This window comes from Chionomys nivalis, chromosome 2 (assembly GCF_950005125.1).
Source record: "Chionomys nivalis chromosome 2, mChiNiv1.1, whole genome shotgun sequence".
In the NCBI taxonomy this organism is placed as follows: domain Eukaryota; kingdom Metazoa; phylum Chordata; class Mammalia; order Rodentia; family Cricetidae; genus Chionomys; species Chionomys nivalis.
In genome coordinates, this window is record NC_080087.1 from 76,994,570 (window position 1) to 77,125,664 (window position 131,095).

General features: G+C 45.0%; 4 protein-coding genes and 1 pseudogene across 11 annotated transcripts; 3 read left to right on the top strand and 2 right to left on the bottom strand.

Annotated features, from left to right (window-relative positions):
* Window positions 1-27,591: 27,591 nt before the first annotated feature.
* Window positions 27,592-34,768, bottom strand: LOC130868813 (pregnancy-specific glycoprotein 22-like). The gene is made up of 5 exons (XM_057760839.1): window positions 34,705-34,768; window positions 33,127-33,483; window positions 30,859-31,218; window positions 28,913-29,269; window positions 27,592-27,875 (listed from the first exon to the last, which is right to left on the bottom strand). Exons 1-5 carry the CDS (start codon window positions 34,766-34,768, stop codon window positions 27,592-27,594), a joined length of 1,422 nt encoding a protein of 473 aa, XP_057616822.1.
* A 7,341-nt stretch (window positions 34,769-42,109) lies between these two features.
* On the top strand, window positions 42,110-43,976 carry LOC130870253 (heterogeneous nuclear ribonucleoprotein K-like; annotated as a pseudogene).
* A 5,294-nt stretch (window positions 43,977-49,270) lies between these two features.
* Window positions 49,271-89,372, top strand: LOC130867260 (MHC class I-like protein MILL2). Of its 6 annotated transcripts, XR_009056445.1 has the most exons (10): window positions 49,274-49,396; window positions 58,570-58,670; window positions 65,055-65,147; window positions 68,501-68,764; window positions 69,049-69,324; window positions 75,687-76,151; window positions 78,007-78,155; window positions 78,613-78,704; window positions 86,377-86,496; window positions 87,791-89,358. XR_009056445.1 is itself a non-coding variant. In XM_057759041.1 (7 exons), exons 1-6 carry the CDS (start codon window positions 49,326-49,328, stop codon window positions 76,118-76,120), a joined length of 1,239 nt encoding a protein of 412 aa, XP_057615024.1. In that variant the 5' UTR covers window positions 49,274-49,325; the 3' UTR covers window positions 76,121-76,151; window positions 78,007-80,734. The 6 variants fall into 6 exon arrangements, 2 of the variants coding, with proteins under 2 accessions (XP_057615047.1, XP_057615024.1); XR_009056443.1 differs by having other exon boundaries at window positions 78,007-78,704; window positions 87,791-89,372; XR_009056447.1 differs by lacking the exon at window positions 78,613-78,704.
* A 6,755-nt stretch (window positions 89,373-96,127) lies between these two features.
* On the top strand, window positions 96,128-100,637 carry Pglyrp1 (peptidoglycan recognition protein 1). The gene is made up of 3 exons (XM_057762661.1): window positions 96,128-96,450; window positions 99,461-99,582; window positions 100,362-100,637. Exons 1-3 carry the CDS (start codon window positions 96,194-96,196, stop codon window positions 100,538-100,540), a joined length of 558 nt encoding a protein of 185 aa, XP_057618644.1. The 5' UTR covers window positions 96,128-96,193; the 3' UTR covers window positions 100,541-100,637.
* A 350-nt stretch (window positions 100,638-100,987) lies between these two features.
* Window positions 100,988-119,798, bottom strand: Ccdc61 (coiled-coil domain containing 61). 3 transcript variants are annotated; one of them, XM_057762232.1, is made up of 15 exons: window positions 117,636-117,731; window positions 117,132-117,278; window positions 114,204-114,362; window positions 113,878-113,960; window positions 111,887-112,044; window positions 109,434-109,598; window positions 104,088-104,298; window positions 103,918-104,000; window positions 103,329-103,495; window positions 103,159-103,234; window positions 102,613-102,755; window positions 102,450-102,528; window positions 102,231-102,291; window positions 101,460-101,532; window positions 100,988-101,295 (listed from the first exon to the last, which is right to left on the bottom strand). In XM_057762232.1, the coding sequence occupies exons 3-15, from the start codon at window positions 114,349-114,351 to the stop codon at window positions 101,198-101,200; spliced, it is 1,545 nt and encodes a 514-aa protein (XP_057618215.1). In that variant the 5' UTR covers window positions 114,352-114,362; window positions 117,132-117,278; window positions 117,636-117,731; the 3' UTR covers window positions 100,988-101,197. The 3 variants fall into 3 exon arrangements, with proteins under 3 accessions (XP_057618215.1, XP_057618213.1, XP_057618214.1); XM_057762230.1 differs by having other exon boundaries at window positions 117,100-117,278; XM_057762231.1 differs by lacking the exons at window positions 117,132-117,278; window positions 117,636-117,731 and adding an exon at window positions 119,756-119,798.
* Between the last annotated feature and the right edge of the window lie 11,297 nt (window positions 119,799-131,095).

The following is a 131,095-nucleotide window of genomic DNA, read 5'->3' on the forward strand; positions in this document are numbered from 1 at the left end:
ATGGTTGACCATTTGGATTAGGTAATCTATCATGGGCTCATCAATGGAGAATACTGATTCTCCCTCTCTTAGAATTCATTAATTACTTTATGTCTCTAGTTATGGGTGGATCCCTGGGATATTTTCTCATCCATGCTATCATTCAAGATGGTCTTGCCATTGTTTTAGGTCTTCTTTAAGCAGGCATGAAATTGGGAATTCTTGGGTATAGCTTTCTTGTCATATATAAAAGAATTCTTATTCTTTCTTGTCATATATAAAATATTCTCACAGAATCTCATCCTTGTCTTCTATTTTACATTCTTTCCTCCTCAACTTTTGAAATGATTCCTGATTCTAAACAAGGGGATTGTGATACAGATAAATCATTAGGGCTGGACACCCTGTGAAGTCTATTGTTCTACAACATATTTGAACAAATTTTGAAATTTTTTCCAAGTCTCCATCAGTGCAAACAGAGGTTTCATTGATGACTAAGTGTGCTTCACTTAGCTGTGAATAGAAGGTTGTATGCTTATTTTACCTAGAAATTATACTAGTTTAGGAAATGAATCATAGAAAAAAGGCTGAATTAAGTCAGCCCATCTATCATAAATGTTTTAACATCAAAATATTCAAGGGAAAGCATTAATGTAGAGCTAAGGTTATGGTTATGTTTCCCCAAAGGATAAAAGATTGTGGATCCCATCAAAATTGATAAAAATCCTACATGAGCAGGAGGAATCTCCCAGATGCTGCAGCTGCTGAGATGCCTCTGGGAAACAACTTTGGAACACACAGCAAATTCTCCCTCCAGGGAACAATTTAAGAATTTATGACAGGCTGCAATCTCGGCCGAACTCTAAAACACAGCTTGCTCCAATACGGGGGGGGGGGGGACTTAAGAGGCGAGTGAACAGCCATGCAGTGGGACCCCACACTTGCTAGGACCTCCACAATGGGACAACCCCAGGTCCTTCCCCCAACTCCCTCAGCTTTTCTAGACAGCCAGCAGGGTGTTTCTGTGAATAGGCTCTCCCAAACCCAAACCCATGCAGCAGCCCCTCCAAAGTACTAGCCCCAATCCACCCAAACATGTCTATCCTTCTGCAACCTCGGTGGAACTCTGAAACACAGTTTGCTTCAATACAAAGGGGACTTAAGAGGTGAGTGAACAGATATGGGGCGGGACACTCCACTCCCTAGGACCTCCACAGTGGGACAAAACCACGGGCTCCTCCCCTAACTCCCTCAAATTTACAAGACAGCCAGCAGAGTTTCCTGCAGGTAGGCTCCCCCGAAACCTAACCCCAGCCACTAGACCCACCAAGCTATTAGCGACACCCCACTTAAGAGCTGAGAGCATGCTACAATACTGAGGGGACCATGAGCTTGCCACAACACTGAGGGGGACCAAAAGAGAGCACAAAGAGAGTGAATCAAGAGAACAGAACAAAAAACAAAAAACAAAAACAAAAAAAAAAACAAAAAAAAAAAAAAACAGGTAAAGAGAGACCTCAAAGGCTTTCTGAGACAGACATTGACAGTATAAAACAGACAAAGAAAAACTTGCAAACACTCAGAGAACCACTGCAAGGATTGAGCCAAGATGCAAAGCCATTGCCAGCCTCATTTGAGGGAAAAGATGGGTAGACACCAATGCAAAAATTCCTCTAACAGACTCAATTTGGAGCAATGGTCTGAGCTCTTAAGGTCCAAATAGGAGCAGAAGGAGGGAGAACATGAGCAAGGAAATCAGGACCACGAGGGATGCACCCACCCACTGTGACAGTGGAACTGATTTATTGGGAGCCCACCAAGGCCAGCTGGTCTGGGACTGAATAAGCATGGGTTGAAACTGGACTCTCTGAGCATGGCGGACAATGAAGGCTGATGAGAAGCCAAGGACAATGGCACTAGGTTTCGATCCTAATACATGAACTGGCTTTGTGTGTGCTTAGCCTGTTTAGACCCTCACCTTCCTGGACATAGATAGAAGACCTTCGTCTTCCCACAGGGCAGAGAATTTGGACTGCTCTCCAGTATTGAGAGGGAGGGGGAATGGTGTGGGGGGAGGAGAAAAGGAGTGGGGATAGGGGGAGGGGACTGGGGGGAGGGGGCAATATTTGGAAGGAGGGGAGGGAAATGGGAAACGGGGAGCAGGTGGAAATTTTAATTAAAAAAGAATAAAAAAAAAAGAAAAAAATAAAACACTTGCAAAAAAAAAATTCCTCTAACAACCTAAAAAGCATCATGGTAATACCAGAGCCCACAGTCACACAACAGGAAGACTTGATCATTCTAACCTAGAAGAAGCAGAAGAAAATGACTTTAAACATAACTTTATGAAAATAATTGAGAAATTTAAAGAGGAAATTTAAAACTCCCTTAAAGAAATATAGGAAAAGACAAACAAAAAATTGGAAGAAATTAATAAATCCCTCAAAGAAACCCAAGAAAAAAATAATCAAACAGGTGAAGCAAACAGTTCAAGACTTGAAGACTGAAATAGAGGTAACAAAGAAAACACAAACCTGGGAAATTTGGATATGGAAAGTCTGGGTAAATAGTATGAAAGCAGTGCTAAGAGGAGAACTCATAGCACTAAGTGCCCACATAAAGAAAATGGAGAAAGCTCACATCTGTGACTTAACAGGACACCTGAAAGCTCCAGAACAAAAAGAAGCATATGCAACCAGGAGGAGTAGAAGACAGGAAATAATCAAATTGAGGGTGGATATCAACTAAATAGAAACAGAGAAAATGACAGAAAGAATCAATGAAACAAAGAGCTTGTTCTTTGAAAAATTAACAAGATAAACAAACCCTTATTCAAACATATCAAAAGCAGAAAGAGAATATACAAATTAGAATTCATTTTCAGAAATGAAAGGGTGACATAACAACAGACACTGAACAAATTCAGAGAATCATTAGGTCATGCTACAAAAACCTGTACTCCACAAAATTGGAAAATGTAAAAGAATGGAAAATTTTTCAGATATATACCATATACTAAAATTAAATCAAGCCGAGGTAAGCAATTTAAATAGACCTATAAACTGCGAGGAAATAGAATCTGTCACCAAAAAACTTCCAACGAAAAAGAAGTCCTGGGACAAATGGTTTTAGTAGAGATTTCTACCAGAACATCCAAGAATACTACTCCTCAAAGTGTTCCATATAATAGAAACAGAAGAGACATTGCCAAACTCATTTTTGTGAGGCTACAGTTAGCTTAATACCAAAACAACAAAAAGACTCAACCAAAAATAAAATTACAGATCAATCTCATGCATGAACATGGATACAAAAATATTCAATAAAATACTGACAAACTGAATCCAAGAACACCATCAAAAATATCATCCACCATGATCAAGTAGCTTCATCCCAACGATACAGGGGTGGTTCCACATATGAAAATCTATCAGCATAATCCATCGTATAAATAAACTGAAAGAAAAATGCCATATGATTATTTCATTAGCTACTGAAAAAGCATTTGACAAAATCCAACACCCTGTCATAATAAAGATCCTGGAGAGATCAGGGATACAATGAACATATGTAAATATAATAAAAGCAATAAGCAGCAAGCCAACAGTCAACATCAAATCAAATGGAGAGAAACTCGACTGAAATCAGAAATAAGACAAGCCTGTGCACTCTCTCCATATCTCTTCAATATAGTTCTTGAAGTCTTGACAATAGCGATAAGACAACCAAAGGAGATCAAGGGGATTCAAATTGAAAATGAAGAAGTCAAACTTTCATTATTTGCAGATGATAGCATACTATATTTAAGTGACACGAACAACTCTACTAGAGAACTCCTACAGCTGATAAATACCTTTAGTGATGTAGCAGGATAAAAGATCAACTGAAAAAAATTAGTAACCCTCCAATACACAAAAAATAAAGAAGCTGAGAGGGAAATCACAGATATACCACTTTTCAAATAGCCACAAAAGACATAAAATATCTTGGCGTAACACTAACCAAAGAAGTGAAAGACCTATTTGACAAGAATTTTAAGTCTTTGAAGAAAGAAATTGAAGAAGATACCATTTTATAATGGAAAGATCTCCCATGCTCTTGAATAGGTAAGATCAACATAGTAAAAATGACAATCCTACCAAAAGCCATCTATAGATTCAATGCTATTCCCATCAAAATCCCAACACACAGACCTTGAAAGAATAATCAACTTCATTTGGAAAAACAAAAACCAAAGATAACTAAAACAATCCTATATGATAAAAAAAAAAAAACTTCCAGAGGCATCACCATGCCTGACATCAAGCTCTATTACAGAGCTGCAGTATTTAAAACAGCTTGGATCTGGCAAAAAACAAAGATGTTGACGAATGGAATAGAATTGAGGAGCCAGATATTAATCCACACACCTATGAACACCTGATTTTTATCAAAGAAGCTAAAATTATACAATGGAAAAAAAAAGCATCTTCAGCAAATGGTGCTGGCATAACTGGATGTCAACCTGTAGAAGAATGAAAATATATCCATGTCTATTACCATGCACAAAACTCAAGTCCAAATGGCTTAAAGACCTCAATGTAAATCTGACCACACTGAATCTGATAGAAGAAAAAGTGGAAAGTAGCTTTCAATGCATGGACACAGGAGACCACTTCCTACATAGAACCCCAGCAGCACAGACACTAAGAGCAACAATAAATAAATGGGACCTCCTGGAGCTGAGAAGCTTCTGTAAAGCAAAAGACACAGTCAATAACACAAAGAGGCAGGCTACTGAAAGGGAAAAGATCTTCACCAACCACACATCAGACAGAAGACTGATCTCCAAAATATATAAAGAACTTAAGAAATTAGACATTAAAATTCTGAATAACTAAATTAAAAATGGGGTACTGAACAAAGCAGAGTATTCTCAAAAGAAGAAATTCAAATGGCCAACAGATACTTAAGGACATGGTCAACATTTTTTGCTATCAGGGAAATGCAAATCAAAACAACTCTGAAATACCATCTTATACCTGTCAGAATAGATAAGATCAAAAACAATAATGATAGCTTATACTGGAGAGGATGTGGAGGAAGGGGAACACTCATTCATTGCTGGTGGGAATGAAAACTGGTAAAATCACTTTTGAAAATCATTATGGTAGTTTCTCAGAAAATTGGGAATCAACCAACCTCAGGATCCAGCAATACAACTCTTAGGAATATACCCAAAAGATGCTCAATCATACTACAAAAACATTTGCTCAACTATGTTTGTAATAGCCAGAACCTGAAAACAATCTAGATGCCCCTCAACCAAAGAATGGATAAAGAAAGTATGGTACATATACCCATTAGAGTACTACTTAGCTGTAAAAACAATGATATCTTGAATGTTGCATGCAAATGGATAGAATTAGAAAACACTACCCTGAGTGAGATAACCCAGACTCAAAAAGATGAATATCTTATGTACTCACTCATAAGTGGATTCTAGCCATAAACAAAGGATATTGAGCCTACAGTTCATAATCCTAGAAAAACTAAGTAATAAGGTGAACCCAAAGAAAAACATATATAAACCCACCTGGAAATTGAAAACAGACAAGATGACCTGACAAAATTGGGAGTATGGGGAGTATTCTGTTGATTATGCTTGCATCTGTATTTCCTGTTTATTTACCCAGATTATCCACTTCCAGAAATCTCTCGGTTTGTGATATCGTTTTTTACTTTTTAAAAACAGCTACTAGGTTTATATTTTTTTGCTTTATAAATAATATCATTCAAAATTTCCACCTCCTCCCCTCCTCCATTTCCCTCCCACTCCCCGACTCCCCCTGCCCCCTCACCTTCCAGTCCTAAGAGAGGACAGGGTACCCTGCCCTGTGGGAAGTCCAAGGCCATCCCCCCTCCATCCAGACCTAGGAAGGTGTGCATTTAAACATACTAGGATCCCAAAAGTCAGTACATGCAGTAGAATCAAATCCCAGTGCCATTATCATTGGCTTCTAAGTCAGCCCCCATTGTCATCCACATTCAGAGAGTCTGGTTTGATCATATGCTCCATCTGTCCCAGAACAGCTGACCTTGATGAGCTCCCCTTAGATCAGTCACACTGTCTCCAAGGGTGAATGAACCCCTCATGATCCTGACTTCCTTGCTCATCTTCTCCCTCTTTCTGATCTTCAACTGGACCTTGGGAGTGGGGGGAGGGGGAGAGGGGCAGGAGGAGGGGGAGGGAAATGGGAGGCGGGGAGGAGGTGGAAAATTTTTTTTTCAATAAAAAAAAAGAAATTATTACTAATAATATTCTGATATCTCGTAAATAAGTGTCTAACTTAATCAGAGAGGCATCATCTCACAATTATGGGAACAGGTGAAAACACACACAGCTAAATATTTGGCAGCAGCAGAAGTATCCCACAGAATAGCGGGAGGATGGATGATAGGAACCAGAGGGGCCAAGGACACCATGAAAACATAGAACACAGAATCAATAAAGCAGACTTTACAGAGGACAAAAGACACTGAAGTGATGATCATGGATCCCGTAAGACTTTGAGCTAGAGCCTCTGCATACAAGTTATGGTGGTGTGGGTAGGTATTGTTGTAGAACTCCTAGCAGTGGAAGCGGGACACACTTCTGACTGTCTTACCTGCTTTTAGAATGCTTTTCTTCCTACTGGGCTGCCTCTCCCAGCTCTGAAATGAGGGATTGTGGCAAGTCTAATAGAACTTGACATGCCATGTTCTGTAGTATCCCTGGGAAAACTGTTCATTTACTAAAAGAAACAGAAGAGTGTGTTGGGATACAGGGCAAGTGGGGGTTTAGAAAGGACTGGAGGGAGAAGAAACTCTAGTCAGGATGTAATATATGAGAGGAAAATTTAAAAAGAAAGAAATACATATTAATAGAAAAAACATTAATAAGAAATGTCCCACTGTGAATTACACTCTCAGGGTGAAAACAGCATGATCGGCCCTTATGTGAAAGATGTTACATCTGTGTATGAAATAAACTGTAGATCGAATCTATTTAGAAACTAGTTATGTCCACAGTGAAAATGGGCAGACCTTTCTCCTGTCACTCTTCCTCACTTCACATGGATGACTGATATGCAGGCAGTATTGGGCATAGGTGAATTAGTTGAACAGGGAATGTATTTGAGCATATGAGAGGATGGTTTTTCTCTATACAAACAAGACACAATTTTCACAGCAGACTCGGAGCATCCAAAAATTTGAGGACTCCTGTAACTAGTTTCCAAGAATTCTAAGGTATTGCTATATATTTGAACCACAACCTATGCTCTTAATAACTTTGAAATTTTGTTTACTGTATTGATATCTTTATTTTTGTTTTAAGAAAACGTCACTTCAAATTTTGGCTCCTCCTTGTACACACATGTATCCCAGGATTATAGGTGTGAGTCACCATGCTGGCAGTACCTGAGTAATGACTAATCATTTTCACCACATAACTTTTCACCATTTCATACCCCACTAATAAAGAAATGCCAGCATTCTACTGTGGGATGAGAGAAGAGGTCACTTACTCATTTTAGCCTAACTGGGGGACTGGTCTTCAAACTGAAGAAATTGGAGACCTCACACTGGTATAGTCCAAAATCCTCTTTCCCTACAGGATCTATTCTGAGTGCACACTTTGTTGGGGACAGAGTCATCTTCTCTGTGAGCTGCAGATTCTCATTATTGAAGATCCAACGGATAGAGACATCAGTATCAGGTGAAACGCAGGTCAAGATCACAGATGTACCTCCTGTGACAGTGGTGTCAGTGATTTGCACAATGGGCAGTGACACAGACTCTGTGAAGAAACAAAGGAGAATACCAAATGACAGTAGTCCACAGAATAAACCAGGCACTCTTAAGTTTATACTTTATAAAGTTTCCAGGAGGGAGAATTTGGAGCTGTGACTATAGACATAGATTGAGCTTTGGATCTGCCACGCAGAGACTGGGTTACTCTGATTTAGACACTGTTTCCTGTCTCAGTTTCTACACAATAGGACACACAGTGAATGATCATTGTCATGTCCATAAGTTAAGCTTAGTCATGAACAATGGTCTGAGTTTGGGACCAGGGAGCTGCTCAGACAACAGCATCTGTTACTATTTAGCTGCAGAAGAGAATTTCCTGGACTGGAATCCTGTGGTGATGGAGGGATCTGGAGTAGCTGCCTCCTCCGTTTCTTCCCTTGGAGCTTTGACCTCCCTCTGAAGTCTCATAAGCCCATCAGAGCAATAGGCTAATGGCCTGGACACCTGTCCACTGAGCCTCAGGAGAAGGAGATGCACAGGTGACCTACCTAACTGCAGCTGCCATGGCTGCACACAGCTGATTCTATACTCTAGGAGACAGTCAGTCCCATGACTTGGACAGTCAATCAATAAAGCTTTGTTTCTGTCAGCTCTGATGGGAAATCTAAACAAACAGGTACAAAAAGCTCCCCAATGTCATCTTGAGATCAGACAGGCAAAGTTCTGGAGTTAGGACTTCCTCACAGGCTCTGTGAGGACCCCATGCCTTTATCAACCAGGGACTGCCTGATTCCCACAGAGTCTTTCTGGGGAGATCTCCAAGTATCTGCAAGGACACTGACATCCTGGGCTTGAGTTTATCCAGCACAGGTTCTCCTCTCTGCAAGTGAATCCAGGTTAGGAGTTCTGATCTATTACAGTTTGTTTACCCAGTGAGTGTCCTGCAGTGATGGCCAAAACCCCGGAGGGAGGCTGAACAATGCAATGGGGGATAGAGCAGGCACAGTCCAATCCTGACACGTTAGTGTATGAAATAGGATGAGCCACACCCAGCAGTCGGTGGCCATAGAGAGTCACTTACTCTTTACATAAAACTGCACATTTGCTCTATCAATTTGGAATCTTTGTTTAAATCTTCCAGGGTGTACATCCCTGCATCACTCTCAATGACATCCAGAAGCTGAAGGGATCCAGTTTTGTAGACCTTCCCTTTTATTCTCTGTGCAGGCTCCCAGGAGATAGAAGACTTGACTCTGTTGTATTCTGCAAGTTTACGAGCTGGGCTCCCATTGTTTGATTTGTGCCAGGAAAACACTCGCGCTTCTCTGGAAGATTATGATCTTGAAGAAGTACGTCTTCACCTTCAGCCACATAGCCAAGCATTGGTTTGATCATGAGTCGGGAAGAAGTGAGAGCATTGCAGAACACAGAAAGGGAACCTGGGAGGGAAGAGAGAAAAAGACCTCACATGGGAATCACTGTGTTTAGTAAAAAGATGGTGACCTCCAGACTGAGGAGATGGAGTCATCACTCATCCTAGTGTGGCTTGTGTGTGACTCTGTGTGTGTGTGTGTGTGTGTGTGTATGCCACATAATGAAGGGCAGAAACATTATCTTTCTTGACCTTTCAAAACTCCTCTTTACAAACAATGTCCCTGAAAGTGTCATTTCTTCTATATCGCTGCTTTCTCCCTACACTCAGGCAAACACCACACACACTCATGTACACTGAGGTTTGAGGTGATGCCTCCCCTGCACTCAACAGGTTTGGAAGTAACGATCATTTTCTGGTTTTTTTCTTCAGTTTCCTTTGAGGCAATACTCATCCTTTGACTTCACCTAATAGATGCACTTGTAGTATTGTCAAGTGCCCCTTAGCTCTGGGGTTGTGTGGGGGTTGGGAGTAGTCTGGTCTTCAAGGCAGACTCAGCTCTTTGGTTTAAATAGCTTTTATTATATTTAGGTATGATCCTTTTATCCCTAATCTCTCCAAGACCTTCATCATAAAGGGGTGTTGAATTTTGTCGAATGATTTTTCAGCATCTAATGAAATGATCATATGGTTTTTTTCTTTCAGTTTATTTATATGGTTGATTACATTGATAGATTTGCGTATGTTGAACCAGCCCTGCATCTCTGGAATGAAGCCTACGTGATCATAATGGATAATTTTTCTGAAGTGTTCTTGGATTCGGTTTGCCAGTATTTTATTGAGAAATTTTGCATCGATGTTCATGAGTGAGATAGGCCTGTAATTCTCTTTCTTGGTTGGGTCTTTGTTTGGTTTTGGTATCAGAGTAACTGTAGCTTCATAAAAGGAATTTGGCAATGACTCTTCTGTTTCTATATTGTGAAATACATTAAGAAGTATAGGTATTCGCTCTTCTTGGAAGTTCTGGTAGAATTCTGCATTGAAACCATCTGGTCCTGGGCTTTTGTGGAAGGGAGATTTTTGATAACCATTTCTAATTCTTTGCGACTAACAGGTCTATTTAGATCATTCACCTGTTCTTGGTTTAGCTTTGGTATATGGTACTTATACAAAAAAATGTCCATTTCTTTTGCATTTTCCAGTTTTGTAGCATACAGGCTTTTGTAGTAAGATCTAATGATTCTCTGAATTTCCTCTGTGTCTGTGGTTATGTCCTCCTTTTCATTTCTGATCTTATTTATTTGCGTGTTCTCTCTCTCTGTCGTTTAATTAGTTTGGATAGGGGTTTGTCGATCTTGTTGATTTTCTCCAAGAACCAACTTTTTGTTTCATTGATTCTTTGGACTGTTTTCTGTGTTTCTATTTTGTTGATTTCCACCCTCAGTTTAATTATTTCCATTCTTCTACTCCTCCTAGGTGAGTCTGCTTCTTTTTTTTCTAGAGTTTTCAGGTGTGCTGTTAAGTCCCCAATGTGCTTTCTCCGTTTTCTTTAAGTGGGCACTTAGTGCTATGAACTTTCCTCTGAGCACTGCTTTTATTGTGTCCCATAGGTTTGGGTATGTTGTCTCTTTATTTTCATTAAATTCAAGGAAGACTTTAATTTCTTTCTTAATTTCTTCCTTGACCCAGGTGTGGTTCAGTAGTTGACTGTTCAGTTTCCATGAGTTTGTTGGCTTTCTGGGGGTAGTATTGTTGTTGCCTTCTAATTTTAATCCGTGGTGATCTCATAAGACACAGGTGGACACTGATTTTTTTTGTAACTGTGGAGGTTTCCTTTGTTTCCGAGTATGTGGTCAATTTTCGAGTAGGTTCCATGAGCTGCAGAGAAGAAGGTATATTCTTTCCTATTTGTGTGGAGTGTTCTATAGATGTCGGTTAAGTCCATTTGCTTCATTACCTCCAACAATTCTCTTAATTCTCTATTAGGTTTCTGTCTGGTTGACCTGTCCATTGGTGAGAGAGGTGTGTTGAAGTCTCCTACTACTAGTGTGTATGCTTTGATGTCTGCCTTGAGTTTATGTAATATTTCTTTTACATAAGTGGGTGCTTTTATATTAGGGGCGTAGATATTCAGGATTGAGACTTCAACCTGATGAATTGTTCCTGTTATGAATATAAAGTGTCCATCTCGATCTCTTCTGATTGATCTTAGTTTGAAGTCCGTTTTGTTAGAAATTAGTATGGCCACAACTGCTTATAGGACCATTTGCTTGAAAAACCTTTTCCCAACCCTTTACTCTGAGTAGATGCCTGTCTTTGTGGTTGAGATGTGTTTCTTGCAAACAGCAGAATGTTGGATCCTGTTTTTGTATCCAATCTTTTAGTCTGTGCCTTTTTATACGTGAATTGAGACCATTAATATTAAGTGATATTAATGACCAGTGGTTGTTTACTCCGGTTATTCCTATTGTTTTTGGTAGTAGAGTTTGTGTGTCTCCCTTCTTTGAGTCGTGGTGGTGAAGAGTCGCTAGATGCCTGAGTTATTGTAGGCAGTGTTGGCTATGTTGGATTCCTTGTGTTGTGATTTTCCTTCTATTACTTTCTGTAGGGCTGGATTTGTGGCTACGTATTGTTTAATTTTGTTCTTATCCTGGAATGTCTTGTTTTCTCCATTGATAGTGAATGATAGCTTGGCTGGGTATAGTAGTTTGGGTTTGCATCCATGGTCTCTTAGTTTCTGCGGTACCTCTATCCAGGACCTTCTGGCTTACATGGTTTCCATAGAGAAGGCAGGTGTAACTCTGATCGGTTTACCTTTATAAGTAACTTGGCCTTTTTCCTTTGCAGCTCTTAATATTCTTTCTTTAATCTGTATATTTTGTGTTTTGATTATTATATGGCGAGGGGATTTTTTTTGATCCAGTCTGTTTGGTGCTCTGTATGCTTCTTGATTATTCAAAGGAATATCTTTCTTTAGGTTGGGAAAGTTTTCTTCTATGATTTTGTTAAAAATATTTTCTGGGCCTTTGAGCTGTGACTCTTCTTCTTCTTGTATCCCTATTATTCTTAGGTTTGGTCTTTTTATTGTGTCCCATATTTCCTGAATGTTTTGTGATGAGAATTTGTTGGCTTTGCTGTTTTCTTTGATCAGTGCGTTTATTTTCTCTATGTTGTCTTCAGAATCTGAGATTCTTTCTTCTATCTCTTGTATTCTATTGATTATGCTTGTTTCTGTAGTCTCTGCTCGTTGACCTAGATTTTTCCATATCTAGCTGGTCCTCAGTTTGTGTTTTCTTCCTTGCTTCGATTTCAGTTTTCAATTCTTTTTTTTTTCTTTTAAACACTGCCTGGCCCATTAGTTCCTGCCTCTTATTGACTAGCTCTTACATATTGATATAACCCATTTCTAATAATCTGTGTAACACCACAAGGTGGCTTAGCAGGAAATATCTTAACCTGCATCTGTCTGGAGTGGGAGAATCATGGCGACTCACTGACTCTGCTTCTTTCTCCCAGTATTCTGTTCAGTCTACTCCGCCTACCTAATTTTCTGTCCTATCAGGGGCAAGCAGTTTTCTTTATTAATTAACCAATGAAAGCAACAGATAAATACAAGACCCACCTCCATCATTTCCCCTTTTTCTGTTTAAACAAAAAAGAAAGGCTTTCACTTTAACATAGTAAGGTTACATATAACAAAACAGTTATCAAGCAAGAATTACAGTTGCAATATTTATATCTATTTTATCCTTTATCATAACTAAGGAAAACTATAACTATAACTAACCATTCTTCAACTCCATCAAAGACTCCAGAAGAATATAATATTACCTAACCAAACAAGAAATCCAAAACTCTAGAAATGACAGAGACATCTCACTGCCTGTACAGTCACCCAAAGTTCCTCTGTACCATTGGGGCATCCATCCTCGGCCTTCAGGCCAGTAGTATCCAGGAGACATTTCTATGAAGCAGGAAATTTCAAAGACAGTTCAGTCATTATCTGCTGTGTCCTGCAGAATGTCTCGTAGACTCTTTCATGAATCAGGAACCCCGAAAGACCATCTCACCTTTAGGCAAGTTCAGCAGTCCTCTCTCTGTGGGTTCTCTGTGTCCAGTTTATGCATCAGTCCAGGCAAGAACAGTTTCTTGCCCAAATGGCTATCAAACTCCGTAAGGAGCCTCTTCAATGCCCATCATCCTCTTGAAGTAGCTGGTGCTGCCAGGAGCAGACGTGTCTAATTGTCATGAAAAGCCCTAAGTTATTATAACATTTAAATGCCATACTCTGCAGTCTTTGAAAGATATGAAGAATGCCTATCTGAAATATATCTATGCACATCTAGAAAATCTAACTAACATGACTACAAGCTTGACCATTATTGATGATTATCCACTAATAACCTATGTTTCCTAATTATACATTTTTAAAATAAACTACACAATCACAATACCTTAATCAATATCAGAAATACATATACATATAACAAAACTGACCTTAAAATCCACACCAATGCAAATTATTCATATCTATATCATATCCCCCTTTAAATGTAAAAGAACATTTATAAACAATATTTGGGAACATTGGCATAGTTTTTTGTCTCCAAACTGCTTCCTGAGGAATGGGGGCGCTGTTATTCATATCTTTTATGGTATAACCTATGTGCTAGGTTCATCTCATTCTCCAGTTGAGCAAAGTAATTTTTTTCTCATTTTTTTATTCTTTTTTAATTAAAATTTCCAACTGCTCCCCGTTTCCCATTTCCCTCCCCCTCCTCCCACATATTGCCCATTCCCCCCCGCTCCCCTCCCCATATCCCCACTCCTCTTCTCCTCCCCCCACTCTATTCCCCCTCCCTCTCGATACTGAAGAGCAATACAAATTCCCTGCCCTACAGGAAGACCAAGGTCCTCCCACTTCTATCTAGGTCCAGGAAGGTGAGCATCCAAACAGGCTAAGCTCCCACAAAGCCAGTTCATGTATTAGGATTGAAACCTAGTGCCATTGTCCTTGGCTTCTCATCAGCCTTCATTGTCCGCCATGTTCAGAGAGTCCAGGTTCAACCCATGTTTATTCAGTCCCAGTCCAGCTGGCCTTGGAGAGCTCCCAATAGATCAGTTCCACTGTCACAGTGGGTGGGTGCACGCCTCGTGGTCCTGATTTCCTTGCTCATGTTCTCCCTCCTTCTGCTCCTCATTTGGACCTTAAGAGCTCAGACCGTTGCTCCAAATTGGGTCTCTGTCTCTCTCTCGATCCATCGCCAGATGAAAGTTCCCGTGCCATTCTCCTTGGCCTCTCATCAGCACTCATTGTCCGCCACATTCAGAGAGTCCGGTTTTATCCCATGTTTTTTCAGTAGCAGTCCAGCTGACCTTGGTGAGCTCCCAATAGATCGGCCCCACTGTCTCAGTGGTTGGGTGCACCCCTCATGGTCCTGACTTCCTTGTTCATGTTCTCTCTCCTTCTGCTCCTCATTATAACCTTGGGAGCTCAGTCCGGTGCTCCAGTGTGGGTCTCTGTCTCTATCTCCACCCATCGCTAGATGAAGGTTCTATGGGGATATGAAAGATATTCATCAGTATGATTATAGGATAGGTTCATTTCAGGTTCCCTATCCTCAGGTGCCCCAATGAACTAACTGGGGACATTGCCCTGGGCATCTGGTAGCCATTCCAAGTTCAAGTCTCTTGCCAACCCTTAGGTGGCTCCCTTAACTAAGGTATGAGTTTCCCTGCTCCCCTATCCAACCTTCCTTTATCCCCAATCACCCCGATTCCCCCAGTTCCCCTCATCCTCTCCTTCACACTTTTCTCTCCCCATCACCCCTCATCCCCATCCCACCCCACCCCAACGATTCCAATTTTTTGCCCATCAGTCATGTCTATTTCCCATAGCTGGGAGGATATCTATATATTTTTCCTTGGGTTTACCCTCTTGTTTAGCTTCTTTAGGATCACAAATTATAGACTCAGTGGCCCCTATCCATGGCTAGAAACCAATTATGAGTGAGTACATCCCATGATCTTCTTTTTGGGTCTGGGTTACCTCACTCAGGATAGTATTTTCTATTTCCATCCATTTGCATGCAAAATTCGAGAAGTCATTGTTTTTTACCGCAGAGTAGTACACTAATGTGTATATATTCCACACTTTCTTCATCCATTCTTCCAAGGAAGGGCATCTAGGTTGCTTCCAGGTTCTGGCTATTACAAATAATGCTGCTATGAACATAGTTGGACAAATGCTTTTGTCATATGATAGGGCATCTCTTGGGTATATTCCCAAGAGTGGTATTGCTGGGTCCAGTGGTAGGTTGATCCCAATTATTCTGAGAAACCGTCACACTGATTTCCAAAGTGGTTGCACAAGTTTGCAGTCCCACCAGCAATGGATGAGGGTACCCCTTTCTCCACAACCTCTCCAGCAAAGGCTATCCTTGGTGTTTTTGATTTTAGTCATTCTGACAGGTGTAAGATGATATCTCAAAGTTGTTTTGATTTGCATTTCTCTGATCGCTAAGGAGGTTGAGCATGACCTTAAGTATCTTTTGGCCATTTGAACTTCTTCTGTTGAGAATTCTCTGTTCAGTTCAGTGCCCCATTTTTTAATTGGGTTAATTATCTTTTTAAAGTCTAGTTTCTTGAGTTCTTTATATATTTTGGAGATCAGACCTTTGTCTGTTGAGAGGTTGGTGAAGATCTTCTCCCAGTCAGTAGGCTGCCTTTTTGTCTTAATGACAGTGTCCTTTGCTTTACAGAAGCTTCTCAGTTTCAGGAGGTCCCATTTATTCAATGTTGCCCTTAATGTCTGTGCTGCTGGGATTATACATAGGAAGCGATCTTCTGTGCCCATATGTTGTAGGGTACTTCCCATTTTCTCTTCTATCAGGTTCAGTGTGTTCAGATTGATATTGAGGTCTTTGATCCATTTGGACTTGAGTTTTGTGCATGGTGATAGATATGGGTCTATTTTCAGTCTTCTACAGGTTGACATCCAATTGTGCCAGCACCATTTGTTGAAGATGCTTTCTTTCTTCCATTGTATACTTTTAGCTCCTTTATCGAAAATCAGTTGTTCATAGGTTTGTGGGTTAAAATCCGGGTCTTTTATACGATTCCATTGGTCGACTTCTCTGTTTTTATGCCACTACCACTCTGTTTTCATTACTGTAGCTCTGTAATAGGATTTAAAGTCAGGGATGGTAATGCCTCCAGAAGTTCCTTTATTGTATAAGATTGTTCTGGCTATCCTGGGTTTTTTGTTTCTCCATGTAAAGTTGATTATTGTCCTTTCAAGATCTGTGAAGAATTTTGATGGGATTTTAATGGGGATTGCATTGAATCTATAAATTGCCCTTGGTAGAATTGCCATTTTTACTATGTTGATCCTCCCAATCCAAGAGCAAGGGAGATCCTTCCATTTTCTGGTATCCTCTTCAATTTCTTTCTTCAAAGACTTAAAGTTCTTGTCAAATAGATCTTTCACTTCCTTGGTTAGAGTTACCCCAAGATATTTTATGCTTTTTGTGGCTATCGTGAAAGGTGATGATTCTCTTATTTCCCTCTCTGCTTCCATATCCTTTGTGTATAAGAGGGCGACTGATTTTTTGGAGTTGATCTTGTATCCTGCCACATTACTAAAGGCGTTTATCAGCTGTAGGAGTTCTTTGGTGGAGTTTTTGGGGTCGCTCATGTACACTATCATATCATCTGCAAATAATGCAAGTTTAAGTTCTTCCTTTCCAATTTGAATCTCCTTTATCCCCTTATGTTGTCTTATTGCTGTTGCTAAAACTTCGAGAACTATATTGAAGAGGTATGGAGAGAGTGGACAGCCTTGGCGTGTTCCTGATTTTAGTGGGATGGCTTTAAGTTTCTCTCCATTTAATTTGATATTAGCTGCGGCTTGCTGTATATAGCTTTAATTAAATTTAGGTATGACCCTTGTATCCCTAATCTCTCCAAGACTTTTATCATAAAGGGATGTTGAATTTTGTCAAATGCTTTTTCAGCATCTAATGAAACGATCATATGGTTTTTTTCTTTCAGTTTATTTATATGATGGATTACATTGATAGATTTGGGTATGTTAAACCAGCCCTGCATCTCTGGTATGAAGCCTACTTGATCATAATGGATAATTTTTCTAATGTGTTCTTGGATTCGGTTTGCCAGAATTTTGTTGAGGATTTTTGCGTCGATGTTCATGAGTGAGATTGGCCTGTAATTCTCTTTCTTGGTTGGGTCTTTGTGTGGTTTTGGTATCAGAGTTACTGTAGCTTCATAAAAGGAATTTGGCAATGACTCTTCTGTTTCTATATTGTGAAATACATTAAGGAGAATAGGTATTAGGTCTTCTTGGAAGTTCTGGTAGAATTCCGCATTGAAACCATCTGGTCCTGGACTTTTTTTGGAAGGGAGGTTTTTGATAACAGCTTCTAATTCTTCACGACTAACAGGTCTATTTAGGTTGTTCACCTGGTCCTGGTTTAACTTTGGTATATGGTATTTATCTAAAAAAGCGTCCATTTCTTTTACATTTTCCAGTTTTGTGGCATACAGGCTTTTGTAGTAAGATCTAATGATTCTCTGAATTTCCTCTGTGTCTGTGGTTATGTCCCCCTTTTCATTTCTGATCTTATTAATTTGCAAATTCTCTCTCTGCCGTTTGATTAGTTTGGATAGGGGTTTATCAATCTTGTTGATTTTCTCCAGGAACCAGCTTTTTGATTCATTGATTCTTTCAATTGTTTTCTGTGTTTCTATTTTGTTGATTTCAGCCCTCAGTTTGATTATTTCCAGTCTTCTACCCCTTCTAGGTGAGTCTGCTTCTTTTTTTTCTAGAGCTTTCAGGTGGGCTGTTAAGTCTCCAATGTGTGCTTTCTCTGTTTTCTTTAAGTGGGCAGTTAGTGCTATGAACTTTCCTCTCAGGACTGCTTTCATAGTGTCCCATAGGTTTGAGTATGTTGTTTCTTTATTTTCATTGTCTTCAAGGAAGACTTTAATTTCTTTCTTTATTTCTTCCTTAATCCAGGTATGGTTCAGTAGTTGACTGTTCAGTTTCCATGAGTTTGTAGGCTTTCTGGGGGTAGCATTGTTGCTGAATTCTAGCTTTAATCCATGGTGATCTGATAAGATACAGGTGGTTATTAATATTTTTTTGTAACTGTGGATGTTTGCTTTGTTACCGAGTATGTGGTCGATTTTCGAGAAGGTTCCATGAGCTGCAGAGAAGAAGGTATATTCTTTCCTATTTGGGTGGAATATTCTATAGATGTCTGTTAAGTCCATTTGATTCATTACCTCCATTAATTCTCTTATTTCTCTGTTAGGTTTCTGTCTAATTGACCTGTCCATTGGTGAGAGAGGAGTATTAAAGTCTCCTACTATTAATGTGTGCGGTTTGATGGCTGCCTTGAGTTTTAACAATGTTTCTTTTACGTACGTGGGTGCTTTTATATTAGGGGCATAGATATTCAGGATTGAGGCTTCATCCTGATGAATTGTTCCTGTTATGAGTAGAAAATGTCCCTCTCCATCTCTTCTGATTGATTTAAGTTTGAAGTCAACTTTGTTAGAAGTTAGTATGGCCACACCTGCTTGTTTCTTAGGTCCATTTACTTGATAAGCCTTATTCCAACCCTTTACTCTGAGTAGGTGCCTGTCTTTGTGGTTGAGGTGTGTTTCTTGTAAACAGCAGAATGTTGGATCCTGTTTTCGTATCCAATCTCTTAGTCTGTGCCTTTTTATAGGTGAGTTGAGTCCATTGACATTAAGTGATATTAATGACCAGTGGTTGTTAACTCCGGTCATTTTTTTAGTAGTAAATTTTGTGTGTTTCCCTTCTTTGAGTTGCGCTGGTAAAGGGTCTCTAGATGTCTGAGTTATTGTGGTCATTGTTGGACTCCTTGATTAGTGATTTTCCTTCTATTACTTTCTGTAAGGCTGGATTTGTGGCTACGTATTGTTTAAATTTGTTTTTATCCTGAAAATTTTTGTTTTCTCCATTTATAGTGAACGAAAGCTTGGCTGGGTATTGTAGTCTGGGCTTGCATCCATGGTCTCTTAGTTTCTGCAGTACTTCTATCCAGGACCTTCTGGCTTTCATGGTTTCCATAGAGAAGTCAGGTGTAAGTCTGATAGGTTTACCTTTATAAGTAACTTGGCCTTTTTCCTTTGCTGCTCTTAGTATTCTTTCTTTATTCTGTATGCTTTGTGTTTTGATTATTATATGGCAAGAGGATGTTTTTTTTTGATCCAGCCTATTCGGTGTTCTGTATGCTTCTTGAACCTTCATAGGTATATCTTTCTTTAGGTTGGGAAAGTTTTCTTCTATAATTTTATTAAATATATTTTCTGGACCGTTGAGCTGCGCTTCTTCTCCTTCTTCTATTCCTATTATTCTTAGGTTTGGTCTTTTTATTGTGTCCCATATTTCCTGAATGTTTTGTGATGAGAATTTGTTGGCCTTGCTGTTTTCTTTGATCAGCGTGTTTATTTTCTCTATTGTATCTTCAGAATCTGAGATTCTTTCTTCTATCTCTTGTATTCTGTTGGTTATGCTTGCTTCTGTAGTCTCTATTCGTTTACCTAGATTTTCCCTGTCCAGCTGGCCTTCTGTTTGTGTTTTCTTCTTTGCCTCCATTTCAGTTTTTAAGTCTTGAACTGTTTCCATTATCTGTTTGATTGTTTTTCCTTGGTTTCCTAGGGTATCATTCACTGATTTACTCCATTCTTCAAACTTTCTGTTATACTTCTCATCCATTTCTATAAGGGCATTTTTTACATGCTGTTTAAGGGCGTCAATCACTTTCATAAAGTCAGTTTTATCTACTTCTTCATGATTAAGGTGTTCATGTCCTCCTGTTGTGAGGTTGCTGGGTTCTGGTGGTTTCATATAGTTTTTCAGATTGTTGGGTGAATTCTTGCATTGGCGCCTGCCCATCTCTTTCTCCGAATGCTCCCCTATGGATCTTCTTTTACCGGATCAGGTCTTCTTGCCTACTGATGTACCTTCCCAGTGATGGCACTCTGCAGTGATAGCTATCCTGGTGCTCCAGTGATGTCTCTCCTGGTGACAATATCAGATCTCTGTGCACAATGATGGCTGCCCTGGTACCAATATCAGATCTCCGTGCCCAAATACGGCTCTCCTGGTACCAAGATTAGCTCTCCCACTGATGGCTCTCCTGGTGCCAATATCAGATCTCCGTGCAAGTTGGGTAGTTCGCAAACAAAGCACCTACCTTGCTTGGTGCAGGCAGGCCAGTGAAACAAAGGAAGTCTCGCCTGCCTACTTGCCCTGAGGATTTGCCCCCAGCGCCAGACAGACTGAGCTGGATGGTGTTATGTGCCCAAAGAGGAAAGGGGGCTGAAGGGAGAAGGGTTCTGGATGCAAGCTGGGTGGGACAAGAAGAGAGAGGCAGTATGCGGGGTGTAGAGCCCCTGCAGGGAGCCCAGGGAGTATAGGGTGGGGGATGAGGAACTTCAGAGTTCCCTGTCCAGGGCTGCTTTCACCGCCGGTCACAAACTCACCACACTGCTGTCTCTCCTGGTGCCGAGATCAGATCTCCGTGCAGGTTGGGTAGTTCGTAAACAAAGCGCCTACCTTGCTTGGTGCAGGCAGGCCAGTGAAACAAAGGAAGTCTCGCTTGCCTACTTGCCCTGAGGATTTGCCCTCAGCGCCAGACAGACTGAGCTGGATGGTGTTATGTGCCCAAAGAGGAAAGAGGGCAGAAGGGAGAAGGGTTCTGGATGCAAGCTGGGTGGGACAAGAAGAGAGAGGCAGTATGCTGGGTGTAGAGCCCCTGCAGGGAGCCCAGGGAGTATAGGGTGGGGGATGAGGAATTTCAGAGTTCCCTGTCCAGGGCTGCTTCTGTCGCCAGTCACAAACTCACCACACTGCTGTCTCTCCTGGTGCCGAGATTAGATCTCCGTACAGGTTGGGTAGTTCGTAGACAAAGCGCCTACTTTGCTTGGTGCAGGCAGGCCAGTGAAACAAAGGAAGTCTCGCCTGCCTACTTGCCCTGAGGATTTGCCCCCTGATGAATATCTTGCATTTCACCTTAGAACCTTCATCTGGCGATGGATCGAGGTAGAGGCAGAGTCTCAATTTGGAGCAACGGTCTGAGCTCTTAAGGTCCAAATGAGGAGCAGAAGGAGGGAGAACATGAGCAAGGAAATCAGGACCACGAGGGATGCACCCACCCACTGTGACAGTGGAACTGATTTATTGGGAGCCCACCAAGGCCAGCTGGTCTGGGACTGAATAAGCATGGGTTGAAACTGGACTCTCTGAGCATGGCGGACAATGAAGGCTGATGAGAAGCCAAGGACAATGGCACTAGGTTTCGATCCTAATACATGAACTGGCTTTGTGGGAGCTTAGCCTGTTTAGACGCTCACCTTCCTGGACATAGATAGAAGACCTTCCTCTTCCCGCAGGGCAGAGAATTTGGACTGCTCTTCAGTGTCGAGAAGGAGGGGAATGGGGTGGGGGGAGGAGAAGAGGAGTGGGGATAGGGGGAGGGGAGTGGGGGGAGGGGGCAATATTTGGGAGGAGGGGAGGGAAATGTGAAATGAGGAGCAGGTGGAAATTTTAATTAAAAAAGAATAAAAAGAAAAAAAAAGAAAAATGAAATTGACCGTGAAAAGAAAAAAAAAGAAAAAGAAAACACTATCCTGAGTGAGGTATCCCAGACCCAAAAAGAGGAACATGGGATGTACTCACTCATAATTGGTTTCTAGCCATAAATAAAGGACATTGAGCATATAATTTGTGATCCTAGAGAAGCTAAATAAGAAAGTGAACCCAAAGAAAATCATATAGTCATCCGCCTGGATAGGGGAAGTAGACAAGATTGCCGGGCAAAAACTGGGAACTTGTGGGTGAGGTGGCTTGGGGCTAAGGGGAAATGGGATGAGAAACATGAGAAGGGGAGGATGGGAGGAGCTTGAGGGATTGGGGTTGTTGGGATATAAGAAGGGTGGATACGGGAGGAGCGAAGTATATATCCTAACTAAGGGAGCCATCTTAGGGTTGGCAAGAGACTTGACTCTAGAGGGGCTTGCAGGTGTCCAGGGAGATGTCCCCAGCTGGTACCTTGGGCAACTGAGGAGAGGGAACCTGAAATGACCCTATCCTATACTGATGAATGTCTTACATATCACCTTAGAACCTTCATCTGGCTATGGATCAAGATAGAGACAGAGACTCAATTTGGAGCAACGGACTGAGCTCTTAAGGTCCAAATGAGGAGCAGAAGGAGGGAGAACATGAGCAAGGAAGTCAGGACCACGAGGGGTGCACCCACCCACTGTGACAGTGGAACTGATTTATTGGGAGCCCACCAAGGCCAGCTGGACTGGGACTGAATAAGCATGGGTTGAAACTGGACTCTCTGAACATGGCGGACAATGAAGGCTGATGAGAAACCAAGGACAATGGCACTAGGTTTCGATCCTAATACATGAACTGGCTTTGTGGGAGCTTAGCCAGTTTGGACGATCACCTTCCTGGACCTAGATAGAAGTGGGAGGACCTTGGTCTTCCCGCAGGGCAGGGAATTTGTACTGTGCTTCAGTATCGAGAGGGAGGGGGAATGGAGTGGGGGGAGGAGAAGAGGAGTGGGGATAGGGAAAGGGGAGTGGGGGGAGGGGCAATATTTGGGAGGAGGGGGAGGGGAATTGGAAACGGGGACAGATGGAAATTTCAATTAAAAAAGAATAAAAATAAAAAAAATAAAAAGAAAAAAAGAAAAATCTTACTTAAAACAAAAAAAATGGAAAATTCACAGAGAATCTGGATTGTGTATATTATTGTGTTTTATTTGAATTTTTGACTGTGAATGAGCTAAGTACAGAGAGACATTTCCTTGTATGGGCTGCAAAACTAAACCAGAATATATATTATAAAGGTATCTTGACTTCAGAATTTGGGTCTAAGGATATGGTACTTTGGAAAAGAGGTTCTTCTTTTGTTTTCACAGAAGATGAGAACCTGTGGATTACTTCTAGGCCAATATGGTTTGATAGACTGCATCCCCCTGAAAGGTCACTGTGAACACCCTCAAAAAATTACTGCACCCAACTGGAAACTGAGATGAACCTAGCACACATTATGTGCCATGAAAGACCTGATTAACAGCACTCCCAAACAGCAGGAAGCAGTACAGACAAATCTATGCCCATATTTCCAAATATTGCCTATAAATGTTTGTTTACATTTAAAGGGGGATATGATATAGATATAAATAATTTGCATTGGTATGGATCTTGGTTTATTGATACAAATTTAAGGCCAATCTTGTTATTTGTATAAGTATTTCTGATCTTGATTAAGTTATTGTGTTTGTGTAGTTCATTTTAAAATGTAATATATAATTAAGAAATATAGGTTAATAATCATCTATAATAGTCAAGCTTGTAGTCATGTTAGTTAGATTTTCTAGATGTATAGAGATATATTTCAGTTAGATAAGTATTCTTCAAATCTTTCAGAGACCTTCAGAATATGGCATTTAAAATATATTTAAAAATTTAGGACTTTTCATGACAGTGAGACACATCTGCTCCTGGCAGCACCAAGCTACTTCAAGAGGAAGATGGACATCAAAGAGGCTCCTTATGGAGTTGGTTAGCCATCTGGGGATGAAACTGCTCTTGTCTTCACTGCTTAACTAGACATGCAGTACCTGCAGAGAAATGACTGCTGAACTTGACTACAGGTGAGACAATCCTTCAGGGTTCCTGCTTCGTTAAAGAGTCTGTGACACATTCTTCAGGATATAAAAAAAGTGACTGAACTGTCTTTGAAATTTCCTGCTTCATGGAAAAGTCTGCTGGATACTACGGACCTGTAGGCTGAAGACGGATGCCCCAACAGTACAGAAGAACTTTGGGAGACTGTCCAGGCAGCAAGATGTCTCTGTCATTTTTAGAGTTCTGGAAGTTGCTTACAATGTACTTCCTGTTGACTTAAGTAATTTTATATCCTTCTGGAGTCTTTGATGGAGCTGAAGACTAGATAGATAGTTATAGTTATAGTTTTCCTTAGTTATGATAAAAGAAAAAGGAGATATAAATATTGTAACTGTAGTTCTTGTTTGATACCTATTTTGTTATATGTAATTTTACTATATTAAAATTAAACCCTTCTTTTTTGTTTAAACAGAAAAAGGGAAATGGTGTAGGAGGTCCTTCTGTCTTTGTGTTGCTTTCATTGGTTAATAAAGAAACTGCTTTGAGCCCACAGCAGGGAAGAACAGAACTAGGTGGGTGAAAGCTAAGCTGTATGCTCGGATGAAGAAGGGTGGAGTCAGAGATGCCATGGATCCACAGCTGGACGTAGACATGCCAAATCTTTGCTGGTATGCCACTGCCATATGGCGATATACAGATTACTAGAAATGGGTTAAATTAATATAAGAGTTAGCCAATAAGAAGCTAGAACTAATGGACCAAGTAGTGACTTAATTAATACAGTCTCTGAGTGATTATTTCAGGTCTGGGAGGCCAGGAAGAACAAGCAGCCCCTCCTTGCAACAACTCTGCAAGCACAAACTCTGAGTCCCCTCTCAGGCTCTTATCTTAGGAACTTACAGTTATTTTCTGAGTTCTCCTTTTCTTATTCAATGTCAATGCATGATCACCTCACCTTTGTGTTAAGACACAGGTCTGAAGCTTAGACCAGATTAATCTCCTGCAGCTCATTCTAGGACAGAGTGTAAGAGCTGTCTGTGCTGAAGCCAGAATACTCACAGGTTGCCATACCTGGATCCTCCATCTTCCTTGTCACTTACACTACACTGAACTACATCACATTGTATGAAACTCCCACCACAGCTAAAAGATTATCAAAGGCCAGATCTTTCTGTTGTTCAGGGGAGCACAAGACTATTACTCCAAGATGTTGCCCAGAAATGGAGGGTGTTCTTAGAAGAGACTTCTCAACCCCTCTCCATAATCATTTTTTTTTATCTTTTCATCTATTTCTATTTTCTCAATCTCTCTAGCTCTCTCTTATTTTCACTTATTTTTAAAGCTTTTAAAAGTACATATTTTAGAATTTTCTACATGCATATTATAATTACATCCTTCCTACCCCTCCCTCTCCCACTCTGCCTCCTCTCAACTTCTTGACTTATTCTTTAATTATTATCACATATATCCATGTATCCATGTATAAATAAATGTATAAATACAGTCTGATGGGTCCATTTAGTGTTGCCCATATGTATATGTTTTTTATGGTTGACCACGTGGGATTAGATAACTTATCAGGGGCTCATCCTTGGAGAACACTGTGTCTGAGGGTCACTTCATTTCTATTTCCATTGTTCTAAATGGCTATAATGTCTTATCTCTAATTCTTTAGTTCCAATTCTGCAATTCTAAATCTTTGGTTTTAACTCTCTGCTTCAATTCTTTGTTCCAATTCTCTCTTCTCCATTCACCTACCTACCTTAAATACATTTTTACAGGAGGCTTGAAGCAATAATGAAAATTTATGAGAGTTTCAACTCATTGGTCAAGCACATTCCTTTGGGTGAGAGATAAGGTCAGAGCCCTTTATCATGCCAACACAATGTTTCAAGGTTTCTGCAGTAAGATTGTAACCAGAGGTAGGGGCCACAGTGCCCTCTCAGATAAACTTCTAGACATAGGTCTTTTATCAGCCAAACCTAGCAAGCAAAGAATTGCTAGAATTTTTTAGGCTGCTTTGCATTAATAACCTTGGTTAGATTCCTGCAAATCTGACTTTGTGCATAACTGTAAAGTTTTAAATTTATGATCCACTTACAAAAACCTTTAGTCTAGTTTGAACTTGCTCTGAGGTAAAAATTAGTTTATTGTATGAGTTTGTCTTAGACTGATAAGAAATTGTTGCTTTCTGATATTAGTCTGAGTAAAAGAAACAAAGTAGCTTTTAAGTGTCTCACAGTCCTCTTGAAATAATAGATCTTGTTATGAGGCATATCCTAGTATATTTCTATATATCAAACTCATTCAGATTAAAGAAAAGTTATCTTCCTGACCATCCACAGATATATGTGCACCCCGCAGATCTAATTTTTCACAAGATAAATACAAAAGCAGTTGGAAAACACCCAAAGCTATTCTTAGGGGAAAAAAATGAAGTGACTCATGAGAGAAATTACAGGGGAAAAAACTGTTATCTGACCATCAGAGAATCACATATCTGGTAAGACAGCCTGTTTTTTGTTTGTTTGTTTTTATTTTTTTGTTAAATATTTATTTATTTATTTAGTCAGTCAGTCAGTCAGTCCGCCAAGTATCCTGCCTGTAGGCCAGAAGAGGGTACCAGATCTCATTATAGGTGGTTGTGAGCCACCATGTAGTTGCTGGGAATTGAACTCAGGACCTCTGGAAGAGCAGTCAGTGCTCTTAACCGCTGAGCCATCTCTCCAGCCCCAGGAAAGCCTGTTGAAACTAGATATCACCTGCCATATACTCCCATAACCTCTGACACAATAAGGTCTAGTCCTCAGAGAAGAGGTTTCTGCATCAGGTCCAACTAGATTTGTCTAGACTCATGGATTATTTCCTTATCCAGTCATCATCAGAGAGGCTTCCTCTGGTAGCAGATGTGAAGAGAACAGATGCAGACACTCACAACAAATACCATGTATGTAAGATAAAGGACCAGTCAAAGAAACACACCCTGACCCTGAAACCAGAGCCAAAATGTTAAAACACACCCTTCTCCAGACCAATTCATCATGAAAACCAACCAATCCCTTAGCATGAAAGCTAACCAATTCTGAGCATGAAAACAAGCCAGTCCCTCAGCACAAAACCCAGCCAGTCTCAAAGCTTGCCCTGTAGTCAGACTGATGATTATCTTAAATATCACCATAGACTCTTCATCCAGCAACTGATGGAGACAGAGGCAGAGATCCATATTGGAGCACTGGACTGAGCTTCCAACGTCCAATTGAAGATTGGAAGTAATGAGTATATGAACAAGGAGGTCAAGACCATGATGGGTTCATCCACTGAAACAGTTTGCCTGAGCTAATGGGGCTCACCAACTCCAGCCAGACTGGGAAAGAACAAGAATTGAACCAAAATAGTTCCTCTGAATGAGGTTGGCAGTTGCATGGCTGGGGAACACTGAGAGGCCACTGGCAGTGGCACCAGGATTTATCCCTACTGTATGTATTGGCTTTTTGGGATCCTACTCTCTTTGGATGTATAACTTGCTCAGCCTAGATATAGTAGGGAGGGCCTTGGCCCTTCCACAAGGCAATGTGGATTAGATGGGGTGGGGTGGGAGGGTGTGTGGAGGGTATGGGAGGAGGAGAGGGAGTGGGCACTTGGATTGGTATTTTTTAAATCTAATAAATTTTTTAAAAAGATGCTAGAGCTAATGAGCCAAGCAGTGATTTAATTTAAAAAAAAAAAAGAAATGCCCCCACTCTGCTGTAGGATGAGAGGTGAGGTCAATCATTCATCACATCCAGGGTGACTGGGAGACTGGTCTTTGAACTGACTCTGTTGGAGACCTCACACTTGTATTCTCCAGCATCCTCTCTCCTGACAGGATCTATTCTGAGTCCACACTTTGTTGGGGACAGAGTCATCCTCTCTAGGTGAGGCAGACTCTGGTTATTGAAGATCCAGCGGATGGAGACATCAGTGTCGGGTGAAATGCAGCTAAAGATCACAGATCTATGTCCTGCGACTGTGGTGTCACTGATTCGCACAAAGGGCTGTATCACAGACTCTGTGAAGAAACAGAGGAGAATACCAAATGACAGTCATCCAGAGAGTACAACCAGGCCCTCTTTAGTTCAGACTTTATAAAGTTTCCAGTGGGGAGAATTGGTAGTTGTGACTATAGACATAGCATGTGCTTTGGATCTGCCACACAGGGTCTGTGGGACCCTTCTACAGGCACTGTGTCCTGTCTCACTTTCCCTGTAATAGGGCACACAGTGCATGATCATTGGCGTGTCCATGAGTTAAGCTTAGTTATGAGCAATGGTCTGAGCTTGGGGTGGGGGAGCTGCTGACTTCAGCAGCATCTGCTACTATTTAGCTGCAGAGAGAATTTTCTAGGCTGGACCCCTGCAGTGAAGAAGGAATCTGGAGTAGCTGCCTCCTCTGTTTCTTCCCTTGGTGCTTTGACCTTCCTGTGAAGTCTCATAAGTCTGTCAGAACAATAGGATAATGTTCTCATCTGTGCACTGAGAAACAAAAGGAGATGCACAGGTGGCCTACTTAACTGCAGCTGTTGTGGCAGTACACAGCTGGTTCTACACTCTATGGGACAGTCAGTCCCATATCTTGAACAGTCAGTAAAGCCCTGGTCCCTGTAGCTCTGACAGGAAATCTAAACAGTTACAAAAAGCTCCCCAGTGACACCTTGAATCCAGCTATGGGCAAAATTTTGGAGTCAGGGCTTCCTGGTACTCTCTGTGAGGACCCCATGGCTTCATCAGCCAGTGCCTGTCTGAATCCCACAGAGTCTTTATGGAGACATGTGCATGGTGAGAGCTCCAAGTGTCTGGGCTGCAGCTAACAACCTGGGGCTGAGTTTACACAGCACAGGTCCTCCTCTCTTCAGGTAAAAGACAGGTGAGGGATTCTAACCTACTGCACTTTGTCTACCCCAAGTGTGTGCTGAAGTAAGGGCCCAAACCCCAGTGTGGGGACACAATGCAGTGGGGGAGGAGTCAGGCACAGCCCAATCCTGACAGGTTAGTGTATGAATTGGAATCAGACACTTCAAACAGTTGAAGACCATAGAGAGTCACTTACTCTTTACATAAAATTCCACATATGCCCTTTCAATTTTGAAATCTTTGTTTAAAACTTCTAATGTGTACATTCCTGCATCTTTCTCAGTGACCTGGAACATGAGGGATCCGTCACTCAACACCATCCCTCTTCTTCTGCGTTCAGGTCCCCAGAAGATGGAATTCATGGCTCTGTTGTATTCTACAATTTTAAGGTCCTGGATGCTATTCTTTGATTTGTACCAGGTAAAGGCTAGCAGATCTTGTGGAAGATTATGAACTTGAAGAACAATGCCTTCCTCTTCAGCAGCATACTGAGGCACTGCTTGGATCATGAATCGGGAAGACGCGAGAGGGTTGCAGCATAGAGAAAGGGAAGCTGGAAGGGAAAAGAGAAAAAAATCCATCACCTGAGGATCATTGTGTTTGGTGAATAGATGGTGACCTCCATCCTGAGCTGATGGGTTTGTCACCCAGCAGGTAGGGGTGTGTGTGTGTGTGTGTGTGTGTGTGTGTGTGTGTGTGTGTGTGTGTGTCCCACTTAATGAAGGGCAGAAACATGACTTCCTCCTTTCCACAGTGCTCCTGAAACCATCATGTCCTCTGCATGGGACTGTCACCTTGGGTATCTACATAGCTGCTCCCTCACTGCTCTCAGCCAGATACTGTTCACACTCATGCACACTGGGGTTTGAGATGATGCCTCCCCTGAACTCAACAGGTCAGGATTTTTCTTCATTTCTTTTAAGGTAACACTTGACCCCTGACTTCACCTAACAGATGGAGTTGCTTCTCTGTCAGGTAACCCTTAAGTCTGAGGCTGCATGGGGACTGGGAGCAGTGTGATCTTCAAGATAGGCTCAAGTCTTTAAAAGGCTTGGGTACTTGGGTACTAGTACTTTGGTGTAGGAGGTCCTTCTGTATTTGTGTTGCTCTCATTGGTTAATAAAGAAACTGTTTGGGCCTGATGATAGGGCAGAACTTAGGTAGGTGGGGAGACAGAACTGAATTCTGGGAGGATGAAAGCAGAGTCAGAGAGCCAGCATGAACATGCCAGGTCAGACATGTTAAATCTTTCCTGATAAGCCACGACCTCGTGGTGAACACAGATTAATAGAAATGGGTTAAATCAAGATGTGAGAGCTTTAGCCAATAGGAGGCTAGAGCTAATGGCCAGGCAGTATTTTAATTAATACAGTTTCTGTGTGATTATTTTGGGTGTAAGCTAGCCAGGTGACTGGGCCAAACAAGGGACCCCTCCTCGTGCAACAGTATTTGGGTACCAATTTGGATAGTTTTATGCCAACTTGATACAAGCTACAATCATTTGGCAAGACAAGGCCTCAGTTGAAAATGCCACCACCAGATTGGTCTGTGGGCAAAACTATAGTACATTTTTAATTGGGGATTGATATAAAAAGATTCAGACCAACACAAGCAGTTCAAGCCCTGGGCTAGGAGTTATACGTAATAGAAGAGACCTGACTGAACAAGCATGAAAAGCAAGCCAATATGATTACTTCTCCATGGTCTCTGCACCAATTCCTGGATTTTATTTATAACACTCAATTTGAAGCTAATAAATACTCCAGTTTGACATGGATGTTCTAAAACCATTTTCCCTCTCTGCTTTGAAAGGATGTAAGAGTAGAACACCAGAAAATGATCCCGTGGATCACTTTAAATCAGCCTTTGAAAGATGATAGGATTCATGGTTCTCTGGTCCAGAGCCCCAAGAGACTGGACTGACTCTGGCTGAGTTACTTTCCATCAAGGTCTTCCTTGATGCAGGTGGATTCAGAAGATGGAAGCTGATCTATTTGTCTCTACCAGTGTGTCCCGTATTAAGTACTCAAACCTCCACCTGGGGATACAGTGCAGAGGAAAGGGAAGGGAGGCTAAGCCAGCCACAGTAGTCCTGTGTGTCTAACCCCACCCAGCACTGAACAATCACAGACAATCACTTACTGCGGACCTGGAGCTGCACCTGTGCTTCTTCACTTCTCATGTCTGTTCTCAGGATTCGTAGGGTGTACAATCCGGAGTCTTTCTGAGTGACACCATAAAGCAGCAGGGATCCATCACTGTGCAACGTCTCTCGGCCACTGTATGCAGGCCCAAACACAGTTGATTTCCTGTCTATTATGTATTGGGCAATCTCAAGTTTCTTGAACACAGACATCTCTTTGAACCAGGTAAAGGCTACAATATTCTCTGGTGGATTGTGAACGAGTAGAAGAACACTTCCCCCTTCAGCAACGCTGGGTGGCACTGATTCAACAGTGGGCTGGGCAGAAGTATCAAGGCGCCCGCAGGTCCAAAGGAAAGCTAGAAGGAAAGAGGGTGAGCCATGAGACCCTGTTTCCTGACCGACTGTGTCCATTGCTCAGCCTAGCTTTGTGGATGAGTGTCTCCCAGTCTTACTTGGTGGAGGTCAGCACATGGTATCTGTGTTGTCAGTGTCCCTGCATTTATCATTTTGACTATATGGCTTTCTCTCTTCAGTTGTCAATATTGCCCAGTTTACTGCCCTCAGATTCCCGCTCATATTTATATTGGGTGGTGTTGGGGGGCTGCCTGCTCAACCTCTTCCCTCAGAGCCTGAGTCTTCACTCTCTGGCATTGTTGTTGCTGTGTTCCTCTTGGGGTTGAAGCCAACACCTGAATTCACCATCTAGCTACAATGCTGCTCAGTTTCTGTCCTCTAGGACACACGGCGAGAGTCAAGGGGAATGACCATCCCTGTGACATGGGAAATAACAACTGGCCCTGGGGCTGCACTCTGCTGTGTCCTGGCCTTGGTCTCTAAGTACCAAAAGATAACATTGCACAACTGTGTGACACAGAAACCCATCTGGCCACGCAGTCTGCCCTGTGTTTTCAATGTTCAGTAAACATGGAATTTGCTCCCAGCAGGAAGGTGACAGAGATATCTGTAAGACTCCAAAGGGAGCAGCTGAGTGATGGATGGGAAGATATCAAATCTATTCTCAATGGAGCCACCAATCAAAGTTCTGACCAAGTTCAAAGACCCAGGATGGGTCAGGAGTCTCACATCCTGAGTGTGTGGGAGGAGGTGGTCTGTTTCCTAGACAAAAGCTGTGTGAGCTCCTTTGTCTCATGCAAGAGTTCAAGACCATGCTCCCACCCCCTCTGTTCGCTGAGCTGAGTAATGGGTCTGTCCATGTCTTCCATGGTCTTCTGAGATATCTTGGACCTCTGTCTAATTCATTCCCCTTGGAGATTGTCTACTCCCAAAGGAAACACATAAATGGAGCAAAGGAGCATGATCACCTGGCAGGGTAGCAGATGCATTAAGAAGCCGGGAGGTCTGAGAACACTGTGACCATGATTTCCAGGCCTGAAAAAAACAGGGGTGGAACCAGCCTACTAGGTAAGGTCCTTATTCAGGCAAATTCATTCCCACCAGCTTTTTGTGTGTCCTGATGACACCCCTGGTGATCACTAGGGGAGCTTAGGTTCACATCTGAGAGCTGTCAGATCAGCGTAGCCTGTACCATTTCCTGCAGATTGAATTCCTTGAGCTGGACCCCAGAATACAATTGTCAGGAAGACCTGTGTCCTCTCTTTCTGTTCTTGGTTTCCCTGACCTTCCTGTGAAGTCTCAAGTCCACCGGAAAATAGGTAATGGCCTGGGCAGCTATTCCATTATGTTCTTTGTATTTAGTCTCTGGAGATGTTTAGAGGACCTAGACTAACCATGTCTCTCATGACAGAGCACAGGCTTGTTCCAAAGGTGCAGGACTTGGACTCCTGAAAAAGCATTGTTCCCTGCCATCAGGAAGTCAAAATCCAACACTTGTAAAAATGCTTCTCAGGGCTAGCTGGAGTTGAGTCTGGAGCACAGGTCTAGAGCCAGGGCATCTTGGTTCTCACAACTCCATTAGGATCCCAAATTATCTTCCACCAGACCCAATGGTGATTGCCTCTGGGTCTTTCTCAGGGACATACATATTCCTGGTAAGAATCTCAAGGATCAAGACAGAGGCTGATATCCTCAACTGAGTTACCCACCATCCACCTCTCTCAAGGTGAAATCAAATGAAAAATTCTGATCTACTGCCATTATTCTACACCATATGTGTCCCACACAGAATATTGAAACCCCAAAACATGGTTACAATGCACAGCAGAGGAAGGCACAGTCCACTCTACTGTGGGTGTCCAGCAAAATGAACCCCACCCTGAACCCAGAATTCACAAAGATTCACTTACGGTACACATAGAGGCGCATGGTTGTTGTTGATACAATCTCTCCGTGTCTATCTAAGGTTCGTAGGGTATAGAATCCTGTGTCCTTCTCGGTGACACTTTGGAGCAGCAAGGATCCATTGTGGTACACTGTCTCTCTACCACTATGTGCAGGCCCTGTCGCACTTAAATTTTTGTTCAGTGCATATACTGCAATTCCATGTTTCATGCTTGTTGCCCCTTTGAACCAGGCGAAGGCTAGAAGATCCTCTGGCAGATTGTGGACATGGAGAACGACGTCTTCTCCACTGGCCACATGGGGTTGGGCAGATTTAATGGTGATATAGTCAGTGGTGGATAGGCAGCAGCCTAAAAGTGAGGCTAGAAAGGAACAGAAAAACCAACAATATTGAGCAGATGTGATCATCACTCAGCTTAGGTGTGTGTGGTCAGGGCTGTACCCACCCTCCTTGGTAGATATGAGCAACATGACTTTTATTGACTCAGAGTGTCTGAGTGTGTCATTAACTCTCTTAGGGACCCTCTACCCAGATGTCTGTCTGGTTCCCTCCCAGTGTCCCATATCCCTCCCCATGTAGAGTATTTGGTGTGAGGAGCAATGCCTCTCTGAACGCCTCCTCTGAAGAGTCCTCACTTTCTGTCATTTGTCTCTGTTCCCTTTATGATTCTAGTCAAGCCAGGCTTCATTTTTCAGATATACTGATATCAGGTCCACTAGAACAAGGGCATTGTGAGGACAGGTGTTAGTCTGATCTTTTTGTAAAGTTCCTGGAAAATTTTAGACACAGGTAGATAAAGAAATAAAGGAAAAGAGAAGGAAGGAATGAGGGAAGGAATGAGGGAAGGAAGGAAGGAAGGAAGGAAGGAAGGAAGGAAGGAAGGAAGGAAGGAAGGAAGGAAGGAAGGAAGGAAAAAGGAATGTGGCCCCATGGGATTATCTACATAGTTCCCAGGTTGGAGTTAATGACAGTAATTATATTCAAATGTGATTAAAATTATTTTAGATTTACTCATGTATTTATGAAGGCAGGTCTCTACATGTGTGCATGTGAAAGGTATGCCACCAATCTGTGTGGAGGAAAATGTCTCAGTGTGTGCATGTGTGAGTGTATGCCATAACACCTGTGTGGACAAAAGTATCTCTGTGTGCCCATGTGTGGGTGCAAGCTACAGCATCTGTGTGGAGGGCAGAGAAGCCTGTTCTCTCCATCTACCCTGTGGGTGCTGAGGACTGAATTCAGGTTGTCATGTCTCCACACACTGAGCCATCTTGCTGGCCCACCCCTGTTTGATTTCTATTTGGAGAATCACACTGTCGTGGTTGGAGACATCAGGCTTCAGAACACGGTGGCAAATGCACTTCACTGTGAATATGGAGTGCTGGAGGCTTCTCTCTTCCCCTCATCATCTCCAGTCCACCGAGAGCTCCAGGCTGCTGAGCCTCTGTCCCTCACTGTATCTTCTGCCCCACGACGGCAAACAGAAACCCAGAGTCTCATCTCAGGCACCTGTCCTACTTAGGAGGCTCCAGCCTGCTTCTGAGTTCCCCTCCTCATGTGTTCAGAGAGTGAGTCCACTTACCTGTGAGCAGGAGCCCCTGCCAGAGTGTGCCCTCTTGGCAGAGAATCACCAAAGACACCCCCATCTCTCTTCTCACTGTGCAGTCCTCCCTCTTGGATCTGACGGCACTCTGCTGTCCTTCCTCCCTCTTAGCTGAGAGCAGGAGCACTTCCCAGAATGCAGTGGGCTGCAGGTGGTGGTATTTATGTGCAAGACACCGTTCTGTCCCTTCCACTCCCAGTGCTTCTGGCATCCATCTCAACTTCCCTTTATGTTTCTCCTCCAAGTAACACATTGAGCAACAAGGCTGATAAGCATCCCCATGCCCTCAGAGAACAACAGCTCATCCCAGGGCTGACACCTGCTATGGCCTGCCTTGGGTATGTCATCACCAAAGAAGGAGCCTCCATCCTGCCTATGCATCCTCGTGACACAGAGACCCAGCTGAGCACCCAGTCTGCCCTGTGTTCCCAATGCTCTGGGAAGGTGACATTTATTTAATCCCAGCAGAAAGGTGACAGAGATGACTGTGAAAGCTGGAAAGAGATCAGTCCTGTATCACTAGTGTCACCAGTCAAAGTTCTGATCCAGAAGAGAAGGCCAGAAGCAGAAGTTGTGTGAGGAGTTTCATGTTCTCGGTGTTGGAGTTGAGGCAACCTGTGCATCCTTGAAAGAACTATAGGCTCCCTCTTTCCATGGAGGGTTTCAAGGCAACATCTTGTATTGGCCAAGCTGTGTGTTGGGTGAGCCCATGTCCTCCCTGATCTTCCTAGGTTACCTTTGCCCTTTGACTAGGTAATTCCCTTGTGGTAATCTTATTTTTGCATATGAGAGATACCAAGAAGGAGGTGACTCTCTCATTCCCCAGGCAGAGAGGTTATCTCAGACAAAAGAAATAGAGTAGGGTCTAGGGAGGGAGTTCCGTGTTAGTAGGGACAGGGATGGAAACCAGTCTGCTAGGCAAGGCCATCTTTCAGAGAAACACGTTTCTGACCATTGAGTAGGTGTCCTGATATCGCCCCCTGGAGATCATTGGAATAACTGCAATCTCATGTCTAGGGTTACAGTAAGCATGACCAACAAGTTAACTGTGAACTGCCCTGAAACCCTCTGCAGAGGTGGAGTGCAGGACCCGTAGTCCTGTTCACTGTGTTCTTCAGGACTCCTGATTCCATTGAGTATTTGGTGGGTCTGTGTAGGGTTCCAGATTTGTCCTGGGAAGCCCTGGAATAAAGTTGGGAGAAGATGGGAGTCCTTGGTAGGAGCCTTACACCCCCAAAATTTTCAAAGGAAAGTACTAGGAAACTTTTCTTCAGGTTCAAAGGAGAGGACACTAATGTAGGGCTGCACCTACACTTGCTGTCCAATCTCTGGTGTCTAAGTCATTCATTCTCTTTGCCCACAGAGTGCTGAGGGGCCCTGATCTTGAGTACAGAGAACATTGATTCAGATGAAGGTGTTGTCTGCTCTTCCCTGTACACTGTTCTAAACTTCTTTCTCTAGCTGTGAATGAATATATATATATATATATATATATATATATATATATATATATATATATCCTGAGCAAAAGCAGTTCAGGAGAGCAATGGTTGCATTTCCCTTCTAAGTTTGGGTCCTAGTGAAGGAATGAAGGAAGTCAAGGCAGAAAATGTGCTGCTTGAAGACTAATTCCCTAGCTCATCCTCTCACTGTCTGCCTTATACTTAGCTGGCTTTCTTATACAACCTAGAACCATCTGCTTAGGAATGGTGTTGTCCACATCATTGTGAGCCTTCCTGCATCAATTAAGACAATCCTTCACAGAACACATTCACAGCCCAAAACCATAAAAACAGTGACTCAGCTAAGACTCTTATTTCCCCCAGGTGACTTCAGACTGTGTGAAGGTGACAGTTAACGCTGACTAAGACACTGTTTCAAACTGCCAAATCCTCCTCCTCCACAGGGGGATGTCAAAGGAATTGCCCCATTCTCCAAGTGAGTGTCCCTCTTTGTTTGCTGTGCTCATCACATGTCCTGGTGTCCACTAAGAGCCAGGGCACAGCTCAAGGATGTCTACCCTGGGTCTCACTTGTCCCACTTCCCAGATGCTGAGCCCACGGACACTGTGATGTCCACCGCAGACACTGGGAGGAGTTAATGAAGCAGCTAAGTGTCATCCTGACTCAGGACAGGCCTCCCAGGCACAGTCATCACCTGCCTCTTCTGGAATCAGAGCAGAAGCCAGTCACCAGGTGAGACAAGACAGGGGCTGGGAGCATTTCAGGTGAAGGAACATGAGCGTTGTTCAGAGCACTGGGTGTTCCTTCTGGGTCACTGAGATCATGATAGCAAATGGAGGGGATAGGAAGGCAAGAGTTAGTGACAGAAAGAAAAATCTACTTGACCTTAAGTACAACCCCTGCTCTCGGGAAGTTCCTCCCACTTAGGAGAAAGCCCTCCTCACATTCCAAGACCAATCCAGGGTCACCCAGGACAAATCACAGAGGCAAGAAAAGGAGGGAGGATCACAGCTGGAATTTTATGAGAAGGTTGGGATTTGTTTGTGCCCATGACATCAGCTTGGAATTAACCTCTGTATTATTCATACAGGCAAGGCTTCACCCAAGCTTAGTGTTGACATTTCAGGGATCGATTTCCCAAGACTTGTGATTTTCTTCACTGTGGTCCTATTGAGGCAATAGCAGAGTTCTGGACGTGAGAGTTATAGGGTGCACCATTATTAGTAGTGATGTTAGGGATAAAAACCTCTTGGAAGGAAGATTGTGGCTTCCCATTGATGAGCAAATTCGTGGCAGGAGAGGCTGAGGTTTGTCCTTGAATGGAAATGAGTATCTGAGGGGGATATGTTCGGGTCATCTGGACCATCTGAAGCAAACACAACAAAGGCACATATGACGTCAGCAGAGGGAAGGGCAATCCTGGTCTGCAGAAGGCCACACTATCTCTCTGAGCTGTGCTATAACCTCAGCTGAGCAGGTCCTACTCAGAGCTGGGGTTCAGATTAGTAGAAGAGTATTCATGCAGCAGGCACAAGTCCTGATCCATCTCGAGCACAGCACACAAACATCCCCACTGTACACCCGTGTGTGCACTGAGCCTGAGTCTGAGCTGTCCCCTGTCTCCATCACACTGAGCCTCTCTAGGAAAGAGAGGTTCCTCCAGCCCATTCCAGCTCAGTGCATGTGCTTGGGCTAGGCCAAGAGGCCCTGGCCAGCCTACGTATCTGTGTGGTGGGTCTTTATCACCAATCCAACAGGACCAAGTGTCCTAGCTCTAGCCCTCTGTATTTCAGCAGTTGTAGCCTGGATGAATCAGAAAATACTCGTAGGGAATGTTCAGAGTGAATGGGTCACTTTGGATAACACTAAGTTTCAGATTTCACACTCACAGGGTCCTGCGTCAGTTGTGACACTGGATAAGTGAGAGTCCATTTGCTCTCTGACAGCTCAGCCTGTCACCCTCTGAGAAGCTCTGACAACTTACCCTCCATAGGTAGACTGTATTCTGACTCTCAAGTTCATGCTTTCAGTCTACCATCCTCACCCTCCATGGCTAGAATTGTCGTTTGTGGGGTGTGTGCTGTGCAGACGGCAGAGATAGATGTAAGATCTCCTATCCTCACAAAGGCCTCTCTCATCAAGTGTTGGTCTCTGTAACCTCCATCCACAATCCATGGCTTTAACAAACAGGCAAAAGATGACTCACAGGCAGATGCAGGAGAACCTGAATGCTCAGAGATGGTGGGCCTCCTGTGCTGCGTGGGAGGAGCAGTGTTTGCTATGTGTGAGCTGAGCTGCAGAGCTTGGTGATACAGATCTAGGACCTGGAGTCAGATGACCATTGTCTCTCCTGAATCCCTATGACCTCCGGCTGCACTGACCTCCAGGGCTCACTCTGGGTCAGTGTCCTCCAAGGCTTTTCTGTACAAATCTGTCTTAGAGCTGAGACATGGTGGCACTTCCATTGTACTTCCACAACCGAACCTCATAACTTAATGTTTGAACACATGCAAGCAAAACACCCATACACATGAAAATAAAATAAGATGCTTTAATAAATAAATATTTTTTTAAAGTTTTCCCCTTTAGACTGGCAGTTGGTGATTGCTGGAGGTAACCTGTGAGTGTTCACTTAAAGAATGTTAGGTGATTGATAAACATCTTTCCTGGTAGGCCATTACCGAGGATGATGGGACAGAGAAGAGAAGAACCTAGACAAACCAAATTATTGGCACAAATTAGTGTATGAATGGGCATGCCCTTGGCCAAGCTCTTGCTTAAAGTAGTTTTTGTTTTAAATGTCAGAGAACACTTGTTTTAAATTTTTCAGGACAGCCAAGAGAGAGAGAGAGAGAGAGAGAGAGAGAGAGAGAGAGAGAGAAGAAAGACTGGAAAGATAGATAGCTCAGCAATTAATTGCAGTGCAACTCCTGAAGAGAAATGGTACCCAGCATCCACAGGATGGCTCAAAACAATCTGCAATTTCAGTTCCAGGGAATCCAATGCCCTCTTCTGGCCTCCAAGGGCACTGCATGGCAAGACACCCATACACAGAAAAATACATTTAAAATTTTTAAAGAAACTGACCTGTGGGTGGATGTGGTGGCAAATGCACTTGAATGGCTGAAGCAGGGGATGACAGACTCTAGGGTGAGATATTGTCGGAGACAATCAAGTAAAACCTCAAATATCTGCCACTGAAAAAAACTAAACTGGGCTTCACGGGTTTCTGGGATCAATTGGTTTCATCTTCCAAATATCTAAACAATCTAATCTAAACCCTAGCACAGTGGTTGTCAGCCTTCTTAACACTGCGACCCTTTAATACAGTTCCTCATGTTGTGGTGACCCCGCACTCAACCATAAAATTATTTTTGCTACTACTTCACATCTGTAATTTTGCTACTGTTTTGAACTGTAACGTAAATATCTAGCATGCAGGATATCCCATATGCAATCTGTGTGAAAGGATTGTGTGAACCCCCAAAGGGGTCATAACTCACAAGTTGAGAACCACTGCACTAGTGAACATGGACCACAGGAGGCCTTCATAATTAGGCTGCCCCTTTAGCGTCTACCTGCCTTCCTGCACACATCTACCTAGAACCTTCTCCTGTGCACATCTCTCCTTATGTTGCCCTTTCACTGTCCCCTCACTTGCCATAAGTCCCTTCACCTCCATGATGGGAGACAGACCTGACCTCCCACCCAACCTGTGAGGAACCAGAGGACCCAAGACTTCCTCGAGGTCCTGACGAAAGGACAGAGGGGCTTTGGTCCTGAGTCCTCATCCAGGAGTGGACTTGACAAAGCCAGTCTGAGGCCACAGCGGGTGCCATGCAGGACTCAGAGTTGCACTCTGATTACATTTGAGAAAGTTTGTTACATTTTGCACCCAAATATCCAAATACAGGGCCTGAGAAAGCTAAGTTGGGAGCTGGATATGGCTTCCTAATCCCACAATCTCTCATGCAGGCCAATGCTCACTGCTTACAGAGGTAAGGCTCCCAGCCATTACCTATGGGCTTGAGCCAGCTGCCAGGGCCATGTGCTAAAGATAACTGTGGGATGGACAGACCGGCCCTTCAAGGCTAGGCTCATGGAGTCAGAGAACTTTGCAAACACACAGAAAGCCATGTCCAACACACACACAAAAAAAAAAATTAAAATGGTACAGTATGTTTAAAAGGTGCTTAGGTACAGAAGAAAGACAAGAAAATGGATATAGACAGTCATAGAGAAAATTTTGATTGAGGGAGCTATTATGGGGCAGGCAAGAAACCTGGCACCACAGAAATTCCCAGGATTCCATAAGGATGACCACAGCTAAGACCCTAAGCAACAGAGGAGAAAGTGCCCGAACTAACTTTGTCCTATAGTCAGATCAATGAGAATCTTAAATATCCATAGAACCTTCATCCAGTAACTGATGGAAACAGAGACAGAGACCCTCAGTGGAGCATTGGGCTGAGCTCCCAAAGTTCGGTTGAAGAGTGGGAGGAGTGAGAATATGCACAAAGAGGTCAAGATCATGATGGGTTCACCCACTGAAACAGTTTACCTGATCTAATGGGAGCTCACCAACTCCAGTCAGACAGGGAAGTGGTGCGGGAGAATTGTCTGTATTCTGTCAATCATATTTTGAATAAACGCTGACTGGTCAGGCAGGAAGTATAGGCAGGTCAACCAGACAGGAAATAGAGGCGTGGAATGAGAACAGGAGAATTCTAGGAAGGAGGAAGCCCATTCTTCCCAGTCCTGCCCAGACTACAGAAGAAATAAGATGTAATTTGCCTAGCTGAAAGGTATTGAGCCACATGGCTAATGTAGATAAGAATGGGTTAATATAAGCTACAAGAGTTAACAAGAAGCCTGAGCTAATGGGCCAATCAGTTTTATAGCTTATGTAGATCTCTGTGTGATTTTCTTTGGGGCTTGCTGGCTGTTGGGTACTGGGCAGGACAGAAACCCCAACAAGCAGGGCCCCTCATGTTACAGGGAAGGAACAAGCATAAGACGAAACTAGACTCTCTGAATGTTGCTGACGGTAGCATGTCTGGAGCAGACTGCAGGGCCACTGGCAATAGCACCAGGATTTATCTCTTCTATTTGTACTGGCCTTTTGGGAACACAGTCTCTTTAGATGGATACCTTTCTCAGCCTAGATATAGTAGGAAGGTCCTTGGACCTTCCCCAAAGCAATGTCCCTCACCCTCTCTGAGGAGTGGATGTGGGTGGGGGAGTAAATAGAGGGAACAGGAAAAGGGGAAGGAGTAGGGATTTGGTTTGGGTATGTATAATTTAAAAAACAGATAGTTTGTTTTCTTTTTTAAAAAAAAATAATAAGTAATAAAGGCATTTAATACTAGGAAGGAAGGAAGGAAGGAAGGAAGGAAGGAAGGAAGGAAGGAAGGAAGGAAGGAAGGAAGGAAGGAAGGAAGGAAGGAAAGATTATTGGACCCCAAGAGAGTCGCGATCCTCAGGTTGAGAACCACTACTTTAGTTGCTTCATTTGTTTCTGCTCTAGTTCCTGCAATATTTTGCTAAAACGCTTGGAGGAGTTCTCACTTTCACTCTAAATACCTGCCCATGGTTCTCTAAAGACAGGTCTGGACATTTAAAGACATGGGAACATGTAGATGAAAGTTTAAAGCCAGGGGTTGAGAGATGGCTCAGCAGTTAAGAACACATCTGGATGCTCTTCCGGAGGACCCGGTTCAATTCCCAGCACCCACAAAGCAGCTCATGGTTGTAACTCCAATGCCAGTGGATCTGACACCCTCACAGAGACATGCAAGCAGGCAGAACACCAATGCACATAAAATAAATAAATCTGATTGTCCTGTTTCCCGCTGCATAGACATTATCACTCTGCTCATCTCCTGCTCAATTGTGGACTATTTGTGTGTTCATTCAATAAAATGGAGATCGAACAGCCACAAGAAACCTTCCCCAACACTCAAGCCAGTGGTGAACTTGCTAAGCGTCCTACAGAAAATATGGAAGGAAAATAAGCCTTTGAAAGATCTAGAAAAGCAGATGAGATGGTTGAACCACACATTTTGCTTCGAGCAAGAACGATGGGGCAGTGGGTGGAAAAGGAAGCAAGCTCACTAAACAGAGTCCAATGCCACTGTTTCAGTCCCAGACAACAGTATCCCTTGGCACACGCTGAGTCTCAGTGCTGATAGTAAAGGCAATCAGAGAAATTCTGAAGACAATCATCCCTGCCTTGGAAGAAGACCTGCAGTTGCCATCACCCATAGCAACCGTCCAGCTTCCACTTGATTCTGATGCTGCCGAATGTGTTAGAAGACCTTGCTGGTCAGAGGTCACAGTAGATCATGGCCTGGCAGCTTATTCTAAAGCTCAGAGACATGGGGACTCCCTACCTGCCAGGAGACTTCCTGCTCTTGGCCTGCCCTTATCTGGGCCCAGAGGACTGGCTTTCTCTGAAATCTGTCTCAAAGCCTGGATGCCTGATTTATCTTTAGCAGTTTCCCTGCTAGAAGTGTTCCCTGCTGCACCTATGGTAATTAAGACTTGTACTAGGAGCTTTGCTATAGGACTCTGCTGCCACTATGAAGCCTTGTGATAGGACTATGCCACCTAATACAAATTAGGGTTTGTCCCAGGTTCCCCAATCCTGTAGATTTCCTATATTCTAGAATAAAGCTAGGCTGATTCACCAAAGTTGTCTCCCAAAGAGCTGTCTCTATTGCACGCACAGCCATCCGAGCCCTGTTCCTTGCTTCTACTCCCTCCACCCTCATAGACCAACTCACCAGTGATCTGAAGAAAGAAAAACTATAGGAGTGCTTACATTAGGAACACTATAAAGGGAGTGACTTTTGACTGGGAGTTGAGATTGTTGATTCATCAAAGTCTGGCAGGAGAAATTATTGGTGTTGAAGGTGCTAAAACCAAAGCACTTTGAGAAAACACTCAGACAACAACCGAGCTTTTCAGGGAATGCTGTCCTCATTCCATGGACACGGTTGCTCTTATTGGAGGAACACCTGATAGGGCTGGAGAGTGCTTCAAGATCAACCTTGACCTTATATATGAGTGTCCCAACAAAGGATATGCACAACCTTATGGTCCCAACGTTTTATGCTTATGGTGGTTTTATAATGAGGTTTGATGACGGCCCTGGATGTCCTGTGAGATTTCCCCTGTGAGGAAGGGGGATATTGGCAGAACACCTCCTGGTCGGGTGAGTGTCCCATGCCTCCTTCTAAAAGAGATTATGATGGTATGAGCTCTCATCGAGGATCTCCTTCACCTCCTCCTAGTCCTGGTGGCTTCAGTGGCAGCAGAGCTCAGAATCTTCCTCCTCCTCCACCACAGTCATTCAGAATGGGAGATCTAATGGCTTACAACAGAAGAGAAAGGCCGGGAAACTGATATGATGGCAAGGTTGGGTGCAGTGCTGATGAAACTTGGGACTGTGCAATTGACACATGAAGTCCATCAGAACGGCAAATGGCTTGTGAACCACAAGGTGGTTCTGGATATCATGATTCCTAGGCTCATCGGTGATCTTGGCAGACCTATTATTTCTACACAAGTAACTAGTCCCAAAGATTTGGCTGGACCTATTATTGGCAAAGGTGGTTGTCGGATTAAACAAATCTGTCATGAGTCAGAGCATTGATCAAAACTGATGAGCCTCTAAAAGAATCTGAAGATCAGATCGTTACGGTTACAAGAACACAGGACCAGATACAGAACACGCAGTGTTTGCTGTGGAGCAGTGTGAAGCAGTATTCTGGAAAGTTTTTCTAAGACTAGTGAAGAACTGAAGGAGTCCTGAACCGTCTGCTTGTTTTGTTTTTAATACTCTTCTGTTCCCCTGCTTCATAAATGCTCTGCATCTGAGATGTACTGAAATTGTTGCTGTTCACCAGATGTAATGTTTCCTTACAAACAGAGTTGGGGGCATGCAAAAACTAACGCTGACATTTTGAGACATCAGCAGAGTGAGTGAATTTTATTTTTTGCTCATTGTTGGTGATTTTAAAAAAAAAATCCCCCATGTAATTATTGTGAACACCTTGTTTTATGATCATGCTTTATAACATGGGGTGGGGGAGGGGGCAGCGAGAGAAGTGTTTGGTTGAACGCTTCACCCAGCCCCTGGCATACATTTGTCTGGGAGTCTGGAATATTTGGGTGGAAAGTTCCATTCCAGGCCTCCTCCTCTGGAAGTTGCCTCAATCCAGACTCCACCTCCGAGAAAGCCCACCAAATGGTGACCCCTCCCCAGAAAGAGTCAAAAACACTCCCACAGGCTGTTTAAACTGCCCCCCAGAGAATGAATGCATGGTTTTCCGGTCTTCCTTCCTGTCTCCATCCCTGGGGGCCCTGGAAGGGGAGCGCTGGCATCCATTAAACCTGGGCTTTTTCTATTTCGGTTTGATTTGGTCTGATTTGGATTATTGCATCGGTGGAGAGGCTTATCAGGACGTAAAAACTTTTCAGGAAGTAATAGCCACGTGTCTCTGGTATGTTCAGACTGCTGAGCAGAATGTAATGATTCTTTCATAAGAAACATTTTATGACTTAAAATAAATTCAGTGAAGTTCCTAATATTATTTCATATTTAAAGGTGACAGCAATATCTTTAACGTTCTTCTATTGGATTAATAATGTTTAATGTTCAAAGCAATAAAATAGAATACTTTTATATCAAAAATAAATTAAATAAATTCAGTGAATCTGTTTTTGATGGTCTGTTTCCTAAAATAATTTTCAAATGGTGGTTGAATTTTCCAGCACATCCCTAAACTAAACACTGAGTCTGATTTTCAGCTCCTCTGTTGGATATAAGTGTACCTTTTGGGTACAGGTAAAATTCATTGGCAAATTCAGTCTGGGTGGTTTTCTAAAGGCTGGAAAGAAGTGGCCTGCTAAATTTCATTTCATGTCTGTGCTTCTAATAAGGTTGGGGTTTTGTTTGTGCAAATGTTTGCGCTTTCAACAATGTTCTGTGTTACCTGTGGAGCACTAGGTGGGAGCACTGGCAAGAGCTGACCATTATGTTAAATATACATATTAAAGTATGTGCCAGAAGGTGATGGGCAGTGAGCTGACGGGCAGTGAGCTGACCATTACGTTAAATATACATATTAAAGTATGTGCCAGAAGGTGACGGGCAGTGAGCTGACGGGCAGTGAGCTGACCATTATGTTAAATATACATACTAAAGTATATGCCAGAAGGTGACGGGCAGTGAGCTTTATTGATCAGAATAACACTTGACCATGGAAGTGGCTAATGCCGAGTAAATCCTGGTTATTTTCGTTAGACAGTTTGTCACTTATAGATTTAAACTGTCTTGTTAGTTGAAAATTACATATAATATATATATATATATACTTGTGTTTCCCATCGTATGCACAAGGAAAGAAAAAAGATATACCATTTCTCTGCTGTGTGTTGAATTATGCAGGAAATGTTTGTGAACGATTCTAAAAAACAATTTAATAGGAAAAATTCCTGTGGATGTTTGTGTGGTAACTTGGCATCTGTATTGATAGCTCAGAATCCACATCTTAATAAAACTTCACAATGCTAGTTTTGTTGTGTGCCCGATTTGGAAAGGGGTTGATTGATACATGTAAAGTTTATTGAAATGTTCCTCCTGTAAGGAAATACAATAATTTTAAATTTAAAAAAAAATAAGTAAATTAAAAACAAAAACAGTTTTATATTGCTAAGTTTGCACTGTGGAACATGAAAGGAAACTGCTCAGACCCACAGCGCATGAAAGAGATTAGTTGTAGATCAACACCCCCTGTGAATCTGTAAATCTGGTAGTTCTACTCCAAAACAGACACCAAGACTAAAAAAAAAAAAAAAAAAAAAAAAAAAAAAAAAAAAAAAAAAAAACCGATAAAAGTTCTGAGAACGAGGAAGCGGTGTAATTGAATAATAATTGAATTACTTCGCTTTGTGCTCTTCATTCTCCGTGCCCCGTTCCAGTAGCAAAATTACAGTTCTGAAGCAGCAACAAAAATAAATTGTGGTTAGGAGTTCCTAGGAAATTTCCGATGGTCGGCACCCAGAGGATGGAGGAGGAAGCTTCTCTGGTTTTAATGATACAGTTTTAAAATCCCCTGAAATGGCTCCTGAGCCGAGTCCCTCCTTCTTCATCAACAAAGGATTATGAAGCCCCCTCTTAAAGCTTTCTCTACTTCATTTGTGAAAGCCGGAGGGACCTGAGACCCCAGCTAAAGTATTTGGGGAGAGAGAAGGACTGCTCGTTTTTTCCCAGGTTTTCCAGTACTGCAGCAGGAGATTTGACAGCGGAGGAGAAAGAGGGGCGCAGTGAAACATGGCGGCAACAGGCTCCGGGCACAGCGTCCCGCCCTGCTCTGCAGCCCTGCTCTACCCCAGACAATTTCAGTCTCCACACAGCAGGTTTTGCCAGCTTAGTACAGGATGGGGGAGCCCTCTAAGGCGCTGTGTTCAGTTTAGATGCTAACTGGGCTAATGGGCCAGTTAGTGAAAACAGAGGCGCTGCTGTTTCTGGACCGCCTTATCTGATTAGGTTCCTGCTGAAACTGTGACTCCCAAGTGTGAGTTTGGCTCCCACATCAGGTTCAAACATGTTTTTTTCTCGATCTGTGCTTACTTAACCCTTTTCCTGGACCAGACAGGCTCCCTGGCTCTGTAACAGGGAAAAGGAGAACAAAAGAGACCAAGATACACAGAGTTAAAGTTAAAATCGAGCTGGTGACATTCCTTAGAGAGACTTGGAAAATTCACTTTTTCCTGCCATCTAGTCTTAATTTTCTAAACGGCTCTCTCTCGACTACCCACGGGTTCAACTTCCCAGAGCTAAGAATATGTTTGTTATTATTTTAACTTTTTTTTTCTCAGTTTCCATACAGTTTTTACCTGATAACAGAACAGTAACATAGAACAAAGAGAGCTAACGTTTTGAGATTGGCAGATTTCAACAGGAAATCACGGGACAATTACAGCTGCTGCCACTGAAGAGTTGCTGAGGTCGCTCTGCTGGGTCTTAAAGTCTCAGGAGGTGATGGCTCCTACTCCGTTCAGGTACATGATTTCCATAGGGCCGTTGCTTTGGGTAAGAATAACTTATGTCTGTGCCTTTAAATATTATTTATAGATATATATACATAAATATACACAAACATTTAAAGGTTTTTAAAGACATTTTTACCTTTACTCTCTCTTTAATTACAAGCTAATAACCAAATGGGATTTTTTTAAGGTCCAATACAGGGCTTCTGCCCTATCTTCTAAATTAATAACTACTGTTTTCCTACCTTAAAATTAAAAAAGTGAAATCTACCTATATAACTACAAAAAGATATGGTATTAAATAATAAAATATAAATATGAGATAATATTTTAATAAATAAAAAGCATATATAAAAGATATAGTAAAATTATTATTAATAAGGACTTATATGTAAAGATTAAAATATGTTTACAAAATGGATAACTAAAAACTTTTTAAGTTTTTTATAAGTTATAAAGATCTGAGTAAGTTACTTAAAGTACATAAAAATTGTGAAAAAAATTTTTAAAATTTTTAAAAAATAATATATATGACATGAAGTGTCTAAGATTAACCATTACAAAAAAACTGAATAATGTTTTTATTCAGTTCAAGGTGTATTTTAAAGTATCTGGCTTTTTCAGACTGAGGTAACTATGTTTTGGATGCTTCTCTTGTGGTCCCTGCACTGCCCTCTGTAACTATACTGGAACATCATCCGCCTTTTGTTTTTGTCGTTGGTGAATCAGTACCGATGCGTCCTCTGATCTGTATGACCCATAGGGACTATGACTTTGGAGTCTGGGAGGTATCCACTGTACAGTTTCTCAGAAATCGTCAGTTCATTCATCACTTGCGCTTTTCAGTGTCTAATCACTCCCAAGTTACCCCAGTGAATGGACATTTTCCAGTGTGCAGTGAGAATCTGCTGCCAGCATTTCAGAACGGAATCTCCCCTTGAATAGTGTGCTCCAGGGCTCTAGAGAACTCTGAGTGGACAGCCTGAGGTGCCGATGGACTTGTCCTGGAGGCGCCTACCTGGTCTGGATGAAGATAACTTCTTAGGACTGTGATAGCAGTGGTCCTCCACCTTCCTAATGCTTTAAGGCAGTTCCTCATGTCGTGGTGACCCCCAACATAAAGTCATTTTCACTACTTCTTAACTGAAAGTTCGCCCCTGTAAATATCTGATATTTCCGACAGTCTTAGGTGACCCCTGTGAAAGTGTCGTTTGACCCCGAAAGGGTCCTGCGCCACATGTTGAGAACTGCTGTGTTACAGCGTCTCCAGAGGGGAATATTCAGCCAAATCTTGGACTGTTAGCCACAGCCCTGAACAGTGCGAGTGCCTGTGGGACTTTTGGAGAAGAGCAATTATGACCTGGTTATCCTTTCATATTGGACTCACTGCTTGTGTACTGGGAGTGCTACCTGGAAGTTCCCGACCCAACAAGTACAAACCGCCCATTTTGTTAAACAGAGTGCTTATAATAAATACTCTGTGTCTTCGGCAACACAAGGATATATAGACACAAACCTGCAAGTTTCATGAAATGCTTTAGAAGCTGTGGTATTGCAGCTAGGGATGCATACAAGCAGCACAACACCGGTTAACTCTACAGTGTCCTGCTGGCTTTATATATGTCTGTGTTGCTCCTTTAAACTATAATGAATCTGAATGGAAGTGGGATTAACTAAAATTACTTACAGGGAATACGGCATCACGAGAATGTTAGTTTAGCTTTATTAACACTCGGGCAATTAGTTCAGTAACTGGGCTCTCCTCATCTTGCACTTACTTCCCCTTCTGCCCTAGTACAAGGATTCAATCCTTTTAACATCCTTCAACGTGTGTTCAGCATTATGCTCAAACTACTTATGTTGATGGATCATTTGACAATATTATGGCGCATTTGTAGGGATATCGGTGTCTCTTGGACATGCAGAGAGTACGTGGTGGGAAGACAAAACAACCCAAAACTTGGGCTGCACTGTAGCAAGCTGGTGGGCGGGGCTGACGGGTGTAGCTAATGGGTGGAGTTAAATGGATGACACAGAAAGGAGAAAAACAATGGAAACCAGTCCGGGAAATCCCAGCAAATGCAGATTCACAGTCTTCCTGTGTGTCTTACTGCTGCTACTGAGAGATCCAGGGCGATCCTGCCACCGGGGTGAGCTTTGGGCAGGGTGGAGACTGTCCCTGTAAGGGTGTGGTGAGGATTTGGAGTGCGTCTGAGAGCTTGACACTTGGGAAGAACTAGAGAAGAAAGACGGGAAAAGTGGGAAGGAAAATGAAACTGCTGGTACCGGCGGAAGGGAGGCTTTACTAATTGAAGATCACTGAGTCCTTTTTTTGTGAAACATGACCTAAGCAGTGTGGTCACAGACTGGAGAGGCGTCTCTGTCAGCTGGAGGACACATGAGTATAGGGTGCACTGAGTACTACACTGAAGGAAGAAAGCCTCCATTGCTCTCGTTAGCCTCAAGCTTGGTGGGTGGCCTTCTGGGGAGGAAGTGGAGTGTCTGCGGCCGGGGAAGGGTGCAGGGAATGTCTGGCACAGTAACCAGACATGGGGGAGGGATTTTAGTATCCCCTGCCCTCAAGACACACACACACTAAATCCTTGGGGGTGGGCAGTTAATAGCAGGAGGGGCTTGTGACGAAACATGGCAACTGGAAGGTGGTGTGGGGGAGGGTGTGCAGAAGGGAAGGTCTGCCAGAAGTTGGCCGGGAGGAGGCGGAGGTAGAGTCAAAAGGCAAGTGCAAGTCACCCAGCTGAGAACCTCCCCTCCATTCCCCAGTTCCCTGGCTAGCTATAGAAGATTGTTCTTTTAACGTTTGGAAGAATTGTTGTTGTTGTTGGTGGTGATGGTGGTGGTGGTGTTCTCTGTTGTTTGAGACAGTCTCAGTTGTCTCCGTCACAGAATGTATCTAAGGCCATCCTGGAACTTACTATGTAGACCAGGCTGACCTTGAACGCATAGAGATTTGCCGGCCTCTACCTCCCAATGCTGGCATTAAAGGTGTGCGCCACTATGCCTGGCTAGAAGAATTAATTTTCTTAATGAGAAATAATTACTCTGTGTGTGTGTGTGTGTGTGTGTGTGTGTGTGTGTGTGTGTTAGCACATAAGTGTTCAGGATACTGCACAGGACAGAACAGCAGGGATCTTCCTCTATCGTCCTGAGACAGGATCTCTCACTGATCCTGAGACTCATGGTTTCAGCAATCTGGCCCGTGAGTTTTCAGGACTGCCTGCCTCTGCTCTTCCAAACTGGAGTTACAGGTGTGTACAGTCAGACAGGTTCTGCTTTTTATGTGGGTGCTGGAGAATGGCATTCAGCTCCTAGTGTTGCAGAGCAAGCCCTTTTACCCACTGAGCCATCTCTGTATCACCTAGTTACTCATTTTTGACAGTGCCCTGTGGAACGGACACTTAAAATAATGCCACACTAGCTTAGAATTGAGAAATAGATGGTTATTTATTTAGGGGTAAACTCACAAATCAGAATTCTCTGCTTGAACGGAGAACAGAGATTGAATCCAGCAATCCGAAAGAGCAGCCAGGGAAGAAAGAAAAAAGGGGCAGATGCAGGCTCTACATGCGCATTCATAGTATAAGAGGCCACGCCCCAGTAGGCGAGTAACCACAAGCTGTAAGATTTCCTGCAGCACCTCCCACTTTTGTTTAAATAAGAGAGTTTTAAGCCTAATACAAAATTATATACAATAAGAGCAAATATCCTATTCTAACTAGTTTAAGTCTTGTATAATAAATAACTTGGCCAAGTCATGAGAGGAAAGTAACTACAATTACCTAGTCTTCAACCCCATCGAAGATCTGAGAAGAGAAATAATATTACTTGAGTAAGCAAAAAGTGCAATCAAGCAACTTCCAAAATGTGCAACAAATGACAGAGACAGCTGGCTATCTGGACAGTCACCCAAAGTCTGTGCAACCTTGAAGCAACCTTTGGCTAAGGCCTCGAATAACTGACAGACCATTTTCAAAGGCAGGAAATTTTTCAAAACAGTTTTACTTTGTCTTGGCAAGAGTTGACAGTCCTGCTTATCCATTTTCGGATACTATGTATTTTGTCAGTGGTTGAGACATTGGCATTTCTTTTCACAAAGGCCAATTTTGCCAAGAAGAAAACAAGCTCCAAGTGGAGTGTCTTCAGTGTTCAACATTCTCTCAGGAATAGATCGGTGCTGCCAGGAGCAATTGTGTCTCACTTCAACAGAACCCTAAGTTATTTAAATGCCATTTTCCATAGCTCTTTGAAGTGGTTGAAGATTATCTATTTATACAGAATATATTTCTATGTATGTAAAGAACCTGATTAGTCTAACTATAAGTATGACAAATATAGATGACTGTTGATCTATAATTCTTAATACCTATATAACTTAAAGACTAAGACAATAAGCAACTGTGCAATAAATGAGGACAATGACCTCCAAATGTAAATAATGTATAAGTATCTTGATCAGAGGTAGAAATGTACATTGCAATATAATAAATATGTATCAATATATAAAAGATGTTTTAAGCAGAGGTAGAAGCATGCATGCATACAATATTCAATATAATTTAACTTTGTATCAATATACAAGAATCTATACCAATGTAATTGCCTATAAATAATAACTCATACGTATTCATTCTATTACTCACTATTATTAATAGTGTGAGTAAGTTCACACTAATATGTTATCCAGTCCAATTTTCCCTTTTATTTTTAAGAAATCCCTGAGCCTATAAAATTCCGCCCTAACCCCTAACCCTATACCAATTATAATCAACCCCTAAATGATGTCCCTAACCCTGAGGACAAACTTTGTTGGGAGAGGGGGACGTTGTCTTCTAGAATTACTTCCAGCTGTCATGGGGGCGATGTTCTTTCTATGGGATCCTGAGTAAAATGATGGTTAAGTTCCAAGATTCATGTCTGGTATAATTGCAAATAGTCTCTGAGTATTTGGTGGAGGTCTGGCCAGAATGTTGCAAAAATGTGCACCATTTCAGCTAACCAAGTTGGAACCATCTTGAGCACCCAAAAGAGGTCTTGTAGTAGTGCTATCAGCATCATGACGTCATATCAACCAGGTGGAGTTGTTGTGGGGCTCCATCTTCTTCCTGGAAACTTCAAAGATTACTGCAGGAAAATTCATGTTCATTGTGGAAAACTTAAACATTATTTGTACAGATAGATACATATTCAATGAAAGGTATGATAAAAACAAAAATAGATATGAAGAAAAGTAAAATTTTTTAAATTCTTATTTTTTTCTGTCCCATACCAGACAGCTCTTGACATGGGACAAAAACTCTGGGTTTTTCTTTAAACAACATGCTTGGATTTAAAGAAGGATTATTGGATTTATAGATGTTGGCCAACTCCAAAACCAGCTCTATATATTCATAAATATATACATACATACATATATATAAATATATATAGTCTATCATCTGTACTTACGAATCATGTTCAATTTTCTTGATGATATTTGTTGGGTAGTTATTTTTCCATCTGTCATCATTCAAACATCCAGAGTCTCTTGAATTTTTTAAGATGAGTGTTTTTCTGCAAAGACAAGAACAGAACCCTGCCCCCACCCTATATGTTCTCCTTACCACCTGTATGGTTATCATCAATGTGGATGAGTTGTCATTTCTCCTTTTCAAGAGGTTTCTCCTTTTCAAACCAAATCTTTATTAATTTTGATGGTATCCATAATTTTTCTTCTCCTGTGGAAACAAGAGCAAAACCCCTTCCCCAATGTAGCACATCTCTTGGCTTCCTTATGAGGTCAGCACACCCTTGAAATAAACCAGTTGATTTATTTCAGAAGACTTTTCTATTATCCAATGTCTCTCTGATGCTGTTGTCCCTCTCTCATTAGCGTTAAGAAAATTCAAGGTTAATAAAGCATTATGTAATCTATTTCTGGGGGAATTTTCCACCCCTTTCTATTTGTTTAACATACCCTTTATATTTTGATTCTATCTTTCTATAACTGCTTGACCTATATGATTGTGTGGTATACCTATAACATGCTTAATATTATAATAAGGAAAAAACTGTTTCATTTTCCTAAACACCTATGCTGTACCATTATCTGTCTTTATTTGTGCAGGAATACCCATAATGGTCATGACTTCTAATAAATGTGTGATTACTGAATCGTCCTTCTCTAAGGGCTTAAAGCAATTGCCCACTGAAAACCTGAATAAGTGTCAATGGCATGGTGTACATATTTTAATTTTCCAAATTCTGCAAAGTGGAGCACATTTATCTGCCAGATATCATTCCATTGAGTACCCTTTGGGCTAGTCCCTGCAAGTAGCAGTGTTTGGTTATAGAAAGAGCAAGTAGGGCACCTCTTTACAATCTCCTTAGCTTGCTGCCATTTAACAGAAAACTCTTTCTTTAAACCTCTCCTATTGATGTGATGTTTTTTATAAAATTCTGAGGCCTGCAACACGCTTCCAATCAATAATTGATCAATTTCTGCATTACCTTGTGCTAGAGGACCTGGCAGACCCATATGGGATCAGTTGTGTGTTATGTATATAGGAAAAGCCTGTTCCTGATTATATCTTGCACCTGGATGAACAATGAAGTTAATTCTATATCATCTAGTATAAATTCAGAGGTTTCAATATGCAAGATGACTCGTTCTGCATATTGTGAATAGGTAACTATATTAAGAGGTTTTTTAAAATCCCTTAGCACCATGAGAATGGCATATAATTCTGCCTTCTGGACAGAATTATAAGGGCTTTGTTCCACCTTACTTAATTCTTCTGATTTGTAACCTGCTTTTTCTGATTTATTTGTATCAGTGCAAAATGTACGGGCTCCAATTATTGGAGCATCACGTACAATTTGGGGAAGAATCCAAGAAGTTCCCTTTATAAGGTTAAGTCTATTGCTTTTGTGATAGTTGCTATTAATTTGTCCCAAAAAAAATTAGCACAAGCTCTTTGCCAGGGTGCATTGTCTTCCCATAACTTCTTTATTTAATCAGCAGTAAAAGGCACTATAATCTCTGCTTGGTCTATACCCGCTAATTGATGAAGCCTCAATTTACCTTTTATAATTAATTCAGAGACTTTTTCCACATAAGTTTTTAATTTTTTACTTGGTTTATGTGGCAAAAAGATACATTCTAAGATAATATCATCCCTCTGCATTAAAATTCCTATAGGAGAAATTCTGGAAGGCAATATGACTAGAATACAGTTAAGATTTAGATTCACCTTATCCACATGTGCCTCCTGTAATTTCTCCTCAATAATTGTCAATTACTTTTCTGCTTTAGCTGTTAATTCTCTGGGCCTATTCAAGTCTTTATCACCATCTAAGGTTTTATTTAAATGAATTATTAGATCAACTGTTATCCCAACAGTCGGTCATAGACTGGAATTGTCTCCTAACAATCTTTGAAAGTCATTAAGAGTCCTCAACTGGTCTCTCCTAATTTGTGCCTCTTGTGTCCTAATTTTCTGCAAACTTATTTTATAACCTAGGTAATTGACATAATCTCCTCTCTGTATTTTTTCAGGAGCAATTTGTAATCCCCATTTTGGCAAAACTTTCTTTCCTTCTTCAAACATTCTTTCTAAAGTATCCATATTTGAATCAGATAACAAAATGTCATCCATGTAATGGTAAATTATACACTTAGGAAATTGCTTATGTATTATTTTCAATGACTGACTTACAAAGTATTGACACAATGTGGGGCTATTGAGCATCCCCTGTGGGAGGATAGTCCATTGATATCTCCTAGTAGGCTGAGAATTACTGTAATTCTCACTTTAAGAATAAACATATAAAGGCACTATGAAGGCAAATTTTTCTCTATCCTTTTCTTATAAATGTACAGTAAAGAAACAATCTTTCAGATCAATAACTTTAAGAGGTCATTCTTTTGGTAATAGGGAAGGCAAAGGAATTCCAGATTGTAGAGGGCTCATAGGTTGAATTACCTTATTGACAGCTCTTATATTTGTCACCATTTTCCACTTATCAGATTTCTTTTTTACAACAAATACAGGAGAATTCCAACTGCTGGTTGGTTCTTCAATATGGTGAGCATCTAGTTGCTCTTGTAGTAGCTGTTCTAAAGCCTGCAACTTATCTTCAGCTAGAGGCCACTGCTTAACCCATATTGGCTTCTAAGTTAACCATTTTAAAGGTAGGGCTGTTGATACCTCTAAAGGGTTGTTAGTTGCTTTATGTTCTTATACAGCCCGAATGGCTGGTGACCTTTGTTCATAGTACCTTATTATATCTTTCCCAGAATTATGAGTTTGTGGTACTGCAAGAATGTTAATCTGGGTGTTCCATTGCTGTAACAGGTCACGGCTCCATAAATTTATTGCAATATCAGCTACATATGGCCTCAACTTCCCTCTTTGACCTCTGGCACAGTACAGTCAACCCATCTAGTGCTTTGTTTAACTTGAGATATGGTTCCAATTCCTAGTAATTGAACATCTGCCTCCTGAAAAGGCCAATTTGGATGCCAGGATTCTGGAATAATGATACTCATATCTGCACCTGTGTCTATCAAGCCAATAATCACGATGCCATTTATACTCACCCTCAGCTTTGGTCTTTGATCATTTATAGAAGTCTGCCAGAATACACATTTCTTATTTCCTATTGTGACTTTTGACTTATCCTCCACGTTTATGCCATCACCTAAAACAGTATGGTCTTTTACAGAAAGCTCTGGATTTTTTAATTGTCCTGGTGTGACATGTTCTCCATAGTTGCTGGGAACAACTGGGCCACTTTTGGCTACAGGCTCCTCAAGGAGTTTCCTGATGGTATTGGGTTGCCTTGTCTGTCTGTTCTCGACCTGCATTCATTGGTCCAATGTAGGCCTTTGCCACACCTTCTACATATACCTGAAGGCCAAGGTCTCCTATTTTTGCCATTCCCAGAGGAGATATTATTCCTAAAAATTCCTTGTCTACAATCCCTTTTCAGATGTCCTATTCTACCACAATTTAAACATTTGGAAGTTTCCTCATTCCTTTGGAAATTTCTTCTCCTACCCAAGATTCAGCATTATAGTCAAATGTCTCAACATTCATTATATGCACAATCCATTTATCCATAGGTGCTGATCTAATCTTTAAAGGCCCATGTATCTTTTTGCATTCTAAGTTTGCATTTTCAAAAGCTAGATATTCAAGAAGTACTTGTCTAGCATCTGGGTCTGTTATTCCTATTTGTACAGCTTTAGTTAATCTTTGTAAAAAGTCAGTAAAATATATTATCAAAAATACCCTTAGCCGGGTGGTGGTGGCACATGCCTTTAATCCCAGCATTCGGGAGGCAGAGGCAGGCAGATCTCTGTGAGTTCGAGACCAGCCTGGTCTACAAGAGTTAGTTCCAGAACAGGCTCCAAAACCACAGAGAAACCCTGTCTCAAAAAAAAAAAATACCCTTAACAGGGATAAAGCTGTAAAATCCTAAACTTTAAATTTGTAAACTGGTATATAATTCATTTAGTGACAAGCTTTCTTTAGAACCCCTAAATATGTGTTAGTATGTATTTTCAAGGTTAAGCCTAAAGCAAGTAACTAAAAACAAAGTTTGTTTCATTCAAGTAATAGATAATGGTCCTCAAACTCTTCAGGGATCTGCTGAATATGTCATTTAAAATATTTAGTAGAAATCATCCCATGAAACTCCTAGTGACAACCTAAGGTATCCTATTATGCCCAGATCATAGATTCCCAAAAAAAAAAAAACAACTAGGAGACCAAGTCCTGTGTGTCAAAGCAAAGCCTTTATTTTTCTTTAAGCTTGATCTCAGACTCTCTATGTATCCAACATATTGCCTTGATTAGAGAGCCCCAACTTCAGTTGGGGTGGAGTTTATATAATAGCAGGGGTTAAGGTAAGGGATTTCTAAGGGTGAGGACCCCTGATTGGCTGACATTTATCTAGGGGTGTCCTGGTGAAAAGTGATGGGTGTGTGCTGGCAGATAATCCTATCCACAACGGCTGGAATGTTAGGAATTTCCTTTGAATGGTCTGTTCTTGGGTGGTGCCTGGGTGGTCTCAGTTTGTGATCTTTCTTGGACCGAGGTATTGCCTTAGGGTAAACTACTGGAACTTGGGCCTCGATTGAGCTTGTCATGGCTGGGTCCTATACTCCAAAGGAGACAAATAGGGCACAGACAGTGTCACCTGGATTGTAGCCATGATAACCACTGGGAAAAACTGTCCCATGCCTCACCTGCTGCCTGGGCCCTGCACAACTAGACACTGTTGGATTGACTGCTCTACTCTGACTCATCAAAGTTAGGTCAGTTTCCCCAAGCTCCTCCTCTGTTGTCTGAGGTTTTCTGTCCCACCAGGTCCCACAGCTGTTTAGGCCCAAAGAAATCACACAGAGGTCTATATTAGTTATAAACTGATTAGCCTAGTAACTCAGACTTCTTATTAACTCTTATAATTTGTCTATGTCAGCCACATGACTCAGTACCTTATTTGGCGAGGCAGTCACATCTTGCTTCTTCTGTGGCTGGGTCATAACTGTGGACTAAGCTTCCCTCTTCCCAGAATTCTCATTACCCTGCTTCTACTTCCTGCCTGATCACTGGCCAATCAGCATTTATTTAATGGTTACAGGACATTGTTCCCCCCTTTAAAAAAAAAAAAGCAAGAACTCTGAATCTAATATCCTTTGTTTAGCTTTTCTCTTGACCAATATCCATTAACAACTTGTAACCAGCGTTCTAAACAAAGGAAAATATCCCCATTTTTTGGGAACTATGGAAAACTGTGGGTATAGTTTTCCAAGCTACTTCCTGCTGGTTGGGGACACTGATAATTTTATGGGGACCTAAAGAAAATTTAGGATTATGATCAAGTCCTTATTGGAGTATCCTGTGCGGTTTGATCATCTCAGGCAGCAGTCTTGAATCTGTTCTGAATGTAGAACTCAGACATCTGAGCCATCTGTTCCTACTGGAGATTTCTCAGGTGGTCTTTCTTGATCAAACCTGATTTTTCTTAACTCAGAATGAATCCACAGCCTCTCATTTTCTGTGGAAACAAAAGTAAAACCTCTTCTCCTTTTGACTTTAATTTTGAAGTTAAGGTATTTCCAAAATACCTATGTTGGATTAATTCAGCAGTATTTATAAACAAATATCTTTGGCAGCTCTTGTTCCTTCCTCAGCATTCAAGCAATTAAAAGAGAACATAATAACATACAGTATCCAGACTCTGTGATTTTTTTCATCTTTATGTAGCTTTATTTTAACCTCTATTTCTTTTATTTTTAATTTTTGGCTTTTTGAGACAGGGTTTCTCTGTGTATCTTTGGCTGTCCTGGAACTCACTCTATAGACCAGGCTGTCCTTGATCTCACAGACTTCCTCTACCTCTCAAGTTCTGGGATTAAAGGTATGTGCCACCACACCCAACTACTCTCTTTCTTTCTTTTTTATTTTAAGGACTTTAACCTTTTTCTTTTCTCTCCTAAGCCTGTATATATTTTAACACACTGTAAACCATTTAAAGGTTTTCTTTATCTTTGAATCTCTCTTTACTGTATCTCTCTTTTTTTGACCACATAAGTCTTTAATTTGCTAAGCAATATGGCTGGGATTAAAGTCGTGGCTTTGATAGCTGAATCTAGCCCATTCTTTAGCTTTCTGAGATTCCAGCCTCATGGCAGAGGTACTGGCTGTAGCTATGTTTATTGCCATAACTCTATGGTGTTTCAAGGTCCCTGCCATCAAGCAAGCTGCAGCAGTGTGCTCACAAACTACATTCAAATGCTCTGTAGCCAGATCTCCTGCCTGAAAGAGTCAGAGTTTGTGCTGACAGGATGACCCAGAAAGCCAACATTTTAAAACAGCTCGACCTTTTTCCTGCTATGGCTGAAAACTAAAAAGCATGCGGTCAGCTTTTCATCAACATCATTTAAGTGTTTTGTGGCAGGACCTCTTAAAAGAGCTGCAAGGTTTTACAGCTAAAGCTGAGTCAGGAAGCCTCTCTTAAATGAGAGTGCTTGCCTCTAGCAAGAAGAGCCCACCCAAGAAGTTGCTGCTATCAATAAGCCATGCTTAACTCTACTATTTTATGCCTAGAATTACTTTTCAAGCTCTCTCAGGCTTTTTATGGGTGCAGTTGTCCACACATTGGCCACCATTCTGTTGTCTAAGGTTTTCTGTCCCACCAGATCCCACAGTTGTTTAGCCCCCAAAGAAATCACACAGAGGTCTATATTAGTTATAAACTGATTAACCTAGTAGCTCAGCTTATTAACTCTTATTAACTCTTTTTTTTTTTTTTTTTTTTTTTTTTTGAGACAGGGTTTCTCCATAGCTTTTTGGTTCCTGTCCTGGAACTAGCTCTTGTAGACCAGGCTGGCCTCGAACTCCCAGAGATCCGCCTGCCTCTGCCTCCCGAGTGCTGGGATTAAAGGCGTGCACCACCACCGCCCGGCCATGCTGACATCTTGAAGAGTGACATTATTATTCTTGTCTATGTTAGTAATGTGGCTTAGTACCTTGTTCGGTGAGGCAGTCACATCTTGCTTCTTCTGTGGCTGGGTCACGACTATGGTCTAAGGTTCCCTCTTCCCAGAATTCTCGTTACCCCGCCTCTACTTCCTGCCTGGTCACTGGCCAATCAGCATTTATTTAAAATATAAGTGTCAGGGTACAGAGCATTGTCCCACAGCACTCCTCTACGAAAAAAAAAATCCTTAGACCTAAGTCTAGCAGTTAAAGCTGATGTTGCTCTGCCGCAGCTGGAGATGAAACGCTATTCTGTGTGACAGCCAAAGACTGACCACTGCCTCCCAGTGAAGCCTTCAAGACCATGGGAGTAAGTCTCTGTCACTTTAAATGATACATAGGCCATTTGGATTATATCTCCTGCTATAATTTATCCTTCTCAGATCTCTGATGATATTGACTAACTGTAGCTTTGTCAGTTTAACAGCATCAAGCAAACCAGCTCCTTCCTTGAGGCTGTAGCTGTTTTGATAGTTCATTTAAAGCAGGCCTCAGGTCTCAGTTTCCTCGAGTCTTCTGTTGAAAAAGACAGACAGTTTACTTTCCTACCAGACTCTGAAAGGAGATAAACCCATAGATGTTTTTAACCCCAAATCATTTCTGGGACCCCAGTTTTTTCCTATGACTCAAAAGGCAGGAGTCTACTGCTCTTTCTACAATGTAGATTTCAGTACAGATTGTAAGCAATGGTAATGCTAACATACCTAAAACTTTTATTTTTGTTTTTGTAAGCTTAAAAATTTTTGGAACCTTCAGGCAGTTGACTTGCATCCACCTTCCATGGGTCAACTGGACTCCAGATAAGTACTCCTGTCAACCAACAACCTAAGTTTCCCCACCTACTGACTATTCCTGAGGATGGGATCCCTTTTCCCTGGTCTTGGAACTCCCCTCCCACAACTACCAGGATTGAGGGCCTGGAAGTTTCAAGTGTGCACCCAAGATAAAGATGTTCTGATAAACTCCTTAACTTTCCCTTCTGTGGCTAGTCTATTTGCCCCAAAAGATTTCAGAACACTGCAAACAGCTCCAGAAACCCACCAGACCCATGGCAAAGTGCCTAGCTTCAGGTGGTCCAGCCTTGCAAATTGCTCCAATGTAGTCTGCACTTCCCCAGCCTCAGATCACCCCACAGAGCCTGGACAGCAAGTGAAACACCCTCTTTCTTCTCTCTTTTCCCATCCTTGCACAGATACCAACCTTCTTAGGACATGAAAGGATGCCCCAATGTCAGCAGGAAATAGTCACAGAACAATTATATCGACCCTTATCATTTATTATCAACAAAAAGGAAGGCTCAGATGATAGTGTTAACCCCAACAGCAAGAATAAGACCACTGCCACAATTTGAGCCAAGTTTGAATCAAACGATTTTTATTGAACTGTACCCAAGAGAGGATCAGCATCTACCTCCTAAATTGGGTTAAAGAGAACAGCCTTGACTCCATCTCTTAGGCCCCTTCTAAGGAGCAAAATCATTTTCACAGAAGGGAGATAATGGGGCAATAAGAAAATATAAAACATATTTTTAAAAACATCATGTGACCACTGACCATGTGATTATGGAGGGGTCAAGGAGGGTCATGGAAAGTAAGGGTATTCTCAAAAATAAATCAAGGTCAACCAGGTGGGCAGTGGTGGCACCTGCCTTTAATCCCAGCACTTGGGAGACAAAGGCAGGCAGATCTCTGTGAGTTCAAGGCCAGCCTGGTCTACAAGAGCTAGTTCCAGGACAGGCTCCAAAGCTACAGAGAAACCCTGTCTGGTGGGGGGGGGGGAGTGGAATTACAATAAGAAGGAATATTTGTGCAATCAAAACACAGATAGTGGAGGAAAAAGACATTATCAATAGGAAGGTCAGCCAGAGCCTTTAAAACATTAGTAGCGCATGTTCCATTTTGTTCCCCATTATCCTTGTATGATTTTTGTAAGAAACCCCTATCCCATACAAATTTCTTTTTAAGAGCCCAGGGCAGGGGAAAGAATGAGCCCAGGAAAAGAGGTACTTCCTCTGACACAGAAGGAGTTTTCTCGTTGGCTTTTTAGTGCTAAACAGATCCAGAGATTATATTCCACAGTGTTAGTTACAGATAGGATAACCCTGGGTATGTTAAATTCGACTAGAGTGATTAATGAACATTCCCTTCCCCTTCTTATTTTAGCACACCTAATTTCCATTATCAGAACACTTTAAAGACTATTTGACTATGCTGTAGTCCGTGTTATTATATTGGGATTGGTCTGTTAGAACAGTCCATCCCAAGTATCCACCATCCATCTGGCCACAAACTATTTGTTCCCCTTCTTTTGTTCAAACTATGGGCCCTGGTAGTAAAGACAATCTTTTGCATAGCAAGACAATAATAGGATTTCCTATGATTTCTTATTTCCACTGTCAAGATGCATTTTGTATAAGTTGAAAATAAAACAACAAAACTGTTAACCATAGGACAATTATGATGCAAATTTCAACATCAAGAACACAAAATTATGTTAGACAGTCAAATCTTAGAAAGTCGGATTTTGTTTGTTTGTTTTGTTTTGTTTTTCGAGACAGGGTTTCTCTGAAACAGTCCTAGCTGTCCTGGAACTTGCTCTGTAGACCAGGATGGCCTCGAACTCACAGAGATCTACCTGCCTCTGCCTCCCGAGTGCTGGGATTAAAGGTGTCTGCCACCACTACCTGGTGAGAAAGTGTGATGTTTGTGTCTTTTTCAGTCACTTTCCACCTTTGGGGGTCAAGCTCCTCTTCCGTGGGTTCCTCAGGTGCTTTCTTGAGGTGTGAGTGATGAACCCAGGCAGAAATACCCGTGACTTTAACAGCAGTAGGAGTCTGGAGAGTCACGATGTAAGGTCCCTCCCATCTAGGTTCAAGTCAGTCAGTTTTGAAGTCACTGACTAAATCAACATCTCCAGACTGGAATCAGGTGGGCGGCACCCAACAGTTTGAGCAGCCTGGACCTGAGGGAGAATCAAGCCCAAAGTTAACTGCAATCCTTTTAAAGACTCAGAGATTGGAGCAGAGCAATCGAATAACAGTCCAGCATGTACCCAAAGGGCCATGGGAGGTGGGAGGTGGATGCCCGTAGACTATTTCATATGAGGTGAACTTTTCTCTCATGGGGGTACATCAGACTCTGAGGAGGGATTAAGGCAAGAGGTCAACCCAGTTATCACCAGTTTCAAGAGGATATTTAGTTAAAATCTCCTTTAAAGTGCTATTCATCCTCTCTACTTTTCCTTTATACATCCTCTGGGGATAATACATAGAGCAAAGTTTCCAATTTACATCAAGAGCCTTAGAGAGCAATCGAGATAACTTGGCCATGAAGGCTGGGCCATTGTTGGATTCTGGAAATATGGGCAGATCAAATCTTGGAATAATTTTTATTATTAATTTCTTAGCTACCACTTGGGTCATTTCCATTCAGGATGGAAAGGCCTCTACCCAGGCTGTGACAGTATTGACAAAGACCAGCAGAAATTTGTAGCCGTGCAGTCCTGGCTTGACCTCAGTGAAGTCCATTTCCCAAAATTCACCGGGCACTGTGCAGACTCTGTTGACCTGAGGGAAGCATGTCCTTCTTCACATTCTCCTGGGCACAGGTCAGGCGGTGGTGTGAAATGCTCTGAAGTTTTTCTCGGTGTCTGGGTAGCCAGACCTGAGGGCAGATGAATTCTGAGCTCTCAGGTGACAAGGGCAAGATGTGATGCAAGGCATTTAGCCAGTTTGGGCCCAATTCATTCTTCATGCAGATTCTTCTGGGCAAGATGCACTGCCGTACATTGTGGCTCTCCTGAGCCCCCAAGACAGAATATGACTTGATCTCTGGTGGGTCGTGTTCAGGGGCATCTTTGTGGAGTCAGAGCGGGGATTACGGACAGCAGGGATAGTTCCAGAACAGCCTGGGGTTTGGGTTCCCCAAGAGCAGCCTCTTTGGCAATTTGATCTGCATGGTTGTTACCTTGAGTTTGGGAGCTTTTGTCTTTTTGATGTCCTGGCCAGCGAATAACGGTCAGTTCAGTTGGTAGCCGGATGGCCACTAGCAACTAGACAACTTCATATTTATTTTTTATTTTATTTTTTAAAGATTTATTTATTTATTATGTATACAACATTCCTTTCATATATGCCTGCATGCCAGAAGAGGGCACCAAATCTCATTATAGATGACTATGAGCCACCATGTGGTTGCTGGGAAATGAGCTCAGGACCTCTGGAAGAGCAGTCGGTGCTCTTAACCACTGAGCCATCTCTCCAGCCCCCATATTTATTTTTAATAGTCTTCCCCTCTGTCTATATATCTGTCCATGAACATGACTCAAGGCAAAAGCACATTGGCTGTCTGTGTAGGTGTTCCCTTTTTTTCCTCAGCCCATCTTAAGGCCTGTGTCAGAACAATTATTTCTACTCCCTGGTGAGATGGGCCCCTAGGCAAGGCTGGTGTCCAAATGATCTCCTTCTGGTCTGGAACCAACACTGCCTCCACTGCTCCTTCTTGACTGAAGCTGTTGCCATCCATAAAGAGATCTGCATCTCTGGTAGTGAAAGGAATAGCTGTCAGGTCAGGTCACCTGCCCTGGTTGATGTCCAGCATCTCCAGGCAGTCATGGATGGGCTTTTCAGGGTCCTCATGTAGCAGTAGGGTGGTGGGATTAATGGCCAAGTATTTATCAAAATATCAATATATCTTTTTGATATTTATCAATGTATCAAAGGCTTGGTCCTGGGTCAAGTGGGCATTAGACATCTAGCAGTTGGTGGCATCTCTCAGCAGGACTGCCACAGCATGTGGAGCTATCACAGTTAGAACCTGGGCCAATGTGAATGTGTCTGCTTCTCTTACAAGAGTTGCTGTGGCTGTGATGACTCTTAAGCACCGGGGGGCAGGGTCATCCGGAAACTACATGATCCGGTCTCTTTGAGATGTAAGCTATCGGCCTTTTCCAGAACCAGAATCAGAGAAGTCGGGAGGGCAATATGGGACTCCCTGGCAGATGCGGGGAAAAGAAAGAGCTGGGGTGACAGGGAACAGCTGCAGGAGAGAAGATAGGCAGAGGTAGGGAAAAACTAGATGGTGGGGTAGGGGTAGGTGCAGACAGGGGAAAGTGAGACCTTGGTGGTGGGGACTGGGTGGCAAAGGTGGAGGTTGAGGTGAGGAAGGGAAAAGAAGGTGAAGGTGGTTTGTTGGAGGAGAAGGAATTCTTCCTCCTGTGAGTCCTGAAAATGGTCTTCAGAGGGAGTTTGTTGTCTCTGCTACAGGCCCTGAAACAGTCCATCTGGTGATAACCACGCTTAGCCACCTTGGACCATTTTGGACCATACTGATCTTCATTCAAATTGTTCCAGCCCAAGGTAAGATGTATCCAGTCTGACCTGGGTGGCAGGCTTACAAAGGGTGACATTAACCACTGCCCAAGTGTGGTAGTTTGAGTGTAATTGGCCCCTATAATCCCATAATCTGATAATCTCACAGAGAGTGGCACTATTAGGAAGTGTGGCTTTGTTGGAGTGGGTGTGGCCTTGTTGGAGGAAGTGTGTCGCTGTGGGGGTGGGTTTTGAGGTCTCATATACTCAGGATATCACCCAGTATGTCAGTCAACTTCCTGTTGCCTGCAAGATGTAGGACCCTTGCCTATTTCTCCAGCACCATGCCTGCCTTCATGCAGCCATGATCCCCGCCATGATAGACTGAACCTCTGAATTGTGAGAAAGCCCCCTCAATTAAATGTTTTCTTTATAAGAGTTGCCATGGCCATGGTGTCTCTTCACCGCAATAGTAAACCCTAACAAAGAGACCAGGCTATTGAGAATCAAAAGTGCCCTAGGAGGGCCAGCCAACCCCGAGCATGGAACTCAGTTTTACCGAATGTTCAGAGGCAACTCTTGGTGATAGGATAATCATAATCCTTAACTATAGTGGGGTAAAGTTTATCAAAATTCTTTAACGCACTGGTTAGAGGGCCGTTAGGCTTGTTAGTCTTATTACCCACACTGTCCATCAGTTCAGTCACATAAAGTCCAAGATAAACTAATTAACACAGAAAGTACAAAAGGCAGAAAGAGGACAGTAAAAAATGAAACCAAAGACAAGACCAACAGGACACTGTGGGCACCTCAGCCATGTGTCCCATTTTCTGGAGGCCCCAGTGAGATTCAGACCAATTGAATTCTAAACCCAGACCTTCACTCTAGGACTCTGGGGGTGCTGGGAGTTTGCCTCAGGAGGCACATGCCTTAAGATTCTCCAAGACTTTGGGGCTGCCTTCAGTTAGTAGACTGTAGAAGTGAACTTTTGTATTGAGAAAAACAGGAGGTCTCCTGGTGAGTTATAGTCTGATTTTGTTTTGTGGGATCCCTACGTGGGAGGTGGAGGGGGTTCAATGGAACCCCAATATTCTCCTGTCCCATGTCTCATATCAAAGAGGACCTGGCTACCAAGTCTTCCCAACATCTTAGTCCCTACCTGTTACAGTATATGGCTGGCATACCCATCCTCAACCCTAAACTTCTCCAGCCCAAGGGCTGGACTACCCTTCCCCAAACTGCCCTTCCCTATATAATCCAGTCACTTTGGTTATATGGCCCTTTTTAGTAATGTTTTTACCCTTTTGGCCTCTTGGCCCCCTGGTTCTCCCTGCTCCCCTCCACCCTCTCCTCACATGGCCTATCTCAGGGTCCTGTCCACTCTAACCTCTCCCAGATGTCCCTGCCTCTGGCTATGCTCTCCCTCACATCCGCATATCTTCTCCACCACATCTAGGAGCAGTCATGTCCTCCATTTTTATTTCTTTTTTTTTAATTCATGGAACAAATAATCAATCTGCATTTTATTTAATGGCATAAATCATTTCTGTAGGTTCTCTGTCCATAAATTAAAACATGTCCTTCTCATTATTATTAAGTCTATAATTTCTTGTAGATAAGGAGTTGTAGAGTGTTGTGGAGAATTATGACCTCCATAAAGTTCTAGAATATCATGACTTTGTTGTTCTAGAATACCATGACCTGTTCCAGCAGGTGATAAGGAGAACGGAGGGAAATGTGATTGAAACAGGGAATAAGGGGTTAATTCTATGAGCCACAGCTTTAGCAGTGTTTTGTGAACATCTCATAACTTGCTCTGCTTCAGGTGTTATTTTTTTATAGAATTTAAGGGAGAGTCTCCAGAAAGCAATTTAAAGAGCAGAATTACATCCTCAATAGTGACAGGCAGATAAGAGTATACCCAGCCAGGTGTGGTGGCACACACCTGAAACCCTAGCGCTTGGGAGATAGAAGCAGGCAGTCTCTGAGTTCGAGGCCAGCCTGGTCTACAGAGTGAGTTCCAGGACAGCCAGGACTACACAGAGAAACCCTGACTTGGTTTTTTAAAAAAAAATTTTTTAAAAAGTACCCAATTGTGGCGCACGCCTTTAATCCCAGCACTCGGGAGGCAGAGGCAGGCGGATCTCTGTGAGTTCGAGACCAGCCTGGTCTACAAGAGCTAGTTCCAGGACAGGCTCCAAAACCACAGAGAAACCCTGTCTCGAAAAACCAAAAAAAAAAAAAAAAAAAAAGTACCCAATTGATATGGCCCAAAATTTCAAATTTTGCTCTTTTAGTTTAATTACCATGAGAGTTAAACATCCATTTAAGTATTGACTAAATGAGCAGGAGAGAATGTCATCTACACACTAAAATACCTCGGGAAATTTAATCAACACCAGCTCAAGTGCTATGTCCTACTTGCAATTGTTCCTACTTTAAATTTTCCCATGTGAAGGGACCACTGATCAATCTATATTGAGTTATTCCTGTTTTGAGGAGAAACAAACAGAAAAACAAAACAAAAAAAAAAAAAAACTAAGCTCTAGGGTAGCCAGGTCCTAGCTCGGGCTCCAGCAGCTTAGCCCCAGGCGCCATTCCTTAGAACTCAAATGCTCCAGCTCTCTACAGTCTGCTGACTCCAGGCAGCTGAGATGGCCTTGGGGACATTTGCAGCCAGAGGGCTTTAAGTTGCGGTCCAGAAGCTTCGGGGTCCATTCTGCCTACCCTGCCAAGACCTGCAGAAATATATTCAACAGAAAATTCCCCCCCCCTCTCTCTCTCTCTCTTTCTCTCTCTCTCTCTCCCTCTGTCTCTCTCTCTCTCTCTCTCCCTCTCTCTCCTTTAATAAATGTTTATGGCTATTTTCTGTGTCTATGTGTCTGTTTACACGCGCCCGCCTACTGTTGGCTCTCACGGACACATAGCCCAGCATCACCGCTTGGGCCACCGCTCAGAGCCTTGGGACTGGCTGCTCAGGACCCGCATGGCTCTGCGAGGCTCCGCCAGCCTGCCCGGGACAGTCGATATATTTTTTAAAAAAACAACAATTAGTTCCTGTAAGTTTAAAATTATCAACATGGTTCATTGTTTAGGAATCAGTTGCAGTTGTTTCTCTGAATATTTTTGCACCTTTGGGCCTAACAAACATCTCAGTAATTGTATGAAACACTCTGTCTCAAAGGGTCTGATTAGAACCCATGTTTATTTCCACTCTCCACGTTCGGTCTCAACCCCTTTGGCGAGGGGCCTAGCACCTCCCTCCTTTTCTCTTTCATGCTATAACAAAGCACTCCACTGGCTCCTCACACTCACACAGCTGCACAGCACAATCTGAGTTCAACCCTCAAGGCAGAGCCGACTGTGGAAAGTCACCTGTGTCACCCGTCTCCGTTTCTCAGAAACCCATACATTGCGCTATCAACTCACAGTCTTGTCTCCAGAAGATGCTTGGCAGCCCCCATTCCCAATCCTGATATGCATTGATGATGAGCTCTTCCTGCGCTACAATGGGGACAGCAGGAGAGCAGAGGCCTGGGGGCCCAGGATCAAGGGACATGCAGGAGCTGAAACCTGGACACGAGAGACTGAGGACTTTCGGAAGAAGGAGGAGCAACTGAGGAGGATGCTGGCTGAAGTCATGAACCAGCAGGGCCAGAACAAGGGTGAGTGTGCTGAGCCAGAGTTACACGGGTTCCATCTATGACCCCTGAGGCCTGATTCTGGGCAGGGCAGGGTCAGAACAAGGGTGAGTGTGCAGAGCCAGAAGTACACGGTTCCATCTACAACCCCGAGACCTGATTTTGGGCAGGGCAGGGCCAGACTTAATGGAGTAATGCAAAATGCTTCCATGGGCCAAAGCACTGGATAGTCTCTCTTAGACTGAAGTATCAGGGGAGCTAAGGTCGAAGGACAGCACAGTGACAGGCCCCTGCCTGGGGCGGGCCAGGCCTTCATATCCTTCAGGAAACCTTGGGCTGTGAGCTTCCAGGAAATCGGAGCACTGGAGGCTTCTGGCGCATTGGCTACGATGGACAGGACTTCCTCACCTTTGACCAGAAGACTCTCACATGGGCAATGGCTATGCCCTTCACTCAGAAGACCAAGACCTTCTGGGAGACACATGCACCCAGAGCTGATGAAGTTAAGACTTTCTTGGAGGACATATGTCCTGCTCAGCTCCAAGGATACCTGGCTTCCATGAGGAACTGTCAGATGGATAAAGGTACTGACTGTCACCAGAGTTAGTTTCCAGCACCCAGGGGACATTCCTGTAGCCAAGAGGATCCTTCCCATGGTCCTTCTGGGAGTCTGTGTTCTCATTGGTGTGTAGAATCGTGGCACAGTCTAAGGTGGTGCATGTAAGTTTGGGTGTAGGGTCTACTCCAGGGTCACTTCTGGGTCCCTATTGGAAAGGATGGGGTTCCCAGATATTGCCTGGATCTCACACCAGAACCAGATAAGAAAGCTAGATAAAAACAATTGGGCTTAGGTGGTAAGACGGAGTTATGCTTGTTTGGTCAGAAGGATCCAACCGTGGAGCTGAACTACAGACCCAAGACCAGGGTCCATTGCCCAGGGTTCTGCTTTCGTTTGAAAGGGTTTAATTTTCTTTTTCTTGAGACAAGGCTTCACTACATAACCCAGGCTGGCTTTCTTTTTTCTTTAAGTTTTTTTTTATTGTTTTTATTAAGCTATATATTTTTTGCAGCTCCCCTCCCTTTCTCTCTCCTCCCTTTCTACTCTCTCCCATGGCCCCATGCTCCCAATTTACTCAGGAGATGTTGTCTTTTTTTACTTCCCATGTAGTTTAGAACTATGTATGTCTCTCTTAGGGTTCTAATTATTGTCTAGATTCTCTGGGATTGTGAATTGTAGGCTGGTTTTTCTTTGCTTTATGCCTAAAAGCCACTTATAAGTGAGTATATATAATATTTGTCTTTCTGGATCTGGGTTAACTCATTCAATATGATGTTTTCTAGATCCATCCATTTGCCTGCAAATTTCAAGATGTCATTTTTTTTTCTTCTGTGTGGTACTCCATTGAATAAATGTACCACATTTTCCTTATCCATTCTTCAGTCAAGGGGCATTTAGGTTTCCATGTTCTGGCTATGACAAACAATGCTGCTATGAACATAGTTGAGCATATGTCCTTGTAGTACGATTGAGCATCCTTTGGATATATACCCACAGTGGTATTGCTAGGTTTTGAAGTAGGTTGTTTCCTAATTTTCTGAGATATCACCATACTGATATCCAAAGGGACTGTACCAGTTTACATTCCCACCAGCAATGGATGAGTGTTCCCTTTATCCCACTACCTCTCCAGCATAAGTTGTCATCAGTGTTTTTGATCTTGGGCATTCTTACAGGTGTAAGATGGAATCCCAGAGTTGTTTTGATTTGCATTTTTCTGATGGCTAATGATGTTGAGCATTTCCTTAAGTGTCTTTCAATCATTTTAGATTCCTCTGTTGAGAGTTCTCTGTTTAGACCTGTACCCCATTTTTTATTGAATTTTTTGTTTTGGGGGAGGGTTGGGGTTTTTTTTTTTTTGTTTGTTTGTTTTTTGTTTTGTTTTGGTTTTGATGACCAATTTCATCAGTTCTTAATATATTTTGGAGATCAGCCCTCAGTCCAATGTGGGGTTGGTGAAGATCTTTTCCCATTCTGTAGGCTGCTGTTTTGTCTTGTTGACCGTGTCCTTTGCTTTACAGAAGCTTCTCAGTTTCAGGAGGTCCCACTTATAATTATTTCTCTCAGTGTCTGTGCTACTGGGGTTATATTTCGGAAGTGGTCTCCTGTGCCAATGTGTTCAAGTGTACTTCACATTTTCTCTTCTATGATGTTCAGTGTGGTTGGTTTTATATTGAGGTATTTGATCCATTTGGACTTGAGTTTTGTGCATGGTGATAGATATGGGTCTATTTTTATTCTTCTACATGTTGATACCCAGTTTTGCCAGCACCACTTGTTAAATATGCTTTCTTTTTTCCATTTTATTTTTTTTTTGTTTCTTTGTCAGAAACCAGGTGTATGGATTGATATCTGGATCTTTGATTCAGTTCCATTGTTTCTCCTGTCTGTTTTTATGCCAATACCAGGCATTTTCAGTACAGTAGCTCTGTAGTAGAGTTTGAAGTCACGGATTGTGATGTCTCCAGAAATTCCTTTATTGTACAGGGTTGTTTCAACTATCCTGGGTTTTCTTGCTTTTCCATATGAAATTGAGTACCGTTCTTTGGAGGTCTGTGAAGATATTTGCTGGGATTTTGATGGGCATTGCATTCTGTAGATAGCTTATGGTAAAATTTCCATTTTTACTATGTTAATTCTACCTACCAAAGAACATGGGAGATCTTTCCATTTTCTGATGTCTTCTTCAGTTTCTTTCTTTTTTTTAATGAATTAAGGTCTCTCTTTTTTTTCCTTTTAAAGATTTTTATTTATTATGTATACAGTGTTCTGTCTGCATATACACCTACTCGCCAGAAGAGGGCAAGATCTCATTACAGATGGTTGTGAGCTGGGAATTGAACTCAGGACCTCAGGAAGAAGAGCAGTCTTTGCTCTTAGCCTCTGAGCCATCTCTCCAGCCCCCAGTTTCTTTCTTCAAATATTTAAAGTTCTTATCATACAGGTCTTCTGCTTGTTGGTCAGAGTTACTCTGACATATTTTATGCTCTTAGTGGCCATTGTGAAGGGTGATGTTTCTCTCTTTTCTTCCTCATCCCATTTATCATCTGTGCAAAAGAGGGCTACTGATTTTTTTGAGTTAATCTTGTATCCTGCTACATTACTGAAAGTATTTATGAGTTGTTGAAGTTCCTTGGTAGAATTTTTGGGGTCACTTATATAAACTATCATATCATCAGCAAATAGTGAGAGTTTGACTTCTTTTCTGATTTATATCCCCTTGAACTCCTTTTGTTGTCTTTTTGATCTAGCTAGGACTTCAAGAACTATATTGACAAGATATGGAGAGAGTAAACAACCTTGTCTTGTTCCTGATTTCAGTGGGATCGCTTTCAGTTTCTCTCCATTTAGTTTTATGTTGACTGTTGATTTGCTGTATATTACCTTTATTATGTTTAGGTATGTTCCTTATATCCCTACTCTCTCCAAGACCTTTATCATAAGAGAATGTTATATTTTGTCAAAGGCTTTTTCAGCAACTAATGAAATGATCATGTGGTTTTTATTTTTCAGTTTTTTATATGGTGGATTACATTGACAGATTTTTGTGTGTTGGGAACCATCCCTGCATCTATGGGATGAAGCCAACTTGATCATGGTGGATAATTTTTCTGATGTGTTCTTGGATTCTGTTTGCCAGGGTTTATTGAATGTTTTTGCATCAATGTTTATGAATGAAATTCTCTTTCTTAGTAATGTCTTTCTATGGTTTGGGTATCAGGGTAATTGTAGCCTCATAAAGAGAATTTGGCAATATTCCTTCTGCTTCTATTGTGTGGAACAATTTGAGGAGATTTGGTATTAGTTTTTCTTTGAAAATATTGTGGAATTCTGTGCTGAAACCATCTGGTCCTGGGCTTTTCTTGATTGGGAGACTTTTTATGACTGTTTCTATTTCTTTAGCAGTTATAGGTCTGTTTAAATTTGCTTATCTGGTCTTGATTTAATTTTGGTAAGTGATATTTATCCAAAAAGGTGTCCATTTCCTTTAAGATCTCCAATTTTGTGGAGTACAGGTTTTTGAAATCTAACCTAATGAATCTCTGGATTTCCCCGGTGTCTATGGTTATGTCCCCCTTTTCATTTCTGATTTTATTAATTTGGGTATTCTCTCTCTGCCTTTTGGTTAGTTTGGATAAATGTTTGCCTATTTTGTTGATTTTCTCAAAGAACCAACTCTGTCTCATTGATTCTTTGTATTGTTTTTTTCATTTCTATTTTGTTTATTTGAGCTCTCAATTCCATTATTTCCTGTTGTCTAGTCCTCCTGGGTGAGTTTGCTTCTTTTTGTTCTAGTGTTTTCAAATGTCCAGTTAACTCACTAGTGTGAGATTTTTTTTCCAACTTCTTTATGTAGGCATTTAGTGCTATGAACTTTCCTCTTAATACTGCTTTCATTGTGTCCCATAAATTTGAGTATGTTGTGAGATCGTTTTTGTTGAATTTTAAGAAGTCTTTAATTTCTTCCTTTATTTCTTTCTTGACCCAGGTGAGCATTGTTTAATTTCCATGCATTTATGGGCTTTCTGGAATTAGTTTTGTTGTTGAATTCTAATTTTAAACCATGGTTATCCAATAAGATACATGAGGTTATTCCAATTTTTTTTGTATCTGTGGAGGTTTGCTTTGTTACCTTGTCTGTGGTCAGTTTTTGAGAATATTCCATGAGGTGCTGAGAAGAAGGTATATTCTTTTATGTTTGGATGGAATGTTCTATAGATATCTGTTAAGTCCATTTGGGTCATAACATCTGTTAGTTCCCTTATTTCTCTGTTAAGTTTATGTCTGACAGACCTGTCCAGCGGTAAGAGTGGGATGTTGAAGTCTCCCACTATTAGTGTGTGGAGTTTAATGTGTGATTTAAGCTTTAGAATTTTTTCTTTTACATATGAGGGTGTCCTTGTATTTGGTACATCGGTGTTCAGTATTAAGATTTCCTTTTGATGGATTTTTTTTCTGTGACTAATAAGAAATGTCCTTCTTTGTCTCTTTTGATTGATTTTAGTTTGAAGCCTATTTTGTTAGATAGTATATCTACACCAGCTTGTTTCTTAGGTCCATTTGATTGGAAAATTTTTTTACCAACCCTTTACTCTGAGGTGATGTCTGTTTTTGAGGTTAAGGTGTGTTTCTTGAATACAGCAGAAGGATGGATTCTGTTTTTGTATCCAATCTGCTAGCCTGTGTCTTTTTATAGGTGAGTTGAGTTCATTTATATTAAGGGATATTAATGGCCACTGATTGCTAGATCCTGTTATTTTAGGTTTTGTTGTTGGTCATGTTATTGTATGTGTTTTCCCCTTCTTTGGGATTTGCTGCTGTGAGATCATCTATTGTCTGTGTTTTTATGGATGTAGCCAATTTCCTTGGGTTGGAGTTTTCCTTCTAGAACTTTGTGTTGGGCTGGGCTTGTGGCTAGGTATTGGTTAAATCTGGTTCTTTTGGGGAATATTTTGTTTTGTCTGTCTATGGTAATTGAAAGTTTTGTTGGGTATAGTAGTCTGGGCTGGCATCCGTGGTTTCTTAATGTCTGCATAACACTTCACCAGGACTTTCTGACTTTCATTGTTTCCATTGAGAAGTCAGGTGTAATTCAGATAAGTCTGCCTTTATATGTTACTTGACCTTTTTCTTTTGCAGCTGTATTCTGTATGTTTAGGGTTTTGATTATTGTGTGGCAAGGGGTCTTTTTTTGAATCCAGTCTATTGGTTGTTCTATAAGCTTCTTGTATCTTCATATACATATCTTTCTTTAGGTGGGAAAGTTTTCTTCTATGATTTTATTGAATCTGTTTTCTGTGCCTTTGAGCTGGAGTTCTCCTTCCTCTATACCTATTAATCTTAGGTTTGCTATTTTCATAATGTCCCATATTTTCTGGATATTTTGTGTTAAGCTTTTGTTAGATGTAATGTTTTCATTGACCAATGAGTCTGTTTCCTCTATTGCATCTTCAGTGCTTGAGATTGTCTTTTCCATCTCTTGTGTTCTGCTGTTCATGCTTGTGTTTGTGGTTCCTGATTGTTTTCTCATAATTTCCGTTTCTATAATTCCCTCCGTTTGTGTTTTCTTTATTATCTCTATTTCAGTTTTCAAGTCTTTAATCATTTCTTTTATCTGTTTGATTGCTTTTTTTGTTTTCCTTAATGGATTTATTGATTTCTTCCAATTTTTTCTTTGTCTTTTCTTCCATTTCTTTGAGGGAATTTTTCATTTCCTCTTTAAGGGCCTCAAACATTCTCCTAAAGTTATTTTTAGGTCATTTTTTTTTCTGCTTCATCTATATTTGGGTGTTCAAGTCTTGCTGTTGTAGGGCCACTAGTTTTTACTGGTGTTGTTGCTCTTTGTGGTGTTGAGTGTGTTCTTACCTTGTCTACCCACCTTTTCCTCTGATTGGTGTAGTTGGTGATGTCTGTGTCTCTGGTGATCAATCTTCCAGGTGCCAGTGGATCCAAGGCTCACATGGTTGCTCCTTATGGTGCAGTCAGGACCATGGTTTCAGTTACCCTGGAGGTCACATGGTGTTCCTGGAGGTCACTCAGCACTCCCTGGGGACACTGTGCAGTACAGGGGGTTGTTCAGGTCTGCTCCCATAGAGGTTGTTTGCTTGGGGCTGGTTCCACTGAAGTTGTTGCCTTGAGTCTGCTCTGGCAGAGGTTGCTGGTTCAGGCCTGCTCCAGGGGACTCTGGCTGTGGTAGCTAGCTCAGGCCTGCTCCAGTAGAGGTCACTGGCTCAGGCCTGTTTCGGTAGATGTCCCTGACCTGGGCCTGGCCCCTGAGGAGGTCCCTGGCTTAGGACTGGTCCCACAGAGTTCTCTGGCTCAGGCCTGCTCCTTTGGAGGTCCCTGACTCATCTCACCACTCACCAGCTCTTCCTCATTTTCCCCCAGGCCCCCCAGAAGTGAAGGTGACCAACAGGACATATCCAGTGGGCAGGATCACCCTGACATGCCGGGCTTTTAATCTGTGTCCTCCTGTGGACACCCTGACCTGGCTTCAGGATGGGAAGCCAGTACAGCAGCGGATCTTCGGGCCTAGGACCATCTTGCCCAGTGGGGACGGGACCTACCAGACCTGGGCGTCTATTTGGATTCTTCCTGGACAGGAACCAGAGTTCACCTGCTACCTGAGGCACTATGATATGAAGGTCCCTGCTGCCCCTAGTAAGAAAATGAGGCAACAATCCGCCTCAGGGGGTAGGAGGCAGGGGCAGGAAGGATCCATAGGTCACACAGTGACCAGTGATACTGCTAGCCCCCCTCCTGCCTCAACTGTATCTGCACTCCCCATTGTGTTGGTGGTGGTGCTGGCTAAAGACAACTGAAGCCAGAACACCAAGGACAGAAAACTGCCAGGTAAGGAGCCCATGTTGTGGATCTGCTTTCTCCTCTTGCTTTTGACTAGAGACAGAACTATTTTTTCTTCTCTCCTTTGCTGCTGAATTAGGAGGGAAGTGGGTGAGCCTTTTCCTGCATCCGTTACGTCCTAGAGGCTACTGAGGAGCCAGGCCAAGCAGAAGAAGGGCAGTGTCAGTCAAAAACCAAACAACCCTCTCTCACAATAAAGAGAAAGAACATGGTTATTCTGAAGTCAGATATGACTGACTAAGGCCTAGGAACACAGATCTAAGTCTCCCCAAAAACCTTGTTCCAATGCATTTACCATCTGATGAAATGTTTCTTGTGGTAGAACAAGGAAATCTTCAATCAAGATATTTTTCAAATACATTAGTGGGAATATCAGGTAGACGGGGCCCAGCAAGGAGAGGCAAGTATCTCATGACATTCTGGTTGGTGGAAGCTACTGATCCCTGGATACATTTCAAAGGCTTCACCCACTTGTCAGAAGAATAGCAGGTCATACTCAGAGGTCCACTAAAGATAGCCCTAGGATAGCAGGCAATCTTCTCAATCTCTGCTGTCAGGGACTTCTCATCAGGCCCTTGGGCTCTAATATTGCTGTGTCTTTGTGTGTGTGTGTGTGTGTGTGTGTGTGTGTGTGTGTGAAACATGTTTTGTGTGTATGTTTGTGTGTATAGTATATATGTGTATGTTTATGTGTTTGTGCAACGTGTGGATACGTGCGATGTGTGGATGTGTGGTATATGTGTGTGTATGCAGTTTGTGTGTGGTGTGTCGTATGTCTCTGTGGTGTGTCAGTGTTATGTATATATGTCTATGTATGTTTATATATGTGTGATGTATTGTGTGAGGATGTATGTGTGTGGTATACATGCATGTGGTGTGTGTGTACATGCAGTTTGTGTGTAGTGTGTCATGTGTGTGTTTGGTGTGTCTGTGGTATATATATGTGTATGTAGGTGTACATATGTGTGACATGTGTGTGTGGTATGTGTGTGGTATATGCACATGTGGTGTGTGTGGTATATGTATACGTATAAGGAGTATGTCTGTGGTGTATGTGTGTGTGGTATGTGTATATGTTTGTGGTGTATCTGTGTATGTGGTGTGTGCATGTGGTGTGAGAGGGAGCACATGCCAAGATGCACATGCAGAGGCAAGAGGGTAACTTTGTAGAACCTGTTCTTTTCACCAAACTTTATGGGGGACCTGGGAATCCCACTCAAATCATGGCCTGAGCCACAAGCACCTTTACCCATTCAGGCATCCCCCTCAGCCTGTACTACTTCAAATACTCTTTTTAAAAGCAGAGGAATTATTAATGACAGGATAGAAAAAAGTAGGTCACACTTGTGAGGAATTAAGATTGCATGGGCCTTGGAGGGGCCTGACCAAATCCTACTTCACAGTCAGAAGGAGAAATGCAATCTTGGGAGGAGTTGCTTGTAATAACTTCCATGCTGTCTCAAAAATGTGACTATTATTTAATTCTAATCTTATTGGATACCCTAAATACTTGTTGACCGTGCTTTAACCTGTTCCTTGAATTTGACATGCTCCCCACCGTATAGATTTGACTCAGACCTGGTATTAATAAGATATTCTGCCAAATCATTTTTAAATGTTCAGTCAAGTTCCCAGGTAATCAAAATTTCTCTGGAAATCCCTCAACCCTTGAAAAAAAAACCCTAGTCTTGCAATTTGGGGCCCATATACACCCCCCTCCTCCAGTGTTTGATGCTTTTTTTTTAAACCCCTGCTTTAGAGAGAGAGCCCTGTCTGACATAAAATACAGCTCGCTTAATTTGACCAAAGAATTTGGCTAATTGTCTCTACTCTTGTTCACCAGGATAAACTAGTGGAGATCCCAGTGAGATCAAGACCCCCAACCCATATTCTGAAGCCAGACCTTCAACTCCAAAACTCCAGGACCCAACCCTGCCTTGGAAGGTGCACACCTTGAAGATCTTCCAAGACTCCAACGCATTCTCTGGTTTGGTAGGTTGTTGTAGTGAGCTGTGGCACTGAAAAGAAACCAGGAGCGCTCCATTGTAAGTCCTTGTAAGTCATAGAAGGCAGCTCCTCCTATAGCAGCATTTCTCAACCTGTGGGTCTCGACCACTGAAAAACACATATTTCCAATAATCTTAGGAGCTGACAGCTTACCCAGTAGCAAAATTATAGTTATGAAGTAGCTACGAAAATAAATTTATGGTTAGGAGTTCCTAAGACGCTCATAAATCTATGCTTCCTGATGGTCATGAACCACAGGTTGAAAACCCCAATTCTATGGCATAGATGTACTGTTTCTGATGGGATCCTGTTTAGGGACAGAGAGGTACCTGATGAGGTATAAGAACTCCTGTCCCAAGCAATAGCAAGGCGTTTGGGGGCTTTAGTGTATTATTCTTGGTCGCCTGTGTTTTGTTCTGTATGCTGTTTCTCTCCTGCCCAGGGCACTAGTGAAAAGTGACTCTGCCCACCTAGTTCTGGCTTCTGGGGACCAAGGAGGATATCTGAAAAGCCAAGTTAAATGTATGAATGAAGGTGGGCATCACATGCTTTGTTTCTGACCAATCTCTTTTGGCTACATGAACGTTCTCTGTACTATTTAATGGTTTTGATTTTTGCTGACTCCGTCCCTTGAACATTTTGTGTTCTATGGTTTCATTTTTCCCTGTCTGTCTCTTTAACTCTTCTGCCCACCTTGCCCCCCTCCACCTGCCACAGCAGCAGCCCCTGAAGCTCAGAGAAAACTTTGTTTTCCCTTCCTGAGTAGGCTGCTAGGTGCAGGCTTTGGACCCACATACATAGCCAGGGCAGGCAGATGGACAGCAAGGACTAGAAGGGCAAGATGTGAAGCTGGATGAGCAGGCATTGGGACCCAGGATCTAGAATCTGCTCCAGCACTTGTGGTTACCCCACAGACTCCCCAAGGGTGAATCCTAATGGATTCTTCCCACCTCCTCACCCCAGGAAAACCACAGCCTACAAAGTGGGGAGGGAGAGGTACACCCAGCAGAGGAAGATAGGGCAGTGATCACTTTGGTTGTTTGCCATGACTGCTGTTTCTGCTCTTGGGTTTCTCTGGTCCCTCCTACTGGTTACTGAATTGAATTCAGCAGGGATTCAGGGGTGTTTTTTTAGATACAGATACTATTGAAATATCATTTTACACTGCTCTGCTTTACGGGAAAGCTGGCTGTGGAGTTGGGCTATTGCTCCTGCTTCTCTAGACCCAAGCACATTTATTTAAAATTATTCTTTCTGCTCTATGATCCTTCTATGAGACACCTGATTTTATGACAAAAATAGAACAAAACAAAACAGCCCCAAAAAAGCAGGGCAGTGGTGGCTAACATCTTCAATCCCAGCTCTCAGAAAGCAGAGACAGGTAGATCTCTGAGTTAAAGGCCAGCCTGGTCTACAGACAAGAGTCTAGGGTGCCAAAAAAGAACAAAAATAAAAAGAAATTCAGAGGGAAATGAGGATTTTAAAAATGATGTCCCACAGGGAACTCTAGAGCAAAGACAGCATCTTAAAGTTTGTCTTGCCTCAAAACAAAAGGTAATGTGCACAAGCCTCTTGCTGAGTCTACAGGACTGTGAACTACAGCAGCCACCTCAATGAATGTTTTCCTTTATAAGCAATGGTCATGGTGCCTCTTCACAACAATAGAAATCCTAACTAAGACAGAGGTTGGTACCAAGGATTGAGGTATTGCTGTGAGAGACCTGACCATACTTTTGTTTGAAAGAATATAGACCTTGAGACTGTGGAATAGAAAAGCAGTGGAATGTTTTAAGTGCTACTTAACGGGGCATACTAGTAGGAGCATGGAAGACAGTGGTGCTGAGTATGATTTAAGCTGGGGGGGCAGCTGGCTCAAGAGGCTTCAGAGGAGAAGCACTTTAGTATGTGACCTAGAGATTGTTCTTGTGATATTTTGGTGAAGAGAAAGTGGTTGCTTTTTGCCCTTGTCCAAAGAGTATGTCTGAAGAGTTTTGGATTAATTTCATTGACCAAGGAAATCTCAAAACAGCCCAGTGTAGACTCTGTCATGTGGTTATTAGTGGTAACTCTAATGAAGATTCATAAAGAAAAAGAGCAAGCTGAGCAGAGGAAACCACAAAATGTAAAATTTTAAAGAGAAAAGAAACACCAAAAAATGGAATGGAACTAAGTCCTTTGTTCAAGGAGATAAACAGATTAAGAAAGATAATAAAGGAAGTGGTAACTTCAAGACAAGATCCCAACCAGTTAAATTTCCAACTTGTGAAAAGAAATTAAAGAAAAGCTTAGAACTGGGTGTGGTAGTGCATGCCTTTAATTCCAGCACTGGCAGAGGCTGGCAGATCTCTGAGTTTGAAGCCAGTCGAGTCTAACTATTGAAAACAGAAAGCTGATGAAGATGAAGCCGGGAGGTGGTGGCGCACACCTTTAATCCCAGCACTCAGGAGGCAGAGGCAGGTGGATCTCTGTGACTTCGAGGCCAGCCTGGTCTACAAGAGCTAGTTCCAGGATGGGCACCAAAGCTACAGAGAAACCTTGTCTCGAAAAATCCAAAAAATAAAAAAGGGGAGGGAGGGAGGGAGTGAGGGAGGGAAAGAGAGAGAGAGAGAGAGAGAGAGAGAGAGAGAGAGAGAGAGAGAGAGAGAGAGAGAAAGAAAGAAAGAAAGAAAGAAAGAAAGAAAGAAAGAAAGAAAGAAAGAAAGAAAGAAAGAAAGAAAGAAAGAAAAGAAAGAAAGCTGGTGAAGATGCAATTGTTCCAGCCACAGTAACTTTGGTCATGTGATTCTGGCTATGGAATTTGTCCCTGCAAATAAGGAAAGTCACTGAGGCCAAGCATGTGTCAGGGAAGTCCACGAATGGAGACCTAGAGAGGCCATTGTGTGATGCTGTGAAGATGAAGCCTGGATTGCCTTGGAAAACCCAAAATGTTAGAGATGCCAGGGTTGTTGGATATCTACTGAGGAAATCTGCTAAAAGGGAGTGCAATCACCCAAGAAAAGGAAGTATGCTGTAGTTAACAAAGCTGAATGGGATTGGAGATCTGAAGAGCATTTTGACATCAGATATGGAGATGCAGAGTTTGGAGTTTGTCCAGCTGGTATTTAGTCTTGTTGTGGTTCAGTATTTCCTCATTGTGCTCCCTTCCTTATGTTTTGGAATGGTAATGTATATCCTGTGCCATTATATGTTGGAAGTATGTGATCTGCTTTTTGATTGTAATTTTACAGGGGATTACAGTTAAGAAATTACATGAGTCTCAGAAGAGATTTTGGACTTTGAAGCAAATTTGGTACTGTTAGAGACTAATTGGACTGAGTGCATTTTTGCAATATGATATGGCTACAAGCTTTTGAGGGCTGGGGAGTGGAATGTGCTGTTTGGAAAGAAAATGATACCCAAAGGGGGTGGCACTATTAGGAGATGTGGCCCTGCTGGAGGAAGTGTGTCACGGTGGAGGTGGACTATCAGGTCTTATATATGCTCAAGATACCACCCAGAGTCACAGTCCACTTCCTGTTGCCTTCTGATCGAAAGGAAATCAACACCATGTCTGCCTGCACACTGCCATCTGCCCATCATGATGACCAGAGACTAAACCTCTGAACTGTAAGCGGCCATCTCAATCAAATGCTTTCCTTGATAAGTGTTGCCTTGGCTATGGTGTCTCTGCACAGCAATAGAAACCCTAATAGAAACTGTATGATAGGATGAAAGCCCAGTACTACGATATGCAGATGCAGGTTATTTGTAGCAAACTATGCAAAAGCCGAGGACCGGCTCATACTGCTGGATGTAGCTGGGGCATCAATGGCTACCGCGTTTCCTGTTAAATTCTGCTGGGCCAACAACACACCCAGTCTAAAAACCCCCAGCAAATTCAATGATTCTAAGGGCTAATATTAAAATGAAAATACTAATCAATTTAAAATTAAGTTTGAATCTTGGTCTTATAGAAGCTAATAACTTGTTCAAGACTCTTTAAAAAATAATTAAGGGGGAACTGGGAGGGGGAGGGAGGGAAAGCTGGGGTCAGGATGTACTGCAGAAGAGTAGAATAAATTAAAACATTTTTAAAAATTATAACATAAGGGTTGATAGGCACCTAATAAATGACTAATCTGTTCAGAACTATGCTTATGGTCACACTGGCTACAAATGTAATATATTTACATGAATTACTCCCTATGTGTATTTTCAGGGCTAAACCTTAAACAAATAACTAAAAACACAAATAAAGTTTATTTAAATCAGGTATTCTTTTTTTTTTTTTTTTTGGTTTTTCGAGACAGGGTTTCTCTGTGGTTTTGGAGCCTGTCCTGGAACTAGCTCTTGTAGACCAGGCTGGTCTCGAACTCACAGAGATCTGCCTGCCTCTGCCTCCCAAGTGCTGGGATTAAAGGCGTGCGCCACCACCGCCCAGCGTAAATCAGGTATTCTTAATAGATGGCCCTCAACACTTTTCAGAGCTCCACTGGATATGGCATTTAAAATGTTTAATTAAAAAGTTTCCTATGATTGACAGAAATGCCAGCTCCTAAAGGTGACCCTAAGCACTCCAAAGAAGACAGATGGAGCGTGCGTGTGATTGTGGTCACGCTAACCACTGGGAAGAGCTGCCCATGCCTTGCCTGTTGCCATGGTCCTGCCCAAACTGTGGACACTGTAGGGTTGACTCTGGATCCTCAAAGTGAGGTCATTTCTCCCAGGTGTCTTCTCCACAGGAAAATCTCTCAGATTTTCTGGATCTAGTAGCTGGAGGTCAATAATGTCCTATATGACAGCCAAAGACTGACCTCTGTGCCCAGCAAAACTACCAACAGAGCCTAGGGTAACTGTCCAGGTAACTGTAAGTCTGTAAGTTCTGATACCCTGGTACAGCACTGAGCTATTATTATCAAGGTTTTAAATTTCCTTTGGATGTCTTCCAAACAGACTTGAAAATGCTTCTCATAATGCTAAAAATATCTCTCCCCAATCTATATCCAGCCCTCTGGACATGAGGACACACACACAAAGAATGTCCTTATGTCCTTGCCTTTTAACCCAAAGCCATAGTTTTTGCTGTGAGTCTACTCCAGCTGTTCACAGTCGCCCATTAGCTGCTTTTTCTAGAGGATTTTAGCACAGATGGCAAACGGTGGCGATGCTAATATGACTGGTAACTTATCTAAAAGTAATTCCTGTAAGCTTCAGGAAGTCGAGGGGTCAGAAGACTTGGCTCCACCTCTCACAGATCAAAAGCCCCAGATAAGCATTCCTGTCAATAGACAGGTGTTCCCCACACTGCCTGTCCCAGAGGGTGCGATCTCGCTCCCCCACCCTCCCACTCCAGTCTTGAGACTCCTCCCCTCCCACAACTACCAGGATTAAAAACCAGTAAACACCAAATGTAAACGTTTCCTTTATGTTCTTTAACTTCTGTCTCTGGCCTGTATTTTGTTCAAACCCCTGCTTTAGGGAGATAGCCTTGCTTGACAGAAAATACAACTCGCTTAATTGATTAACACCTACTTCCTACTTTTTTCATAGAAATGTATATGTTCTCCCTCCTTTTTTTTTTTAATTAGTTCTTTGAGAACGTTGTAAGAGTCACTGTGGCTGAAAACACCAAGCACTTTGAATCGAGGCCATGGAAGGCCAAGGTTGACCTCTGTTCTCCATACTCACTTGCCACACACTTTCATGAGCACCAGTCTACACATATGTATGCACACACACGCACACACATGCACAAAAAGCAGTATTTCATAATTATTATGCAATTTGACAGACATGACCCAGGCAGGAGAAACCACATTAACAGAATTTTTCCTATTGTGGCTCTCTGGCACGTGAGAGCAGTACCTAGTGGAAAAACATAGGAACCTAACATCTGACTGAAACATAAAGTTCAGGCCTTTTAGATTTACTTTAAAAGATGTATCTTTATTACTTTTAATGTTCTATGTGAGGGGAGGAGTATGTGAACATGCATGCAGTCCCCTCGGCGGCCAGAAGAGGGTGCTATATCTCACCAAAGCTTGAGATAAGAGTTTGGCTATGAGCACCTGTTGCAAGTGGAGCTCCTAACCATTGAGACATCTTGCCAGCACCGAAACTACAGCTCTTTAACGGCTCATTCAATACAAAGACAAAGAACAAGTCCTGTTCTGTGTGGCAGTTTTTTGTAAACATCACTCCATCACCCAGTTTTATCTTGGGGCACTAAAATTTGACCCAGGGAATTTTTAGTAACCTTTAATTATAGCCAATTAGTTCCAGTTTAGACTGCCACTTTTGCCTCATCAATCTATTTCCATTCTAGAACAATTCCTTACCTTAGGACAAACTCATTTGACCTCTGGACGTTATTTCCTTTCCCTTTTTAAACTTGTGTTTTTAATTTTTACAGCTTGTTCTTGCTTGATGGTTCCTTTCTCATTATCACAAAATGTAAAAAGCATTGGTTATAAAATAACTATATTCCAAATGAAAGCTCAAGCCTGACATGCTGGTGCACGCCTTTAATCCCAGCACTCAGGAGGCAGGGGGATCTCTGTGAGTTCCAGGCCAGCCAGAGCTACACAATGAGATCCTGCTCCCTTCCCGCCCCCCCACCCAAAAAAAAAAAAAAACTTTACTATGTATGAAGTCTCCTGTCTGTTATGGTTTTTGTCTCTTTAAAAGGCAAGCCGTGCTCACCCTCTCTGGCCCCCTTCTTCCTTCCCCCTCCATAACCCCCTGAATAAATATTCAACCTCACTCTACATGTTGTGTCTATCCATGTCTCTGTCTCCTGCCTGCCACCACATGGCCTGCGGGAATCTTGCAGGGACCCGCCTCTCTGTCTGGGACTGGCTGCTCCCAGAGCCCGCTGCCTGCCTACTGCAACAGGGGACCCAGCAACATTTTTTAAAAATCGTAAAACTGTCTATCTTTCTACAATAGTCGTTCCCTTTGATTAAAAATTTTTCTTCTAAAAAAAAATTCGTCTGCTTGAAGAGAAAAAGGAAAGAGGCAGAAGGTAAGACCCTGTGGCTGAAAAGACTACATGCCCTGGTTGCCAGACACGGTACTCAGGTCAGAACTGAGCTGAAGGCTTCCTCCCTGCCCACTAGCTCATTTATTAAGGAACTGGGAGTGTTTTTTTACAACGCACTGACGTGTGTAATGGCTGTATTTTTATTTTGAGGAGTGTTTAACTTTTTTTTGGTTTGTTTTTTGTTGGTTTTAAACAAACTCTCACAGAGCTCACCCTAGACTCAAACACACTATGTAGCAGAGGCTGGCTTTGAACTCCTAATCCTTCCACCTCCACTTCCCGTGTGCTGGGATTAAAAGCATGCACCACACCTGGCATAAAAATCTTGTTTTCTGGTTACATCATTCATTGTAGTCCTGTTGTTCTCACCCAAGAGAAGGAGCACAGGACAAATGCCTTGTGACGTTTTCACTGAGCCCCAGAGTTCCGGCTGGGAGCACGCACTCCCGTGATCACAAGTCTAAGAGGCCCCGAGCTGAGTGAGCAGGGCGTTGTAAAGGTAAAGCCATTCCTTAACATGGCTGTGATGGCTGCTAGCGAGCGTGACAGGACGTGTACTTTAATGAGATTTCGGCACAGCAGTGTCACCATGCAGAGCGATGGCGCGTGAGTTCTGGTTCCTGTAAAGCGCTGTGCTGTGTCACCGTGCTGAGCAACGACTGGTGAATTCTGGTTCCCGTAGAGCGTTGTGCATGTCTGACGGTCAGGCTGACCTCAGTTTTCGCCCGAGGTCGGAGAGGAGTGAGCAAATGTGGTTTTTCACTTTACATCTATGACCCTTGAGGTTGTGAGGCTTGACGTCGTGGAGTTTCCCTGATTGATAGTTTCCTGAAAAAAAAGACTACATTTCCCAGCTTCCCTTGCAGCCAGGCAAAGTGTCTCTGGAATGGAGGGATAACGAGAGTGCGCACACACACGTACACACAGGCCTTGTAGTCATTTCCACTCCTATAGGGGCTCACAGACATCTTTTTCCTGCAGGCGTTCTCTCATCCACCCACGTGGATGGGCCTAGGTGCCGTTGCCACTAACAAACGGGGTCCGGTTTATGCAGGGTCAGGTGCCTCATTCTGTCTTCCGTTTTTTTGTTTTGTTTTTTTTTTAAGCCGCCTCAGAAATCTTACACTGATAATCATATCACACGTGTTGTGCATTAAATACCTGCCCCTGCTTATATGTTTCCAGGGTCCTTATGCCGGGAGGAGCAGCCTGACTCTCGCGAAGTTCCCCCAATCAGGCCCCACCCAGAGGTGCAGAGGCACATTCCTCTGGCCTGGATCTCCAGCTACAAAGCACGCAGCTTTGGTAAGAGAGAGAGAGAGAGAGAGAGAGAGAGAGAGAGAGAGAGAGAGAGGGGAGGGAGGGAGGGAGGGAGGGAGGGAGGGAGGGAGGGAGGGAGGGAGGGAGGGAGGGAGGGAGGGAGGGAGGGAGGGAGGGAGGGAGGGAGGGAGGGAGAGGGAGGGAGGGAGGGAGGGAAGGAGGGTGTGTGTGTGTGTGTGTGTGTGTTGGGGGGGCACGACATAGCACTGGGGTGAGGCTAGCGCCAGTGGTCACTAGGACCATCACAACTTGGTCACTTTCTGCATCTTCCCTGTCTTCTCACGTGCTGGCCACACTAATTTTGGCTTCCCTTAAGAATGGAAACTGGCTTCCAGAAGTTCTCACGGTTGTGAGCGTCCTCCAAAAACATCAGTAGCTTCACATTCTTTCCACTGTCTCCCAACAACAGCCATACTGATTTCTCAGATGGCAAAATCACTCAATGGCTCTCATCCCGAAGTACTCCTCTATGGCTTCCTAGAACCCTAGGGATGAAACGGAATCCCCACTACCCACACACCCCAGTCCTTCCCACCCAAACAACTCCCCCAGTCTTTAAAAGTCCACACCTAAGGGTCTAGACCCTCCGCCCTTCCCTCACGTTCAACCGCCCAAGTTTCAGCTCCGCCCCAGATCCGGCCTTCTTACTTTTGATTGGTCTGACCTTACCGGCAGTCACGTTTCCATAAGTCAAAATGACGCCGTCACTCTGTCCCGCCCCCCACAGGAGAACCCGCCTTCCCGAGCTTGCTATTCGTCTGTCTGGGAGAGGCGTTCCTAACCAGTGTAAAGAGCCCTCCGTGGCGTTGGTCCCCTTTCTGATGGTTGTTAGCCTTTCTCTCTCCTGGCTTCTCGAGCTGATTAAGTCAAGCAGGAGAGCCTGAAATGTGTGACTTTGGGACATCAACATAAAACCCAGGAAGTTTACACAGCTGGTAGTTCCTATTATGATTGCCGCTGCAATCATAATTGCAGGAGCGAAGTGCTCTGAGGGTGGTTGTGTGGTAGAATCACAACAGAAACCCGAGTTCAGCGGCTGCTTTTGCCCGGAGAATGGGGTAATGGCGCCATCTGGTGGACAAAGGAAGGAACTGTGGGAACCCAGCCCATCAAACGCTCACCCACACCATCCCCACCCTTCATGAGATCCCAAACAGAAGTCAAAGCCAATGATGCTTAACCAAAGCCTGAAACTTCCAACAACCAGAGTACTTGTGTGAAATTTATTTCTTCTTAAAACAGTTACTGCTTTTTATTTACTTCTTTTTACACCCACTAGGATCTATGAAGACAGAAACCTCTCTTGTTTGGAGCCCTTGCTCCTCCAACAGGAGGGTGGAGCCCACGGTAGGTGCTCAGTAAAAAATACGGGATGTTATTTACATCAACACTGCCCTCAGTCCAAGCCTGAGTCTCCCCCAAAAAGTAAAGATTATCTTAAGAACCAGGAGCTATGTTTACCCCCACACACACCCGCTTCTGAGTCAGAACCAGGACTCTAAGACCCTGCGTGGAGAAGTTCCTTGTTCTGACGGCTGATGTGGGATTCCCCTCTGCATGCTGTGATTACCATTAATGAATAAAGAAACTGCTTTGGACCTATAGCAGGGCAGAACTTAGCTAAGCGGAGAAAACTAAACTGAATGCTGGGAGGAAGAAGATGGAGTCAGGAGAAGTCATGGAGCCACCGGAAACAGACATGCCAAAATTTTGCTGGTAGACCACAATCTAGTGGTGATGCACAGATTAATGGAGATGGGTTAAATTAAGATGTAAGAGTTAGCCAGTAAGAAACTAGGGCTAATGGGCCAAGCAGTGATTTAAATAATGTGGCTTCTGTGTGATTATTTGGGGTCTGAGTTGCCGGGTGGCCAGGAAACAAACTAACGGCCTCCCCACAACAGGCAGCAGCTAGCCTCCGGCATAAGCCGCATTTCTGAAGTAGTGGGGGGTGGGGGAGTACAGTGAAGCCCAAAAGCTCCGTGGTCTCTGGGTACAAAGAGAGCAGGGTGACGACTGGCCGAGTATCCAGGAGCCCCCATGGTAGGACAGGAGGAATGGGGATTTGAACAGGAGATATGTAGCTGTGAATTAGGAACTGCTGGCAGGTTCATCCAAAGACTCCGTATTCCTCAACTGAAAATTCCTACGGTTGGTTGGTTGGTTGGTTGGTTGGTTGGTTGGTTGGTTTTAATGTGTATGGATGTTTTGCCTGCAAGAGTGTAGATACCACATAGGTGTATGTCTGGTGCCCACCCAAGTTGAGTAACTGGGGTTACAGATGGCTGTGGGTGCTGGGAACCAAACCTGGGTCCTCTGCAACAACTACTAAGCCATCTCCCAATGGGCACAATTTTTAGCATTTCTAAGAATGCTTATGATCTGTCCTGTCCTGTCCCTTTAAGAGAGAGAGGTAGCTGCTGCTGTGGCTCCTCTCTTCCCCTCCTTCGCTCTCTCTCCCTCCTCTTCTTCCCTTCCCCCTCCATAACCCACTAAATAAATATCCAACCTCACTCTGCATGTTGTGCCTATCCCTCTGTCTCTCACCTGCCACATGGCTCCCTTCCTGGGACCAGCCACCTTCAGAGACCTGCAGCATGGTCTCGTGGCTTGCCCATCCATGCCCTTCCATCTGTCTCTCCTCATGGACTGGCTGCCCCTTCAAGGTCTCTCACCTACCACGCGGCTCCCTGCCTGGGACTCATTGCCCCTCGTGGTCCACTGCAGCCGCTTGGGGAACTGCACTGGGACTGGCTGCTCTCAGGATCCGCAGCCTGCTGCCTGGCACCATTTCAGGGACCTGCGGCATGGTCTCGTGGCCCACTGCCTGCTGCAGCCACTTGGGGATCGGCAGCATTTTATTTAAACCCCCACTGGAGCTTTCATCTTTGCAGCATGAATCATCATTAAAAAGATCTTTTAAACAGAGATTGCCTGAGTTATTGATGGTGATGAGTACAAACACCCTGGGAACGACCTGCATGGTGTGGGGGTGGAGCCAGGAGAGTTTTCCTTCTCTCCACAGAGGAAGGAAAACTTACTGATTATCATCTAAGTTTCCCAGGTGTTAGGCAAGAAGTCTGATGCCAAAATGAGCTTTTCCCCTCCCATAATCCTGTGCCAACTCCTGAGCAAGAGCTGTGGTTTATGGCAGAGGAAATCCATTATGTTTTTGTTGGAGACAGGGTCTCTTATAGCCCAGACTAGCCTTAAACTCCCTACACAGCCAGATGACCTTGAATTTGTGAGCCTCCCTGGAGTTGTGATTGTAGGCATGCACTACATTGCTTGGTTTATATGGCTCTGGACCTAATGTTCTCATGCTTTTTGCAAAAGGCTGACACTGTGGGCATGAAACCCTGGGCCTTGGACATGATAGGCAGCTGCTTTACCACTGAGCCACACTCCCAGTCCCTCACTGGGGGGGAGTCTAGGCAGGGGCTCTGTCACTGAGCCACACCCCAGCCCCTCACTGGGGGATTCTAGGCAGGGGCTCTGTCACTGAGCCACACCCCAGCCTCTCACTGGGGGATTCTAGACAAGACTGTACCATACTACTGAGTCATGCCCCAGAAGCAGGAGAAGGAAGAAATGTAGAGGGATACGGGAAGGGAAAAAGGGGAAGAGGAAAAGAAAAAAAAATGGGAGCTGGAGAAACAGCGCAGCTGGTAAGAGGGCTGCCGTGCAAGCATGAAGACTGAGCTCCAATCCTCTCCCCTTTCCTATTTGAAGCAGGTCTTCCCATTTTTCCCAGGTTATCCTTGAACTCAAGATCCCCCACACTCAGCCTCACATACCTGGGATTACAGGTGTGCACTGTCAGGACCTGAGGTTACAGGTGTACACTGTCAGGACCTGAGGTTACAGGTGTACACTGTCAGGACCTGAGGTTACAGGTGTCACTGTCATGACCTGGGGTTACAGGTGTGCACTGTCGTGACCTGGGGTTACAGGTGTGCACTGTCGTGACCTGGGGTTACAGGTGTCACTGTCGTGACCTGAGGTTACAGGTGTGCACTGTCGTGACCTGGGGTTACAGGTGTCACTGTCGTGACCTGGGGTTACAGGTGTCACTGTCGTGACCTGGGGTTACAGGTGTCACTGTCAGGACCTGGGGTTACAGGTGTCACTGTCGTGACCTGGGGTTACAGGTGTACACTGTCAGGACCTGGGGTTACAGGTGTCACTGTCAGGACCTGGGGTTACAGGTGTGCACTGTCAGGACCTGGGGTTACAGGTGTCACTGTCAGGACCTGGGGTTACAGGTGTCACTGTCGTGACCTGGGGTTACAGGTGTCACTGTCAGGACCTGGGGTTACAGGTGTGCACTGTCAGGACCTGGGGTTACAGTGTGCACTGTCAGGACCTGGGGTTACAGGTGTCACTGTCAGGACCTGGGGTTACAGGTGTACACTGTCAGGACCTGGGGTTACAGGTGTCACTGTCAGGACCTGGGGTTACAGGTGTGCACTGTCAGGACCTGGGGTTACAGGTGTCACTGTCAGGACCTGGGGTTACAGGTGTCACTGTCGTGACCTGGGGTTACAGGTGTCACTGTCGTGACCTGGGGTTACAGTGTGCACTGTCAGGACCTGGGGTTACAGTGTGCACTGTCAGGACCTGGGGTTACAGTGTGCACTGTCAGGACCTGGGGTTACAGTGTGCACTGTTGGGACCTGGGGTTACAGTGTGTACTGTTGGGACCTGGGGTTACAGTGTGCACTGTCGTGACCTGGGGTTACAGGTGTCACTGTCAGGACCTGGGGTTACAGGTGTCACTGTCGTGACCTGGGGTTACAGTGTGCACTGTCGGGACCTGGGGTTACAGGTGTCACTGTCGGGACCTGGGGTTACAGTGTGCACTGTCGTGACCTGGGGTTACAGTGTGCACTGTCGGGACCTGGGGTTACAGGTGTCACTGTCGTGACCTGGGGTTACAGTGTGCACTGTCGGGACCTGGGGTTACAGTGTGCACTGTCGTGACCTGGGGTTACAGTGTGCACTGTCGGGACCTGGGGTTACAGTGTGCACTGTCGGGACCTGGGGTTACAGTGTGCACTGTCGGGACCTGGGGTTACAGTGTGCACTGTCGGGACCTGGGGTTACAGTGTGCACTGTCGGGACCTGGGGTTACAGTGTGCACTGTCGGGACCTGGGGTTACAGTGTGCACTGTTGGGACCTGGGGTTACAGTGTGCACTGTCGGGACATACATGTCATCCATTGCACTGCTTTCTCCAAAAGGCTGCTAACAATTTCTCCTCCACTAGGAATGTGTTGGAGCCTCTTCACCCCACCACAGATGAGGATGAGGGTGTCACCAATTCTTAAATAAATATAAAGAGGTAAGCAGTATCTTTTTGTACCTTTCTCTCTTTTCTAAAAAAAAAAAAAAAAAGAGGAAGAGAGGAGGTCTCATGTACTATGTCGGTGAGGATGCCCTTCGATCCATGACCCTCCTCTCCCCATCTCCCACGTACTAGGATTACAGACATTCACATTCACTACCACTTTGGGCTAAGTTAGTTTTTCTTTGTTTGGGTGGGTGGGTTGTTTGTTTTGTTGTTGTTGTTGTTGTTTGGAGTTTTGGTTTGGTTTGGTTTGGTTTTTCAAGACAGGGTTTCTTTGTACTGGAACTAACTCTGTAGACCAGACTGGCCTCAAACTCAGAGATCTGCCTGCCTGCCTCTACCTCCTGAGTTCTGAAGTTGAGGTTATTATGGTTAAGGCTATTGGTTCAATACCTAGGACCATAAAAACAAAACAAAAATTAAATTTTTTCTATTGTTGTGGCCTGAAGAGATGTCAAGATTACACACTTCTCTTGAAGAGGCTCTGGGTTTCAGTCCCAGCACCTACAGTCGGTGGCTCACAACCATCTGTAACTCCAGCTCAGGTGACCAGTGCTCTAACCGTGGACACCCTCACTCACATGCCCATACGCACAAACAGGAATCCACACAAACAGGCACATACACAAAATCAAAAAATATTTTTTAATTACCATCTGTCATGGTGCAGAGGCCTTTAATCCCAACACTTGGAAGGCAGGGGCAGGCAGATCTCTGAGTTTGAGGTAGGTAGTCTACATATGGAGTTTCAGGACAGCCAGGGCTATATAGAGAAAAAAAAAAAAAAAAAAAAAAAAAGGTTTAACTGATAAGTTATTCTGAAACCAGCCTTGCTACATAGCCAGTCCCAAGCTAGTCAGGCCTACATAATGAGACCCTTTCTCCCAAAAAACAAAAAACAAAAAAACATGATTGTTAGTTAAAGTTCTTCAAATGTCATGAGCCGTGTATGGTGGCTCCTTATTTGTGCCTGACTTACAGCCAGCATCACAAATTATCAGTTGTGCATGGAGTGAAACCAGGTTTCGACTATGACTCTGTTTCTGAATGGCTGCCTAGGAAATTAGCTCTTTGTACCTTGACCACCAATATATACAGACAAAAGGCTTGGGTCACTAAACAAACCCCAGAGAAAGAAATTCCTCTGGCCCTTGGCCTAGGCAACATTTATAATACACTTTGATCTGGTTTTAACTTCCTGCCCTTCCACTTATCATCAGGGTGACCCTGGAACTTGGTGACAGAGATGGTGTGACTGCTTCCTTCTTGAAATGTCTACTTCCCTTACCTTCTGTCATGGACACTGTCCTGGATGTCCTTCTGCTTCTGCTCCCCACCTCTCCCTCTCCCTCTTTCTCTCCCCCTCCTACCTCTCAGAGACAGAGGCAGAAACATCAGGAGCTCAAAAAAAAAAAAAAAAACTCAGCCGGTACAGTCAAGCTAGGCTGCCTGAGATTCTGCCTCAAAAACAAACAAGAGAACAAGGAGCCCTTGGGAGGCAGAGGCAGGAGGATCGCTATGAATTCAAAGCCATTAGGTTGATGCAGTGAGCATGCTACACAGGAATGCTCTGCCTCAAACAGAGAACAGCAGCCACGAAGCTCCTAAGAGCAAACTTGGAGTCAAGTCCTCGGTCCCCTCGCAGGAGGAGCAATCTCTCACGAAGTGCATTCTGTGAACCTGGCACCATATTGTCTCCAGACCCCAGGAGACTCAGTTCAGATTCTCTCCGTTTCTAGGATTAGACTCAAGGTGTTACTCAAAAGATGGTCAGTGTCCTGGCTAACAGAAGGGCCTTTCTGGTGCCCTTTCCTTCCCTCTGCCAGCCCCTGAAACAGGCACAGCTCACCAGGGCTTGGCACAGGTACCAGTACACAGTTCCACCAAGCAGGTCCCCACAGACCCAGGGCTCCAGCTCCCTCTGCTTCTCTTCTCCCCCTCGCCTGAGTCCAGGCTCTGTGCATCCTGCTGCCTCCTTAACACTCCCAAGTACACACCCTAGTATGCCCTAGTTCATACCAGCAAGCCCAACAAAAGCAGATTTTTTGAGACAGGCAGATCTCTGTGAGGTCAAGGCCAGCCTGATCTACAAGAGCTAGTTTCAGGACAGGCTCGAAAGCTACAGAAAAACCCTATCTCAAAACACCAAAAAAAAATAATAATAATAGAAAAAAAGCGGATTTTCTTCGTCACACCGGGGATGGCACAAGTACTCATCAGTTACTGGATGACTGAAATGATGTATGGTCCACCACCAAGTCATGTGGCTCTCCCCACTAGCTTTTCTCTCTCTCTCTCTCTCTGTGTGTGTGTGTGTGTGTGTGTGTGTGTGTGTGTGTGTGTGTGTGTGTGAGAGAGAGAGAGAGAGAGAGAGATTCCCTGGAAATGGAATGACAGGTGGGTACGAGACCCTGATGTGGGTGCCGTGAGCACTCAGGCCCTCTGGAGAGCCATATGTACCCTTCCTCACTGAGCCATCTCTCCATTCCCCACTTAGCATGACCTTCCTCACTGAGCCACTTCCATTCTAATCCCTCCACCTCGCACTACTTCCTTCCACCTGAACTGTGTGCATTCTTCAGTGGTTTCCCAGGATGTACTCTGGCCCTGGGAGACCATACCTCAGATCTGACCAGGCCTTTTCTGAGGGTCATCCCCAACATGAATAATATTCTTTAGTCGCTTCTCAGACCCTTACAGTGAATCCAAATGCCTCACCATTCCCAATAGCATGTGCTTCCCTTACTCTGGCTGTGCCCGATCACCCACAAAACTCTTCCTTTCTTGCTACACCTGAACACATTGAACATGCTTGGCCGACTCTGTTCCCATGGGGAGCCTGTAGAAATGCCAAAGAGAAGAACCTCAAGAAATCAGGAGCTTGGAACCTTAACATTAAGTTTGCAGAGCATGGCCCAGTGGTAGAACCCCTGCCTAGAATCCCCCAGTGAGGGGCTGGGGGCATGGCTCAGCGGTAAGAGTCCCTGCCTAGAATCCCCAGTGAGGGCCTGGGGCGTGGCTCAGTGGTAGAGCCCCTGCCTAGAATCCCCCAATGAGGGGCTGGGGGTGTGGCTCAGCGGTAAAGTGCTTACCTTCCATGCACAGGCCCTGAGTACCACCTGTAGCATGACAAAAAGTATCATTTACTTTTGAGCAGAGTAAACATAGATTTATTGAAGAAAAGCAAGAAAGCTTCCTGAAGAATAATGAGAGGCTCCATGGGAGGACACCCAAAATCATTTAGAGTGTAAGCAAAGAAGACAGGAAGACAGGCAGTCTGCCCTGATTTCCCCATGTGTTATGCAGAGGCATGGGAACAGGAGCCGGGCATGACAGAAGCTCCAGGAAAGCGCTCCGTGTGACCTGAAGTGATTGTGACCCTCAGCATTGAGTCCCTTCTCTCCAGAACGGAACAGCTATGGTCACCCATGCAAACCACATCACAGACAGGAGCTAACCTGAGGGAGTAGTGGTGATGACACTATGTGCCAGACATTCAGGGGCCAAAATCCAGTCCATTCATACAATTCCTGATCAACTCTGGGAGTCAGAAACCTTGCTACCATCTCCATATTGGAGAAACAGGCACAGAGTGGTTGAGGCACCAGCGAGGGCTGGGGTTCAGGCGCAGGCAGTTAGGCTCTGATTCTGACTCAGGACAAGAGGCACTACTGCCTGCCATTTCTCAGGCAGCAACGTCCAGTCTCCGAGTCCACTGAAAGCTTCCACATCTTAGCCTCTTGGCCTGTAGGGTTGAGCATCTTCAGACTTGGACCCAAGGGAATCTGCAGCCAGGCACAGTGGCTGTGAACTCATGCCATTTCAGTTCAAGGTTATCTTTGTCTAAAGAGTGAATTCAAGTTACACAAGATCCATCAAATATAAATACATACATACATATATTTTTTAAAGGTTCCTTTATTATGCTCCACCTACAGAAAGGAAGTCTATGCCGAAGCCTTGGGTCCCTCACCTAAGCAACTTCCTGAAAGGTTACACAATGTCCTCCCTGAGAAGACACAAAGCTGGGCCGAGATCCAAGTCTTGGTAATTCCAGAAAACCACAAAGACAGATGACTTGGTCTTCTGTGCCCTTCCCGATAAGGAAGTTTCTGTCTTCTGCCCCCTCCCCCAAATCTCACAATCTGAGCAAAGGCCACATCGCTGTCCCACCCTTGCCCAAAGAGGAAGCTGAGACTGAGGTCCTCTATGACAAGTCCAGAAAGTCCCGCCCAGGTGTGAAGCAAGCCCTTCCTGCCACCACCCTGCCCAGATGATAAAACTCCACAGGTCCAGGGCCTGACTCATACACAGCCCAGAAGGCTGTCCGCTATGTCTGACATGTTGTTTGCCTGGACTCTCCTTGGCCTCCTGGGCCTGGGCACCTCCTGCAATTTCGTGGTGCCCCGCAGCGAGTGGAAGGCCCGGCCATCTGAGTGCTCCCGGCGCCTACAGCACCCGGTTCGCTATGTGGTGATCTCACACACGGCAGGCAGCACCTGCAGCAGCCCGGCCTCCTGTGAGCAGCAGGCCCGCAACGTGCAGGATTACCACATGAGCAACCTGGACTGGTGCGACGTGGCCTACAAGTGAGTACAGGGTGGGTGGGAGGAGGACGACCTCACTGTTCCAACTCCTGATGCTGGATCTGTGTCTCCCTGTGGGAAGAGGCAGGCTTTGCCTCACACACACCAAGGTGTCACCCCTATAGGCTCATAAGGAAACAGTTTCCTAAAAGCCCAGACCTTGCCAGGACAATATCAGGATGACTGAGCTTTGCACCAAGCCCTGGGATCAGTGGGCATATTTGCTGCCAGAGACCCAGGGCAGGGGACTACATAGGGAAATTGTTGCCCTGGGCTCAACTTCCTTTTCTGCAAAGGCCAATGGGATTGGGGCCCCTAATACCAAACAGCTGGGAAACTGGCTAACATATGGTCCCAAATCTATGAGCAAATGTCTTCAATGTGCCAGAGTTCCAGATGGGGCCATTGCTAGGAACGTATCACTATAGTCCTGTGTGCATAAAGACAGAAAAAGATGCGTTCAGGATGGAAATAGAATGCACAGAAAAAGGACTTCTAGATGGCTCAGCAAGTAAAGGTACTTGCCAGCGAGCCTAACATCCTGAGTTCTAACCCGGGTAGGAGAGAACAGACTACTGATGGACCAATGGTTGCTCTGACGTCCACACACACACGTTTTAACAGAGAGGAAATAGGCTGGCCTGTGCTAGTCATGGAGATGCCTGTAATCCCAGCACTCAGGAGTCTAGGAGGATTACTACGAGTTGAAGGACAGCCCAGGCTTCATAACAAGATCCTATCTCCAAAAAGGGGTGGAGGCAGGGTAGGCAAGGGTAACAGAATCCAGATCCCCAGGTGAGGGATGGCTTCCTGTGGCTTTGATGTGGCTCTAGGGGAGACAGAGGGAAGCTGGGGATGGGGGTGCAGCACAGAGGCAAGAGCTAGAAGATTCTGTCAAAGACCAGGTCTGAGGCAGGGACCCCAAAGGTCATGGTGAAGACAGAGGTCAGACAATACCCACAGAAGGTTCTGGGTTGGGGAGAGGCATAGACTAGCCCAAGTGTTAGTAGGCTCCCTCTGGCTGACCACCAGAGAGCTGGGGCTGCACGGATGGGCCCTGGGGGACACACCCATCAGTCACACGGGCTTCTTTTCAGTGTCACAGACTATACTACACCTGAGTCTGTTTCCAACAGGAGCATTTGAATCCTGTGACTCCTATACGCTAAGAGCCAAATCCTGTGACTCCCATACGCTAAGAGCCAAATCCTGTGACTCCTATACGCTAAGAGCCAAACTGCCTGCAGAATTTACTGGAAATGCTGGTTCCCAGCCTACCCGACTGCTCTGCCAAAACCAAAGGGTCAGATGCCTGGGGGTGTCCCCAGGACTTTCCACCTGAGATTTTAATCATTCTAAGGCTCCAACATCAAAGCTGCTGCTGGGAATTGAAGTGAGAACTAGGGAAGACTGACCTAGGGCCACAGTCTTACAGAAAAACAAAATCACATTATATGAACTTTACTTTCTTTGCCTGTAAATGGAGGTTTGGGTTGTTTTGGTTTTTTTTTTTTTTTGGGGTGGGGGGTTCTGTATGTGCCTGAGTGTAAGTCTGTGTACCAGTGTGTACAAGAGCCCTCATGGGTCAGAAGAGGATACTGGATCCCCTGGAAGTTGGAGTACAGGTTGTGAGCCACCATATGGGCGCTGGGAATCAAACCGGGTCTTCTATAAGCACAGCAAGCACCCTTAACCACTGAGGCAGCTTTTGACTGTGCCCATCATGATGGTGGCTGAGGTTCACAGGCATCCCTGTAAAACCACAGCACCTCCACCCCAGCGCGGTGCTGCCAATGTGGCTAGGGCATCGCAGTGCAAAGGGGATGCAGGAGTCAGCCAATGGCTCACCTCTACCCTGCTGCTGGTGGTCTGGTGTCTTCCGAAAGTGAGACAGGGCTTTTGTCCCTGTGCAGGAGACAGGCTCTGCCTCACATACACAAAGTGTCCCCCTACTCTTCCATAAGAGAATCCTTCACCAAGGCTGGCACCTTGCCAGGACACTAGGTTGACTGAGCCTAGCCCTGGATCCCCATGTCCCCTCTGGATCCCATCTCCTCCGAGGCAGGCTGTGAGCTGGCTTCCTAGGTGGCAGACAGGCTGGGACTCCTAGTTCCATCATCCTGGGCTTCATCAGCACCTCAGAGGCTGAATCCTCCAGCATCCAACCAACTCCAGGCGGCTGCCCCAACTCCAAGGTGTCCTGGGGACGGGGCGTCCTCCATTGAGACTTGGTCAGTGAGTGAAACTCACAGATCTACTGTGCTAGAATTGGAGACCTCCAAAGACACAGAAGTAGCCTCTGCCCTTGAGTCCACAATTCTGATAACCGAGAACCCTAAGAACCAAGGCAGGCTGGAACAAGAACAAACTAATTTGAAAACTCTCTTTTATTCACACTTATTTACTTAGCTGAGGTGGGCACATGGAACAACTCGGCGTGGAGGTCAGAGGGCAACCTGCAGGTGTCGGTCAGTCTGCTCCTGTCTGACATTAGTCTCAGAGACAGAACTCGGTTGCCGAGCTTGGCAAAGGGCCTGTACTGGATAAGCCATCCCACTGGCCCAACGGCAGACTTCTGAGGGGCAGGGCCGCTGAGGCTGTGACTTTGTGCGAGTAAGTGGCACAAAGTGGGTCCCTGGTTATCAATTTGGGCTGTGGGAAGGCAGTAGTGCCAACCCCAGGGGCTTGATGGAGAGCAAGGTGAATTCAGAGGCTTGGAGAAACAATGAATTCCAACCTTACCCACACAATTGGGTTTGTAGTGTGGATAACAATAAGATTTGTGTCACCTTAGATGCTGGCCCTACCTACCTCTTTAATTCTATGTAAAATAGGGGTGGCAACTCACCAGCTGCTACAAAGATGAGGAAAAAGTGTTAAGTATTTACACAGCTGTGCTTGGCAAGAAACGGGGTACCATAAATGGGTGCAGCTGCCTGAGTATTGGAGAAGATGACTGAAGGATGTTGGGGGAAGCCCCCCACCCTTATCAAGCTCTGCCCCTCCTCCACAGCTTCCTCATTGGAGAGGATGGTCACGTGTATGAAGGCCGAGGCTGGAACATCAAGGGTGACCACACAGGGCCCACCTGGAACCCCATTTCTATCGGCATCACCTTCATGGGCAACTATATGGGTAAGCAGCCAGCGCCCTGGGCTGGGGGTGGTGTGGGGAGAAGGGAATCACAGGCTCTGCCACCTATATGCTCATGACCTCATTTTTCTCTTTGGATAATGGGGCCATTGGGGCCCTATGCTGTAAGGGTGGGAGGACACAAGTGTGGTACTAAACGGCTATAATCCCAACACTCCTCAGCTGGAAACAGAAGATTGTGAGTTTGATGTCAGCCTAGACCATAGAATAAGATCCTGTCTCAAAAACAAAAAAGCAAAAAAAAAAAAAACAGGGCTACAACTATAGCTTGGTTGGTAGAGTCCCTGACTACCATGCACACGGCCCTGGGCTCAACTTCAAGCACCACACTGACCGCATGGGATGCACACATTCATCCCAACACTGGGGGCAGTAGAAAATCAGTTCAAGCCGATCCTTCTCAGCTACACAGGGAGTCCCAGGCCAGCCTGGGATAGGGACTGTCTCCAATCAACCAGTTAATTCCTGAGGCACCAAAGATATGTTTAATAGATGACAGCTTTTTGTGTGGGCCGGACCCTGGGGCCTGTGAGCAGAGACAGTTGGGGCCAAGCAGCAACACAGCAGGTGATGCTTGCTATGGTCTCCTCCAGGCTGGGCTGGCTCCCTATGGTGGTTGATCAAAAGTTAACTATTTCACCCGCCACGGCCCTATGGGAATGAGGAAACTGAGGCAGAGGGCAGCTCACAACCATCCCTTACCTCTCTGCCCTTCAGAGATGCCCCAGTCTAACTCCCTGTATCTTGCCCTCCCCTTGCAGAGCGGGTACCCCCAAAGCGGGCCCTCCGTGCTGCCTTGAATCTTCTGGAATGTGGGGTGGCTCAGGGCTTCCTGAGATCCAACTATGAGGTCAAAGGACACCGAGATGTGCAGAGCACACTCTCCCCAGGGGACCAGCTCTATGAAGTCATCCAACACTGGAAGAACTACCGCGAGTAAGGCCGCTGTAGCCGCCACTCTGGAATCCCTTCTGCCACCTGCTCCCTCCCCGCCCCTCTGTCCTCACAGTGACCCCACCAATAAAGAAATAGCATCAGCCATGCTCCTGTGACACATGACCCAATGCTGAATGAATCAAGAGCCCAGAGACCCTGGCTCAGAAGCAACATCACAGCTTAGAACCTAGAGATCTCAAGTAAGAGCCCAGGAATCAACACCAAGCAGGCCCCGGATCACCCACAGCAGTTCAAAAGAACCAGACAATGTGGACCACGCTGCAAGACACCGCTACCCTGCCATATGGCCAGCCATACCGACTTTGTTTGAACTCCTCTGGAGAGTTCTAGTGCCCACCTGCCTCCAGGTCACAGACAAGCCAGACACACTTTCAGGTCCCCATTATCAGCCCATCCTCATTTCTTCCCACTCCTTTCCTACCCTTGAATCATAAGCTAAGGGCCGAGAACAACCACATTTATTTACAAAATACACAGAGCCTCTTCTCCTAGAATGCATTATTGGGAGAAAGGGGGAGTCAGGTCCTCACACACCTGAGACTCCAGGAGCACCGAGAGGTGTGGAGCATGGGAGGGGCACAACCTCCACACCAGACCCCCTGCAGGTAGAATGGGAAATCGGGGTACCACCTCTCCAGCGTCATGACCGCGTGTCCAGTCTGTTCATGTATTCTTGCAAAGCCTTCAGGCGGGCATCTATTTCCGCCATGTCAGCTCCCTGGTAGTCAGAGCTGTACTCTGGAAAAGCAGGGGAGGGTGGGTGTGCTGGGGTGGGGGTGGGGGACCATCAAGGGCCTAAAGCAGCAAGGAGCCAATTAACAACTGCCCTTATTACCACCCCAGAGGGTTCTGGGATGATGGAGAGGGGGAAAGAAGGGATAAATATGGAACCCCAGGCTCACCTTTGATGGGGACCCATCCCCCAGAACTGGTCAGGTGTCTCTGGTGATTGCTGCGCTCTCGGGTGGTAGACTTCTGAAGATGAGAGGCAGGAAAGGGGTCAGGCAAGCCCTTCCGTTCATATCCCCCAAGTCCCATGGGGGTTCTGAACCCAAGGATCTGCAAGTCACCAATGTAGCAAGAGCTCCTGACACAAGAGCCCTCCAAAGGGTGAACTGGTAAAGCCTGAGGCACAGAGAAGCTCGTCAAATATCCCCAGTCACCCACAAGCAGGAGAGGCTCCATAAGCACCCCGGTCACACACAAGCAGGAGAGACTCACAAAGCACCCCGGTCACACGAGAGGAGGAGAGAGTGGCATAATTTGAGGAAAAGACCCTTTTCCTTTCTCTCTTTCAGACACAAGATCTCATATAGCCCAAACTCACTCTGTAGCTAAGGTTGGCTTTAAACTTTGGATCCTCCTGCCTCCACCCGAATGCTGGGTTACAGGCCTGCCAGTGCCATCACACACAGTATATATGGAACCTGGGTCCTTGTGCTAGATGGGCATTCTACCAGCCAGGCCTCATCCTACATCCGAATCTCGAAACATACTGTGGCCACTAAGATTTTTGCCCGCCAGTCTCAGGGCCCCAAGCACCCTGCTTCCAGAGTCATTTTAGAGTTCCCTCTACAATCTGGTCCCTCCAGGACAACACAATCATAAATGATGGTTGGTCACCTATGGCTTAATACTGCCCTTCCCTTCTCCCAGTCAGGAATGATCCTCACCGTCTTGGATCCGCTCCAGGGTGTGGGGCTGGGTGGTTTCCCACGGACACGGCAGCGACGACTGAGAAAAGAAGGCAATCAAGGACCACTGAGCATCTTTGGTATCTCCCTCCTGACCCATCTCCAGCCTCTGTCACCTAATGGCCGTGTAAAAGGCTGCTTCCACTCTCCCCCCAGGCGCCCTTTCCAGAGAGTCCTTCCCCAGAGTACAAGTTTTACCTCCTGGAAACCGACTCGGAGAAATCCTCCAGCTCGCTGCAGGAGCTAACCGACGAGCAGCGGCTGCGGAAGCTGTCCACTAGAGGGAGACGGAGGTCGTTAGGCCCGGCGGGTCACCTGGCCCGCCTACCGCCCGCCCGCAGTGCCTCTTCCAGCGGGTTACCCGAAGAGCTGCGGTTCCGTGAGCGGTTGGCGGCGTCCCCTCGGCCTGTCACAGCAGTAGCGGGCCGAGCCTGGTGAGACCAGGAGACGGACGGACCGTCCCCGCTTCCTCCACTGCCCATTCGGTTCCGCTGCTGTTGCTGCCTAGAAATCCAGAGACTAGAGGTGTGCCGGAAAGGGAGCCACAGAACCCAAGGCCCGCCAGAGGTCATGTGGGGACAAGTGAGAGTGGAGAAACAAACAGTGCACCCGAGGAGAGAGGAGAACGAGGTCAGGAGGGGAAGAAAGGGGGCTGAGTGTGCAGGGGGAACAGGGACACCAAGGGGAGGCAGACCAAGGAAGGAGATGGGAACCAAGGAAACCAGAATTAAAGAGATCCTAGAGGTTAGAACAGTACCAAGACTGGAGGATACAGGATGGAACACCAAGAGAAGTGGGAGCACAGTGGCGTTAAAGGGAGGTAAGGGTTAACTGTCAGTTGGTGACAGGTGGGAGAGGAAGTACGGACCAAGCACAGAGCCGGGGTGGGAAACAGACACAGACTTACTTCATCCTAATCTCTCTCTGCTTCTTCTCCTTGGCTTTCACAAAGGCTGTGGGGTCAAAACGGGGCGCACGACCACCTAGACAGTGTGGGGAGGAGGCTGGCTCGCATACTGGCTTCTGTGGGCGCTAGCCCATCCCGCCTCCCCACCACAGGGCGGGGCAGGCACAGACCTGTGGGCGAAGGCGAGGGGCGTGCTGGCCGGCCGCGACCCCTGGCCCCACGGCTGCTCTCCCGCGACGAGGAGCGAGTGGCCGCGCGGCCGCGAGACGTGGAGCGCTCCCGGGACGACGAAGCTCGATCTCCCCGGGCTGGAGCCGGCGCAGGCAGAGTGCGTCTCCTGGGAGCACCCAATCCAGCTGTCTGTCAGCTTTGCACCCGCCAGCCCACTCCCACCCTGGGGCCACACACACCTCCTCTGCACCTGAGGCCCACCTTCTATCTTATCTCCGCAAACATTCCCACCCGGGATCACCATACCTTCCTATACCCCACCTTCTCCGAGTCCTTGTCCAGGACCTGCCACTTCCTTACATCCTAATACCTCGCTACACCATGAGGTCTTCTTTCTAAGTCTCCCTCGCCAAGCGAGGACAGCAGACACCTCCCTGTTTCCTCCGGCTGGGATCAACAGGCCCTCAGGCTCCACCCCACACCCAAACTTACCTCCAGACCCCGCCCATCTCCCCCCAAATCACCTTACCTGACTCCCCCCCATTTCTGGGCTTCACACACACACACCCCATCAGCCCCACCTCTCACCCCCTTCTGTACATGGCCAGCTCAGTGTTGAGTGTCTTCAGCCGAGCTCTCAGGCTGCGCTCCGAGGCCTTCACCTCCTCGAGCTGCGGAGGGAAGCGAAGAGGAAAACGCCGAAGTCCAGACCAGGCCAAAGTCCAGGGAGGCACCCCCTCCCCGGCTCTGCCCCTCACCTCCTTGGCCAGGCGGCGGCAATCCTGGCTGCGACGACTTGCAGCCCTGCCCCCGAGGCCACGCTCCTGCCGAAGCTCCAGCTCCAGACCCCGCACCAGCCCGCGCAGTGCCTCGGCCTCCTGGCGAGCAGCCCGCCCGGCCAGCGCCTCCTCTCGGGAGCGACTCAGCTGCACCTCCAGCTCGCGCTTCTCTGATGCTAGACGGGTCACCCTGAGAGTGGGGAGAGGACCCAAGCACCATGAGCCGCTCCCCACTACTCCACAGGAGGCAGTCCCTGAGACCCCCCAGGAAAGAGAAATGCAGTTCCCAGGAAGGGGTCTGGTCCTGTCAACTTCCCTCCGAGGCAGGAAGGATGCTGAGGCTACTTCTTCGCCTTCATCCACCCCAAACCCAGGCACATCTCCCCTAGTGAAGTGGTCAGTATAGAGACAAGGCTCAAGCTGCCTGCTGCAAGCCTAGCCCTAGTATCCCTGCTCCCACCTCTAAGACTTTCCCAGTCAGATCTTATCACCAGCCAGTAACAACTGATTAGGTTGCTACCCTGCTCAATGATCCTTAAGAAAACACCACACACACAGGCTTTTCCTTGCCGCTGTTTATAAACAGCAAGAAACGAAGGTAACTAAGTGTCCACGGGCAGAACTAATTGAGTTCCGTAGCTCATACACAGTCGAGCGCTGCCATGAAAAGGGTTGAGGGCTGATTTTCACTAATTTAAAAAGTGCAAAATATATTTACCAAGTCCCTTTTTTTAATAAAAAGGAATGAGAGGGGTTAAAAATTGTCTATGTATGTTCATACTTTTAAAAACATAGGATAGGGGCTGGAGAGATGGCTCAGTGGTTAAGAGCATTGCCTACTCTTCCAAAGGTCCTGAGTTCAATTCCCAGCAACCACATGGTGGCTCACAACCATCTGTAAGGAGGTCTGGTGCCCTCTTCTGGCCTGCAGGCATACATGCAGACAGAACACTGTATACATAATAAATAAATAAATAAAATATTTAAAAATAAAAAATAATAATAAATAATAATAAAATAAAAACATAGGATACATAAAAATCTTTTAAATGGAAGAAGGTTGCCAATGGGTAGTGGAGAAGCAAGAGGGACCAGATGGAGAAACTGGACCTCTCTGGGTGTACCCCTTTCCAGCTTTGACTCTGGACTATGAAAATACTTTATGTAGAGACAGACTCTGGCTATATTGCCCAGGCTGATCTTGAATTTCTGAGTTCAGGTGATCCTCCTGCCTCAGGACCTATCACCAGAATCAGGGGAAGGGGGCAGTCAGATAAATGTGTATCAAAGGTGGAGTAACTGCAGAGTTATTTGATGTGGCTAAAACACAGAATTTTCACAAGTGGGATACGGAGCTTCAGGGCAAAAGAGGCTGCAAAAAAAAAAATCTAACCTTCATTCGGAAGTCTCATTAGTGATTGCATTGGTATTAATTGGTATTATTTGTAATTAAAAAAAATAACTGTTACTAACCTTGGCAACTATGTTTTTTATCAGAAAAAAATGGGTATAAAATCAAGGAAAAAGTAAGAACAGACAATATATTCTCTTTCTAAAAGCATACCTGTCTTCTGACTCTTTCCACTAAAAAAAAAAAAAAAAAAAGGGAAAAAAAACCTAAGTGCAGCCCAATGACAGTGAGCACTTGCAATGAAGAGCTCATGCTAACACTGGCTCCCAATAAAAGAAATACAAGGTCTTGGGAAAACAGTGGTAGAGCCCCTGCCTAGAATCCCCCAGTGAGGGTATAGCTCAGTGAAAGAACACTTGCCTAGCATGCAGAAGCTCAGGGTTCTACATCTGGCACTTAAAAAGCAAAACAGAGAAGATTACTGAGGCCCTTCTAAAAGGATATAGAACCCAACATGAACAGTTCCACCTGGTCAAAGACAACACAAACATGCAAACAAAAATCCATTGCAATGAAAGAATTAGATCACATCTGTGGTGAGCTGAATACTGGCCCCCACATGCCCAAAGATACGCAGGGCCTTCTCCTGGAACCTGTGAACATTCCGCTATTTAGCGAAAAGGGTCTTTTACAAATCTGGTATGGGTGGTAAGATAAACTGATTCTCCTGAATCAGCAGGGCAAGTCCTAAACATAATCACAACCTGATATTAGAGCCACAGAGGGGAGGGGAGTGTGTCCACACAGCTCAGACCAGACTACCAGGAAACAAGCCTAGAACAGCAGCAGCTCCCGGGTACCAGAATGACAAGAAAGGGATTCTCCCAAGGAGATCCAGGAGGATGGCCCCACTGAAGCCTACACTGCAGCCCAGCAAATGCCATCCCGATGCCGGCCTCCAGGGGGAGACAGAACACACTTCCAGTGGTTTGCCTTTAGGTTTTCCTTTTTATTACGTGTATTTATTTGTGTGTATGCACACAACACCCTCACGTCATAGCACTCATGTGGCAGTCAGAGGACAACTGGTGGGACTTCCCCCTTCCACCATGTGGGTCCCAGAGACTGAAGCAGACTTGGTGGCAGGCACCTTAGCCACTCACGGACCCACTGCAATGGTTTTTGGATTTTTGGGTTTTTGAGACAGGGTTTCTCTGCAGCTTTGGAGCCTGTCGTGGAACTTGCTCTGTAGACCAGGCTGGCCTCCAGATCTGCCTGCTTCTGCCTCCCTATGCTAGGATTAAAGATGTGCACCATCATGCCCAACGACCCACCAAATCTGGGGCATTTTGTCACAGCAGTCAAAGGGAACCAAGCGCAATTAACTTCAAATTCAGGAGTTCATAATGACCATGAGAGCAGAAGCGCTGGTGTCTGTGGAGGATGAGAGCCAGCTCAGCATTCCGTCACAGGCGTGTAAAAGACAGACTGGGCACTGATGGTGCCACTCCTGGGGAAAATGTACTTCTTTGCCCCAGCTGGCAAAAGCAGAAAGAATCATGGAATTAGATCATCTCCTCAGAAGATGTCAGTCTGGCCAACAGTCTCAAGAACTGGCAAAACGTGGTGGTCACACCTTTAATCCCAGCACTCAGGAGGCAGAAGCAGGTAGACCTCTGAGTTCAGGGCCAGCCTGGTCTATAAAGCGAGTTCTAGGACAGCCAGGGTTACACAGAGAAATCTTGTCTCAGACAAGGATGAAGGGAGGAAGGAAGGAGAGAACAAGACAAGACCAAAACACGGTGGTGTGGGCTGGAGAGATGGCTCAGTGGTTAAGAGTACTCAGTTCTCTTCCAGAGGTCCTAAGTTCAATTCCCAGCAACCACATGGTGGCTCACAACCATCTGTAATGACATCTGGTGCCCTCTTCTGAGGCATACATGGAGGCAGAATGTTGTATACATAATAAATAAATAAATAAATAAATCTTAAAAAAAAAAACCACGGTAGTATACACCTACGATCTCAGCATTTGGGCAATAGAGGCAGGAGGATTGTTGAAAGTTCAGGGATAGCCTGGTCTACCTGGTAAACACATAAAAATAGGGGCTTTTTAATAAGCTCTCTCTCTCTCACACACACACACACACACATTCACGCACTCATGTGTACCCTCCATCATGCCCTTCCCAGCACCAGCCTCTGTAGAGCCAGCACTTGTTGGAGTGTCCCTCTACCTTCTGCCTGAATCACTGCCCTATGGGGCAGCATTCTCCCACAGAAGCAAGGCCCTGTCTCCAAGAGAAGGAGGGGGAGGCAGATTCAGAACTGACAGGGGGGACACACCACTATCTGAGAGATTTCAAGACACCCTTACCAGTTCTGTTGATGGGTAGAGGTTGCCACCTTGTGGCCAATCTGGGAGATGACTTGGGTGGAGGGTAAGTTCCTCAGACCCCCATGTGTCCTTCCTCCACCTCTGCTCAGCAGCGCCCATGGGTCCTGCTACCCAGTGTACTCCCAAGTGAGAGAAGGTCATTCCTCTCTGGCAGCAATTGGCACTCAGTCTAGGCTGGCACTTCCAACAATGCAGAAGTGCTGGCTGCATCCAAGGTCTAGCCTGGCCGTATAATTCACTGTGTGCCCTGGTAAAGTCCCCTAGCCCTCTGGGCTTCCTGGCACGGTAATGATAGCAATGTCTATCTCATAGGGCTGCTGTGAGGGTAACCACTTCTGCCTTCCATGGGCACACGGGCACATACCCTCACACAGACACAATACATAATAAAATCAATCTTAAAAGGGGTAATATAGGGACTAGAGTGTGGCTTGGTTAGCTAGCACACGTGATGCCCTGGGTTCAATCCCAGAACTACATAAGCCAAGTCTGGTATATGCGTATAAGCCCATGGACACCCAAGATCTGGAGGAAGGAGGACCAGAAGTTCAAAGTCATCCTTGACTAGATCGAGAGTTTGAAGACAGTCTTGAATAAATGAGGCCTTGTCTCAAAAGGGAAAAAAAAGAAATGGACCAGCAAGATGGCTCAGTGGGTAAGGATGCTTGCCATCCAATGATACAAGCCTGACAAACTGAATTTGATCCCTAGAAGCCATGTAAATATGGAGAGAGAGAACCAACGCCACATGCTATGGTGCGTGCATGTGTGTGTACACACACACACACCATGCATATGGTACAATAATTTTTTTTTTTTTTTTTTTTTTGGTTTTTCGAGACAGGGTTTCTCTGTGGCTTTGGAGCCTGTCCTGGAACTAGCTCTTGTAGACCAGGCTGGTCTCGAACTCACAGAGATCCGCCTACCTCTGCCTCCCAAGTGCTGGGATTAAAGGCGTGTGCCACCACCGCCCGGCACAATAATATTTTTTTAATGTCACTAGTTGTCCCCAAAGAATTGGCCACCTCCAGGTAGAGACCAAATCCCTGCCTACAGAAGACAGAACCCAGCAGGAAGGAGTCGGGAGTATTCCAGAAGCCTTCACTCTTTCCACCCTCCCCCACAGTTGAAGACTTTGCATAAGCTGCACCCTCTGCCTAGAACACTCTTCTCTAACTCCTTCACCTAACCTACCTGTCGGGCCCTGGGCACAGCTACCTTTTCTGCCTCCTCCTCACCTCCGATAACACGATTACATGGTTGTTGATTAACGTCCACTCCCAAGGCAGGGAGCCAGGCAGCATGAGGCTGGGTGAAGGCTATTCAGCCGTTCTTCCAGACTATTTCACATCGCCTTTACTGATGGTGCTCCTGCTTCCGCACCTTTTTCTGGAACCCCCTCCCGACCCCACACACACACTGAACATCCTTCTCACTGTTCTAGGGGCCCAGGAAGGCAGCACCAGGGCTATCAATCACCACTGAATTCCCAGCACCCAACAAAAGGCAGAGAGGCAGGACTCAGAAGAAAAAAGGCGGTGATAATCCCGTCCACCACACACATCCCCAGACTCACTGCTCCCTCAGGTGCCAGATCTCCGTCTCCCGAGTATCACGAGCGTCCTGGCCGCCATCCAGCCCGCGAAGGCGGCCCAGCTCCTCCTTCAGTGAGCGGATGATGCCCTGCAGAACCACAGGGTCCGGCTTGCCCTGGTACGGGAGGGGCAGCGGGTAATGAATCCTGAGAGAGGGGATCAGAACCACGGAGTCTCAGAGGCCAAAATCCACCCGAAGACACAGATCTCCGAGTCAAAGAACACAAGCACAGAGTCCCAAAAGTTTGTGTTCTTGTTTTGGTGTTTTGTTTTGTTTTATGTTTTGAGGGCTTTGCTTGTTTGGGTTCTTGTGGCAGGATCTCACTGTGTGACCCTGAATGTCCTGGAACTCTCTATAGTCCAGGCTGACCTAGAACTCAGAGATCCACCTGCTTCTGCCTCCCAAGTGCTGGGAAAGCAGTTGGCTCTGGGTTCTTTGTCCACAAACTACCATGCCAGCCAGTCATGCCCAGATGTCTCTGAGTTTCTGCCTCAGGATTCCAAGGACTTGGGGCTTGCCAGGACCCGAACGGTGCCAACTGACTGTCTTGTCATGTCTGCAGGGAGGCACTGTTACTCAAGCCCCAGACTCTACTCTGGAGACACAAGATGGCCTGAGCTGAGTCAGCCCTGAGCTGGGGACATTACAGGATGCCTTCAGGTGCTGTCCCACTCACCACAGCTCCTACAGGATTTCTGATTTCCGCTCGCTGGCCCAGGCACCAGGACAGAGACCCTGTTGCCCAGCTACTCAAAGCCATTAGCAATCAGGTGTAATCCCAGTTCTCAGGTGGCTAAGGCAAGAGGACTGCCATGAGTTCATGGCCAGACTGGGCTACATAGCAAGACTCTCTCTTAAAAATAATAAAGGAGCCAGGTGGTGGTGGCGCACACCTTTAATCCTAGCACCCAGGAGGCAAGGGCAGGCGGATCTCTGAATTCCAGGCCAGCCTGGTTTAGAATGAGTTCCAGGGCAGTCTGGGCTACACAGAGAAACTCTGCCTTAAAAACCAGAAAAAAGTTAAAATAAAGGAGGACAGAGAATGACTAGAGATAGCTCAACATTTAAAACACATGTTGTTCTTACAGAGGAGCCAAGTTCAATTCCCAGCACCCACTGTAACTGCACGTGAGGGGATCCCAGATGCCCTCTTCTGGACTCCGCAGGCACTACGAGCAGGTGGTGTACAGACATACACATAAAACACCCATACACATAAAACAAATTTAAAAGAATTTAAAGGGAAGGGGCTGGAGAGACGGCTCAGCAGTTAAGATCACTGGCTACTCTTCCAGAGGACTGAGGTTCAGTTCCCAGCATATGAGCACTTAGACCAATTCTATGGGAAGTCTAGTGAGCCCTGTTCCTTTTCTTCCTGCTTTGATAAAGATGCAAGGCTAGAGGCCCAGCAGCTACTCTGTGACCATGAAGAGATAAGGGTAGGATTATAAAAAGGGGGGCCAACATATTAAACATACAAAGATTTTAAAAATTTTTTAAAAACCACACATGTACACAAAAAGAAAGCATCCCTTAGCCAGGTACAGTGGTGCAGGCTGGGAATCCCAGTACTTGGGAGGCTGCAGCAGGAGAACTCCCATAGAGACCAATTTGGGCTACATTATGAATTCTAAATAAGTCAAGGCTACAAAAGATATGTCATGTGTCAAAACCAAAAACAATTTAGAAGTCAGCCAAGGTGGGGGCTGGAGAGACGGCTCAGAGGTTAAGAGCATTGCCTGCTCTTCCAAAGGTCCTGAGTTCAATTCCCAGCAACCACATGGTGGCTCATAACCATCTGTAATGAGGTCTGGCGCCCTCTTCTGGCCTTCAGGCATACACACAGTCAGAATATTGTATACATAATAAATAAATATTTAAAAAAAAAAAAAAAGAAGTCAGCCAAGGTGATACACAATTGTAATCTTAACACTTGAGAAACTGAGGTAAGAGGAACACCATTAGTTCAAGTCTAGGCATTGTGAGTTATAAGCCAGCCTAGGCTTCAAAGTTACACCTTTAATCCTAGCACTCAGGAAGCAGAGACAGACATATTTCTGTGAGTTCAGGGCCAGCCTGAGCTACATAGTGGGTTCCAGAACAGCCAGGGCTACATAGAGAGATCCTATCTCTAATAAATAAATGCCCCTAATAGTAAGTTGAACTGCAGTTTGGCTGTCTGGCTAGGAGATAAATCATTACGTTTGAAGCATGTAGGGCTGTAGCTCAGTGGCAGTGCTTGCCTGCCATGTGCAAAGCCCTGGATTCAGCTGCATACAAGAAATACACAGGTACTGGCAATGATCATTCTGCCACTTGTACCCAGTCACAATAGTAAAATGACAGAGGTCACAAACATCTCAGCCACCTGACACTGGGGGCTCCTCCCACCCTGCCCACCGGCCTGGGCCCTCAGCCAGCCACTGTGCCCACCTGTCAAACTCCACGGAATAGATGAGGATGAGGTAGCGCTTGGAGTTGAGCTGTGCCGACCTGGGGGCCAAGGTGCCCGGGCGGCCCCCCAGCTTGCGGCTCCGCAGGGACTCCAGGTCTGTGTAAGTGAGCAGGTCCAGGGTGACGGACTCACTGCTCTGTGGGAAAAGAGGATGGGAGGTGCCAAGGATGTTCACAGTCACCCTCTCGGCCACCATGCCAGGTCTCAGGTCCTCCTGCCTCTGCCTCCCCAGTGCGGGATGGCAGGTGTGCAGACCGGAGCTGCTCGATGAAGCGGCCAATTCCACCAGGCCGGCCACTCAAGCACCTTTTTACCTTCTAGGCCAGTTCCAGAGCCTTCACCAATACCTTAACAAGAACATCAGGAGTGAGTGGTTTTCCCTTTCTCCTTTGTGGCTCAAATTTACTTTTCTTTTTATTTATTTTTTTTCCATTCAAAAAATTTACACTTCCTCCCCTCCTCCCATTCCCCTCTCACTTCCCCACTCTCCCTCCTTCCTCTCCCTCCCTCCTTAAGAGAAGGCAGGGAACCCTGCCCTGTGGGAAGTCCAAGGACCTCCCGGCTACTCCTGGCCTAGGAAGCTTTGCATCCAAATAGACTAGGGTCCCAAAAAGCCAGTATGTACAGTAGAAACAAGTCCCAGTGCCTTTATCAATGGCTTCTTAGTCTGCTCCCATTGTCAGCCACATTCAGAGAGTCCGGTTTGATCGCATGCTCACTCAGTCCCAGTCCAGCTGGATTTGGTGAGCTCCCATTAGAACAGGCACACTGTCTCAACCAAATCTACTTTTCTTTTCTTTTTTTTTTTTTTTTAATTTTTTTAAGATTTAATCTTTTTTTTTTTTTTTTTTTTTTGGTTTTTCGAGACAGGGTTTCTCTGTGGTTTTGGAGCCTGTCCTGGAACTAGCTCTTGTAGACCAGGCTGGCCTCGAACTCACAGAGATCCGCCTGCCTCTGCCTCCCAAGTGCTGGGATTTTTTTTTTTTAATTTTTTTTAAGATTTAATCTTTTTTTTTTTGGTTTACTTTTCTTTTCTTCTTTTTTTATGATTTTAAGATTTATTTTAATTTTAACTCTGTGTCAATATCAGGGTATGTATGGCGAGTGTGGGTGCCCTTGGAGGCCAGAGGATGTCGTAGGAACCACTGGACATGAAGTACTGTCAACCACAAGCCATCCCTCCAGCACCCCTCAACACCACTTGTTTTGTTTTGTCTGAGACAGGGTCTTCCGCATTCAAACTGGCCTCAGTCTCACTTTGTAACTGCAGTAGTTTGAATGTAATTGGCCCCCATGATCTCATAGGGAGTGGCAAGGTTAAGTAGTGTGGCCTTGTTGGAGGAAGTGTGTCACCGTGGGGGTGGGCTGTGAGGTTTCCTAAGCTCAGGATACCACCCAGCATGTCAGACCACTTTCTGTTGTCTGCAAGATGTAGGACTCTCGGTGACTAGTCCAGCACCACATCTGCCTGCACGCTGCCATGTTCCCTGTTATGATGATAACAGACTGAACCTCTGACATTGTAGGCAAGTCACCTCAATAAAATGTTTTCTTCATGACAGCCAGCGTGGTCATGGTGTCTCTTCACAGCAATAGAAAACCTGACTAAGACAGTAGTCAAGGATGACCTTGAACCTCTCATCCTCCTTGAACCTCTCATCCTCCGGCCTCCACTATTTAAGCTCCGGGATATAGGCAGACACCACCATGCCCAAATAACAAGGTGCTAGTGACCCACGTGGGGGCTCTGTGCACACTAAGCAAGCACTCCACCCTGGAGCCACACCCCCAGCCCTACAATCTCAATTTTCTATGTGAAAACAACTGTCACCTGAATCATAACTGATCACGGGCATTCAAAAGAAGGTCTGAAGGCCGAGCACCCTGCACACAGGAGGCAGCCCATCCACAGCCCCTTACCCCAAACTCTGGGCAACAAAAAGCTCCCGGTCCTGATGCAGGTGCCTACCTGGGTGAGGGCCGACTCCAGCATGTTACAGAAAATGCTGAACTGTTTGAAGTTCCCCGTCTTGTGAGTCAAATCTTCAATGACTGGGTGGGAAGAAAAGTTCCTCCTGAGATCTGACCACCTACCCAGCCCAAAGGCAATATGCTCAATTTCTCCAGCTCTGTCCAGCCCTCATTGTCTCTGGCCAGCTCCATGGGGCCCACACTCCTGTCCCACCTTGGAGAGCTACAGAAGAGACAGGAGCACAACTGGGCTCAACCTCAGCCCTAGGAAAGAGCTGACCTCAGGGGGAGGGGAGGGAAGCCCACCCCAGCGGGCACACTCACAGCTGGCATCAAACTCGCCTCGCCACTGGTCAGCCGTCATCCGGTCCTCCACCTCCAGCTCCAGCACCTGCCCCGAAACCACCACCCGCACAGCATGCTCCACACCCCGGAAGATGTAGTCCACCTGCAGGCCAGCTGGCTGGTCCATGGCCAGGGTCCCTGAAGAGGGGGAATGAAAGAGAGACCTAGAGATGGATGTCCAGTGTCTTCAGAGTACAAAGGACTGGAGTTACAGACAGTTGTGAGCTGCCGTGTGGGTGCTGAGAATTGAACCCGGGTTCTGTGGAAGAGCAGCCAGTGCTCACAACCACTGAGCCATCTCTCCAGCCCCTCAACCTTGGTCTTTCTGAGACTGGGTCTCACTCTGTAGCTCCGGCTCAGAACTCAGGATTCTCCCCCACAGCCTCCCGAGTGCTGGGATTGCCACGCCCAGCAGTTCTTTGAGCTTTTCGTGCTGTTATCGGGTTTAACCCTCCCAACAGCTCTGGGAAGAAGGTATCAATTTTTAAACTCATCTTTCAGACGAGGAGTGAGGCGCAGAACAAAGAAGTCATTCTCCTGAGCCGAGCAGTGGATCCAGGAAGTAGCTCTCAGCTCGCCGTGGTGGTGCACCCAGTTATCCCAGCACTCAGATGGAGGTAAGAAACGTAGCCAACAGAGTGAGGCCAGCCTAAGCTACGTAACGAGACCCCAAGACAGAAACCCTGTCCTCAAAACAAAACGCGGCACAGCACAGAGTTCCCACTTGGGGTTTTGTGGCGGGAGTTTGCATTTTGGTTGTGGTTTAGTTTGGTTTGGGGACATAAGTTTTGGGAGCACACAAGCAGCCCATGCTGGCTTGGGATTCAGGTTTCTGGAACGTTTTGGAGGGCTCCAGAAAACCCAAAAGACCACACCAATTATGCTTCCACTTTCTAGTTCTTAAGCCTGAAGTACTAATTAATCTCTGGTGCTGCCCTTTCTAACTTGACCCACAATCCAGTGCCAGAGCTCCAGGCCCCACCCACAGGCCCCGCCCCTCAGCTCCGCAGACCAGTCAGGGCCACTACAACACGGTTACTAGGGTACTGGAGGTGGAATGCCTGGGAAACTGTGCTCAAGGTACTGCCTCCCTTGTCCCCACTGCCAATCTGGCCTAGTCCTCCACCCTGTACCACCTAGGCCCCACATCCCTGCCCAGCACCCTGTGCCCACTCCCACCACCACCTCGGTCCCAGACATTCAGCCTCTGAATAATAGGCCTATAATCGACTCTTCCCCCAATGCGCACCTTCCTCCATAGAAACCATCCCTTAACTATTGCCAGACATAAATCCCACAAATCCTACACTCATTCCTCCCCTGGACTCAGGACGCCGTCCCCTGTGCAGACCTCCACTTCCCTGGCCGGCCTGTGTGCTCCCTGTCAAAGGCAGAAACCAACCCCCCTCTCTACAAAGATCCCTGCTCCATCCTATCCTCCCAGCGCACAGCTTCTCACTACATCGGCCCCCACTTTCACATTCTCCTAGGACCCCGTCCCCTGCATTTTCTATCTGAATTGTCATGCCCCCCTTTATTCTGTTTCAAGTCTGCTCACATGTTCAAGGTAGCCCACATACACCCCACTTTCCCCGTGTTCCATCTCCCCCATATTTCACCTAGATTCTGCCCAAACTGTCTAACACCCCCGTCCCATCCCCACGCTCATTTCCCACCTCTCTTCCCTTGGACAGCCTCCCTCTGAGTCTCTCGCTCCTCTCCAGACCCCCTCCCTCTATCTGCTCACTAAAGGACCCACAGTTCATCCTGGTGGCTGAGTTCAAGCCGTGTCCCAAGTCTCTCCTTGCCCCTCTTCTTCTACTCACCTTCTGACCAGCATCCTAGCATAGAGGCTCCGCCCTCGACAGCCCTTGATGCCACATCCCAACTCTACACACACCTGGAGCACCCCAGTGACCCCTCCCCCCTCAGCCATGGGACACTGAGGTACACAGCACCTGGAGCACCCCAGTGCCCACTCCCTCCGCAGCCGTGGGACACTGAGGCACACACACCTGGAACACCCCGGTGCCCACTCCCTCCGCAGCCGTGGGACACTGAGGCACACACACCTGGAACACCCCAGTGCCCACATCCCTCTGCAGCCGTGGGAAACTGAGGTCACCCTCACAATCGCCAAGCCTCCAGCCCTCTCCTTACCATCTTTCACTAAGGGAATCCTAACTTTTTTCCTAGGGCTAAGTCACTGCCACTGGCTCCTCCTCCAAAACTGTGCTCCAAATTTCAGTCTTCACCCAATGCAGGAAAGAGAACCCTCCACACTGGGCTCCCCAAAGAACCGTCATACCAGCACTCCCCACCATGGAAAAATCACTGTCCCCAGCCCACCAACCACCTCCACACTTCCCCATCTCTAGCCTCACTGAGCTCACAGGACTGTCACACACTGTGACACAGAACCCGACTTCCGCCCCACTCTGAGTCGACCTCCCAACGCTGGATGAATATGAGCTGGTCAGAGCTCCCTCCTCCTTCACCCTGGTTCTTCCCCTTCCACTGTCCCCCCAGGAGTATACAACAACAAAAGCCCTTCAGGCCACTGAACATGATATCTCTGCCTTCTGCTAGAATCAATTATAGGACACCCCACAATCTAGACCTCTACAGTACACCATGCAGTTCCCCCAGCACACCCGGTGTGTCCCCAAAACACACTTACCAATGCCTCATCCTTAATTCTGCACTCTGATAGGTATTACGATCATACCCCATTTACAGACCATGAAACTAAGGCTCCTACAGCTAGGCACAGCAACCATCTCCTCCTCCTCCTCCTCACGGTCCAGCTGTGCGTCCCAACACACCCCTTCCCTCCCAAGGTGCTAGGGCATTGACTCACTCCTGCAGCTCACACCTTACAATCAGGGCTGCAGGCTGGGAACTCACAGCTTCAGACCAAAGCTCCTCACTCCCCAGTGTGCGGTGGTGGTAAGCCTTTAATCCCAGCACTCAGGAAGAGAGGAAGGTGGATCTCTGTGAGTTCAAGGCCAGACTGGTCTACAAAGTGAGTTCCAGGACAGTCACAGAGAAACCCTGTCTCAAAAAAAAACAAAAAAAGAAAAAGTTGGGGCCAAGGGTCCATCATACAGCACTAGCCCATTTTCAATCCCTAACAATACAAATCAAACAAAAGCAAACTTTTCTAATTGTCATTCTTACTGTCCCCTCAGTGCCAATCTAAGGGACACCAAGAAACAATGTCTTGGCCGAGTCATTCTCACTCTCCAGGCTCAGCTCTAAGGCCCCTAGGGGAGATACAATGTGTCCAGTTTATTACTTCACCTGACTCCATGGCCAGGAAGGAGCCCCACCCAGGCCACCAGCTCACCATCCACCATGGGAAAACCAGAGGAAGGGTAGTTAACTGTAGCATGGTATCTATTTCCATACCTTTGTGCTCTTCGGGAGCACAATGGAACCACATGGAACCCAACACTAGTGGGCAGATCTGAGAAGCCCACAGGTGGAACAGAGGACTTAGTGGCTATGACAGAAACAAAGGAAAACCAGGTGAATGGACTGGCAGGCAGCAAGGGCTCATGATGCTCCTACCTGAACTGAGACAGATGGGGGGGTAGCCACTCAGACACCTGAGGGAAGCCAATCTAGACGGAAGGGCAGACAGCAGTAGGAAACATGTATTTGCAATGTCCAAAGGACACCAAGACTTCATGGCCCCAATAGCACAAGCAAGGCCCTTCCAAAGGTATGGGGCCATGAAGGGGGAGGGGGGACAAAGCTCCGGACGACCTGGAGATCCTGTGAGCAGATGAAGACTATGGAAGAGTGAGTAGGAGACAGGAGAGGGCAACAGAGGAACATGATCTGACCTTTTGCTTGCTTGCAAAGAGGTCTCATATAACCCAGGCTCTCCTTGAACTCCTGATCCTCTAGCTCCCAAGATCTGGGATTATAGGGGCTCATCACACACCTGGCCTATCTGGAGCTGGGGATCAAACCCAGGACTTCACACAAGCCAGACAAGCATCCATCCTTGGTGAGATAGGTTCTCACCAAGTAGCCAGCTTTGAACTTACAGTCTTCCTATCTTAGACTCTGGTGTGCTACGATTATGATAGGTGTGTACCACCAACATCAGTACCAGACGAAATTTACTTTCCAGACCGTGTGTGTGTGTGTGTATGTGTGTGTGTGTGACACACATACACACACACACACACACTTAATGGGAGGGAAAGGAAGGAGTGATGGACAACTAACTCCTAAGTACCTGAAAGGAAGGGTCTGCCATGCTGAATGGGGACACCAAAGGATTGTTTGGGGATAACTGCATGTCAGCTGGGCTTTCAAGCAAAGGGCTGGTCTTTGGATACAGCGTAGTGTTCAGATAGATGCTGGAAAGAAACATCTGGGAGTCACTACTGAGTAAACAGGGTGATGGAATTGGTATAAAAAAAGTGATTCCACACAACATGAAGTTTGTGCTCCAACAGATTAAACAACTTGCCCAAAGTCATAGTGATTTCAGTGGTAAGAACAAGAGAGAACCAGAACTCCAACTTGGGCAAACAGATACCAGACCCCACACTCTTCTCGTTTTGTTTTGCTTTGCTTTGTTTTGTTTTTGAGACAAGGCCTCCCTATGTAGTCAAGGTGGGCCTCAAACTCACTCTGTAGCCCAGGCTGGCCTCAGTCTATCTAGTACCTGGGACTACAAGTGGGTGCCACTGCACGGTTTGTCAAGATGTTTCAGAGTTCTTTCGGGACTCTCCACATGACTCAATGGATAAAACTCGGTACTGTGCAAACCTTGAGACCCGAGTTTGACCCCAGAACCCAGGGTCTAGGGTAGAAGGAGAGAACCAACTCCACAAAGTTGTCCTGACCTCCACAACCATGCTGTGGTACGAATCCCCCCTCCCCATCACCAAACACACAGTTGAGTACACACACAATTTTTATGCATTCGAGACCTGCCTGCTCTAAATTGGGCTCCAGGCCGTCCAAGGGGCTACACAGTAAGATTCTGACTCAAAACAAAAGTTTATTCTTGGGCATGGATGTAGCTCAGTAGTACTGTGATAACTCCTGACTAACATGCACAAGGCTGGATTTGATATCCAGCACCGCAAAAAAAAAGCGGGGAAAGTTAAAAGTGACTTCATGTAAAATAACTTGCTGAGAGCGCACACTGGGAACACCACTTGCCCGCAGGACACACCCCTCAACCCTGGAGAGCTCCTACCCGCACCCTCCAACCCGAATCTTAAGTTCAGAATCCACGGCATCACGGGTAGCACCCCCTTCCACCCCGCGTGGTGTGCGCATAATAATGCTCTACCTCACAAACTCGGGTGCAGTATTCGACACGGGACCTCTATGTTCTAATCGCGTGTCTCGTGAGTGACAACATGGCTGGCACATTAAAGACCCTGTGAAATCTCAAGCTTGCACAGGACCAGGCGCGCACCTGTGTGGAAGTGGCGCTCCGGGGGACCCCACTGCCCCCGCCTGGCGCCCGCACCTGTACCCGTGCTGCCGCCGCTCACCTTCTCTGCGGAGTCCCCACTTCACGAGCGGTTCAACCGCCGAAGTTTCAGCTCCGCCCCAGATCCGGCCTTCTCACTTATGATTGGTCTGACCTTACCGGCAGTCACGTTTCCATAAGTCAAAAATGACGCCCGTCACTCTGTCCCGCCCCCACAGGAGAACCCGCCTTCCCGAGCTTGCTATTCGTCTATCTAGGAGAGGCGTTCCTAACCAGTGTAAGGAGCCCTCCGTGGCGTCGGTCCCCTTTCTGATGGTTATTGGCTATACCCACTGCCAATCATACAAAAAAAGGGTGGTTCCTGCAGCAGGCGGAGGGAGGATCCCGGAAGTGGCATCTTGACTCCGCCTACCATGCCCTCCCTTCCCCTCGTGGCCACAGGGAAGGTTCTTGCGCAGAGGATGTCCTAACCTGGAAGTCCGGAAGCTACGAAGATATTCTTAACTCCGAGAACAAATATAGATTTTTCAGCGCCCAGTGTATGCCTAGACCTATCCTGATCATTTTACTAGGCTTGATTTTGTTAGTGCGTGTGTGTTTGGTGGGTTTGAGACTAAAACTCAAGTAGCCCAAGCTGGTCTCCAACACTGATCTTGCTGCCTCCACTTCCCCAGTCCTGGGATTACCGGAGTATACCAAGATGCCCGGCGTGGCATTGGCTTCTTTAAAGCTCAAAAACATAGCAAAGTAAGCATTTCTTTAAGTTTTTAATATTTTTAGATTTATTTCTTTTATGTATATGAGTCTTATGCCTGCTTGTATGTCTGTGCACCACGTGTGTGCCTGGTGCCTGCAGAGATCAGAGGGGTCGTCAGATCCCCCTCGAACTGTTGTAGTTACAGATAGTTGTGAGGCACCATATCGGTGCTGGAAACTGAACCCCAGGTCCTCCGGAAGAGCAGCCAGTGCTCTGAGAGTTTGGTGTGTGTGTGTGTGTGTGTATGTGTGTGTGTGTGTGTGTGTGTGGTGTGTGTTTCTGGTGTTGTTCGAGACAGGGTCTCTCACTCTATAACCTTGGCTAGCCTGAATTTCACTATATAGACCAGGCTCTCTTCGAACTCACAGAGATCCTCCAACCTCAGCCTCCTGAGTGCTGGGATTAAGGCACATGCCATCACCTCAGGCTCAAGTAGTTTGTTTTTATTAGTTTGTAAGTGTATGTTTGTGTGTGTGAGTGTCTACCACAATCACAGCATTTATAACCGTAGGCCTGACAAGGTAAAAAGACAGATACCAGGAGTTCACTAGCCAGGCTACCTAACCAGTCAGTGAGCTCCCGGTTAAAGGAGAAATACTATTCTCAAAAATTACAGTGCGGAGACACTGAGGAAGGTACCCAAGCTCAATGGTAGAGCCCCTGCCTAGAATCCCCCAGTAAGGGGCTGGAGTGTGGCTCAGTGGTAGAGCCCCTGCCTATATCCCCCAGTGAGGGGCTGATGGCATGTCTTAGTGGTAGAAGAAACTGCAAAGAAGACTCTGACATCAGACCAGATGCCTAGAAGAAGCAGAAACTAGCCAATTTGCCTGGAAGAGGCATAGATCAATCAGGAATGACACTCTCCAGCCTGTGGAGCTGCCTGCAGGCTATGCTGTGTTCTCCAGGTTCCCAGCTTTGTGAGTTGTCACCCATGCTGGGGTGAGCTTTGGTGGAGTCATTTCTGCTCCTTTAAACAACCCTAGTAAAACTCACTGGTTCACCAAGTTGGACTTTGCAGGTATCCATACTTTGGTCTGTCATGGCTTCCCTATCTACGGTAAATAAACGTGTGTTGCATCTCCCCAGGAAAAGTTTTGTCACACAACATCTCTGCATATGCACGTTTGTGTGCTTACACTACACACACACAAAAAAATTTTACAAATAGAGCCAGTCGGTTGTTGTGCACGCTTTTAATCCCAGCACTCGGGAGGCAGGCAGGCCTCTGTGAATTCGAGGCTGGTCTGGTCTATAAAACAAGTTCCAGGACAGGCTCCAAAGCTACAGAGAAACCCTGTCTCAAAGAAAAAAAAAATGTTGCAAATAGAATAATCCCATAACCCAGCAATTCTACTCCCAGGACTGCACCCAAGAAAGTTGAATACAGACGGACAAATATTGATACATGAATGTTCACAGCAGCAGCATTTATTTCAACCACAATATGTAAAGAACCTGAATGCTCATCAAAGGATGAAGATGTGAACCAAATGTGGTGTATCTTTACAATGGAATATTATTCGGTCATAAAAACGGAGTACTGATACATGCCTTAAAATAGATAAACCTTGAAAACAGGATACTATGTGAGCAGTGTGACACACAAAAGGTTACATGGTCTATGAGCCCATTACATGAAATGTCCAGAGCAGGCAAGTCCTCAGAGAGAAAAGGTGGACCCTTCATGCCGAATGCTGCAAGGAGGCAGCAATGGAAACACCTTAGAACCAAATGGCCTTGCAGAATGTGCCCCATGCTTCTGGCTAATACACTTCAAGATGACTCGTTTTATGCTGTGGAAACTTCACCTCAACAAAACAATGTTAAGCGAAGGACAAAGAAATAATTCCAAGTCAGGCTGTGGTGGCACATGCCTTTCATCCCAGCACTTGGGAGGCAGAGGCAGGTGGATCTCTGTGAGTTCTAGAACAGTTGGGGCTTCATAGAGAAACCTGTCCCAGAGAGAGAGAAAGAGAGAGAATTCCAGTGAGAATGATGGTGGCTTTTGCGGAGGTGGCTGCAGTGGAGATGGCTGGAATTTGCATATATTCTGGAGGTAGCAATGACAGAATTTGCTGAGGGATTGCATGTTGGAAGGGAGAATGAGAAAAGTCAAAAATGATTCTCAAGGGGTTTTTGTGTTTTGGTTTTTTTTTTTTTTTTAAATCTGGAAAGTAGCTGTCAGGATAAAACTTCCACTTTGTGAGGTAAAAGGGACCTGGGGGGGTGGGGGGGCGCAGAGACCAAAATGGGGATTTGAGTTCTGAGGTGAGGTCCAGCCTAGAGAGAGAGAGATGAGATGGAGATGGATGATCGAGTATATGGATAGATTACATAGAAGACAGATAATAAACTTTAAACATATTAATATATGAAAGATGAGATAGACTGATGATAGATGATAGGAGAATAGATAGATGACTGATGGGATAGATTACTGACGACTGATTGGTAAATGATATATAGTAGATATAAGAGCTAGGTAAGAGAGATATATAATTGATAATGGTAGGATATATACTAGGGACGGATGAATAAATAGGTGAATTGTGAAAGAGAGAGATTGGCAACATGAATGGAAAGACTAGAATGGATAGACTGATATGTGGGTGGGCAGATGGAAAAAAAGATTGGAAGGATGGGTGGTGGTAGATGGATGGATTAGATTAATCAATATTTGATACAAAGATAACTAACATTGGGACTGGATAAACAGTCCAGTAAATAAAATGATTGCTATCCAAGTATAGGGACCAGAGTTGGATCCCCAGTTATGCACATAAATGCTAGGCATGGCAGTACACACGCGCAGTTCCAGGGACCAGGTGGCTGAGACATTAAGGTTGGTGGCCAGCCAATCTAGCCAACTTGGCAAGCCTTGGAGTCAGCAAGAGACCCTGTTTCAAAAAATAAGGTAGAGATGGCTCACCAGTTAAGAGCACGAACTGCTTTTGCAGAGGACCTGGGTTCAATTCTCAGCAACTACATGGTGGCTCACAACCACCTGTAACTCCAATTCCAGGGGATCTGCTATCCTCTTCTGGCCTGCACAGGCACTGAACACATGTGGTGCACATACATACATGAAGGCAGAACACCTTATACACATAGAATAAAAATAAATAATCTTAAAGAAAACATAAGGTGGAGCATATTAGAGGAATGCACCCAAAATTGACCCAACTTATATGAATGTGAAAACATACATGAACACGCACACACAGTTAGGATCAGCTGGGCCTTTAATCCCAGCACTTGGGAGGCAGTCAGTCAATCTCTGTGAGTTCAAGCCCAGCCTGGTCTACAGAGCAAGTTCCAGGACAACCATGACCACACAGAGAAACCCTGTCTTGAAAAACACACAAAACAAAAGATATGATCAATGAACAGACAGATAATAGGAGAGATAAATGATACATGGATAAATTAGATAACGATAGATGGATAAATATGGATAGATGATGACAGAGAGTCCATCACTAATGAAAGGAAGGAAAGAAGACAGGAAGTAGCCAGACACTGCCCCAATGCTGAAAGACCCCCCCCAGGACAAGGTGGCAACATCAGAGAAGCCTGCAAAGGAGCTAGAAGGGGGTTTTGAGTTTGGGTGTCCCAGAATTCAAGGGAAAACAGTACACCAAGGAGGAAGGCTGCACAGAGAGCTTTCCCCTGGGATTTGTAGCTTGGCAACATTCTTTTGCTCACATATGACACTGAGGTAACACAGGAATCTTAATAAAGAGTCGAGGACTGAAAACATAAAGATTAAGCACTCTGCAGGAATGCCTATGGGATGCACACGAAGAGAAGAAGTTGCTAAAATTAAATTTACCAGGGCCATCAAGATGGCTGAAGTGGTAAAAGTGCTTGCAGTCAAACCTGACTACCAAGAGTTCAATCTCCCAGCCCCACATGGTGGAAGGAGAGAACCAACTCCCGAAAGCTGTCAGCAAAGATCATAGCATAAACTAAACACCCATGGGTCCTTGCCAGGGAGACAAGGAGGTCCACCAAGGGGAAAGGGAGACTGAGGGGACAGGACCAGAAGCAGGGACACTGTCTCTCCTGCAGTCAGGAAGAGTCAAAGGTTAATTCTGCAGGTGCCTAATACACCAGAGACCCAGGTTCAATCCCTAGCATTGCAGAAGGAAACAGAAAAGAAGAGCTGGCCTGCAGGGGAGCGTGAGGGGGGTCAGGTGGTAGCGCGTTTGCCTAGCATGCACAAAGACACGGATTTGAGTCCAAGCACTATAGAAATCTGGCATCTTCCTTTGCTTTCTGTTGCTGTGCTAGACACTGTGACCAAAGCAGCCACACATGAAATGACACAGCAAATATACAATGGGATACCAGTTAGAAATGTGACGGCTGGAGAGATGGCTCTGCGATTAAGAACACTCACTGCTCTCGCAGCAGACCTGTTTGGTTCCCAGCGCCCACGTGGCAGCTCACAAACGCCTGTCACTTCAGTTCCAGGGCATCTGAATGCACATGGTACACATCAACTCACGCAGGCACACACCCCCACGAATGAAAAATAAATAACCCATTGAAAAGAAGGAAGGAAGGAAGACCTAGGTATTATGCCACAAGCCTGTGATCCGAGTATTTGTCAGATGGGGCCAGAGGATCAGGAGATCGTACTCTGCTGTGTAGCAAGTTCAAGGTCAACCTGGGCTTCCAGAGACCTGGTCTCAAAAAAAAAAAAAAAAAAAGCAAACAAGAAGAAAAAGATGACTGCAGCCTAGGACGGGTGGGCCAGCGTGGAAATAGTCAGTCGAAAGAGAAGACTCCTGGCAGTACCTTTGGGGGGAAGGAACAGAGGACCTGATGCTGGAGGGAAGTAAGGAGAAGGGAAGGGTTTGTGCTGATGGCTTGCTTGGCTTTGAGTATGGGGAAAGCGGGTGTCTAGGGCAACGGCCTGGCCTGAGCAATTGGCGGAGTTTGGAACTGATCCCAGTGGCAGTTGCAGAGTCCCAGGGAGATGTTAAGGCTGGGATGGGGGTGGGGACTCAGTCAGATGCCAAAAAAACACGAAGGTGGCAGCCAGCGCCGGGATACAAGCCTAAGAGATGAGAGACAAGAGAAGGATTGAAGCTCTGGCTCTGCCTCCAAATTCCTGTGGGCTCCCGGGCAAAATAAGACCCTCTGCTCAAGCCTGTAACCCCAGCACTTGGGAGCTGGAGGCAGGAGGACCAGGCATTTAACGCCAGCCTTTGCTGTGTATCAAGGTCTGGCCAGCCAAAGCTGTGTGAGACCTTGTCTCTCTGGACCCCAGTTTTTCCTTCTTACAAACAAGACATTAGGACTAAAAGACCATGGAATAGGGCCCAGCGTTTGTCTACAATCCACTTCAATAGTAACAGTGTTTGTCTGCTATATGCAAAGCCCTTGGTTTCATCCTCAGGACCATTTAAGGAGACCGGTACGCTGGAGAGATGGCTCACCCATTAAGAACACCGGTTGCTCTTCCAGAGGACCCAGACTCAGGTCCTAGCACCCACAAGAGGGCTCACAACCATTTGTAACTCCAAATCAGGGTATCCGCCCCCCCTTTTCTGGCCTCCTTGAACACTCCTTGCCCTTGGTGCACAGGCACACATGACAGCACACACCCATTCACATACAATCTTTTTTTTTTTTTTTTTTTTTGGTTTTTCAAGACAGGGTTTCTCTGTAGCTTTGGAGCCTGTCCTGGAACTAGCTCTTGTAGACCAGGCTGGCCTCGAACTCACAGAGATCCGCCTGCCTCTGCCTCCCGAGTGCTGGGATTAAAGGCGTGCGCCACCACCGCCCGGCTCACATACAATCTTAAAACAGTCAAAGAGAAGAGGAGCCAGGCGAGAGCGGGACGGCTAAAGTGCCTGCTGTGCACGTGTGAGGGTCAGAGTTGGATCCCTGAAACCCACGTAAAATAGCCAGGTGTGTCCGTGCACGTTTGTAATCCTAGTACTAGGGAGACAAAGGCAAGAGGATCCTTGCGGCTTGTGGAGCAGCCAGCCTAGACTAATCATAAAGCTCTGAGTTCAAGGCCAGCCTGGTCTATAGAGCTAGTTCCAGGACTGCCAGGGCTACACAGAAAAACCCTGTCACAAAAAAAGTAAGACAGAAATTCCAACCATTTCTGAAGTAGCCCAAACACACTTCCATCACTTCATTTTCTTTTGCTTTTGGTTTTAGAAAGGATCTCGTGTAGTCTAGGCTGGCCTCCAACTCACTATATAGCCAAGGCTAGCCTAGAGCTCTAGATTCTCCTGCTTCAGGCTCCAAATACTGGGATTACAGGTCTGTGCCCCACACCTAGCCACTCCTTATACTTTACAGTACATACTTAGGCTGAACAATATTCTGGGCAATAATGATAATAAAATTAAAATATCAGTCAACTCTGAAAAATGGTGAAGATACTCTATCTAATATTTGGTCAAGATTCATTATGTAAAAATAAACAAACATGTCCATGTCCTCAGTATATGAATTTGCTTTTATCTTTAATAAATGGTAAAAATGATATGCATTATTTTGAAATAAACAATTTTAGAGTTTAGTATCTATAAATGTTTACATACATATTTTATACTACTATATTTCCAAGAACACATAAAAAATTTTCAAACCAAAAAAACCCAATAAATCAAGAGTATAAAAGGAAACAAAAAAAATTTTTCAAACCTTAAAGCGTCACTAGTGTTAAAAGTTTTGAGAGTCTCAAGACTGAGCTGGGCATTATAGCTCATGCCTGTAATCCAAGGGCTAGGAAGCAGAGGCAGGCTGTCAGTCTGAAGCCAGCCTGGTCTACATGATGAAACTATCATCTCTGAAGAAGAGGGGGCAAGAGAAAGAGGAAGAGAAGAAAAGGAGGAGGAGGAAAAGGAGGAGGAAGAGGAGCAGGAGGAGATGAAGAAAAGAAGAAGGAGGAGGAGGAGGAGTCGGAGGAGGAGGAAGCATCTCTAGACTAAACTAGATGTAGTGGTACATAAACCTGTAGCCCCAGACTGAAGGATCTGGAAGTTCACTTGTCATCCTCAGCTATATAGGGAGCTCAGACTGGTCTGGGCTGCATTAGACTCTGTCTCAAAAATCAGCACACACACACACACACACACACACACATACACCTGGGCTAAGGTAGAAGGGACCTATATCTTCATGAATAATTTTTGTGTTCAGTTTTATGCCTTGCATTACAAAAAAAAAATAATTCCTTGAAAAATTTTAAAGTTAGGGTGTGGAGAGATGTCTCAGAAGTTAGGCGCATTTACTGCACTTGAAGAGGACCTAAGTTCTCCCAGCACCCACAGAGTGGCTCACAACCATTCCTAACTCCATCCAGATCCACGGGCACCAGGCATATACGTGGTATACATACATACAGGTAGGCAAAACGTGATGAGCATAAAGTAAATATTTTTAAATTAAAGATAAATGTATTTGTGTGAAGCGATGGGGTTCGTGGAGATCAAATGACAGTCTCGGGACTTGGTTTTCTCCTTCTGTCGGGAGAGTCCAATGGATCACACTCGGCCACCAGGCTTGACCACCAGCACCTTCGTCTGCTGAACCACCTAGCAAGCCCAAAAAACATAATTTCTTACAGCGAGTTCAGAAAGTTTGCAAAACCCTGCACCACACAATCCTGCCTCTCCCGAATCCCGAGAGGATGTGTGCAACTCAGATTGAGTTCTTTGTTTTCCTGGCTTGGACTCGTGGAATCCTCACCACACCCTCAGCTCTGATTCCCATTTGACAGATGGTGACAGACTAGGAGACAGCCCAGGCTGGATAGAGGTCACCCAGCTGAGAGGGAGGGGTAGAGGGCGGGGCCAGTCTCTCCTGAGCCTGCGCATTTGATACCTGCCTACTTGCCCACTGGTCCCGCAGCTCTCTATCTGCTTTTCCACCTACGCCGCCGTGCGAGTGCCCAGAGTCAGCCAATCCTTAGATGTCCCCCAGAACTAGTCTCACACCCTCCTTACCCCCGGCCAGCGACGCCGTGTCAACCCCCTTTTTGCTAGACACAAAAGCTGAAAAGTCTCTCCAAGAATCCACCACAATGTTACCCCCTCCTCCAAACTGCCCCATCGAGAAGCAGAGGGGAAAGATGGTTAAGAATGCGTCCTTGACTTCCTAGGTTCAAATGCCATCTTTCAATACAGGCTTGACGGTATGAGCTCAAGGCCAACCTGGAAGAAAGAGAGAGACAGAGAGAGAGAGAGAGAGAGAGAGAGAGAGAGAGAGAGAGAGAGAGAGAGAGAGAGAGAGAGAGAGAGAGAGGAGAGATTGAAAGAGAGAGAGAGAGAGAGAGAGAGAGAGAGAGAGAGAGAGAGAGAGCCAGCCTGTATCAAAAAGAAAATAAATAAAAAGTAAAATAGGGATGGTGGCCATGCTCCTTTAATCCCAGCACTCAGGAGGCAGAGATAAAGGAATCTAAATTCGAGGCCAGCATGGTCTACAGAGTGAGCTCCAGGACAAGCTCCAAAGCTACACAAAGAAACCCTGTCTCAAATAAATAAATAAAGCCAGGCCATGGTTCCACACGCCTTTAATCCCAGCAGAGGCAGGTGAATCCCTGTGAGTTCGAGGCCAGCCTGGTCTACAAGAGCTAGTTCCAGGACAACTAGGACTGTTACACAGGGAAACCCTATCTCAAAAAAAAAAAAAAAAAAAAAAAAGGAAGTGTCATTCAGCTATAGAGTACTTGCCTAGAAGTCCCCAGTGAGGGGCTGGGGTGTGGCTCAGTAGTGGAGTCCCCTCCTAGAATTCCCCAGTGAGGGGCTGGGGTGTGACTCAGTGGTAGAGCCCCCGCCTAGAATCCCCCAGTGAGGGGCTGGGGTGTGGCTCAGCACTAGAGCTCTTGGCTAGAATGCACAAGGTCATAGATAAACTCCCTAAAAAAGCCTTAGTATCTAGGTGACAGCACACGCTCCAGGCCTGTTTCCTTTTCTGCAAAAGGGAAATCATAATAATAACCTAACCATACGGCTATGGTTAAGTCTTAAATTAGTTAGTACCTACAAAATTCTTAAAGCGGCGAGCCATGCCTCTCAGTGTTGGGACTTGTTCCCAGCAGCCCTGTGTGATTGGACTTTACCCCAAGTCTGTTTCAGGGAAAGACAACCCATCACATTCACCCATATTAAGTCAGAAGCGGGAAGGTTAGAATCTGCCTGCCTGTACTTTTATTTTTTAGTTATGTTTCATTTGTGTGCGAGCGCGCGTATATGTTGGAGTTCAAAGGACAACTTGAGGCATCATTTCTCTCCTTCCACAGTGCGGGCTCCAGCGATCACATTCAAGTCCTCAGCTGGCTGGCAAGCACCTTTACCCGCTGAGCCCGCTCACCAGTCCAGACATGGACCTCTTGCCACTGAATCACAGTGTGATTCTTTAAGGACTTAAGCGTGAATGGGACACTTTCTGAATTAATAGCGTAAGACTCAGAGCAGTAAGGATATGCCTAAGTCACCCCACATGTAAATGACAGAGCCAGGATTCAAACCCAGGCTCCTGTGTGTCCAAGTCAGAGCCTACCTGTGTGACAATGAACTCCTGCACACAGCAGTGGAGAGAGAGAAGGGGGTGAAGCTGCCCTTCTTTGCATGGGCTGGGTCTCTGGTGGCCCTGGTCCTGGACCCTGTCCAGACTGAGTAACCATCCCCCTGAATGCACTGGGGTGGCACGGATGAAGGGAGAAGGTGCAGCCCCCTCCACCACCTCTGATTGGGGCCTTACAATCCCCCAGGATTTGGTGCTTGGAAAGCTGACGTTGGGTTGCTATGGTGATGGGTTTGGGGCGGTTGCCATGACAGCAGAACTAGCCTTGGTTTAAAAATATCTAGGAGGAGGTTTGTGTTTGTGTGAGTGTGAGTGCCCGACCGACCATGCTGTTTGGTGTGGGTCCAAACGGGAGTGTTTAGGAGGGCTGGGTGGAACTGGGGCTGCAGGCATGACCTGGGGAGAGGGGTGGAAGCTTCATAACACACAGCAATCCAAGTGTGTTGTGCACTTGCCTCTGAGTGGCCCTTGAAGTCCAGTCATCGTGGGTGCCAGACTTTGCTGGTCCTGTGTCTAACCGCACAGAGTACCCAGTTTATGTTGAGCTATAATGAAGGCCACTCAGTTTAGACTCCCCATGTCACCAACCATGTCTTATATAAGCGAGGTTGTATGTTTCTTGTGGCTTTGATCACATATGTGTAACTTCTGGAGGACGAATTTGGAACTGTGAGTCTAAATATGCCTTCGTGGGACATATTTGGATATTAGATGTCACTGCTTTGATATTAAATACACATCTATCTATTTGTGTGTAGGAGCCTGTGCTGTGGTTTTGGTCTGAATGACTGAGTGTGCATTTTAGGCGTGTGTGTGTGTGTGTGTGTGTGTGGTGTATACACAAGCGTCTCCTTAGTCCTCTCCTGTCAGTCTTTCTAAATCAGTATGAAATGTGTGCCCTATGTGAGTGTGTATGTATGTTAGGGAAGAACTTTACATGCCACTCCATGGATGCCAGGAGATGTCACCTGTGTACCCTGGCTCTGTGACATGCTAAGTTCCTAAGGTGTGGATCTCAGCCCAACCTCAGTATTTCCCTGCATCCCCTCTTGCCTCTTCTCTGTCTCCATGGCAACCAGCTCCTCAGCT

What these genes read in the sequence shown, in the direction of transcription:
- Pglyrp1 (XM_057762661.1), top strand. Translation starts at nt 96,194, where the DNA reads ATGTCTGACATGTTGTTTGCCTGGACTCTCCTTGGCCTCCTGGGCCTG. An exon ending in TGGTGCGACGTGGCCTACAA is followed by an intron (nt 96,451 to 99,460) that starts GTGAGTACAGGG and finishes CCTCCTCCACAG; the next exon opens with CTTCCTCATTGGAGAGGATG. An exon ending in CTTCATGGGCAACTATATGG is followed by an intron (nt 99,583 to 100,361) that starts GTAAGCAGCCAG and finishes CTCCCCTTGCAG; the next exon opens with AGCGGGTACCCCCAAAGCGG.
- LOC130868813 (XM_057760839.1), bottom strand. Translation starts at nt 34,768, where the DNA reads ATGGGGGTGTCTTTGGTGATTCTCTGCCAAGAGGGCACACTCTGGCAG. An exon ending in CATGCGCCTCTATGTGTACC is followed by an intron (nt 31,219 to 33,126) that starts GTAAGTGAATCT and finishes CTTTCCTTCTAG; the next exon opens with CTTTCCTTTGGACCTGCGGG. An exon ending in TGTGGAATTTTATGTAAAGA is followed by an intron (nt 27,876 to 28,912) that starts GTAAGTGACTCT and finishes GTTTCTTCACAG; the next exon opens with AGTCTGTGATACAGCCCTTT.
- LOC130867260 (XM_057759041.1), top strand. Translation starts at nt 49,326, where the DNA reads ATGCAGATTCACAGTCTTCCTGTGTGTCTTACTGCTGCTACTGAGAGA. An exon ending in TCAAATTGTTCCAGCCCAAG is followed by an intron (nt 65,148 to 68,500) that starts GTAAGATGTATC and finishes TCCGTTTCTCAG; the next exon opens with AAACCCATACATTGCGCTAT. An exon ending in GAACTGTCAGATGGATAAAG is followed by an intron (nt 69,325 to 75,686) that starts GTACTGACTGTC and finishes ATTTTCCCCCAG; the next exon opens with GCCCCCCAGAAGTGAAGGTG.
- Ccdc61 (XM_057762231.1), bottom strand. Translation starts at nt 114,351, where the DNA reads ATGGACCAGCCAGCTGGCCTGCAGGTGGACTACATCTTCCGGGGTGTG. An exon ending in GCCGCCGCCTGGCCAAGGAG is followed by an intron (nt 104,001 to 104,087) that starts GTGAGGGGCAGA and finishes TTCCCTCCGCAG; the next exon opens with CTCGAGGAGGTGAAGGCCTC. An exon ending in CCCCTCGCCTTCGCCCACAG is followed by an intron (nt 103,235 to 103,328) that starts GTCTGTGCCTGC and finishes CACACTGTCTAG; the next exon opens with GTGGTCGTGCGCCCCGTTTT.